General features: G+C 39.7%; 8 protein-coding genes across 17 annotated transcripts; 6 read left to right on the top strand and 2 right to left on the bottom strand.

The window, feature by feature from the left end:
* The first annotated feature begins 8,111 nt into the window (after positions 1-8,111).
* slmapb (sarcolemma associated protein b) lies at positions 8,112-19,539 on the top strand. Of its 3 annotated transcripts, none has more exons than XM_036139001.1 (10): positions 8,112-8,355; positions 8,596-8,658; positions 11,333-11,461; positions 11,589-11,663; positions 11,767-12,069; positions 13,324-13,594; positions 13,759-13,930; positions 16,482-16,616; positions 18,421-18,508; positions 18,914-19,539. In XM_036139001.1, the coding sequence occupies exons 2-9, from the start codon at positions 8,607-8,609 to the stop codon at positions 18,502-18,504; spliced, it is 1,221 nt and encodes a 406-aa protein (XP_035994894.1). In that variant the 5' UTR covers positions 8,112-8,355; positions 8,596-8,606; the 3' UTR covers positions 18,505-18,508; positions 18,914-19,539. The 3 variants fall into 3 exon arrangements, with proteins under 3 accessions (XP_035994894.1, XP_035994882.1, XP_035994900.1); XM_036138989.1 differs by having other exon boundaries at positions 8,113-8,355; positions 8,599-8,658; XM_036139007.1 differs by lacking the exon at positions 18,421-18,508 and having other exon boundaries at positions 8,117-8,355; positions 8,599-8,658.
* Positions 19,540-22,986: 3,447 nt separating this feature from the next.
* On the top strand, positions 22,987-30,819 carry abhd6b (abhydrolase domain containing 6, acylglycerol lipase b). Of its 2 annotated transcripts, XM_036139011.1 has the most exons (9): positions 22,987-23,804; positions 23,889-24,036; positions 26,331-26,487; positions 26,902-27,015; positions 27,116-27,248; positions 29,500-29,657; positions 29,786-29,840; positions 29,919-30,019; positions 30,206-30,819. In XM_036139011.1, exons 1-9 carry the CDS (start codon positions 23,765-23,767, stop codon positions 30,383-30,385), a joined length of 1,086 nt encoding a protein of 361 aa, XP_035994904.1. In that variant the 5' UTR covers positions 22,987-23,764; the 3' UTR covers positions 30,386-30,819. The 2 variants fall into 2 exon arrangements, with proteins under 2 accessions (XP_035994904.1, XP_021172783.2); XM_021317108.2 differs by lacking the exon at positions 22,987-23,804 and having other exon boundaries at positions 23,811-24,036.
* Positions 30,820-32,404: 1,585 nt separating this feature from the next.
* Positions 32,405-36,195, top strand: kctd6b (potassium channel tetramerization domain containing 6b). Its single transcript, XM_012863778.3, has 3 exons — positions 32,405-32,650; positions 34,410-34,501; positions 34,605-36,195. Exons 2-3 carry the CDS (start codon positions 34,475-34,477, stop codon positions 35,289-35,291), a joined length of 714 nt encoding a protein of 237 aa, XP_012719232.2. The 5' UTR covers positions 32,405-32,650; positions 34,410-34,474; the 3' UTR covers positions 35,292-36,195.
* A 1,720-nt stretch (positions 36,196-37,915) lies between these two features.
* Positions 37,916-42,048, top strand: LOC105927137 (small integral membrane protein 4). Its single transcript, XM_012863766.3, has 2 exons — positions 37,916-38,218; positions 41,606-42,048. Exons 1-2 carry the CDS (start codon positions 38,065-38,067, stop codon positions 41,689-41,691), a joined length of 240 nt encoding a protein of 79 aa, XP_012719220.2. The 5' UTR covers positions 37,916-38,064; the 3' UTR covers positions 41,692-42,048.
* Positions 42,049-47,431: 5,383 nt separating this feature from the next.
* LOC105927130 (14-3-3 protein beta/alpha-1) lies at positions 47,432-52,070 on the top strand. The gene is made up of 6 exons (XM_012863754.3): positions 47,432-47,576; positions 48,631-48,932; positions 49,023-49,146; positions 49,610-49,773; positions 49,997-50,092; positions 50,198-52,070. Exons 2-6 carry the CDS (start codon positions 48,639-48,641, stop codon positions 50,252-50,254), a joined length of 735 nt encoding a protein of 244 aa, XP_012719208.1. The 5' UTR covers positions 47,432-47,576; positions 48,631-48,638; the 3' UTR covers positions 50,255-52,070.
* A 123-nt stretch (positions 52,071-52,193) lies between these two features.
* Positions 52,194-68,702, top strand: LOC105927090 (embryonic polyadenylate-binding protein). Of its 2 annotated transcripts, XM_012863695.3 has the most exons (17): positions 52,194-52,374; positions 55,472-55,676; positions 56,342-56,535; positions 56,611-56,726; positions 58,558-58,644; positions 60,685-60,824; positions 60,898-60,992; positions 63,365-63,502; positions 63,723-63,818; positions 63,891-64,151; positions 65,127-65,214; positions 65,301-65,420; positions 65,504-65,619; positions 67,307-67,403; positions 67,902-68,032; positions 68,421-68,494; positions 68,632-68,702. In XM_012863695.3, the coding sequence occupies exons 2-16, from the start codon at positions 55,484-55,486 to the stop codon at positions 68,481-68,483; spliced, it is 1,935 nt and encodes a 644-aa protein (XP_012719149.1). In that variant the 5' UTR covers positions 52,194-52,374; positions 55,472-55,483; the 3' UTR covers positions 68,484-68,494; positions 68,632-68,702. The 2 variants fall into 2 exon arrangements, with proteins under 2 accessions (XP_012719149.1, XP_012719156.1); XM_012863702.3 differs by lacking the exon at positions 58,558-58,644.
* Positions 68,703-72,413: 3,711 nt separating this feature from the next.
* Positions 72,414-78,237, bottom strand: rbm39b (RNA binding motif protein 39b). 3 transcript variants are annotated; one of them, XM_012863721.3, is made up of 15 exons: positions 78,104-78,237; positions 77,336-77,393; positions 75,824-75,873; positions 75,425-75,622; positions 75,237-75,290; positions 74,985-75,102; positions 74,740-74,892; positions 74,459-74,596; positions 74,307-74,372; positions 74,026-74,230; positions 73,848-73,934; positions 73,678-73,771; positions 73,297-73,402; positions 73,089-73,167; positions 72,414-73,009 (listed from the first exon to the last, which is right to left on the bottom strand). In XM_012863721.3, the coding sequence occupies exons 2-15, from the start codon at positions 77,384-77,386 to the stop codon at positions 72,909-72,911; spliced, it is 1,500 nt and encodes a 499-aa protein (XP_012719175.1). In that variant the 5' UTR covers positions 77,387-77,393; positions 78,104-78,237; the 3' UTR covers positions 72,414-72,908. The 3 variants fall into 3 exon arrangements, with proteins under 3 accessions (XP_012719175.1, XP_012719167.1, XP_021172824.1); XM_012863713.3 differs by having other exon boundaries at positions 77,966-78,183; XM_021317149.2 differs by lacking the exon at positions 78,104-78,237 and adding an exon at positions 77,830-77,922.
* A 2,536-nt stretch (positions 78,238-80,773) lies between these two features.
* Positions 80,774-126,518, bottom strand: slc12a5b (solute carrier family 12 member 5b). 4 transcript variants are annotated; one of them, XM_036138915.1, is made up of 27 exons: positions 126,468-126,486; positions 126,133-126,274; positions 104,491-104,594; positions 104,256-104,396; positions 103,309-103,455; positions 102,773-102,827; positions 101,148-101,278; positions 100,146-100,393; positions 99,842-100,053; positions 99,600-99,767; positions 98,767-98,865; positions 98,587-98,644; positions 98,272-98,446; positions 98,033-98,151; positions 97,845-97,943; positions 95,977-96,096; positions 95,739-95,843; positions 95,436-95,604; positions 95,149-95,344; positions 93,154-93,323; positions 92,863-92,994; positions 92,623-92,730; positions 91,599-91,715; positions 91,186-91,373; positions 89,921-89,935; positions 89,693-89,826; positions 88,283-89,560 (listed from the first exon to the last, which is right to left on the bottom strand). In XM_036138915.1, exons 2-27 carry the CDS (start codon positions 126,185-126,187, stop codon positions 89,469-89,471), a joined length of 3,357 nt encoding a protein of 1,118 aa, XP_035994808.1. In that variant the 5' UTR covers positions 126,188-126,274; positions 126,468-126,486; the 3' UTR covers positions 88,283-89,468. The 4 variants fall into 4 exon arrangements, with proteins under 4 accessions (XP_035994818.1, XP_035994808.1, XP_035994812.1 ...); XM_036138925.1 differs by lacking the exon at positions 88,283-89,560 and adding an exon at positions 80,774-82,218 and having other exon boundaries at positions 89,709-89,826; positions 126,133-126,518; XM_036138919.1 differs by having other exon boundaries at positions 91,186-91,346; positions 126,133-126,512.
* Positions 126,519-129,075: the final 2,557 nt, after the last annotated feature.

The raw sequence follows: 129,075 nt of genomic DNA, 5'->3' as shown, positions 1-129,075 counted from the left end.
AGGCATCAAGGGACTGTTCTCCCAACAGGGAGCCACTGTATAAAAACCCCTGGCCACGGACAAAAGCTCTTTTTTCGCCCGCTGCTTTAAGCTGCATTGGGGACCCTCTCACCTTCCTCTGCTGAGGATCTGACTGGAGTTTGGAGATCCATCACACACGCAGACAGAATCGAAGCTAAGTGTATCCCTGCCCTTTAACAGCACTGAACGTAAACAGCCGACTGCCATGGAAACGGTTTGTGACCTCTCTTAGCTGTTGTAGGAAAGCTGAGTCAAGACGGCACGCAGCGGTCTCCTGCGGCTGGCTGAGCTATGGGAAAAAGCTGATCTGAAGTCGCCTGCCGCAACCTGTGCAAGCCCGCACAAGACACCTAAACGCAGACCACAGGAGAGCCATGTAAAGTGCATACCAGTCCGGGATTCACTAGGAGTTTCCCCCTGTGAGCTAGCCGCTTGTTTGCTGCCCCGAACCAGCTTCACCCTGGTCCTACTGCTTCCAACTCAACGTCCAAAGTCGACCGAACAAACACAAAGGCAGAGAAATAAACATGGAAAGTTATAATAGTTTACTTTAACTGTGTTTTCACTTTAGGGTTGACCAGGCTAGACCAACCTCACCGGCTGAGCTCCCTCTAGCACACTTTGCTGATGTGGTTTGAGTGTTTTTACGATTATAACAAACTTTATTTCCATAAGGGTTTTGTCCATAAGGACATTAATGTTTGTGTTTTCTGGTATTTACAACAAGATATGGCATAATCCTTTTTAAGATAGCGCTGAACACCGCTAGCATTAGCCGCTACCAGGTTCTCCAATAATTCATTAACACCCTAGGTAAACATAACTTCGGTTTGATTAAACCTAATGTTATCATTGTACAGCAATTATACGGAATATTAATGTTGTTTTAATGGTGTTTTTTGTAACATTAGGAATAATTCATCAGGGTAATATAAACATGGCCAAGATGTTCACCCATATGCCATTTCCAGTTGATCATCTGCTACAGCGCCACCTAGCTTCCTAAGTTAGCAATTTGAGTCTTAATTATTTCCTGGAGAAATAATCACATTAATAAAAGTCAAGTGACCTAAAGGTTACTGATTTTTATTTAGTAATTTTTTTAAACGCTTGTTCCTCAAGTAATGTTTTGTGTAATTCAGGATTTGCATTGTGTATGGGCTGAACACATCTCAGAGGTTCTAAATTAGTTAAGCTAATTTAACCTCATTCCACATTCTTTAAGATGAACTTTGGTTCTCTTTTTAGATGTGCAGGGAACCCAAGATTCACTGAATTATTCTTATGACGATAGTTGTCTATTTTATTTCCCCCTTTGTTATTTTGTGTGTATGTAGTTCCTTAGCTTCCCTTTTATCTTAATTTTGCCTAGTAGTTTAGTTAAGTTTCACTATTCTAGTAGAGAGGATTTGTTGATTAAAATATATGTGTAATTCAGGTAAACAACTTTCGATAATGATGTACATTTATTTCTGTTAATAAATTCTTATACTTGAAGAGAAGTTGTCACTTATTTATTCCATATGTGTGCAGAGTTTGCTGTGAAAAGATCGCCAGTGCTCGAATCATTCCTTTCAACTATTGTCCTGATGTCTGCTGTTTGGGCTGATACTCACCAGACAAATACCTAACAGACCAAGAGTTATTTATTAAACATTAAATAACTTAAAAACATGCGTAATGGCACAACAGGGATGTATGAAATGTATTAAATAAGTAATAGAATACAGAATATTACAGACAGGTATTGACTTTAAATATATAATAGTTGAAGTTTGGGCTGAAGATGGAAAGATAAAGTTTTTTTTTTCCTCCTCTTTGAGGTCTTGTGAATATTAAACTCGACTGAGTGGAACTGTGAGCATGTTGGCTTACCACGGTTTAAGCAGAGACTAATTTATTGAAGAGTGTAAAGTTATGTTTTCCTCTTTATTGTGCAGTAAATGTGACTTAATAGTCTAGGCCAACAAAATTTTGTATTTCGTTTTTCCCTCCTGCTAAAGGGAAACATTGGTACGGTTAAGAAATCATTTTGGCTGGTGTAGTACTTGAAGGGGGTGCTTGTTTTATTTTTGTGATGTTCTAAGTTGGCTGTTTAGGTTTTCCTAATTGGATCTGGTTCAATAACTTTTCAGTTCTCAAACCCGGGCACCCCTCCATTATGGTGCTACAATTGTTTGAGAAAGCAAATTCATTCTCATATCCTGTGGCCCCCCCAGAGATAGCCATGCCCCCCACTGGCCCCCTACAAAAAAAAATCTGGCTCCGCCACTGTAAATGCCTGCATGTTCTTTGGGTCGTACATCAACAGTGTGAATCAGTAAGACTATGTTTAAGTCTAAACATGCCTGCATGCCAACTAGAGCAGGAAAGGCATCAGCACAGATTATTATCAGTATCCAACGAAACAGACAGTTCTTTGTATCTGCGTGATAATCTGCAGGACCCCTTTTGTTGTAAGTGTCTGTCCACCATATGATGTGAGTTTAAGCTGCAGATTTCCAAGCATCTTTTGGAACATATCTACAGCTATATACTGGGCTGTGTACCTGTGTGTATATTTTAAAGTTAAACTGGTGTCTTTTCTTTCCCAACCCCACCACTGCCTACACCTGACCTGCTCCTTTTATGTATTTTCAATCCATTTAGTGATAGAGCCAATAAACAGCTCTTCTTGAACAGTTCTTGGTCAGGTTTGCTCAGGAAAGCATACACCTTTCTTGCGTTGAACTTTTGCTGATGTTGTGTGGTTTGTGTTCTGCACACTTTGGCACAGTGATTGAATTTTTTGCATTCATTGCACTGTCGTCCTTTTGCAGGACATTCATCCATACGGCTGTGCCTCTACCCCGTGCTCCACATGCTTTGTCCTCAGTCTTGCTGCACTCACCACATTGGCTTATTTTACTGCAGCTGTGTGCTGGTATGATCTAATTCGGCTAACCGCGTACACAGATTGAGCCGATGAGCCAGAGATGGGGTTTGTCATAGTCTTTAACTGCTGCTGTGACAAGTTTTCCTGCGTTAGGTCAGGACCTTAACATAGCAGCTTTTCATGGTCTCTTGGTGTGTTGTTAGCGGACACAATCCTGTCTCCTATCATCTCGCTGCTATTCAGATGGGGACAGTCTTTCACCAACAGTAATGTTGGTAATATTATATCACTTTCTCCTCATGAAATTTTTAACACGCAAAGAAAGGGTTTACTTTGGGCGTTACACAAGCCTCCAAGTAGTCATAGTACGTTTTTAATACCCTTCTCTGATCTATGATTAGGTTCCATGTGCTGAAGACGTCACTACCCTTCTCCTCTATCTACAGAAGCAGGAAGCTGCACTTCTCCTGTGGTTTGTTGCACAACGGCCCCCAAGAATATCAGCTCCACATGCTGGAGAAACTTTCTTCATGGGTCTGGCAAGTTTGATGCAGCCCAGTCCATGCGTGGCAACGGCATGCCCATGTTCTCCATCTTCTGTTGTCAGGTTTATGTGTGTGAACCCTTTAATTATGACACCATGTAATGTCTTGTGGATGCGTTAAGCTAAGAAGCTCAATAAGCCAATTTAGTACAAAGTCTTTTACATTTGTAGACTGTACTTTATGACATACCAAAATTATAAAATTTTACAGGTGTATGTATTTAGATGCTGCACTATAGTTTGGGAAAAATTACGACACAATTTAACAAATACGGCTAAAAGTAATTAGACAAGAGCGGAATAAAACTAAAAATGTTTACGAGGACAGTTTCTATGTTTATGTCTGTTACCTGGTCATCTGTCTCTCTTTGGTCCCCTACTTTCTGCGCTCTCTCTCAACTGCTGCACCTCCTCTATCACCCTCTTTTCTGTCATATCACCTTTTGTCATTTGTTCTAATACCATCCATCCATCCATCCATTTTCCAAACCGCTTTATCCCTCATGGGGTCGCGGGGGTTGCTGGTGCCTATCTCCAGCGTTCACTGGGCGAGAGGCGGGGTACACCCTGAACAGGTCGCCAGTCTGTCGCAGGTGTTCTAATACCACTCAATGTAATATTAAAAACAGCTCTGTTGATTTTCTGAATTAATTTTCCTGTCATTAACTTAATTTCAATTCAATTCAATTGTATTTATATAGCGCCAATTCATGAAACATGTCATCTCAAGGCACTTTCCAAAGTCAAATTCAATCAGATTATACAGATTGGTCAAAAAGTTTCCCTCTGGTATTGTTATAGTATTTGTGATTCTGAAATTTCCTATATAAGGGAACCCAGTTGATTGCATCAAAGTCTTGACAAGCAGCATTCTCTCCTCCTGAAGAAGCGTAGTGCCACAGGGAGAGTTGTCCGTATTGTCCATGGCTTTGATCAGAGCCCCACTTCTGGGCCCCCCTTTACTGGGCTCAAGACAAAAAACTTGGAAAGCATTGTGTAAAAAAAAAAAAAAAGGTTAACCTTAAAAGTAGCAGAACCAAGAGCGCCCCCTCGTCAGCATTGTGTGCCAACCAAAATAAACCCCCTCCACCTGAGAACAAGGCGTGCCTCCCACCCCCCATTGAAAAAATAGTCAGGAGATGTTTCCGTCTTTCATTTAAGATCTTTGGTCACTTAATGCTCAGCTGCATTGATTAGCATTAGCTGCTTTGCATCTTACCTGGCTCAGGATAAGGATCATTCGCTTGCAGTTCCGGTCCTGCTGCACTTGTTCCATCCTCCTGCTGAGCACCAGATGTCTGAAAACCGGGAATTCTGATATTTAACTTAAGAGCTAAATGAACTTCAAAAGTTGTAGCAAAAAGTCATTGGCCAGACCAGCAATGTGTTGGGGGGGGGGGGGGGGTTCTGGGCCCCAATAAAAAAATACATAAACATCGATATAAAGGGTTTATTAACTCAAATATTAAATGTTTTTCAGCTAAAAAAAATACCATTTTGGAAAATTATTCCAGCCTACAATTTAATGATCAGAGCTCCAGTTTTACTTTGCATTGGGTTGCTTGGTGAAATACTTGGCTCAGCTGGGGTTGCTCGGTGACGGGGAGTGCCCACAAATTGTGACGTAATGATGACCTTTTTGCTTACTGCTAAGAAACAGCTGAATGTTTTTTAGTGCTAGGACTCTTTCTAGAAGCAGTAGAGACCCCAATTGAAGTGCAAAAAGTGAAATTTTCATAATAGGTCCCCTTTTAATTTTTTTTCTCATGTGTATACATGTTTGAACAAAAGAGAAAGACATGGTTTTATTAATGGAAATACGCATGGGATTGATTTGGACACTCCTACTGTTAAGTGTTCATCAGGGAGACAGCCTGGGGGAATAAACTATGGCACAGGTTTCTGTAAATAGCGCTCTGTAGAATCGACCTTAAGGTAAAAGTCTGAACCGTTTATGTGCCTGATAGGTTGAGTCTACCGACATCTTAGCTGGCCTTTTTTGGAGGGCTTTCTCAGATTAACAGCATTCTTTTCATCTTACGCTGTTCTGCCCATTACAGATAATTTAACAGAAAGACCCACGTGAAAAGTTTTTTTTGCTGTGTAGTTAAATAAACTTACAAAGCAGGGAGGTCAACATTATTCCATCTTGTTTGTTTTTTTTTTCTTTCTTTTTTTCTTTCATCATGAGGCGTGTAGGGATCTGAAAATGAGACCCAAACAACATTTACTGCTACATCACTCATGTTTTTTTTGCATGATAAAATAAATATCTTCATAACAAAGCATATAGAACCTTACAGCATTTGAGGGCTCAGTTTATGTGTAAAATAAGATTAATCACTCATACTACATTCTTTGACAGGAAATTCACAATAGAAATAGAAAAGAATCTTAATTTTTTTCACATTACATCCACAACCTTCAATGTATTTAAACATTGTATGTGATAGAATAACAGAAATTAGTATTTAATTGAGTAGAAAAAATTTAATCTTTTTTACTGATACTGGCCAACGGGGGTGGGGAAGAATTTCATTATAAATCCAGCTGTTCCCTAAACACGTCAGGGTTTTGTTAGGGATAAAGGTATGGAGAAGTTTAAAACAGGGTAAGAATATCCCAAGCTTTAAACATCTCATGGAGCACTGTTTAGTCCAGTTTAATTAGAAGAAACGAGCATGGTAAGGCGGCAAACCTAGACATGATTGTCCAACTGAACCGCCAAGGGGACGAAGAATACTAATCAGAGAAGCAGGCACATGATCCACGTTAACACTGGAGGAGCTGCAAAGATCTATGCCTCAGGTGGGATAATCTTTTAACATCCATCAGTCATCCACTTCACAAATGTGGCCTTTATGGATTAGTGACAAAAAGAAAGCCAGAGGTTTACCACAAGCCATATAGGGGGACATGACAAAATATGGATGGATTGTTAAGTGTGGAGAGAAACTGTTCTCATTACCCAAAACACTACAACGCCACAATCAAAAATAATGATTGCCGTGTCAGGCTCTCTAGATGGATAGAGCTAAATATTTAGAAGTGCTGAAAGAAAAGCAATGACTTGCAACTGGAGCAAGGTTTCACTTTTCAATTCAATTCAATTTTATTTATATAGCGCCAAATCATGAAACATGTCATCTCAAGGCACTTTCCAAAGTCAAGTTCAATCAGATTATACAGATTGGGTCAGATTATACAGATTGGTCAAAAAATTTCAAGTCTAAGGGAACCCAGTTGATTGCATCAAAGTCTTGACAAGCAGCATTCACTCCTCCTGAAGAAGGGAGAGTCGTCTGCATTGTCCATGGCTTTGCAGCAATCCCTCATACCGAGCAAGCATGAAGCGACAGTGGAAAGAAAAACTCCCCATTAGCGGGAAGGAAAACCTCCAGCAGAACCAGGCTCAGCGTGAATGGTCATCTGCCTCGACCGACTGAGGGTTAGAGAAGACAGAGCAGAGACACAACAAGACATACAAAAAGCACAGAAGCACACATTGATCCAGTAATCTGTTCCACATTAGATGGTAGTAGCAGATGATCTGTCTTCCCTGGATGATGTCACAGCTAACAGAACGCCAGACCAGGTGTACCTACTATGAAGAAAAAAGAGAGAGAACAAAAAGTTAAAAGCTGAAATGACGACAGGCAATGCAAAACTGGAGAACAGTAGAACTCAGTAGAGTGAGAAAATTAGGCCCTGATGTCCTCCAGTAGCCTAAGCCTATAGCAGCATAACTTTAGAGATAGCTCAGGGTAACATAAGCCACTCTAACTATAAGCTTTGTCAAAAAGGAAAGTTTTAGGCTTAGTCTTAAAAGTAGACATGGTGTCTGCCTCACACTAGACTAAATTAGTCTAATGTTAAAGCTTTTCAACATTAACCCGAGACATACAACCAGAGCTAGCATGGATACAGCATTTTATGTGCACAAATGGCCCTGTCAAAGTCCAGACCCAAAATCCAATTAAGAATATGACACTTAAAGCTCTCAGTCCAACCTGACAGAGTTTGACCCACTTTGCAGAGGAAAATTGGCAAAACATTCTCTTGTTTAAAGGCTTGTGGCTGTATCAGCAGCAAAATGTGGTTCTACCAGGTAATTGCTCAGGGATGCAACAAATACAGATATTGAGAACTAAAGAATCCTTTTCTTTTCAGTTCACATTTAGATACTTCTTTGAATTGATCTGTCTGCTAAAATCCCAGTAAAATACACTGAGGTTTGTGGATGTAATGTGACAAAATGTAAAGTAGGTTTAAAGGCTATTAATACTCTTGCATGTACATGTTTGGCACGGTATGGTTCAGCTCTGTAAAGATCACATGTGGATCTAACACTGCTGCACTGTAGTTATAGCGCTGGTACACACAGGACAGAACAACAGAGGAGGATGCTGCACATTCATGACGCACGGTCTTCCAGTAGCAGTCACTTCTGTGTGTCATCCTGTAGGTTTATACATCAGTACCAACCAGCTTTAGAGCTGCTCCCGAGCCTGAACAAAACCCCTCTGTGTCAGTCTGCAGCTGCAGCTTCCGAGATGCCCTATACGGATCTGTGACCCAGTGTGAAGGGGCTTTGGACTTCAGACTCATGAAGGGGGGGGAAATCCTGTCTTTCAGGACTGTCTTTTTACCAAAACACAGCGCAGGAGGACGATCCCACTCGAAGTATTTATTTTAATCCTTCTAGTTCTAATTCGCCATCACCATTTGGAGTCCAGATCCAGCTGAGCGGTTGGGTTTGATGTTTTCCATCACATCAGCGTCGACCCCTTTCCCCCTGCTTTGGACTGCTCCGGCTCAACGTCTGAAAAAATCTGATAGTTGGGGAAGAGTTCTTCATGTCAGGGACTGCTGTTGCCTCAGCACACAGAGCACTGTAGCTCCAGGATCACCTAAGGTAATATTATATAAAGAGCTTTACTCTTCACTGTCTAATCTGTATGTATTTTGTCATCTGGTCCTTTAGGGACATTTTTATGCCGCTGTTTCTTTTAGAAAGAACCAGCCTCCTCATAGATGAGCGTGCACTTTTGCCTTAATCCTTAAAGAGATCTCAAATCTCCAAGAATTTTGTTTTGTTTGTCAGCACAACAGCTTGATTTAGATTTATATTCAGATTTTTATTACTGTTTTTTAGCAGATAAGCAAATGGATCAGAAGGAGCTGAGTGATCCACTCAACAACGTTTCTTTGATTAAAGGTAATCCGACTCTGTTTATTATTTATTCCTACAAGCTAAATGAGTTGGCAATATCTTTTCTCACGCCTTACGCAGCTTTCCTCGCTAAAGAAATACTAAGGTAGCATGAGTAAGATCAGTGTTTGGAGCTGTGAGTCGTATTTAAAGTGTGTGATGCTGTAGATGGCCTTATTTTAGAGGATGACCTCTTGTTCCAGCATGTTGGAGGAGGAAGCTAACCTGCGCACAAGATCCTGCAGATAATGCAACGATGGTCCGACACAAGACATCTTAAGACAAGCAGGGGGATTCATGAGAAAATGTGCAAGTGCATCGATTTAGAATGACGAATGAATTAGTAATGCTACACTGCACGTTATGTAGAGAAGGAGCACAAAGCAAGCAGTGTCCTCCGTGTGTGTCACTTCAGAGAGAGACACCTTCAGACAGAACATTTGGGAGCTGTAACTGAATATCACTGCTGGCAGCCCGATCAGCTCTTTCTGAGGGAATAATGTGGACATTCAGAGCACCTCTGATTCAGTTTGCTCTAACAGCCACTCAGAAGGCAAGAGACGTCAGGAAAACATGGACCACGATGGCTCTAGCCTTCAGCACATGGGCTAAAAAAAGACTTTCTCCTTCATTTTTTTTTTTCTGTCGTCACTCCAGGCAGTGTGATGCTCGCTACCCCCCCATCCAAAGTCTGAACCGGGTATTTTTACTCGCGGGCTATTCCATGATTGCTTTGTCAGGTGTCATTCTGTGACACTAAAAGACACAACTGCTAATGTTTCTAAAGATAACATGTTGCGCCCTCGTGTGAAATATCCCTCTAGTGTCTTTCACACACAGGGCACACAAACAGTGGACTTATTACAGGACAGGGAGCCCACTCACATTCTGGTTCTCGCTCATACATATGCAAACATGCCCTCTCCTCCTTTGTCTGGCACGCAGCTGGGTGGTCATGTGCTCTGGGCAAAGGATGTCACCAGCTCCTAGCCATTGTTTTCGCCCTCGTTCAGTTTAGGGGCATCGATTTTTTGAATGAACAACTCTAACTTGTCCGTGGCACTTCAAGACCTCCAATGGGTCCATTTATGGCGCACAAGCTTGACCTAACCCGTCTCTTTGTTTTGGGCCCCGACCAAACACTCGGCCTGGGATTAGGTCATCGCTTTTTTTATAGCTATGGTAGATTAGGGGGAATTTGCGAAGCTGAAACATTTGCGGAGTTTGTTTCCACCCCACCCAGGAAACACAACAGACCCATGACAACGTTGGCAGCTCTGTTTCCTTTAGTGTATTGTTCGTAGGTTGCTTCTATTAATAAACAAGGTCGATGTGCCAGAGAGCAGCGTGAGGCTGGGCTGACGGACAGTTTGGTCTAAAAGCTTGTACGGAAAATGCAGAACACTTAAGTTGTGACTATTTCTGGATGAGCAATTAGTTTATGTAATAGGCCCATTTCAATATCCTGGGAAATCATCTGGCAGCCCTGGTTAAGTATTTGGGCCTGCAGCTGAATTAACTTAGTCAGTTCTTCTGCTCTTGTTGTATTTTTAAATAAACTAATTTATCATCATGCAGTTCTACTATCAGACTTGGACATCATTTAATTTTGAGCTTTTAATGATGGATTTGAACAGTTCTTTTTCCAGTCTGGGTTGATACAACTGCAAAAAACAAAACAAAAAAAAGACTTGGATTTTCAAGTTTGAATTTAGGCACCCACACAGGCTCAAAAATATATATACAAGCTCAAATATATACATACAACCTAATAATTGCTTACATTACCATTAACAACTTCTGCCACAATTGTAGCTGGATATTTGACCTCCATAGGCTTCTAGGAAATAGTTGTAGCAAAATGTAAATTGGTTGGTTTCTGGCAAAGACTCATCTGTAAGGCAGGGTCCAACTATTGTCAGAAGAGTTGAGGTTGTAGGACTTTATGAAGAGCATTCCAGAACCTTAATCTTATCTATTCCAAAACCATTTGGGATCATTGTCCTTAAGGTCAGCCAGTTCTCCAAGTAACCACTGCCTGAGCCAAACTGTCACTCTCCGATGAAAGGTAATTGGATATAATGTTCAGCAATAACTCAACTACAAAAAGTTTCACTGTCCACAGGGAAGGCGGTTTTTATCCTCTTGGACTGAGAGGTTGGCGACCGAGAAAAAAGTCGATGCTCCAAAACTGACAACTTCAAATCCAGCTGATATTTGTAGCCATATCATCAAACTAAATGCCTTCTGGAGAAATGCTTCACAATCAGATGAGAAAAAAGATGGAAGCTGTTTGATTAGGATGCCAAGAAGAATGTTTTGGGTTGACCATCACTTGACAAGCTGTCAAGCATGGTGGCGGCAGCATCATGCTCTGGGCTTTATTTTTCTCACAGTGGTGTTGATGAAAACTGGGTTGTATATATTTGAGCCTGTGTATCATTTTTATATACAGGTGTGTCGATTTAAGAAAATCCACTAAAAAGCAATGCAAGTGTTTGCTGAACTATCAGGCCACCCCCAAAAAAGAACAGTTGAAATGCACAATCAATGCTCCAACATGAATATGGCATTCATACTGATAATAAGTGCCTGTAAACTTCTAATGTTGTCCATTGACCTGAGAGGTTCTCTCTTTTGACAGCAGTTCATATTTTCTAACTTTTTTTTTTATCATCAGATGATCTGACCAGGTCCAACATGGGTTCTGCTGGTGAATCTGAGAAAATGATTCAGCGCTTGAATGATGAACTTCGAGAGGCTCGGGAGCTAGCTAATACAGAGAAGCAGAAATGCATCGAGCTAAAAGGTAATATCGGGTATCCCAGATGCTGCGTACCTGCATACCTTGTCAGCCATTTAGGGTCACGGTGGTTTCCTGCCTACGCCTACAGCAAGCTCCAGAAATATCTGAAATGTGCATTTATATTTTAAAGGTGTTCTGGAAGAAGAAAGGAAAGGGCATAAACAACAAGCTGACCAATCTTCACAACAGATCAAACATCTCCAAGGTACATTTTTTATTTATAGACTGGGAATGATTTGCTTTGCTAAAGAAGGAGAGTCATAAAATGGCACCTCTTCTTCTCCAAACACTGACCTGGGTGTGGACAGGCCAGCTGCAGCAGCTCCAAGAGGAGGTGGGTGTTCTGAGGGAGCAGTTAAATGTCTCCTCCGGTTCCCGTGACGAGCTACAAAGAGCACAAGATGAGGTGAAGTCGCTGAAACGGACCCTGGAGGCAGCCTCTGCAGAGCGGGACCGTGACGTCGCCGGCATCCAGTCTAACCTAGCAACCGCCTCCAAGGACCTGGACAAGTGGCGTCAGACAGCCAACAAATACGAGCGGGAGATTGAAGACCTGCGTCGTGATCTGGAGCAGCAGAGCAAACAGTGGCAGAAAACAGCAGAAATACAAGGTAGAAAGCCGTGCAAATTCATGTTTTGTTGAGTTTTGTTTCTTTCAAGAATAAATACATTTCACACTCAGAGGTTTTTCAAAGAGCTCAAAGTTGGATTAAAGCCTTGTTCATTTTATTTCATTATAATGTCACCAAAAACGTTAATTTATTTCAGTAATTAAATTGAAGAAGGGAAACTTCTGTAATACATAGATTAACAACAGTTTGTGACATATTTTATTTGTTTATTCACATTGGCTTTGATGCGTATGGTTCATAGCTCATAGAAACCCCGAATTCTGTTTTTTCAGAAAATTTTAAAATGACATAAAACCAACAAAAACAATGTTTAACATAGAAATATGACGTTATAGTTTATACAATGATGGGGACGATTGCTGACTTGACATCTGTCCAGTAGACTGATAATAACACCCTCCACAGGGAGAGTAAACCATTCAGAAGCCTGTTGTTAACAGGGTGCTGATTCAAAGCCTACAAGCGTATCCAAAAAAAAAAAACTGAAAATTGCAAAGAAAAATTAAGTTCAATATTTTTAATCATTCATTTCATAAAAGAAAATGCCTAAGTTATATAGATTCATTGCATGTAGAGTGGAATATTTCAAACCTTTATTTCTAGTAATTTTGATAATCATGGATCATAAAAACCCAAAATTCACTTTGACAGGAAATTCGAATATTGTGAAAAAGTCTTTAAAAGTTGAGTGGAAGGAAAAAGTGCAGCGAGAAAAGATGCACCAGCAACAGGGATGGCTGCAGGGTTGATCGTCAAGCCAAAATCTTTTTAAGAATTTGGGAGAGCTTCACCACGAGTGGACTGAGGCTAGAGTCAGCAAACCAAGAGCCACTACGCACAGACAAATCCTACACACGGGCTACAAATGTTGCATTCCTTGCGTCCTTTTTTATTTGATCTTACATGATATTCAAATTTCCTGACAAGTTGAATTTTGTTTTTGTTTTTAATTATCTATAAGCCATAATCATTCCAATTACAAGAAGTTTAAGGCTTGAAATGCTTAGAAAAAAATCTAACTTTTTCACAATAATCACATTTTTCAGCTGTACTCATATTATATTGTTTCACTTTATGACTTCAGTTGCTGAAACAAATTAACTCTTCGATGGTGTTCCAGTTTATTGAAATCCTCTTCGATGTCCTGCAGTGCTTTTGAATATCTGCATGCAAATTAAAAGCAAACCATCGTCTAAGATCGCCTGATTACGTAAACCACTTTCCTTTTTGCAGCCAGTGAGCTGCAGTCTATGCAGGTGGAGTGTAATGGTCTCCAGAAAGAGTGCTCTGTCCTGCGATCTGACAAACAGGACATGGTGAATAAGCATCAGAAAGAAAAGAACAGCCTGCAGAGCGAATGTGCCTCTCTCAGGGCAGAGAAGGAGGAACTCCTCAAGGCTCACCAGAAAGAAAAGGCCAGTGTGCAGAGTCAATGTGCAGCACTGCGCAGTGAGAAAGAGGCGTTACTGCAGAAACAGCAGCAGATGGAGCAGGACCTTGTCGGGTCAGTGCCCTGATATACTGCATATTACCTAAGGTGTAGCTTTACCCCCACATTTGCATCCTATTTACTTGAGCTGCACCATCATTTTCAGCTAAACTCCAACCTAAACACTGTTCTTCCTGTTGTCCTCCAACATTTTCTCTTCCTTCTTATGTCTCCGGTAGTTTGCGTGGCCAGAACACTGACCTGAACAGCAAACTCAAAGTCCTGGAGGAATCCCAGCAGGAGCTGGTGAAGAGCCTGGATGCCCTAAAACTTCAGCAAAAGCAGGATAACAGCAAGCTGCAAACTCAGCTGGATGAGGCAGAAAGCCGCAGCAAGGCTCTGCAGAAAGAGGTATTTCCATGTTATGGTCTCAGCTTCCTGCTTCAGAGTTAACATTTGGATCCCGTCTAGCCTTGATGCGTTGTGCTGATATTTTCCAGAGCTCAGGAAATAGAAGATCTATTAAAATGTGAAACTGTTATAGTTTAGTGTTATTTCTAATGTCCAAAACTGCTGCAGCCACAAGGTTCAGAGGGTCTTTAACTATTAATGGAATTTCCTTCGTTCAACTCTCAGCAAGTAGGAGAGATTAACCTATTGAAGCAAGTGAATTTTTAGTTTAAAAACCAAAACAGATCAAATGACTCCCATGGTGAACAGGAACAATTATTCCACTGAGAATCAACATTTAAAATGCAAAACAACGTTGATTTGCATTAAAAGGGAAGACTCGTTTTAAACATGGTTAATTTGATGAATTCTTTTGTTTTTCTTTTCCATGAAAAGCAGTACAGAATAGTCAGCGACTATAGCTATGATCTTTAATCAGATGTACAAGTTATTTCACAGTTTAAGTAGCATTTATATGTAACATAATATGCTTTGGCAATGATGATAATAGACATAAATGTTTAACCCTGCTACTGGTAATGTTTCATTGACAGGCTTTAGACGATGACATATGTTGTGCAAAACAGTTGATAAGAAGAAAATCCCCAGCTTGGCTTCATTTTGTTTTAAAAACATAAAACTTAATGTCCCAGTGACAGCTGTGCTTAAAGCATGTCTGCAGATTTTAGCCCTTGTGGCAATAAATACCTTTTACTTCTTGCCAAAAGCTTAACATGCAGTGAACTGCAATAAAAAACTTTATAGTCCTTGGACCTTTTTACGTTTTGTCACATTACAGCTAAAATGTATTATGCAATAGCACAACAATACTTTGTTGAACCGACCTTTCATGCAATTACAGCTGCAAGTGTTCATAGTTCAAAAGGGACTGATATTAGACTTTCGGAACCTAGACTTTATGAGTCTTGGCAGACTCTAAAGACTATTTTCCACGCTTAAATTTCCAGGAAGTGTGTTTGGCCAGTGCAGTCAACTGACTGACTTAATTTATATTTAAAAAAAAGGGTGAAAATACTGTGACTGTGTATATATTATCTGTGTCCATCCTGATCCAGTGTCTGTCTCAAAGAGAATTTCACCGCGGTAAAACGTGGTGACGATAAAGATTCTTGATTCCTATAACTCGGATCTAGAGATGTTCAAAGTTTTGCCCCATCTCATTATAAAATAGCTCAAACTCAGTCAAATTAGAGCGAGAACACCAGACAAAAGCAACTTTCAAGTCTTAAATCGGCTACTAAATTGGATTTAGGTCCGGACCTTAACTGGGTTATCCTAACACATGAATGTGCTTTGATCGGCTCATCCCTGGCAGGGTCGCTGGTTGAAGTGAACGCCGCCACAGTCTCAAGTGTTAAGCAACCCAAACAGGTTCTCTTCCAGGACTGCCCAGTATTTAGCACCATTCATCTTTCCCTCAGCTCTGACCACCTTCCCAATGCCTGGTGAATTAAACCCCAGTGATGTTTCAAAGAGAGCACATAACCCCAGTTCTAAAGTCCTTACACTGGCTCCCTGGATATCAGAGAATAGACTTTAAAATCCTTCTGTTAGTCTATAAATCCCTAAATGTCTTAGCACCTAAATACATAATAGACTTGTTATCAGTGTATCAACCCTCCAGACCACTAAGGTCTTCTGGCTCCAGCCTACTCTGCAGAACCAGAACCAGAACCAGATATGGAGAAGCAGCATTTAGTTCCTATGCTCCACTTATCTGGAACAAACTTCCAGAAAACTGTAAATGTGCCAAAAACCTGACTTCTTTTAAATCAAGATTAGGATTGCCTTCGACCGTTCCAACTGCTTTTAATATTTGCTTTTAATTTCTACTTCCCCAGGTTTTATTTTGTTTCTACATTTTATTCCAACTTGCTTTTATTCTGCTTTTATTTTCCTACGTTTTAATCATGTAAAGCACTTTGCATTGTCTTTGTACTGAAATGTGCTATACAAATAAATTTGCCTTGCCTTGCCTTCTGAAGGCAGTTTGTTAAATTTGATTATATTAGAGGAATGTCATGTTAAAATGTGTTCAGGGGTCATGAGGATTTTTAAGATTTCAACAGTGTCATTCAAACCCCCAGGGTGTGTGTAAATACAAAATGTGGTTTAGAAATCCTGCAGATTGCCAGAGTGGGATCCCCTGTTGTATACTCCCTGATACCTTCATCGGCATCCTTTGCTTTTGTAGCACTAATACAGGATGGGCATTGCAGCACAGAAGAAAACAAAGATGAAGTCCTCCCTAAGCTTTCAGTCACCGAATGAAAAAGGAAACAAAGGCTTCCTTTTGCAATGGATGCTCTCAACTTGCACGGATTAGCTGAACATAAAGTAGATTTAGCAGAGCATCCCTCTGGAGGAATGAGTATTTAAGAACTGGAGAAGTTTAAATTTACTCCATTTACAGTGACCTAGAAGAAAGCAGAATCTTTTTTCTTCAGTTATTTTTCAAAAGGGTCCATTTTTTAAATTTCTCTTTGTGCAGTACGAGGAGGCTCAGGTGGAGCTGTCTGACTTAAAGGAAAAATATGAGAAGACCGAGCAGGAGAAACAGGTGCTTACAGATCAACTGGATGATTTCAAAGCCGGCATGAAGGATTTAGAGGAGAAAGGGTCAAAGGTGAGTACTACCCTGCCTGAAGCACCCTTTTCAATGTCTTTCTATGTCTACTATCTATATGTAACTGACAATACATCAACATAATACACGTGTTTAAATAACAATTTGTACTTGAGTTTAGAAAAGAATTAACACATCTTCCGTGAAGTTAGTTTTCTGTAGACGAGCTTTGCTTCAGATTTGCTGAAACATTATATTTACTGTTTTTGTAGTTCAATTCTTAAGCATAAAATATGAATCTGTTGTATCATTCCTCTAAAATGTTTTATTATTCCTGCTGTTCCCCTCCCGTCCACTCATCCACAGATTTTTTTTAAATTTAATTTAATTTAATTTTGTAATTTACACATTTAGGTCTAAAAACATGCAGGGTTCCTAAACAGTTTAGAAAAGACTGGAATTTGATTTGATTGTTTTCAAGGTGTGGATGAGCAAGGAATCAGGAATCAGAGTAAACGTTTAAACTTACAGACTTTCAAAACCTTCCAGACTTTATTTCCTTATGTCCTAAATTCAACATTGTCCATCTATCCATTAAACCACATCCACTTCATCCATTCATTTGTCCATCCAACCATCCATCCATGAATCAACATTCACTTCATCCATCTATCCATCCATCCATCCATCCATCCATCCATCCATCCATCCATCCATCCATCCATCATCCATCCATGAATCAATATTCTCTTCATCCATCTATCCATCTATCTATCCATATATCCACATCCATCCATCTGTCCGTCGGTCCGTCCATCCATCCATCCATGAACCAACATCCATTCATCCATCCAGGAATCCACATCCATCCATCCGTCCATCCATCCATCCATCCATCCATCCATCCATCCATCCATCCATCCATCCATCCATCCATCCATCCATCCATCAATTCACATCCGTCCATGAATCCATCCATGAATCCTTTAATTCCAGATCCACTCATCCATAAATCAGTATCAATCCATCCATCCATCAATCCATCATCCATCCATCCATCTGTCCGTCCATCCGTCCGTCCATGAATCCACATTCATAAATCCACATCAATCCATAAATCAATATCAATCCATCCATCCGTCCATCCATCTGTCTGTCCATCCATCCGTCCGTCCATCCATCCAAATTCATCCATAAATCAATATCTATTCATCCATTCATCCATTCATCCATCCATTCATAAATCCACATTCATCCATTCATTCGTCTCTTATCCATCCATCCATCCATCCATCCATCCATCCATCCATCCATCCATCCATCCATCCATCCATCCATCCATCCATCCATCCATCCCCTTACTGGTTGCTTCCATGTATAAAGCTAGATCAGAGTTCAGTATAAGCTGCATATTCAGAGTAAATTGACTGCCATTCTTACTGGAAATTTAAATGTTCAAAAAACCAACAACCAGTGGATTGAGAACACAAAAAAGAAGTATGTAATTTTGAGATGAATGATTAGGTATCCTGAACCTGGGCCGGACTCCAGCAGCAGTTTATTCTTCTGATATGTATTGCCAGTGTTAACAACAGCAAGCCAAAACAAATAAACAGCAATTGGGAAAAATGTATCCAATTACCAATCAGTGTTTTGAAGGCATGCTTTGGATTATTCTCTCAGCTGTTTTTATCTGTCTGTGTGAAGAATGCGGCACACGGACAGCTTCGTATGACGAAAACAGCTGTAAAACACACCAGTTAAAGACAGGGTGATTGAGTGACATATTTTCAAAGAAAGCTAAACACCCACAGACGTCTGTCCCATTGCAGTTGATTACTATAATATCCCTTCCCTTCTGTAGACACCCCTATTGCTGCCTGTTCAAGCCATAGTCATCGGCCTTATCCTGGCTTTGCTGTTTTGGTGCCTCGGCGCAATGTGGTAGTAAGGTACACATTACTCCTGCCGAGCCGGCCTACATCTATCATCTCCATCAGTATATTTTTTGATCATTGCATGTCATGATTGGGTTTTCCTCCTTTCCCGGAACGCCCTCCTCAGGGGAAAACGGTCGCCTAAGAAATCTAACCTCTCTAACCATGCAGCTTTCAACATCTGACATCTGTTTGTTCTGTCTGAATGGGTACCGCTTAACATCTGCTCCTCCCAGTTGGCTGTGATGATGCCTATTTTTAGCCCAAAAAGCTTTCCCTTATCCTGCTACTTCCATCCGCTGTGCTCCGTGCTTGATCTCAGTTGCAAACCCCCTCTGTGTGAATTCTGCGGATCCTCTTAGGGGAGGTGTCCGTCGGTCATTGCTCAGTTTCTTTTCTCTCTGTTCCCACCCGTTGCAGAAGCCGTGGATGACCTGGGGACCTGTGGTTGCTGTGGCTCTTACAGCTGTGACGGCCGCGGTGCTCTTCAGAACCTGAGGGCAAACTTATTAAAGCAAAACACACGCAGAAGTTTATCCTTATTTGATTTGAACAGAGCTAGCCCACCTTACATATCTGTTCTAGTAATCAGGTGGGCTCATATTTAACTGTTTATTTCATAAGATGCTCTATTTTAGAAGGTTGGAGATGTTTCTAAAAGAATGTGAGTGTGTATGTCTGTTATTTGATGGGTATTTAGTTGGGCTGTCTAAGGCTTGCTATCTTGACTCATAGGATTATGTGTTAATGAATGTAAAAACTTAAACCACATTTAACTAATTCTATTTAGGCATCTTTAATTGTATTTAAAGTGGATCACTTTGAGTTTCTCTACCCGTGGCACATTTTTTTGTAATTGTTAGAATAATAAAGTTGTCACATTAACGCTCCCTAATAGAGTGCACACTGAGTGAAACAGATTGAACGGTACGTCGGTTGATGGTGTTGGATGTTAACACTGGAGGCACAGTTTAGATGAGCCTTTTTTGGTTATGTTTTTTGTTTTTTTGAAGAGGGCATCATTAAACACAACTGCAGCAACTAGAGTTATCAGTCCTTTTTTGGCTCAGTTTCCTGTCTGCAAATGTTTTTTGTGTATTTTGTTTGGCTTTCGGCTATTCATTTAAGGTTTGAATAGTACGAATGTTTCTCTCATACTAACTACAACACATTACAACTACAAATTTTACTGTATTGTATTGGGATTTTATGCAACAGGACAGCACAAAGCAATGAGGGGCATAATCATGTGTAATGTAACTGAAAAGAATGCCATGTGCTCTGTCTTCCTTATTTCATGCTCTTTTGAACCGCCCTTTAATGCAATTACACTGCACGTGTTTGTGGTTGTAGCTCAACCAGCTTTGCAGATCTAGAGATGTGAAAGTTTTGCCCCATCTGGGTGTAAAATAGCTCAAACTCAGTCAAATCGGAGTGAGAACACCAGACAAAAACAACGTTCAAGTCTTAACTCAAATTCTAAATTGGATTTATGTCTGGACCTTAACTGGGTTATCCTAACACATGAATATGCTTTATCTGATCATCCCTGGCAGGGTTGTTGGTTGAAATGAACGCCGCCACAGTCTCAAGTGTTTAGCATTCCGATTTTCTTCCAGGACTGCCCAGTATTTAGCGCCATCCATCGTCCCCTCAGCTCTGACCACATTGCCGGTTCCTGCTGAATTAAAGCATCCCCACTGCATAACGCAGCCACCACCATGTTTCACTGCCCTTTATATGTGGTGTTAGTTTTCCATCACACAGAATTGCGTAAATTGCTGGTCTATCCCTTTAAGGGAATTAGGGTGCGGCACAAAGGGTATTTTGATCATCTGTCTTGGTGTGAAAGTTGTGTGGACAGATGTGAAATCACACCTCCCACTTTTTTATTTCTAATTGTCTGGTTAATCTGTCAGCAAATGTCACTGGTCACTTGCTGATGACATTCTCAGTCTAATAACTAATCCGAATTTATTGGTGCCGACCTTTCTGCTGACAGCATGAAAAAAGGTGTCCCGCCCCTCAGGCCGTTTAACCTACTGCCTGTTCCTCTTTGAGAGAGGATGTAGTATATTTCCCAACACGATACTGGTTCATTTTCCTGCACTAGCCCTCTCATTTCTGTTCTGCTGAATTTGCAGTGTCAGGAATCCCTCTCAGGATACAACACGACAAGCAGCAGAATGTGTTAGGAGATTAAAGACACTACTGTGGATGTGACTCATAAACAGGTTTAGGCCAGCACCCTTTGTCCCATATAAACCAAAATGTGAGAATCGTTCCGAGGCAGGGCGAGTCCCTCTGCACAGTTAACATGTCCATTTCTTCTGCTCTACTTTGTATGTAGGTCATGTGTATTGGAGGGGAGATCCAGCAGAATGACAGCTCTACATTGCATTCAGTCGGGGTTTTGCCATGCAGTCACATGCTGACCTGCATTTAAAATAACAACAAAAACGCAGTTTAAAGGGTCTTTTGTGCTGATATTGAGTTGTGGCATCTCCATTTGAAAGTAGTCAATACTTTGTATTTTATTAAACTCATCCCGTGGGTTTACTTTCAAAACCTTGTGAAAATTTACAAATTTGGGTAAACTCGTTCTTGAAATTCTAAAATATATGACAATGAAAAAATTGTATTTCGTACATTTTTACTGTTAGTATCACAACTATCCTTCCATAATTTTGCCAGTGCTGTATTCTCTTTAGATGCATATCTTTATACAAGCAAACAATTAGGAGAGAAAAAAAACAACTTCCAACCAATCAAATAGTTACACATGCTTTCATCTTTATGCACACACCAACACAGAGATAGAAGAATAAACACAGTATATGCATGGAGATTGTACATTTTCGCCAACATATTGTGGGCCTCATTTTTGTTAAAACACAATGCTTTAATAATATGTATTTCTTTCTGTATGTTTTATCATAGTATTTTTTTTTACTGACAATGAAATTTTTACTGATTATTTATTTTAGCATCACATAATGTACTTGCGACAAACAAGATGGATGGGGTTTTACATTTACTTCTTAAATAGATTTATTTGGTACAATAAGATAGATAAACTAAATACTGTTTAGTTGATATGACTAAAATTGAATCAATGAAATTATTGGCTGGTTTAAGGGATTTTCATATATTTAACATTTCCCAGAAACAATGCCCTAGGTAAATATAGTACCAAATGTAATTGGTGAATGAGGAGCAAAAGTGGTGAATCGTTTAAAATGACATTTAATAAAAATAATGGTCATTATTATCATATACTATTATAACTTTTATTACTATTACTTTTACATTAGCATTGTTATTAGTAGGCCTATTAGGATTTTAAAAAAGTCTAATCGTGATAAACAAGAATTAAAGGTTTTACGTCTATCTCTAAAGAATTTTAAATAAGTTAACTAAACTTTCTGCCACTCACAACATGGCGGATACGATGACGTCGTTTGTACTGGGCAACGATGGGAGTGCCGCCTCTGCCATCATGCTGAGTCATCATCAGCTCAGGGGGCGGTGTTTTAAGGCTTCGATGATCTGTTCTGCTTTTCCCTTCTAACAGAAAATCTGAAATACAGGTCTACAGATGCGTCACAAATCGGCGCCATTTCTTCGCAGATGCTCAATCACCTGAAACAGAAGAAATGCCGTATCACTGTCAGTGGCTCTCTGTTTAAAATGCCATCAAACCCATCTGCTGCGCAGTCTGCCTCCATCATGACACCCAGTGGTAAACTCTGAGCTTGTGAATACATTGCTAAACTGAATTATGTACAAGTTAGTGTTTTAATAAAAGCGCTGACAATAAGGTTAGATCACATTACCTATGTATTTACAAACAATAAAAGAGTAAAAAGAATTTAATCTTTAAAGATACAAAGTAGATTTTAATTTCTATTTTTTAAATAAAAAACATTGTACTTCTTTGGTTGTACATTATTGTTATATAACATCAAGTTAATAGCACATAACATCCTTCTTTTTAGGGTTAAATAATAAAATATATATATATTTCAGTAATATTCAGAATGGCGCTACATTTATTTCCTGTCAGTTGTTTGTTTTTTATTATACTGTATAACAATAGGTAAAAAAGTGATGCTGACATACATTTTGTTTTACAAGCTATAACATTCAATATAAGAAGTATAAAACCAGACATATTGCTAAATACGGAAATAAATGTGCATGTCAGCAAACTTCTCCCACATCTGACTTCATGTGTTGCATCAGAGGTGGCTTGGCTCTTGTAGGAACTGCCATAAATGTGGCTGCAAGCAACGTTTCTTAATCTGAACCAAAACAAAAAAAAAAAGACATAATTCTGCATTGAGAACAGGTTCCTATTCACACCCCCGTTTAGATTACTGCAATCTCTTTGCCTAAATCAGTCGTCACCAAAGCATCAAAGAAATGTTAAAAATGTCAAATCAAACAGAGGTCACATCTTTTCTGGCCTCCCAACACTGAAAAAAATGACTTTTTGGTGTAGTAAACTCTATTACAGTATTCGTCTTAATTTCTACTTTGTATTTTTAAGCTTCTGTGCTGACCTCCTGACATTTTCAAGATCTTGTTTAAGGTTTCATTGGTTGTTTTTTAAGCTCTCAGTAGTATGGCATCATATTATTAATTTGCACCATAATATTTAAATGCAATACCTTTTGTACCATCATACCTGATCCAGAGTCAAAACCAGATTTTTATTTTTTTGGTGGAGATCCAAGACTGTGAAAAACCTACTGTCCACAGGGGCATCTCACAATGTTAATCTCCCGTTTAAATTTTGTTTTTAATAGTTTTTAATTATAGTTCAGCAGGAAAACATTACTTTTATTTAGACCATTTCATTTAGGTTATATTTGTTTTTATTTTTATTGCTTTTCACCTTATTCATACTCTGCGTATGTGTTTTGCCTGATAGCTACAGTACTAAATTCTCCTGCAACAATCCTTAGAAAAGCCTTTGATGCATATTTTTTTCAAGTCTCAGTTGTAAATTATTCTTTGTACGGCCTGTGATGATTCAAAGGCAAAGTGAAGGCTGTGCGTTCGCTTTAAAAGATTGACTGAATCATGTTGTGGCCCTGTTTCCCCTAATGATGAGTGATAATCAATGAGTTTCACCAGAGCAAACATAATCTGACAAAGCTAACAGAACACTCCTCTGTGACAGTTTTTATCCAAAACTCCAGTCACAGACGAACTCTATTTCAGTATTTTACACCTAGACAACAGAAGGACTGAAACAGCATTTTCATGCGCCTTTGTGTAACAGAAGAAGGACAGTTCATGAAAAGTAAGTCTGTTGCCTCTCGGAAAATGCATGTTATGAAATAGACAGTTTCCTCTCTATTTATTAATGATGTTTACATTCCATCAGTTTTCTGGATTTTTAGGGCAGCCATGGCAGCTGAGCTGGATGTGGTGAACCTGTTCTTTATTGCTGGAGCAACACTGGCGATTCCCATCTTGGTTTTTCTGGCTTCCTTCTTTCTCTGGCCATCTGTACTCATTCAAGTATATTACTGGTAAAGTACCTTGCCATTCATGAAATTATAATATCAGTAACACCAATTAATGAGTGCCTGTGTTGTAAATGTCCCGTTCACCCCTCCTTTGCTAAGTTTTGTTAATTGAATTTACGTGTCATCCTGCAGTATTTTGAATCACATTTTTTACATATGGCTCTATTCCAATCAATCATTGAAGCTAAATCATGCTTACATAACTTATTTTCCTTTAATCATGTAATCCTTTATTAAACATTTCTATTTAAATAATTTAAAACCAAGAACGTTCCAAGCTTCAGTTCAGCAAGGAACCCTGACGTGCACATCATAGCTCCAGATGCAGTATGTAACAACGAGCATAGTGCGCACATTTTTGCCATGTTAAGGTACTAATGGTGTGAGTAGATACTTCAGTGATTGCTATCTCAATAAAAGCCTAGAAATCATTATGTGACAGGAGTTTTGCTTTTTAACACACTCCTGGGACGATTAAGAACATGAAGGGAAGACAATGGAAGGTGGAATTACAGGGTAGATTATAGCAGAATTGAGCAGTGTGGAGGAGATGAACCAGCAAAGAACAATGAAAATATACTGAGGTGAGAGTGGAGAATGGCACTGAAAACACCTTTCTAGCATTAACAAATACAAGGAAATGACCTGATTATGGCAAGACCTTTTAAACAATAATACAGAACTCAGAAGCGATCAAAATCCGAACCTAAATCCAAATAAAAACACACACGGATGGTAACAGTAGCTCCTGCAAAAAGTGGTTCTCAGAGGGTATGAAGTTGTTATTTGCATAAATAAAAATGATAATAATTTGTCTACCTTGGACTACACAATTATTATGTTACTTTCTTTGATACATCCCATAAAAAACAAATAAAACACATTTAATCTTGGGGTTGTAATGTGACAACATGATTACTTTTGAAGAGTTCTGTTTTATTTTGAAGACTTAAAATATAAGTAGATGCACTGATTTGACCTTGATCTAAAAAAAATAAGTAGTGACAGGACAAATTTGTAACTAAACACGTAACATTGGCATGAATTGATCCTTAGGTTAACAACCAGAGTTTAAGGATATCTGATGGGTTTGAAATGTAATTCTGAAGTTACCAGAAAACACTTTCATATCAAAGAACAGGTGGGTTTGTGTTAAAAAAAATATCTGTGTTTTTATTATATTGTTTCAAGAGGTGGAATCATAAGACATGAACCAATGAGGATCTTCCAAGAAAGATATCAACACAAAAGATGATGTATCAGTGGAAATTGTTTGCTTTTTACTTCAAAATGATGCTCATTGAGTGGCTGTATTTGCATGATGTTTGCAGGAAAATAAAACTTTTAAAGTACCATGGGATCTCCTGATTTGTACTTTTTTACCTAGATTTATTTTTTATTATTATTTGTTATTTATATCATACTAACTTTTTGAGGAATTTTGAGCTACTTTTCAGCTGTCCAGGAACTCTTTTAGAAACTCTTCAAGGTAGAACGGGTTGGTTCTGCTCTGGAAGCAGGATGCAAATCATACCATCATTGGGGGAGCCACAAAAACAAAAAACCCTATGACATGAACATGCTGCTCAGTGGCCCTTTTTACATATGGGGTGCTGGACCAGCCCTTCCTTCTGTTGTCTCTTAACCATTTAAAATTAAGGAAATCAGTGGGAAATAATTTAGATTCTAGGCCGGGATAAATCATTAGCAGCAAGTTGGGGCTTGCAAACCTCCCTGTACATTGTACATAAATAAAAGCAATAGAAAAGCTGCTTGAGTTGTGACTGATAGATAAGTGATTTTTTTTTTTTTTTTTTGTCGTTGTTTTAGTTTACAGATTGGATCTAAACATCCCAGGACAGAGCAGTATAGTGTTTAGATAATTAGGACAGTATAAAAGCAACTCAGCAGTTATACTGAGAGCCACCATCAATACATTTTTCTTCAATTGAATTCTGCCAATTGCTAGTTAACTAAATGTGTAAATGTTAATCTACTGAATAAATTCATTCTAGAAATTTATTTCCCAAAAAATGCCTACACACTCAAGCGTCTAAAAGTATTCAAAATACAAAATACTCATTTAGAAAATGTAACTGAAAAATGTTGTCAACTATAGTCATTGAGAAGACAAAATTTCCTTATTTCAGGTTCCCATCTTTAATAAAGACCTGTCTTTAAATCTTGCATTTATGATTGAATAAAAGATTGTGCTTTGATATTATCAAAGGGGGTTCAAAATCAACAATGTGTGCATTCAAGCAATATCCTGATCTAATGCATGTGTCTGTTTTTAGGTACTGGAGAAGGACTTTGGGCCTACAGGTTCGCTATGCAGACTGCGGAGGTTATCGCTTCTGTTATTCCTACAGAGGAAAGCCTGGGATGAGACCCTCCATCCTGATGCTTCATGGCTTCTCTGCTCACAAAGACATGTGGCTGACTGTTGTCAAGGTCAGACAAACTGCAAATTATTATTTCAGTAAATTTAAAGGCCTGAAAAGTTCATCTTGTTTAAGGGAAATCTTCTATAATAATCAAACACAGAGGAGAACATACATCAAATGAAAAGCTTATTGAATAATATGAAGACAAGTTATGATAAAAGACAATTTCACCTTTTTTAAATCACTTTAATTATCCAACTCTTAGGTCATGTTTTTAGTTCTATTTATTCATAAAAGTAACCGTAAAAGTCCTTTGCAACCCGTTACATTAAGAAACAAGGGGTAAAACTAAATGTATTTATTTTAAAATTTGCTTTTAGAAATGCAACACGAGAGAAAATGTTCATTAACTCGTTATTAGAGAATATCTCTTTGTGAATATCTCTTTGTGTACATTTATGTATGTTTTCCGTTTTTGCAGTATTTACCAAAACACTTGCACATCGTGTGTGTGGACATGCCTGGCCACGAGGGGACGACACGCACCAACACGGAGGATTACTCCATTCAGGGGCAGGTCAGAAGGATCCATCAGGTACTCAGAGCAAGGGCCTTTGGAAATAGAATGTACGGTTGTATTTCTTAGTAGTTTAAATCTTTTCATTTGAAATCTGTCCTTCTCTTACACTTGTTAGTTTGTGGGAAACATTCACTTGAACAGAAAAGCGTTCCATCTGGTGGGAACCGCCATGGGGGGAAACGTTGCTGGGGTTTATGCAGCCTGCTATCCCTCTGAAATCTGCAGCATTACTCTCATCTGTCCCGACGGTCAGTTGGTGTCTTTATGTCTTCATACAGTGATCTGCAAAATCATTCGTAACTCTTGAACCTGTCCACATTTGGTCATGTTACAACCACAAACCTCAGTCTATTTCATTGGGCTTTTATGTGACAACCCAGTACAAAAGGAGTGTGTATTTGTGAGGTGAAAAGAAAAGGATACATTATTTTCAAAAACTCTTCATGAATGTCACCAACTGCCTTTAACAAGTAACTTAGATATCATTTAATCCTTGGTATAAATGCAGGTGTTTTCGGAAGGCCACAGAGAGATATTAGAGAATATTAGTGAACAAAGAGCATCATGAAGACCAGGGAACACAGCAGACAGGTGAGTGGGAAAGTTGTGAAGTTTTAAGCAGAGTTAGATTATAGAGCAAAGTCCCAACCTTTGATCATCACACAGAGCGCTGTTCAACCCAAAATGGCACAAATGTAAACCTAGACATGGTCATCCTGTCATGGTAACTTCAGAGATACACAGCTGAGGTTGTAGAATATTTTGATTGTATAATTACTTTTCTCACCCTGCAAATCTATAAGGTAGAGCAGCAAGATAGCTGAATTGTTCTAAGAAAGCCATAAGATGTCTCCTCTGTCATTTGCCACAAGCCATGACAAAATAACAATGAGGAAGAGAGTGCTCTGGTCAGAGTAGACTAAAACTGGTGGCGGCAGCAGTATTATGCCTTTTTCACACGAGACTGGGAAGCTGGTTGGATTTTAGGCAAAATATAGGGTAATCCAAAAGAAAAACCCATATAAAGCTGCAAAAGCCTTGAGGAGAGGGTGGAGGTTAAAGCTATAGTTGGGAATCCTGTTCAGAAACACTTTTTTGTTATACTGGGTAAAATGGTCCTTCCTGTAAGCCTGTATGTTTCCTACCACAGCTATTTTTACCTAAGAACCCCACAATGTCCCTTACTGGCGCCAAGAAGCCTTAAGGTATCCCACAATCCTTTGCATGACACAATGTATCAGCACGGCCCCCTCACGGAAATCAACGAAAATGTCCGGAGAGAAGAGAGAGCTTACTTTGTCGTTCATTTTCGGAAGGTTGTAGGCCCGGATTTGACTAAAATCATCCATGTGAGTTTCCGTCACGTAATGACGTCTGAGATAAAGGCTGTCTGAATTCGGCACAGCAGTCCGAAGCTCCTTTTCTCCCCACAATAGAGTTCTTGCTGTTGACCCCGTGAAAGGTCAAGGAACAGAAGCTAGGAACAGCAGCTAGCAGCTATTACTAAGGTATTTGGATGTAGCCATAGTCCTGCCGTCACCCCCCTTTGTCCCTCAAGTTCTGGGGATATCACCTTATCTATTGTTTGTCCCATATGCCAATCATTCTGTCACGCTCACGTAACGACAGTTTGCATACACTTCCTTTCTTAGTTTCTGGTTGCTGGTGGCGCATAGTCCTCCTTGACTATGCGCCGACCCCGTGCGGACGTCCGTGCAAGTGGGGGCCTTTACTGCTGACCCCATGAAATGTCAAGGAGCAGTAGCAGGAGCTAGCCATGGAATGTAGCTCTGCTACTCTTACTGTATACTTTGAACATGGCTGAGAGTCGCAAGAAGCAAGTTTATGAGAAGATGAAGATCTAGAATGAAATCAGACCAGAATGGATTTGGGAGATTTGCTTCACACAATCCCTCTAAGGAGTGGAAGAGCAGGTAAGGCGGTCTTGGGCATGCACAGTTATTCAAAAAGGGACATTGGGAAAACTTCCAGAGAAATAGCCGACTCTATCTTTGACCTTAAAACTGAAAGACAACCCTAAACATCCAGCCAGAACAGAGGAAAAAAGCAAAGGAATATTTCAGTCAGAGCATGTTGGAGACTTGAAAATTAATGCTCAGGGACACTTTATCCAATCTGACAGAGCTTGGGCTATTTAGAAATGAAGAATGAGCAAAAATTTCAGACTAGTGGCAAAAGGATTATGGAGGCATACTCAAATTGTCTTGAAACTGTAATTGCAGTAAAACGTGGTTGAGACAAGGCTTTAGATCAGGGGACTGACCTCGAGCATTTCAGATTTTTATAATTAGTGATTAGTGATTTCATAAGAACTGGGGAATCATGCATCATTTCACATCCACTTCAAAAACATGCACTACTGTGCTGCTTTATCACATAAAATCCCAATGAAATATACGACAAAATAAGGGGGTTGTAACATGGCCAACTGTGAAAGAGTGCATTTCTAATCAGTAAGACGCTGGTTTCAACCTTTAGGAATAAGACACCAATGTGAGACCAAGTTTGACAATCACCTTCAAGACCTGGAACACAGCAACTTCACGCTGAACATCCCTTTGATCCCAACCACACCGGACGAGATGGAGGACATGTTCAGACTCTGTTCTCATGTTCGCTTCAAAATTCCCCAGCAGGTCAGGTCCACACATGAAAGTGAATTTAACTCTCTGTAAACCAAGACTGGGCGACAGTCATTAAAAAAAAACAAAAAACGATTGCCCCATTTTGTGGATGCTCATAGCTTTGTTGTTACAATGTTTAGATCCTTCAAGGACTGGTTGACGTCCGAGAACCTCACAACGCATTTTACGAAGAAGGTTAGTTCATTGATGTTGGAAACATTTTTAGCACGATGAATATATTGAACTAATAAAACGGCACTTATTTTTTGTTAGTATTCATGGAGATCATCGGTGATAAATCAAGATATGCCTTACATGAGCATTTGCATCTCATAACCTCGCCTTTACAAGTGATTTGGGGCAAGCAAGATCAGGTAACTACGATGTTCGATGGCAAAGTCTCTTTAGATACACTTGTGACTGCAGGCAGCGTCTGCTACCAAACCTTATCTAAGCTTTAAAAAGGTTTAGATAAGTTTTTCACAAGTTTCCCTACTGATTTCACTGTGAAAAAGGTTTGAGTAGCCGAAACTATATGTAATATTTGCATACTTGTTCAGGTGGTGGATGTCTCTGGAGCTACAGTCATTGCAGAGCTGGTGCCTGGATGCAGAGTGGACTTGCTGGACAGCTGCGGTCACTCTGTGGTGATGGAAAAGCCTTGTCGGACAGCCAAACTTATCCTGGAGTTCATTATCATGCAGCAGAATGCCAGGAGCGGCACCAAGAAGTCTTCTTGAACATTTAAGACTTCTAATGCATTGGATCGGTTGCTCGGAACTACATTGTAGAGATGTTTATATTTTAGGAATTGCATTTTATTGATAATTTAAAGTGAATGGCAGTAGGAGTAGGTTCTGGATTTCATTAAGGTTTTGCTGGTGTGTCCTTATGATTATGCGTGTTTTTAAACTCTCTTTCAAAAAAATACCTCCCCTGTTCACAAATGGGGGAAACAGTTATTTGTCTCTCCTTTTTCTTTATATCAAACCTCAAATTGAAACAAAACCACTACTTCTTCTTTAATGCATTCAATTTGTTTTTTGACTTTGTTTTTCAAATTGTTTTTGACAGATGTATTTTGCCATAATTGTAAAATTCATCTAAAGGTCAATTCATTTCAGTTTTTTGTTTCTTCCGATACACATTTCAGAATAAAATATGCATTCTTTTTACCATATATTTCTAAACTTGACCATTCTTACTTCTGAGTAAAAATGGAACACATGATTACATACAGGTACATCTTAAAAATGTAAATATTGTGAAAAAGTTCTATATTTTTGTCGCTCATTTATATTATTACAAATAGGGTGAAATATTTCAAGCATTTATCTGGAATGGAGGTGATGATCAACCTGTGTTGAGTGTGGACGTCAGAAAACACATTGTACCAACACCAGCAGGTGACAATGCACCCCAAATCCTCACTGTCTGTGGGAACTTCCCCCTGAACTTCAAGCAACTTCTGTGTCTCTCCATTCTTCCTCCAGAGTCTGAGACCTTGATTGCCAAATAAAACGCAAATTTTACTTTCATCTGACAAGAGAACTTTGAAATACTTAGCAACAGTCTAGTTCTCATTTCCTTATCCCAGGAGGAAAAGGAGCCTGTATGCTTCCTCTCACAGCTACTTTAGCATAGGAACCTTGTGATGTCCCTTACCAGCGGCAAGGATCTATAAAGGAATCCCACAATCCTTTGCATGACATGTTGTATAAGCACAGTCCACCTCACGAAAATTAACAAAAATATCCAGAGAGAAGAGAGTGCAAACTTTGTAGTTCATTTTTGGAAGGCTTTAGGCCAGGATTTGACTAGAATCATGTATATGTATTTTTGTTGTGCAATGGCGTCGGAGTTAAAGGCTGTCCTTTAACTCTGCGCAGTCCCCGCAGAGTCCTCCTTTGCTATGCACCAACCCCATGCGGACGTCTGTGGACTCATGTCCGCGGAAGTATGTGGGGGCCTTTACTGTTGATCCCATGAAAAGTCCAGGAGCAGGAGCTAAGAACATGAACTAGGAGCTATAATTACGTGTTTTCGGGTGGGGGTTCCATGTATAATTTATCTATATAATTTGAGTTTCACGTTCTGAAATGAGAGAAAAGAAAACACTGAAATCTTTCACTGTATTCTAATTTTCTGAGATGTACCTGTATGTCCCAGTTGCAAGAGTGAAAGCCAGCGGTTTTCTGTATGTTTTTGCACCGTGTAATTCTGGCTCCACCATGAGTCAATAATGGTGGATTACTCTTAATGTCGGGCCTTTTGGTTGGTTTACAAACAGAAATTGTACCTGTTGGGTGTGAAAATGATTCAGTGAGATATAAACCATCAAAACTGCCGACCAGATGTCAAATAGTCCTACTATTAATGCATATTGATACACAGCAGCCATGTTGGATTTGAAGGCACGGGTTGGTGAAGATTAGCTAGTGGTTAGAGCACAGAGCTTTGTTCCCAGAGGTTCTGAGTTCAACTCCCACAAGCTGCCATTCTGGCTCCCTGAGCAAGACCCTTAACCCCCAATTGCGCCACACAGTGGCAGCCCACTGCTCCCCAACGGGATGGGTTAAGATGCAGAAGTGAATTTCTCCATTGTGAGATCAGTAAAGTTCAATTATTATTATTATTAATTATTAGAACCTAAACGTAACTCCGTGCCTTAATAAATTGGCAGTACAGTGTCTCGTCTAGGCTGTTTTATCTTATTTTTCCGGTTGCATAAAAACACATGTATGTGAGCTGGTATGCTCTTGTGCCCCCTTGCTTGTAACCCGTGTAGTGCTGTTTTTATGCAGATGTGGCCGTAGTTCCAGCGGGACCTCCTCCCCTCTTCCCCCCGCCTTGTGTGCGCAGTGTTGCTGCATCCTGGAGTCGAACACAGCCACCCCCGCCCGGTGCAGCATCATAAATGACCGCCTGTCTGCACGGTTTAAAACATTTACTCCAACGTGCTTTTATCGGATGTAAAAATAAAAACACGACCTAAAGTTGATCTGGTAAGGCTTTGCTTTATTGCAGTCTGTTTCTTTTTTGGGGGTTTTACCCGCGATTATCCTGTTCAGATCCCGTTGTTCACCTCAGTTGTAACAGCGGCTAGTGTAATGGGTTGCTAGCTGTGCTAGCTAAAAACTAGCAGTTAGCTACTAGGCTAGCAAGGGTTGGGTTAAGTATGTTTAGTTTTATTTTCCCGTTTGATTTATGACTTAAACAACAGCTTATGAACGCTTAATCAGCACAGTTGTTTATTTAAACTTTAAAACGCACTTACAGAGATGCTTTTTACTACTTTTTTTTTTTTTTTTTGCAAGCTGCTTTCATTTTCGTTGCAGCAAATGCAGTAAAAATACTGTGGGAACACAGCGTAGCTTTATGGGTTAGGATGTATTAAACCTGCTGTGCGACATAATAAATGTACCGTAATTACAGTTTCATCTAAATAAGATTGATTTCAGGCGTTGTGCTGACTTGTTCTTTACACAAGCATACGGAGTGGAGTGTATGTTGAGCTTGGAGAGATCTATAGGCAAAGTTTGCATCATATTAAGGTGGCCTGTGAATTGTGGAAATTAGTGTTTTTTGCTCGATTTTCTTCACCAGTTTCATAATATACAGGGCAATTGGAATGAAACGACCGTCAGGTAGATTAGAAGACGTACCTTGTTGATTTAATGTGATGCATAACACAGCATGGTGATGCAAGATCAGTGCAGTGTCACACCTTCATTTGCTCTCTCCTGACCTTGTTTGGTCACATCAGCATTACGCCCAGTGCTGCAGAGAAACATTTGCATTCAGCCCCAACGCATCTGGGAGGGCAATCCATGTGAGGACCAAGGCCAGCAACTGCAGATCACTGTGCAATCAGAATTTGATTATGTTTTATCCTTTTATGTAGTATTAATGACAAATCCTGCAACCTGTTTCTTAAATAGATGAAAAAGAATTGGAAATTGTCCCCCATCCCCCCCCAAAAAAAAGGCATTTTGAAGACATGTCTCCATATTTTTATGTTTACGCTTTATTCTTAAGATTCATTTTTCCCTTAAATTTGTACCTGTTATTATATGACTCAAAGTGAAGAGTCCAGTGTATTTCTACAGGGTCAGTTTAATGTCCTCTCACTGCACTTTACAAGACAAATGTGTCCAACTGATATTCAAAAATGTAGAGTCAAATAAAGACGACGCGATCATGCAGGCGGATTCAAATCTGATCACATACATGGCAACTCCATCCTAGTTTTTACACAGTGCAGTCAAATTCAGTTTGTAATGCCAGCCGGTCAAATGTTTTTTTTTTTATCTAGAGAAGCCCAGCCGATTCCATCTAGTTATTGACTTTTCAGGATTCCTGCTGGAGTACAGCACAAAAAGCTTTAAACTGCAACAATCCCTTTCAGGGGGTCATCCCACTGGGTCTCCGTTTAGCCCTGTCCTTTTTAATCTACAACAGTGATAAAGCAATTTAAGGTACTTGCATTGTTTAAAACGTATACTCAGCAAACAACTGGGCTTTTGCTCTGTTTTTCTCTCGCTTACTTAAGTGGGAGCCATCAGAATCGACTCCCGGATAGGTGTCGAAACATTTTCAGAAAGAACTGAGCGAAAGTCCAGTTGCCTCCGATTTAAGCCTGTTTGTTGTTGCGATGACCCAGATAACTGAGACTTTGCACAGGGATGTTTAAAGGGCATCTCTAGCTTGACCTGCTAATCTATTTCTGTTACGTCTCACATTATTTTGCTTCTTCTTCCAAAGGTAAAGTCAAAGTGAGGCAACCTCTTCCCTGTTTTGGTTCGGACCTTGTGGGTATTACTCTACAAATGGATAATGGAGACTGGGGCCATAGGGTAAGCGATGGGTAAAGTATATTGCGTACAATGTTGAATGCAGTCCCTTTTTTAGCTTTTTTAAAAGTTCCCAACTGCAGTTAATATATGCTTTTATCCATAGATGACTACCCCTGTGACCCTAAACGTTGGCGGCCACCTGTACACCACCAGCCTGTCCACCCTCCAGCGTTATCCTGACTCCATGCTTGGCGCCATGTTCCGGGGAGACTTCCCCACAACTCGCGATTCCCAGGGGAACTATTTCATCGACCGCGACGGAACGCTGTTCCGCTACATCCTGAACTTCCTGCGGACGTCTGAGCTCACCCTGCCTGTGGATTTCACAGAGACAGACCTGCTGAGGAAGGAGGCAGACTTCTACCAGATCGAACCACTGATCCAGTGCCTTAGCGACCCCAAGCCGCTGTACCCCCCAGACATCTTTGAGCAGGTAGTGGAGCTCTCCAGCACTCGGAAACTGTCGAAATACTCCAACCCAGTGGCGGTTATCATCACACAGCTCACCATAACAACGAAGGTCCACGCCCTGCTGGAGGGCATTTCCAACAACTTTACCAAGTGGAACAAACACATGATGGACACCAGGGACTGCCAGGTGTCGTTCACCTTCGGACCATGTGACTATCACCAAGAGGTGTCTTTAAGAGTTCACCTCATGGACTACATAATGAAGCAAGGCTTCACCATCCGGAACACGCGGGTGCACCACATGAGCGAGCGTGCTAACGAGAACACCGTGGAGCATCACTGGACTTTCTGTAGACCGGCTCACAAAGTCGAAGACTGACTCAGACCAACGCAGGTGTTGCTACTGTGACATCACTGTTAGACGTGTCTTTGTATTACGTAAAACACAAACAGCTGTCCTCTGTTATAATAATGTACTGCTGTTTTTTTTTTTCCCCTCATGTTTTACCTGATATTGTGCAAAGCTATAAAAGGCTTGAGCCTAATAACCAGGTCCAGGCAGCAAAAAAAATATTAAAATTGTAGATTTTTGATTCGCCAAACACTATTTAAGGAAAATATTTCTTCATCTAATCCCGCGTATGTATTTTCCTGATGGAGTATTTTTGGTTTTGCGATCTACGAAACAAAGTGTTTTTCATTTGGGGGGGGGAAAAAATATGAATTTGATATTATTGTTATTATTATAAGTCAGTTGAGCACAGTGATAAAACAACTTTTGTAATTTTGGCCAGAATTGGTTAGGAGTAAGTAAAAAAAAAAAAAAAAAAAAAGGAGAGCAGTAGGTTGCAGTTGACATTTGAGAGTTCGTTTCCTGCATTTGGCCGTAAATATAAAAACATAACATTTCAGTTCATTTAAGCTCAATTTGTAGGAACCTTTCCAAAAAAGAAAACAAAATTGGAAAAAGTCCTTAATGAGAAAAAAAAAGTTTTAAAAAAAAATCCCTCCACTGTGTATGGAGTGTACTGTTTAATTACTAAAACTTATAACTGTCTTTTGTCCAGTAGATGTTTGGTGAGTAAAATTAGACGTAGTCTCTTAGATCCCTCGTAGACCCCATGTACGGTACTATTAGGCCCCTTCATAGTTGAGGCATGTGTCTTATGTATGTGTAATTTATGGATCTGATGTGTGCACTTTATGATGCTATGTCATAATGTCATTTCAGCAGTAATGTGTTTAGTCATTCCAGCCAAAAATAAACCAGTTTTTGTATTTCAGTCATATTTCTTTTATGGGTGATACTTACATGGGTTGCACTACAACCCATGTAACAGGTACAAACGGTTTTAAAATTTAACCAATTTTGGAGGAAAATGAAAAGTATTTTCTGTTGATTGGCTGAAAATATTGGATGTTTCAGTGTGACAGGTAATAGTTAAAATTTGTTTTTAGTTTGCTGGCCATTCAAGTTTGATGGTGCCATGGTCTTTAAACCAGGCATTAGTTAGTTTGGCAGTGTGGGCAGGTGCCAAGTACTTGAAAAGAAAATCATCTTCATAAAGTTTGTCAGCAGAGGGAAGCATGAAATGCTGTAATACCCGGTAGACAGCTGTTCTCTTTTTGGACTTGATAAAACTCCGTGGACCAACACCACCAGATGACATGACTCCCCAAATCCTCGCTGAATGTGAATGCTTCACTCTGGATTTCCAGAGTGGATTCTGTTCCTCTCCACCTTTACTCTAGACTAAATGCACTCAATGCAAAATTTGCTTTCGTCTTAAGAGGACTTTGGACCCACTGAGCAACAGCCCAGTGGTTTCTCTGCTTTACTGCCTTGACTCTCTGAAGTGAGTAAGTAAAATGAATGCAACAGTTTTAGTTTCAGTTTATTTTTATTTCATTCAAAAATGACTTTAAAACTTGTACACCCCATGCACACAATAACAATGTCAAATCGACGTATCTTAACTGAAAAGGAGCAGCAAAAAGAACAATTATATTTGCCCCTTAATTCATTTTATAACCACTTTGCATTAGTTGCATTACTCAACTTTTTTTAGTGTTTACATCCATCATTTCTCATATTAACAGTAACATTTTACTGTTTACAATATTTACAGGTATGCAAAGTGTAATAACATAAATGTTTCCACATCATTTTCATTAACTCTATCATACATCTTTAGCATTGTGGTTTTATGTGTTATTTTTAATCTCTTTAGAGTTCATTCTACAAATTAATTCCTTTCACTGTGACAGTCCTTTCCATAATTTTGGGTTTGAATCTGGGCTTTTTAAAGATGCCTGTTCCTTTCAGATTATAGTGACATTGTCTTTTTTTAAACCCTTCTTGGATGTTCACAGGCAATATTATTTTATTGCCTTTATATGTATGTATATATATATATATATATATATATATTATGAAGGACATTATTATCTTCTATATCATGGAATTTGAATAACTTACACTTAAAGAGTGGGTTTGATCCTTTTGTGTAAGCTCTGCCTCTCACATGATATGTAGACATGAGTGAATTTGCTCTGAATTTTGAAATTTGCTTCACACATCTGTTTCAGCTGACACAAACAATTTTGTGTTTTCATCTATTAAAAATTCTTATTAGCTAATAAAATGAGTAGAAATAAATGCTTTACAAACATCTATCTATCTGTACCTGTTAATTATTAGGTAAAATTAGATTTTTCTTAAGGATCATATTAGCTAATATGGAATTTTAGGTTTCACGCCTGTTAAATTTATTCACTGACATCTGTACAGAAATACTGTGTATGACCTTGAAGCCCTGCTTACATTTAGGGCACATTATAGTGAGACGGGAATCAGAGCAGAATTCAGTCACACACGCGCGCCACACACCCGGATGTTACGAACTCCTCTGCGGTGCGTTCGTTCTATACGCCATCGCTGTGTCATTGCGGATGTGCCAGGAGCTTCTGATACACTCCGCCTGTCTTGTCTGGCCCATTGCCGTGAAACGAGCGCACCCCCTTTACTGCTCTCGTAACGTCTGTAAAGGACGTAGTAAAGGTGGCTTCCTTTACTGCTTCACGTCGAAGCGGCTTTAATAAGAGGGCGACAATAGACTGTTTTGCGAGAGAAACATAGCTTGTCAGCCGAGATGTTTTACAGAAGCAAGAGCATAAAAGGTTTGCTGAGTATTGTCCCTGGGAAACACCGGCTGGGAGCCTACAGGTTCCTACCTATCTTCTTCTGCATAGGAGGAGTCATGGAGTGGATCATGATCAACGTGAGGATAGGACACGAAACTTTCTGTAAGTTTGAACGCTCAAAGTCACCGTCTCCCATTTAGCCACATGATTTAACCTGTGGTGGGAGGTTAGCTTGTTAGCATAATACAGGTTGGCCGCTACATGATTTACGGTACCCTTTTAACTTGTTCATACAACCACATATGGATTTAATGTGCTAAACCGATACAAACTGGTGCATAATCATGAAGCGATTTTCAACATATTTTTTATTATTACAAATAAAAATATGTAAAGTGTGTATTTGCAATCAGGCCTCGAGAATTAATACTATAAACCTACCTTTCTCTGCAATTACCACTGCAAGGGATCTCTCCCAGTTTTGCACATCTAAGATTATGTTGTTTTTTTTTGTCCATTATTCTTTGTAATTTGACCTAATCTCTGTCAGGATGAGGAATGTTACACAGATGATCTTCTTCAAGTCTTGTCACAAATTGTCATAAGGATTCAGGTATTTTTCTGACTGACTTCCACATGTAAATATGCCTTGTAGGTCTGGCTGTGTTTAGGGTTCTGCTGGAAGGACAGCCCCTGAGCCAGCCTCAAGCCTTTTGCAGCCTCTGGGAGGTTTTCTTAGTCAAGTCTTCATGTCAACTGTCTAGATTCCCATTTCCAGCTAATTTAAAGCACAGCCTGATTCTGCCACCTCCCCCACGTTTCACTGTGGGAAGGGTTTAGTCAGAGTGAAGTCCAGTGATACATTTTCTTCCACACACCATATATGTAGGCCAACAAGTTAAAACAATTTTTGGTTTCATCTGACGAGCGCAACTCCTTTCATGGCAGAAAGTTTAAACTGGAAAAATTGTTTCCTTCTTGAAGTGCAAGTCCACCTGTTTCTCCTGAGCTGTAGCTCTCTGCAACTCCTCCAGAGGTACCTTAGCCTCTTGGTCACCTAGCTGAATAATGTCCTCCCAGGAGGTCTGTATGTGCTAATTGTGTGTTTGATTGCACAAGACTTTATTGAAGGGAAATTAGATCATAGGGGGCTGAATATATGTACTCACAACTCAGGTCTGATTACTATTTGGAATCAAATCAAATAAAAAACAGTTGTCCTTGCTGTTATTACAGTGATGAGATACGTTTTGTTGTGCTGTCATTTAGAATACATTCAGGTGTTGCGACACAATTTGAAAATTGTTTTTGCAAGTTATTTTAAGTCTGTAAAATAGCTTCAAAGGCATTCATTATATATGAAGAAACTACAAGAATTCAGTAAATGAATGTACTAGACATTACCAGATTGTCCGGATGTCTGCACTGAAGTGTGCGTCCCTAACCTTTATCTGATCTTCAGCGAACTGAAAAGAAAAGGGTGTTAAAGAACATACTGCTGGTTGTTGTGGTTAAATACTGAAAAAGTAGGAGTTTTCGGTTTTTGTGTGTTTAGTCAAAAGGAAAAAAAATAAAATCTGAAATGTTAAAATCTGACTTCCTGATTGGCGTCCAGAGACGCTCCTGGGCCGGTTGATAGCTGCATCACCTAGAAGAGACAAACTGTTCACATGGCCAAAGACAAGAAATGTGGACGGGTAGCTTTTTTTCCTGCTTTTCAGCTGCCAGATATTTGTGCTAACAGCAGTGAGCTGCGTGGTGCAATGCTGACCAAATACTGCACATCGATGGCTTGAATTCCCCACAATTTGTTTCTATTTAACAGACCCAAAGATCACTGCGTCTATGTTGTTCAGACGCAACTTTACTGTTGCATCTGAACAGTGAAAATGTTGAACTAAAACTTTGTTAAATCTTGTGGCTCAGAGTGACTCTAGATTTGAACCTTTAGTTTTGTGGCGTCTGACTTAATATCACAACAGTGAATATTTTATGTTTATCTGAACCTTTATCTCTACAGGTTATGTAATTGAGACCCAAGATGTCATTTATAAGAGAGGCCCGCTTTGATGATACAAAAAACAAAAAGTTGCAAACCCAGGAGCAATATGATGGATTAAAACATTCGATTCAGATTAAATAAGGTAGTAAAATATGATCTAAAGACAAGAGCGGCTTTCATAGCTGGATTTCTCTATTTTTCTTAAAATAAATGTAAACTGTCCCAGAGGAATCAGCGAGGATAGTTTCAGATGCTGTGGAGTGGCTCAAGTTGACAGGGCAAAGCTGGAAAATGCTTGTTTTTCCAGGTTCTGGTCGTTTTAACAGAGAGCTGAAGGTCTAAGTGACATGTAAGAGGATAAATGAGTAGGAAACAGTCCAAGGATGGGTTCATAGATGAATATCTACCGATGCACGAGTCTACAGATTGATAATGATGGCCGGTGACCCGAGAATATAAAGTACGTGATGAGTGAAAGATTGATATCCTGTTATAAACCCGTGATAGACAGCATTCAACACATGCAGAGAGGTGGCAGGTGTATTAATATAAACCACATCACAGTAGCCTGACTAATGTTATTATCCTTAACGTCATAGAAAAACATGAAACTGATTATGGCAACTCATTTCTTTCTTTATTTTTATTTAATTCTCTCTCCACGTTCAGATTTTCTCTCCTAATGTTTGCTTCGACAATCTGATTTCTCGAGCTTCCCCTCTGCAGCCGGCTGCTCACACAGTGATCAACTTCGGAACATTTTATTTCGTCTTCCTGTTATTAAACCTATGCCTGGGAGAACTAAAGAACCGAAAAGATGAAAAGCAATAATAAACCATAGTTTGCCACTGCTCCTGCTGAACGGTTTTCTGTTTTAGTTTTTTTTTTTTTTTTTCCCCCGATGTCCTCAGTCGTCGCTTGCAAAGTTTGAGGAAAACTGATATGATTTAAAATCCTCTGCTGATTAAAAAAAAAAGGAAATAAAAAAACAGCATTTTATCCTTTTAATACTCTGAGCCTCTCCAGGATAGAGAGGAATGTTTTCTCAGCAGACTCCTTTTTCATTCCTCGGGTTCTGGTGGCTATAAAACTGCCTTTATGTGGTGCTGGTTAATAAGGCTGTGTCGGGAAAAGCACTTGTGAAGTAAAAGTCGTTCTTCGTTTTTTGAAGATTACGTTCTGTCAAACATCCCGGTTAATCGATATAAAGCGCACCAGGAGGCCAGGGGAATGAAGCAAATGGGAAATTACACATGCTTTTTTTACTCTGTAGTGACGAGCCAAACTGTGCCGCGCAGCCTCGTCCGCTTTCACACAATATATACGCTGGGTCACGCAAATGAAACGGCGCCGTTGCCAATGAATAGTGACACCTGTTCTTTTTCTGCTGTTCCACATTAAACTAACCTGGGAAGAAAGTCTGTTGTTCATTTAAGTGCCAAGTATCAGTTAGCTACGTCTTTTACTGCATTCCTAAGTATCCCACACTTCATTCCTTGTACCTTTTTTTATTGTTTTTCTGTTTTTTTGTTGTTTTTTTTAAACAGATGACGTTTACAGAAGGAAGAAATCGGAGCGGCAGTACCAGCAGAAGATAGCAGATGGTCTGTTTGCTCAACCTGGAGCCAAGTGAATGATGGTCAGACTTCAGAAGAGTCACCTGAGGACCCACTGTTGGACTCAAACCCCCTCGCTGGTTTTTAAAAGTTGAATCGAGATTATAGAGACGCCCAGGGACAAGAAGACAGTGGAGAGACCCCTTCTTGCTTGCAGGTTTTACAGGTTTATTCTGTAAATAGTGTCAAAGAAGCAGAGATACTCAGTGGAACCATACTGTACGTGAGAGGAAGATGAAAAATGTTTAACACAAGGGGGGAAAAAAACATTAGTGGCTATATTTTTCAGGATTTTGTGCTGATCTTTTCAGTACAGGAAGTGAGACACTGTATGGTTTGTTTACTGACTGTATAAACATGCATCTCAGATCGAATCTGCAAAATTGTGCTTATTCACTCATTCCATCTTTCACCCTCATTCATTCAGTGCTCTCAGTGTAATGCGCGTGTTTCAATGCTTCAGTTGTACCTGCCAGCAGGAAGAGACCGCAGACGGATGAAACGGACTCCCGACAGTTCGCTGGGGTTCCCATCCGACCTCACCTGGTCCAGGTTGGACCCGGCTGGCGTTGCCTTTGCAGAATCTCTCCTCTGTTGCTGTCGAGATCTTCTTGTTATGTAGGAAAAAAAAATTCAAAAGGTATAAGGACTGGGTCAAATTTCACTTCTCTTTGGTTCCAAAAAAATAATTTACAGAAGAACTTGCCTGCAGGGGCACAACGGGAAGCGACTCTGGAAGTCGGGGCACCGCTGTCAGTTCGTTACCTCTGAGGTAAAGGTGTGCAAGGCTATTAAGCTTCTGCAACAATAAAAGGACACTTTAGATGTTCAAAGCAAAACCTTTTCTTATTTAACAGGAAGATTACAGGAGGAAATTGTTAACTCACGTGAAAAGCCTTTCCTTTTACACCCTGTTTGAGCTTACAAGCATGGGGGGGCAGCATGGGAAGTCTGGTCTGGTGGTTTCTGCTAGATTAAAACCCTCAAGTGTTGAGAAAGCCCCGTCCTCTATCTGAGCAATGAGATTCCCAGTCAGGCCATTTGTTAGAGTTGGGAAAAAAAATGAAAGTAAAGTAAAGCCTGGAAATTTTGGATTATCATTTGACCATCCTACAGGATACATCTCACTGAGAAATAAATTCTCCTTTTCAAGAGAGGCCTGTTCCAATATCATTTAAAGTCATAAAAGTTAAATACAGAACAACAATGGAAGTGCATATTAAAATACAGTGTGGTTTCAGAACCGTCTCAGAGGTTTGTCGGTGAACGTCTCTGAGCAAAGCGGCATCATGAAACCAGGTCAAAGTTGTGAAGCTGGTTAAAGCAGGTTTAGCTGATGAAACGGTTTACGATGCTTTGAAGGTTTCATGTAGAGTTAGTTCAACTTTCCATCATCTGCACGTGTATGACACAACTGGCAGACATTCTCAGTCCACCTAAACTGACAGTTAAAACAGAAGAAACTGGTCAAAGGTGATAGGAAGGTGATAGGAAGTTGGATTGAGCTAAATACACGACAGCACATTATCCCAGTTTTAATCTCTTTACATTGGCTACCAGTGCATTTTAGAGTTAATTTTGAAATGTTAGTCTTTACATTTAGAACCGAGTGGGCAAGCTCCAGCTTATATTACCAACCTTTTACAACTATATTCTCTTTCTCGTAGTTTGAGATCCTCCAGCCAAAGGCCGTTAATGGTTCCCTGAACTAATTTCAGGTCCAGAGGGGATTGGTCTTTTAAAGCTGTGGCCCCCAGACTGTGGAACGCGTTGCCTTTATCTCTATGCTGTCTAGACTCTGCTGATTCTTTTAAGAAGCTGTTGAAGACTCATTTGTTTGACTGGCTTTTAACTCGTTTTCAACCAGTTTTATGCTATGAAGTTGCATTTTTGTTGTTTTATCTTTATTTTATTATCTTTTTATTTTGTGTTGTGTTATGGGTGTTTTTAGTGTGAAGCACTGTGGTTTTTATCCTGTGAAAGGTGCCATATAAATAAAGTTTACTTACTTACAAACCTGGGAAGAAACCTAGGCCTTTCCATGGACTCCACTCCACTTCGCTGTGCTCTACTCCACTCCACCTACTTTGCGAGCTTTTCGACTTTAGGTTCTTCCTTAACGGCCTGGTTTTTCTACCATACTCAGGATGTAGTAGTACTGCAGGAGTGGAGTCGAGTAGATCTGTGACTCTGAGATCTGCTGGTCAGCGGCCTTGGGTGTGGCCAGCCGAAAGTGGAGGGAGCCAAAAGAAAACAACCGCGATTTGCCAACTCGGTAATAAGGATAGGGAAGCAATGGATTCACTGGATACAATGAAAGCTGTTAAGTTTTGTCTATAAAGAGTGTGGTTCAAAAAGTTGGTGTAAAATGTGTGGAGGCTGCTGGAGCTTCCCTCCATGGCGCAGCAGCAGCCGAGAGGAAGCTGCCGCGGTCCGTAGTGTGGTGGCGACACTCCACCGAATCAGCACAGTGCAAATATCTAATTTCCAGCCTATAAAAATACAAAATCTTAAATTTTAATGTTGTAAGGCGGTTTGGAACGGATCAGTCTATTCTCCCCTCTCCGATTCTGTCTCTCTCACACACACAAAAATATTGAAATTCTGTCCAGGCAGAGAAAAACTGCATTATTAGTTCAGCCTGATCTGTGATCCAGATATTTATCCCAGTGGATTATTTTATCCATAAAAAAATATTCAAGACATTCTTGCATATGCAATGATGCAAACATTATTTTTATAATTTAATTTTTTTATTTAGGATTTTATAGAAGTTTTATTCTACAGTTTTTCCCATATTTCTTTAAAGTTAATGCCACACCATATGCTTAATAAAAGCATACTCCACCCCCAGGAGGGCCCTCTGGCCTTACCGGGTCTGTGGGAAACCCAACAGGAGTTCAGTGGAGCAGAGACGGGGCGAATAGAGTGATGCAAGGTAGAAAACGGCAATGGAAAAGGGGCATAGCAGATGCTACAAAAGACAGGAGACTAAGGCAGAGCTTTATCTCCAGCTGGAAAACAATCCAAACACACAACCAAAGCTTCAGAGGGGTTCCAATCAAAGCATTTTCATGTGTTAGAATGGCCCAGTCAAAGTCCATATCTTAATCCAACTAAGAACCTTAGTAAGGCTTGAAAATTGCTGTTTTGCAAAGATTCAACAACATGTCCATCTGCAGATGTGCAAATATGGTAGAAATGCACCCCTGAAGGTTTCAGCTGTAGCTGCAGCAAAAGGTGATTCTACAAAGGATTGACTCATGAAGTCTAAATACAAATGTGTGGCAGTTTTTTCCCCAGATTTTCTTTTTTTTAAAAATCACAATTACAGACTACTTTATGTTGATCGTTCATCTAAAATGTCTTTAAATATAAATAACTTGGTGGTTCCAGTCTGGTGAAAGGTTAAAAAGGTCCTCGGGTATGAGTACTTTTGTAATTATATTTTACCCATGGTGGCAAAGTCTCGTTTGCTTATTTTTTCTGATTTGGTGGAAACAGAGTTACGCGGTGTCTTTCGGTAGCGATGGCACAGCAGTCTGATCAGGGGACTGCTCCTCACAGAGATCGGATTCGCTCAGGCAGACGCTCACAAGACATGAAAAAGGTCACATCTGTTCTTTAGATTCTTTATACAGGCACAGACGGGCTAGTGAACAGTCCGGTTCGGTGGTCTCACCAAGGTGACTGCTGTTTAAAATGGGGCACATCTAGTTCTGAAGGCGTCACATAACCAACCCTTTTATTACATAATATGAACTGTGGTATAAAAAAATAAAAAAGTGGAAAACACCCCTGAAGGGGTTTCATAATCAGACATCAAACAGTTTTCAAAAAGTTCTAATTTTCTGAGAAAGCGTTACTGCTGGCTTCTTGAAAACCGGCTAGGTCACGTTCTGAGTCGGACTGGAGGCTGTCATCAGGAATGGATGTGCTTCTCAGCTCTTTTTCTTAGCAACGCAGACCATTATACCCGTCTGCTTATTACAGCGGTACATAAACATTGGAGGATTCTTACTGAATGTCACCCTGCTTCCATGGATGCATCTTTTTGTAGCTGATACACGGAGCATAATCGACGCAAATAGTAAAGTCCTTGGATGCATCGTTGTGAGAGAGAAGAGGGCTGCCTCAGCTGTGTGCATGTGAGCACGAAAAAAAAAAATGCTGTTTCTGTTACATTGGTTAACCTGCTTGGCTCTTTAGAACGAATATAATGTGAATATGAGATGGTGATGTTATTGGAGAAGAGGTCAAATGTGGAGTGACTTGGCATGAGCTGGAAAGAGATCCTCACTGTATGTTAACCTTGGGTAAAATTACTGTGGTTTTTACTCCATTCACACAAGTGTTTAAAATAAAATGTCTAATGTGATTGAATTGCATTCATTCAAAATGGCAAAGCAACAATTATTACTACTCTTACTCAAACATAAAATTGACTATTAACATTATAGTAATGTTAATAAATAAATATATTATTTTTTTATTTGATTAATGCAGACTTGCATGAAAATTTACAGTAAAAACTAGTCATTAAAAAGCTTGGATACATATTTTTTTCTCAGTCTGGAATTAAATTAAACTTAACCTTCTGGGAGTGTCGGGAGTGGCTAACAGAAAACGTGACAGTTGAAGAGTTCATTTCCTGGGTACATTTGTGTGTAATAACTCTTGAAGCACTGACTCCGAACACAGTTCACACCTTCTGCATCTTCCCCAAACTATTGAAAGTGTTTTGTTTAATAATTCTCTCAAGTAAGTGGGTATCCCTACTGTTTGTGCATCTTCTTCAACCACATATTTTCCTTCCACTCAGTTTTCCACTAATGTGCTTGTGTACAGCTGTCTGTAAAGAGTCAGCTTCTTCTGCAATGATATTTTGTGGCCAACTTCTTTTGGAGTCCGCCAGCTGGACAACACTCAAGTCAAAAGCCTTTCCCAAGAATATTGAAAATGTTTATATATATATATATATATATATATATATATATATATATATATATATATATATATATATATATATATATAGCCAAAAACATTTACAGACAGTATGTAGATACATCACAGAGCTAATTATTGGTCCTGAGAAATGACTGTTTTACTATATAACCTGGCCAGCCACATTGATAATGTGTAGCACTCTCCGTTCTGCACTTTATCATTCTCGTGTTTGTGAACGTACAAATACCGCGAGAATTCATCTCGCAGGAAATGCTACATCTAATTCGCACCTAGTAATCAATCAAAACACGTCAGATTGTGTACTTATTGGTCTCGATTGGTATTGCAATGTTCTGATAACTTGGGGTGTTTATCAACTGCGAGCGAAAGTCATCAAAATGGACTGAGATTAACACTTAAAATATATCACTGTCTAATGAATCTAGTTTCACTTTTGAGATGAAAACCGGAATGAATTAAATCAACATTTATATTCTAATTTAATTAAACGAAACAGAGTACGATGACATTGTTGATGTTTTTTCTAACATAAAATGAAATATTTAGACAAAACAAAAGTCCTGAACTACCCGGCAATGACACTTGAGGCTGGAAATCAGCAGTAATTTAGCACGTGGCCAGTAAGGCTTCCAACAGCTCGCCTAAAAAGTACCAAAACATGAAATATATATAAAACGTGGGCTAATATATGTTTTAGACACAGTAACAGGTTAACTTCGGCTTCGTAAATGATCATTGACCGTCAGCAGAAAAGCAGCGCCTGCATTACGTAAGGCAGATGTGCGGTGAGAAAGGAGGAAACAGAAGTGCCAGTGTAGCGGAAGTGGTACTGCCCTGAACGCTGAGCGAGACGGAGGACGGAGGCTGAATCGTCCAGAGAGCGAAAAAAAAAAAACCCCGACAAAAAAAAGCAGGATTAAAAGTCACCAATTTTGTAAGTGTAATAACCTCGCGTGTCTGAATATCTTACGATAACGCTAGCGTTTCATTGGCGATTCGGCGGGAGAAGAGCTGTTTTTTTTTTATCGTGTGCGGCTGAATCCTGTTGAGAAGCCATCATAACCGAGAGGCTAGGTTAGCTGCTAACCGACGGTCGGATTCCATGACACTTTGTTCTGACAGGCTCGGCAGCCTGGGCGGGCCTCGGTACAGCTGTGGGAAAATGCGCTAAAACGCACACGCGGCTCGCCCCCCGAATGCCACGGCTTGACCTCGCCTGGTTGAACGGTGCCCATCGACCAGAAGCACCGCTGCCCCGTTTCTTCTTTAAATAATTTAACGTGGCCGTTGGAATTTTTCTGTGCTGGCCTAGCGACACAGAGAGACAGCGGCGGCCAGACTGACGGTAGCTAGCCGACTTGTTAGCTTCTCCGTTCGCTTTGCGCTATCACGACACGTTAGCACCCTGCGCGTGCCGTGGTCAGCTCGGGACACACCCTTGGATGTAATTTAATAGAAAGTGTAAACCGATTGTGCCGTGTTTGTGGTTTCGGCGTTAAAAAAACGGGCAGTTTTAATACGACAGCCCGCTAGCGCTGCTAGCTACCTCAGGGGAGGGCATTAAAGGCTGACCCGGGAAAGCTTCGGTTGGTTTTGCGGATTGGGGGATTAAATCGGAACGTATTGAACCAATAAAACAGCCGTGAGCGTTACATTAAATAGTATTGTGCTTGTGCATGTTGATGGGTGAGCACAGAGCAGCTAAGGGATGTAAAGAGAAGATTGAGGTACGCTAACAGCTAAACCTTAGCTAGTGATGTGTATGCCTGACCCACTTGCCAATGGGCCCAGTTCAAACTTACACCCAGTTTCTATTAAACCATGTGGATTCTGTCAAAAATTTGTTCAAATCGTGTTCATTTAAAACATTGGTTATGGGTTTTTCAATAGAAAGGTGAACTCCACCTTTTTTTTGTTAAAATATGAATAAGTGTATGTACTGTTCACATATCTTTAATGCCTCTCCTTCTTTTTTTCCCCCCCTCCAGTCTAGAAAATGGATAAGAACGACCTGGTACAGAAGGCCAAGCTTGCTGAGCAGGCTGAGCGCTACGACGACATGGCCGCAGCCATGAAGTCGGTGACAGAGCAAGGCGCAGAGCTGTCGAATGAGGAGCGCAACCTTCTCTCCGTGGCCTACAAGAATGTGGTTGGGGCACGTCGCTCATCCTGGCGTGTGATTTCCAGCATCGAGCAGAAGACCGAGGGCAATGACAAAAAACAGCAGATGGCACGCGAATACCGGGAGAAGATCGAAGCTGAACTGCAAGAAATCTGCCATGATGTGCTCGTAAGTGGTACAGTGGTGCGAGCGCTGCCACTTTTGGTGTTTTTTAAAGGAGATCTGGCTAAACTGGCGATCTCACTCTGTTGATTTCAGGGGCTACTGGACAACTTTCTCATTGCCAACGCATCTGCTGCTGAGAGCAAGGTGTTCTACCTGAAGATGAAAGGCGACTATTATAGATACCTTTCTGAGGTTGCATCTGGGGAAACTAAGAAGGGTGAGTACATTAGCTTAACTTTGCTATGCATAACACTGTTTAATGTTGGGGATTACAAAGGTGATTGAAAGGTTTGACTTGAAAAGTCTGGTGGTCAAAAACCTGTTTAAACCAAACAATTGTTTTATGTGAAACTCTGAAAAACTCCTTAAAAAAAAAAAAAGAATATTGAAACCTTTTCATGCTTTTAAAATCCAGTCAGATGTTAATAACAGGGCTTGTAGCAACTTCACTTGTGTTTCCGAGGATGTGGTAGAAATCAAAGTAGAACTTAAGTAGCATGTTATCTGCTTTGCGTGTGAGACGTTTCTGTGGAGATGATTGGATAATGTGTTGTGCTTACAAAGTACATTCGGTTTCTTCGCTTATTCTGCTGCCCTCGTGTGGCCCAATTCAAAATCTTGCCTTTTTTTGAAATGTGTGAATTATGAACAATTCTGTCCCCTTTTTCTGCCCAATACAGATACAGTGGAGAATTCCCAGCAGGCGTACCAGCAAGCTTTTGACATTAGCAAGGGCGAGATGCAGCCAACGCACCCCATTAGGCTCGGCCTGGCCCTCAACTTCTCAGTCTTCTATTACGAAATCCTCAACAACCCGGACAAGGCCTGTAGCCTGGCTAAGACGGTACGGATGAAACCTTGAAGCCAACCAACAAGAAATGTCTGTTTTTTTCCCCCCCGTATGAAGGGTCTGCAGACGGACTATTTGTTTTCAGTTTAACTAGTCAAAGATGGTGTACAAATTAATTAAGAATATTAAGTCTATTACTATTGTCTTTGGAGGATGGTACCAGGTTGTGGGAGTTTTAAGTTCTTTTTTTTGTTTTTTTTTTGTTTCTCTCCTACAGGCATTTGATGAAGCAATTGCTGAACTCGACACTTTGAACGAGGACTCTTACAAAGACAGCACCCTGATCATGCAACTACTAAGGGACAACCTTACCGTGAGTTCCCCTGCTTAGTTTATCCTGTCCGTTCCTGATGTCTCTCCTCACAAAATGTAAGAAAAAAAAACAAATGTTCTTTCTTTTTTTCTTCTTTTTTTCCAGCTGTGGACATCAGAAAACCAGGCAGATGAGGGAGAGACCGGAGATGGGGAAAACTAATGGAATTGCACTGTTAATCCACCTACACTCTTATCTTAAACACAGACAGCTTATATACATCCCCCCCCTCCACTCCATCAGCCCCTCCCACTTCTGTATGACAAGCAGCCTGAATTGCTCCTGACCAACTAGTTTACCCCTCTCAGTTCACTGTGAGGTGACAGGGTAATTTTCAGTTGTTAGCAGATTCAGTCACTTTGTGGAAACATGTTGTATTGATTAGTGAGTCCATGTTGCTGTTGTTTTTTTTTTTTGGTTTTTTTTTTTTTTTTTTTTGTCAGCTTCGTGTGTAGGTCTGTATGTAGCGAGAGTGAAAGCGCGAGCGAGTGTGAAACGATTGTGCGTGTGTATCTGGGGGGGAGGGGGGTGTTGTGAATTCGAATCGTCCTTCCAACTTCCTTTGTCCCAGCTAGTTTGGTGTGAATTTTTCATCCCTTTTTTTTTTTTTTTTTTTTTTTTTGTTACTTTTCTTATTTGTGATTCATCATGATATTTACAGGTTTTATTGTATGGTAATTAAACTGGCAGTTGATTTCCACCAAACACTGTGATGGTTGGCTTTCCATTTGCTCACGACCCCCCCCAAAAAACAGGTTTTCTTTTTTTTTATTTTATTATTTCCAGACACCTACGATCCTGTATTCAGTTAACTGCAATTCTGCTGTGGGCTCATACAGAATGGAGGCAGGCTGTATTGTGACACTGACAACTTGGTGTAATATTCCTTGATCATGTTCACAAATTCAGTTTTAAAGATCCAAGGGACCCCTTAAATTGCCACGATTTGTTCAGACATAAGACATTCCACATCATTAGGCTTTCTGAAAACAGCAGTGCTCCTTATTGTTTTTTTTTTTTTTTTTTTTTTTTAAACTAAGTATAGATTGTCATTGTAGTTTTCTCACTGTTCTGGTGCTGCTTGATCTCAGTACAATGGAAATTGTATGCGTAAATGTGGTTCCATGTATTTTGCAAGATTGACTATCATCTGTATGTAAAACCTAAAGTAACCTTTTATTGATGTTAATTGAAAATGTCTTGCCACACTGTATCAATCCTGCTTGCAAAATATTCCTCTTAAAGCGGTTGTTTTCTCCAAAAAAAAAAGCTTTTGTGCCTGGCTTTCTCTTGCAGCCTCCTGCATTTTTTTTTTCTTTTTTCTTTTAGGTAGTAGCATCTGCTTGTTTGAAATCTTACAGCACGAGTTAGACCACAAAAAAAATAAAAATAAACCTTGATCTCAGTTTTTTTAACCCAGGTAAATCTCTCAGCTATTAACAGAAGCTGGTGGGAATACTTGCCTCTAAAAATCAGGTGTTAGAAGGTGAAAAGAAGCTCAGTGTCACAATACCATGTATCACCACTACATTCCACATTACTGTAGTTGAAAACACCATTCCACGTTATAGCTGGCGGTCTGTTTACTTTGACAATGCTCCAATAAATTGAAAATCTTTTGTTGGGGGAAAAAAAAATAATAAAGTATGTCGGTTCATTATTTTGCTTGATGAAAATGCAGTTAGTGAATGTGGAACGAAGCCTGTCTGTATATCAGGTATTTACTTGCTTTGTTTTTACTGACAAGTCTTATGGCTAAAAATTTGCTTCTGTAACAGTCTATTACCCAGTGCACACACGTGGTTGTGAAAATTTAGAATAGCTATTAAAAAGCAGTGATGAAATGGAGATAAACAATGGTTGGTGTAATTCTAGCTTTGTGTTTATGTATCTTAAAACCATTCTAGTTTCACTATACATGTAAGAAATAGGAAAGTGTCAAAGACCATTCAGTGAAATAAAGTTTCGTTTAAGATAAGAGGTAAATTACGTCTTCATTTCTGTTCACAAAATCTTGTAAAACGTTTTTAAACGTATAAAACGTGGCTTTAAATATACGGGCCCGTCGAAATGCTTGTGTTCGGGTCCAGCTAAGAACTAGTTTTTATCGCGGAGTGACACCACCTGATCTCTGCCTTCTCACCTCTTAATTGAAGTACCGTTGAGCGGAGCAAGCGTGCAGGTGTTCGGCCGTGTTAATTAAATCAAAAACTAGCTGGAGGTTCTCGTGGAAAGTGTTCACAAGCTGCTGCGCTGAAATAATACAGAGCCTCGCTTTAAATGTAAGTTTCTCTAGCTGGATTAAAAGTGTTTAGATGTTTGAAGTTAGTTTTGTTCTTCTGTGGCGCTTGGTTAGTTTCTTTAAACGCGTGATGCGCAGGCTAAGTAGGAACATTTAGCTAACCACTGTTTTAGCCTCGTGTTTTTCTTCTGTGATGGACTTGCTTAAAGTTATACATTTGGTTACAAAATGAAACATTTTAAGTGTCTTTCTTCTCTTTTTTTGACCTTTTTGTTCCCCCTTAGAGGTTCTGTCCCATGTCCAGCTAAATGGACCCTGAAATGTTACCAAAACGTTTCCAGTTGGTTAGAAGAGGGAAATAAGAAGTCTCCATGCAACAAATCTTATTCGCGAAAGTTTTTATTTTTTAGTTTATACTGGGGACTCTTCTTAAATTAGATGCAAATAGAGAAATTAAGATTATAAAGGTGAAAAAAGTTCGCCATCTTGACACACTTGCTCTAAGCATTTAATTGACGTTTAAATGTAGCTTATTATGGTTTATAGTGTAAACCCAGTTGATCAAAAAAATTATAAGCAGAGTTAAGTAAAGGATTTTAATACCGTATATGCACTAAATACTTATATGTGGCTTGTTTCTGCATGAATTACTGCATCAATGAAGCAGGGTTGATTTAGGACGTGGGCCCCTGGGCTAAAGAGAGTTTTGGTGCTTCCTCACCCAGGCTAGTTTCTTTCAGTAATGCAAAATACAATATACTGGTTGGTGGGTTGCCCTACAAAGTAGCCATTTCTGAAGCAATCTTTATATTGGTCATTTCTGAAATGATTCCTATAAACCTGTGTAATTTCGAGAGGGCTCTGCCTCACTTTGCCACTTCACCAGTTTTACCTGCATGCGGTACCTACATGTTGCCATTTTTCCTCTTTCTAATTTACATCCGTGACCAAACAATTTAAGTGGTGTATTTAACTGGTGAATATCAGTTTTTTTTTTTCTTGGTACTATGAGTTAGGGAGGCAAAAAAAAAAAAAAAGTTTCTACTGTGATGCATAATTCTTATTCCACAAGATTTTCTTCATCTCTAATAAAACCCATTTCCATTTATTTTAGTTCCAATCCTCCTTTGGGCTAGTTGACTCTTAGGAAATGGGACAGATTATGAACCCAGATCAATCTAGAAACGATCCAAACAATTTCTTGCTGGTAAATATTATTGGCTGGTGGCACATTAGCACATTTCCTTACAGTGGACTGCTGATAGAATAAAGAAAATGTCTTCTACTAAGAAAAAGTAACTGGTTATCAAAGTGGGTATGGCAGGACCTATGGTCTGTATGAAACATTCAGTGTAAATGGCTTGCACCAGGAAAAACTTGGTTATGATCTGATCAAAACTACAAGGGTAGCCAATTTTGAATGGAAAAAAATTGTCTAGCACTCTTTACAGAAATGTCTTCATGCATAGAAATGTGATGGGCAACTATGTCAGGCCTGTATGTTGTGATGGAAGATGGTCAATGAAATGCATTAGAAGAAACGAATATGCGAGGCATTGTGCTCAAAGCTTGCTTGTAAACCTGGCGTGTTCGGGGCTCAGACATTGTTTTTGAATATTTGTGTATTGATTCTTTATAATAACAAATTTAGCAAATGAAAGCAACTCACCCCGTCTGGTTGTATAAGTTTTAAAAATTGTCGAACACCTATGGAAAATTGGGGTTTCCCAAAAACGTCTCTGTCCTTGTAAACCCTTTAAGTAGCCTAGGCCAGGTTGCTTAAATTGTGGCCTTCAGCTAATCTGCACTAAGTCTGGTATTTCTGATCTTTGTGCTGACAATAACCGATAGAGAAACTATGAGGTTAGGCCAGTTTCCTAGCCTATCAACCACAGTGACACTATGTTCAATAAAGCAGATTAGTTGTGTGGGCAGGTGGAGAATGAAATACTGTGAAATTTATACATAGCTTTCCTGAGTTTGGACTTAAAAAAGAAAACAATGGACAAACATCAGCAGATGACGTGGCTCCATAATCCTTCACTGACACTTGGAACATCACACTGTGACTAGACCATAAGCAACTTGGATTCAGAGCCTTTTCACTCTTCCTCCAGACTTTGGGACCTTGACTTCCAAGTGAAATGCAAATTTTAGACCGCCGAGCACCACTCCAGTCCTTTTTTTCTGTTCAGCCTGGTTAAGATGGCTGACATTCTCAGGTTTAGGTGTGGCCTAATACTAGAAAAGCAACAGTTATCGCCTATGGCCAGGATACACCTGCGAGTGGTTCCTCTTGAAGCACTGACTCCAGGTTTAGTCTGGTCCATTTGAATCTCCTCCAAATGTTTAAATAGGCTTTGCTTAACAGTCCTGTAGTCCTGGAGCACTATCTTATCTGTGCACCTTTTTAGACAGACCTTTTCTTTCCACTTAACTTTCCACTGATGTGTTTTAGATGTAGCTTTAGCATTGAGAGTTTTACCCTTCTAGCGGAGGGTATCAGTCACTGTTTGACAAGTATGCCATAACACAAGATCCTTTTTTCTGACAATTAAAAATGTTTTAATAGTGTGAGATCTATGTTGAATTTGTGTTAGCTCTAAATATACAATCATCAAAATCAACAGAAATAAATGCTTGAAACTCATCATGCTGTCCATACTGTTTTTTTTTTGTTTTTTTTACTATGAGTGTCACTTGTTTGAGATTCACCTGTATCTGTTAGAATTCAAATATTTTCCTATGTTTGAGTTTATGGTTTCAGTTTCTCTATTGGTTATATTTGGTTCTCGTAAAATGCAATGCAAAAACTCCTTTAGGATGAAGTTTAGTACTTGGCATGATAAGTTATTGTAGCTATTCTGCATTTTAGTTATTTTCTTAAGCAGAGCAAAAGCTCCACTTCTGGTAATTCTTCTTATAAGATAAAACTGCTGTTTTCTGTTGGCTGTGAAAAGTGGCGTTTGAAGATTTGGACTCGCCTAATTTAAAAAGATACTCGTCTATGTTCAGTGTAAGGCTGCTAAATACAGAAGTTGCAGTAAAACAGTTGATGATATTCTCCTAATGAAAACTAGTAATACATTTTGCTATCCATAACCCCTCTTTTGTTTTTTGTGTGTTTTTCAATCCAGTTGTTACGCACCATGAACAGCAGTGGTCCATCGTATCCTCTGGCCTCTTTGTATGTTGGGGACCTGCACCCTGATGTTACAGAGGCCATGCTTTATCAGAAGTTTTCCCCCGCTGGACCAATCATGTCGATCCGCGTGTGCCGGGACATCATTACCCGCAGGTCCCTGGGATATGCCTACATAAACTTCCAGCAGCCAGCTGATGGTACAGTCGTTTTTACTGCTTCCACATACACTTGCTGCAAAACGGTAGTGCAAATGAATAAATCGGTGAAGAACTCATTTGGAGACACAAATGGCGAGCTATAAGAATCTAAAAGAAGGCAAATGGATTCTTGCGAAATTAAAAAAAATAATAATTCAATGGGAATTCCAGATACAGTTTTATTTATATACAGTTGAGCACAAATTAGTCATGATCTAAATCTGACAGAGAATCTGGATAAAGTTAAAGATGAGGGTAATGGCAAGGAGGTGTTCAAACCTCTAAGTGAGTAAAATGTTATCCAAGGAAACCCATTGTGTTGCATTGAGTGCTTAATTTTGCCCTGGAGGGAATGCTACAAGCATACAGAGACAGTGGAAAGGAAACACTCCCTTTTTAACAGGAAGGAACCTCCAGCAAATCAGGATGTATATTAAAAACATCCCATGCATGTATAGCAACTAAAATAGAAAAAAGTCATGTATTCACCATAAATGAATTAGAAATCAATCTTAATTCTATCTCCTGTTCCTATTACCGTTTGTTAAGCTCACAGCAGACAGACTGTAAATCAGAAAACCTTTACTAAATGCAGTTTACAATTGAATGCAAGGTTTTTTCTTTGTCTGATTTTCCACTTTGTTTTTATTTATTTATTTTTTTAGCTGAATGTGCCCTAGATACAATGAACTATGATGTCATCAAGGGTCGACCCATTCGAATAATGTGGTCTCAGCGTGACCCGGGTCTCAGGAAGTCTGGTGTGGGTAACATCTTTATCAAGAACATGGATGAGTCCATCGACAACAAGGCGCTGTATGATACCTTCTCAGCCTTTGGCAATATTTTATCCTGCAAGGTAAGTTGATTTCCAGAAGATTGTTGCGTAGATCTGTCTTGTTACCATGACTCCAAAATGTCTGGATTTTTCTAGGTTGTCTGTGATGAGAAAGGATCCAAAGGTTATGGCTTTGTTCACTTTGAGACTCAGGAGGCTGCAAATCGGGCCATTGAAACAATGAACGGGATGCTTCTGAATGACAGGAAAGTGTAAGTGAACTGTGATTGAAACAGCTTTTTGCAATTGCGTCTATCTGAGGGCTCCAGACTCACTTTTTGCACTGGTCGCACTGGTGCCTACTAACCTTTTCAGTTAATTGTACCACGCCTATACTTGCATGCACCTAAACCACGGGTTAAAGTTCTCCGTCGCTGCAACAGATTTCCGTCAATTGGAAAATTGGAGCAAAAAATATATCCACTTGGTTCCGTTTAGACTTTTTATTAAAGGTATTTATTTGAAGCTGCTCTCAGCCAATGAAAACTGGCAGAGCCGGGACATTAGCCAATCAGAAAGAGACTTTGCAAAGTGGACATCTGCCAGTCTGAGTTGTCGTTGTTCCATCATGTATGCAACACTATGTATGCAACCATAGTGAGCTGCTGACTTATAAGTTCAGTAAACAAAGTTAATAGTTAATGTAATCAGAGCCCATTACTTTCACCCAAAGGTGAAAATACAGGTTTGATGGTATTTTCCCCTTTAAGGTGTAAAAGTTGATGTTCCATCGTGTTTTAAACTCATACTTGCTCTGCAACAGACCACTTGTTTGTGTAAAAATGAAGAGCGGAAGTTGCCAACACAATTTACAGAACGTATCACGTGATCTAGGAATAAGGGTGAAATTACTGCTGTATTCTTTTAAAATTACATGTTATTCAAGTAATCTTTATTTTCTTTGCTGCTGTCTGAAGCTGAAATTATGTAGTGAGAGATCTAAATTAGAGGACAAGTATCCCAAGCAGGATGTCTTCAGGATGCTGGTGTGTGTGTGTTTGTTTTTATTTTTTTAAGGCCTTTCAAATTGTGAATTTAGCTGCTTGAACAGCAAAAGCGCTGTTACCAGCCATGCTTTGGCCACATTTCTTGCCGTAAGTGCAGATCATTATTTTGTGTCTGTTGTATGCAATTTAGGTTTTCAAAAAGGTTTATGTTGTGGCCTCTTAAGGCACAACTCATACCAGCTCTGTGGCAGAGGCTAACCGTCTTCTAGGGTTGGGTATTTCTGGCTTGTGGCCAAAACAATATGTATTTCAATATGGCCCATGGTGCATTAAAGCTATATAAACTGCAAAAACAGAGTATGGGCTAATTAACTTTTCATCTATGATTCAATGAAAAAAGTGGCACATCTGTGAAACGGCTATAAAAAATGAGGCTGCTTTGGAGATTGCATCCTGTTTCTTTAGGATTATCCAACGTTAGATGTCACATGATCGGGGGAATTGACCTGTACCGCACAAAAACTCATCTCCTATTAGCAGCAACTAATTCTACTGTGATGCAGACAACCTGACTGATCAACTTTAAATGAACCAGATGAAATGGCACTAACAACACACTGCAAATGCCATTTTATATAAATGTAACATTTCCAGTATTTTAATCTGATGGTCTGAGCTTGGGGCTGTAGTAGTGGTCGGTTTGTATCGGCTAATCCTTATATCCAGTTCTCTCTGAATTTTGTTGAGAAGTGAACATCTCACCTGTGGCTGAGGAGACGGATGATTGTTTCTTCTGCTGATGGTGTAAGTTTGAGTAGGGATGGTAGTAGTCAAGGAAATCTTTGGTTGATGTTCTTCCATGAATCGGAGCATTAAAATTTTTTTAAAAGACCCGCAAAAGGTTAGGCACACCAATGCAATCAAGGAGAAAAAAACTGGTCTGACTCAAATGAGTTTAAGTCACATTTGACCAATTTGGCCGGACTCTGGAGCCCTTTGTCTTTAACCTGAAGATAGGCAAAGAAGAGAGCTGAATTTATCTGTTATCTACTTTTTGCAGATAACTTCTTCATATGTTTTTGTTGTTTTTACTCAGTCGAAAGATGGTTAAAAAGGAATCTGGCATTGTCAACCCAAAGGACCATTTTCTGTGGGAAAAATGTCAGCTTAGGTCAGCAAATAGGTAGGAGCTTTGTCTAGGTTTGTTCTCCATGTTTGTATTTTAATTTTAGAGACATGCAAGTAAAGCCGCCACACCGAGCAGAACCTTTTGAAACTTTCAAGCTTTAATTTAAGCTTAAGTTTTGTGATTTTTATAGTTTGTTGGAAAGGTATTGCTACTCCTTGAGCTTTTTAATATTTTGTCCCATTAAAACCAAATATTTCATTGTACTTTTGGGGGATTTTTATGTGATAGGCCAACATAAAGTTATGAATATCTGTGAAAAATGCTTGATTTCCAAATAAAAATCTACACCCTTCGGTAAATGCAGTGTATAACATCCCTGCGCTGCAATCACTACGAGTGATGGGTCAGAAAATATCGAACTTGCCCTGGTCGGCTTTTCTCACCAAATATGTTCGAATGCTTCAACTCTAAAATGTCTCACCTTTTTCTTGTCTGAAATAAATGCTGGATCATGTTTGTGCTTTTAAGTTCTGCACAAACTACATCACCACCACGTAACTCAACCTGCAAATCCTGCTTGTCGCTGTAGAAGTCAGTTGTTGCAGACCGGTGGCTGCCGAGCTTGACGAGTCGGGGTGTGACGTTAAGCGTTGACCTTTACCCCAGTTTCTGCATCAGTCTTTTCACACGATGCATAAAGATAGCTAACCTGACGCTTGCCAGACGTATGTTGCTCCGCCTAGCTCCACTCACATACATCTGGGACATCGCCCATAGAGAGTGATTTCTCCAACCAATTTTATGGTCTGGCCAATCAGGACGCGTGGCTGGAGTTTCATAGATGTGACGTAGCGGAGACGCGACCATGACGTAAGACTGTTTTGATAGCAATGGCGGCTCGTCGAGGAAGCAAGCGTTAACATTGATGCTGCTATTTCTTCCGTGTTGTCCAATCTACCTAATATTGTTTCATTAAAAGAACATCAGAGAACATCTCTGAAGGCTTTTGTTGGTGGAAACCATGTTTTCGCCCTTCTCCCGACCGCATTTGGCAAGTTTTGTTTTCAGGAGCGGTTAGCGGTTAGCGCTAACCATATTAGGAGGCCTTTAGTCCTCAACGCGGTCGGCCCGGGATCGACTCCGACCCACGGCGCTTTACCGCCTGTCTTTCCCCCTCTCCCTGTCAGCTCACTGTCAATAAAACGCGTGCAACTAGAGCCGCAAACACATAAAAAAAAGTTGTTTTTTTCCTGCGTCGCTCTCATCAGCGTCACGGGTTAGCTTCGGTGTGAGTGGTTGAAATAGCACGTCGATAAAGATGACAGACAAGTGGCTTATCCAATCATATGCAAGAATTTTTGATAAGGCCCAGCCTTCAATAAAGGCAATTCCTATGGCGGTGTCCCAGATGTATGTGAGTGGAGCTAGGCGGAGCGAAATACATCTGGCAAGCGTCAGGTTAAAAGATAGCATGAAGAGGGCAGAAAAGCACTTTATTGCCACCTGGAACTGTTTTGTGAAAGCCGTTAATTTATGTTTTAGTTTGTTGCTCCTGCTGGATGATGAGCTTCACTTCAGTCTCAAGTATTTCCAGCTTCAAACTCAGATCTCCCAACTCCAACCCCGCAGAGCATCTGGCCTGAAAATAAAATATCGCTTATTAACACCTTTTTATTATACTGCATAACGTGGTGGCGTGCTGAGGTAAAAACTCAGTCCTTGTTTAGGAGTAAAGTTAGTAGTTGTTTTGCTGCCTCTAACAGGTTTTCCTGCTAGAGGACTGCCTGCTAGTTAACTCCATCAAGCCTCTCATTAATTTCTCTAACTTCTCTGCCCCTCCTGAATAAAATGATGATGCCACCATGTCTCTGTGTTCAGCTCCCAGTCATGATCAGTGTCTTCTGAAGGCGGCTGATGAGATGTTATTTAAAGTGTAAAGGTGGCTGAACAAAAATAACGGCTGTATTTTTTTAAAAATAAAAGATTGTAGGGATCTTTTACATTTTTGCTTGAATTAAGTAAAAAAAAATTTATATTTATGTTTGACAGCTTTTGTCTCTTTAATTTGTCCGGGTTCCTTGGTCCTGTCACCAGGTTTGTTGGCCACTTCAAGTCTCGCAAGGAAAGGGAGGTAGAGTTTGGATCCAAAGCCATGAAGTTTACCAATGTCTACATCAAAAACTTTGGAGAGGACCTCACCGATGAGAAACTCAAGGAAGTTTTCTCTGCCTTTGGTAAGAAAATGTTGATGACTGGATCTGCTCCTTTGACTGATACGAGGCGCATCGCTGACCCGTTTGCTCTCAGGGAGGACCCTTAGTGTGCGGGTGATGAAGGATGAGAAGGGCCGGTCCCGAGGATTTGGGTTCGTCAACTATTCTCACCACGAAGATGCCCAGAAGGTAACATGCCTGCTTTCTCAGACCTAAAACAAACCAGTTGGTCAATTTAATTGGCCTTTTAAACAAGCTCATGTGACCATTGCTATAAGTTTTCTTTATTATTTTTTTATGTTTAAATAAGCTAATGGCTTTGAATTTAACTTTCGTGTAACCTCATCTTATACATCACAGTAGTTTTTGGGGGAACTGGGAGATAAATGATTACCAGGTTAGAAAGCTACCTCAGAAAACAGCTGCTGGTAGAGAGGTAGCCCGTCTTCAATGGACACTGAGCTATATGTGAAATTTATGATGGGAGGATGAGGAACCATCTCCCACTGGATGAATTGTCCCAGATATTTTTTCAGTCTTTGTTTAAACTTGCCTGCAGCATCTGAACCCAGTCACTCATCTTGAATAGCACTGTTTAGTTTTGAAAACTAATAAAACCAGCTAACCGTAAGCCCCTTTCACACTTACAACCTTACACATTAATTTACAGGGTCAGGGTTATGTGTGAGTTATTGAATAATGAAATTTCCTGCTAAAATTATTTTTGTTTTTGGCTTGCTCAGTTAAGATTATATCCCTTGTATTACTGCCACCTGCAGGTGAAATTCGGTACATCCATTCCACTGAGCTGACCCGGCCGGTAACTCTTGTTCGACCCGGGAATGTGGTCTCTGTAAATTACTGGTACTTATGTGTTACATGAAAATGTGTCAAATAAAATGTGGATTGCAGTTGGTGAATGCTGGTTCACACAGTATAATATTTTCCCACGATCTTCCCCTCCGACAGGCTCCAACTATCGGTGTGGCTCTTAAGATAATCTTAAGACATTCCTGCTGTGTTAAGATCAATCTGGTCCACCTGGTAGACTGTCGGGACCGCTCTGACCTAAAGTGGGGGACATTGAACATGTTGGATTGTCTTGCCCTGATGTCCTAGTGTGTGGGGTGCTCCCTGAGGACAGATGAGCACACAGTCTGTTGACTGTGACGTGTAGCCAATCGCAAAGGGAGGTGAGGGAAACCCTGAGAGAAAAGACAGCTCACCACCATATCATAGTGCAGCAAGCGTAGAGCCCATGGAGAGATGATCCTTTTTTTTTTTTTTTGTCAGGGATTCAGAAGATTCCCATCGTACAACTGGTTGCTGCAGTGTAGGTGTGGCAGAAATGTCTAAAGCATATCAGTGAAAGAATAGACAGCAGATGTTGAGTGTCAACATGCTGCTTATTAGGGCTGCTCGATATATTAAAAGTTTATGGTCATTGCGATATCTGGGATTGCTAACACTATGCATGTTGCAACATGAATAGTGTTAGCGCCCTGAGTTCAGGCTCTCGGTGCCTCTAATATGTTTGGGGACATTTGTTCTTTAATGCAACATAAAAAGTTGAGAAAATAAAGATAAAGTTGATAAACTACAGCAAAGTTGCTTCATTGCCAAAACATCACAAATTGGACGGGGGGGGAACAGTTTATAAGATGGAATGATGACTGTTTTTGTTTTTAGTAGCTGGATATACTAATTATCTGGGGTCTGTTTGCTATGATCCTAAAGGAGAATTTTTTGCTATATATCATTATCACAACATTTACCAATATCATCGCGCACTGCAACTTTTTCTGGTATCTCGCAGCCCTACTGCTTATTGTTGTCTGATCCTGAGACGAAGAGGTCCAGTAAGAGGGGAAAGGAGACTATTGGTGAACTCATCCAGTCCGATTAATGTCCTGTTTTACGCAGCCATGAGCACCTCCACAAAGGTCCGACCCTGCTTGATGTTTGTCGTTGGTCGTCTGCGGTGGAGATGGAGCCCATTTGGTGATCAGAACAACCACCGACCCTCGATTAAAGTTCACAACCGAAGATAGTTTTTATGCGTTTTTGGGTTAGGGTTTTTACCTATAAACTTTGTCGAAAACTTAAAAAAATCTAGAAGGTATTTAATTAAATAAAAATTTTACAGTAACCCCAAAGTAAGATTTCAGTCTTTCCGTATCTGCAGTTGCACTGACCGAGAATCCCTGTACGTACGAATAAAGGCAAGTTTAACTAGACATTTGATTAGAAAGTCTGATCTAAAATAAGTCTTGAGATTGTAAGTAATGAGCTGTGGAAATATTGATTCAATCTGGAGTGTGCTTAGGCCTGTAGACAAATGCTGAAAGTCGGGTTGCATATTAATAGGAAAACACACAAATATTAGTGACATTATGACTAGCAGTAAATGAACAAACTGCACTAACAGCTTTCTCCTTCGGGTTCATCAGAACACTGGACCCCAGATAAGGAGTTGTCCATCAGGCACGATAAATTAAATTAAGTACACATGCCGTCCCTTTAAAGATGACGTAGTGCTGCTCCTGCTGCCTGTTTCCCAGGCTGTGGACGAAATGAACGGAAAGGAGATGAGCGGGAAGATCATCTATGTGGGCCGGGCTCAGAAGCGTTTGGAGCGCCAGGGGGAGCTGAAGCGCAAGTTTGACCAGATCAAACAGGACCGCATTCAGCGCTATCAGGTGAGTCTGGTTTCACTCCGAAGGACATGAAGTGTAGATTTCATTTTAAACAAATTTTAGCACAATCTTTTATTGCTATTTTTTTTTTTTTTTTTTTTTTACAAGCAAATTAAGGTTTTGGTGTTGTTCACGACATGCAATTCCCCAGACATGTTTAAAGTGTCTCTAACTGAATGAAAGACAGAACAGTGATTTGGCTCTATTCTTTTTGATGGTTTAGGGGGTGAACCTGTATGTGAAGAACTTGGATGATAGCATAAACGATGACCGGCTCAGGAAGGAATTTTCTCCTTACGGCACAATCACTAGTGCCAAGGTAACATCTGTGCAAAACGCACCCAAAGACCGCTGTGTCATCTCTGACCCTGCGCTGTTTCGTTGGCTGCAGGTGATGACCGAAGGCGGCCAAAGCAAGGGCTTCGGCTTCGTCTGCTTCTCGTCTCCAGAGGAAGCAACGAAAGCCGTGACTGAGATGAACGGGAGGATTGTCGCGACCAAGCCGCTGTATGTGGCTCTGGCGCAGAGGAGGGAGGAGCGTAAAGCCATTCTAACTAATAAGTACATGCAGAGACTCGCTACCCTGAGAACCATGAGCAGTCCCATTATTGACTCGTACCAGCAGTCTGGATACTACATGACCATACCGCAGGTATGAATATTTAAACTGCAGCACTAGATTGTTAGTATTATGAAAAAAAAAAGTTGATTTTGTTTCTTAATCAGAGTTTAAAATCATATCTTACAGTAGGGGTGTCAAACATACGGCCCGCGGGCCGGATCCGGCCCGCCGAACAATTTAGTCCGGCCCGCTGGCTAAATGCATTATCAGTATTAAAAAAAAAAAAAATTTAATTTTTTTTTTTTTTTTTTCCCAGTGTCGTGTCTGGCAATGTGGCAATAAGAATTGTTTTCTTAATGCCAAAAAGAGCTCATCAGATTTGACTTTCACAAGTGGAGCAGTACTGCTTTTGCCATAGTGCTCCGCTTGATTTATGAATGTGAATAGTTTTATTATGATTCATGCGGGGAATATCTCAAATGATATGGACACTACAATGGGAAAGTAGGAGAGCAAAGAAAGAACAAGAAGAAAAAAAAGGTGAAAGAGGAGATAAAAGGAAGAGAATGACAAAACAATTATTGAAAAAAACATGTACTTCGTTTAATTGAAAATATGCAGTTCCTATATCGTCCACGAGGGGCGCTGTGTTTTAATTAGCAGATTTAGCTTCAGGTGTGGACAAATTTAAATCATTTCTTAATTTTTATCTGTTTGATGTATTTTGTCATGCAGGACAGTGTTTTTAAGTTCCAAAAAATGTGAATAAATGTTTTTCAACTTTGTATAATCACTGTGATCAGTTCTTGAGCATACTGCACAAGTAAATGTTTAACTGAGTAAAAGTATTGTTGAAATTGCACATACTTTTCTTAAAAACGCTGAGGTTATTCATATTTTTATTGTGTAAAAGTGAAATTAATTTAACATAAGAATCAACAACAAGTCCACTTTTATTAGTTCTATTTAATCTTGCAATGAGTTTACTCATGTGGCCCTCTTGAGATCAGATTAAGCTGCATGCGGCCCCTAAACCAAAATGAGTTTGACACCCCTGTCTTACAGCCTCCTGCTCGTTCATTCTACAATCCCAGTGCTGTCAGCAACCAGAGACCACTCCCTCGTTGGACGGGACAGCCGCCCAGGCCCCAGGGTGGGTCTCATCATTTGATGGAAACACATTTTTTTTATTTTTTTTTTAATCTGGTAGGAAAATAGTAAATGGGTTAATGCTTCCAGGACCTTACTCGACCCAGTATGTTGGGAGTCCTCTTCCTCGTCGTGGGTCGCCAACCATCACTACAGTTCGGCAGGCTTCCACCCAGGCTCCACGCGTCATAACCTCCACACAAAAGACAAGTACCTGAACTAGAACAGGCTTTTTCTACATGGTCCGATATAAAAGGATGTTACTGTTTGACGTGTTTGAACTCTCCTGTCAGATAACATAGGGACGCAGACTGGAGGAGGGCTGCCCAGAGGAAGTCAGTACAAATACTCGTCTGGAGTGAGGAACCCTCTGCATGTCGTTACTGTTCCTGCACCCATGAGACCACAGGTACAGCTGTTGGGCCTCCATCAGGGGAGATTTAACGTGTACATGTCAACTGAGAAACCAACTTTTATTCTTTTTATAAGTGTGCAAAGTTGTTATTGTTTGAAGTGCCTCTGATTAACCCATAACAGAGATCAGTTAATCTAGCTTTTACTGACTCTTAGTTTCATCTCACAGTTAAATCCACTGTCTGCAAAGATCATCAGGGGGATCTCATTGGCTAAAGGTATCAGTCAGGAGAAGCATACAAGGGATATCTATGGGGATTATAGGATGGTCCTGTAGCAGAATAATAGGGTTGTGTACTTTTTTAAATTTTAAATTGATTCAGCAATGTTGGCAATGCAAAATAATGATCCCAAATGGCCATAAAGTTAAGTTGACAGCAAATGTAACCATTAGTACCGTATTTCTCGGACCATACGGCGCACTGGATTTAGGGCTGGGCGATAAATCGATTTAATCGATTAATTCAAATTTACAATTCTTTAAAATTTCATTTCTGGAAAATATGGATTTTATTTTGCCAATACACTCATTGGGTTTCCATGAAGAGAACAGCATGTGATGCTGAATAGATGTTTAGACAAATGTATTGTCAAAATATTGTTAAGTAGAAACTTTTTTTTACTATATTACGAGGTACTTGATTTACTTATTTCCTTTTTTTTTTAACTTGGTTTGATGTTCACAAGAGAAGTGAAGCCTGTTCTTAGCTCAATGTGTAATACCACTAGCAGCAAATGTTTTGTTTTATTTTCATTGTTCGTAGTATTGGCACGGCTGCCATCTTGTTTTACAAGCATGTTTCACAGCTTGTTTTCAGTTGCACTTTGAATTCAGGTCAACTCCCTGACGAAATGCTTGACATAAAAGCAAGGTTTTAAAATAATTTCTTTAATTTCTTTTTATGAAACATAAAGGAAGAAAAAAATGGATTAATCGGATCTGGTATGATAAAATCTGAGATTTATTTTTTAATCCATATCGCCCAGCCCTAACTGGATTATAACGCGCATTCAATTTTCTTCCCAAGTGTGTAATATCACTCTGAGAGCTATCCGTCTCTGTTGGGAGGACAGAGTAGTTGGACAACACTGCCCTGTTTCTAACATAAGGCAAAAATAAATGTAACTTTTATAATGAATTAACTTCCTAGGTTTATTGTTGCTAGCATCTACTCCGGCCGCAGGCTGCCTTACATTAATGCTCTTTTAGCTTCGACATAACAGTCCGGCAGTCTTTTAGACACTGTCACTATCTGATCGGGTCCGATCAGGTAGTGACAGTGTAAGGATTTTAAGTGCGCCTTAGTCTGAAAAGTATGGTATTGTGACTTCATTGAGATTTCTGACTCGTTGCTAAAATGTGCTATACAAATAAACTTGCCTTGCCTTACGAGTCATTATAGTACTGCTTGTAACCCCCCCCCCCCCCCCCCCCAAAATAAACAATATTAATGTAAAAACATGAGGTTATGTCACATAAAATGTGAAAAGCAGTTCTGAAATAATTTTATTCTCTTGAAATAATTTTTGTCTCATATTTTTTACATCCCCAATAGGCTTTAGTGTGTGTGCACCTTTCATATCTATTACATGTGGGACACTTGGCTGGAAAAAGGAATACTTATTTAAAATGAATGACTGTGAGGTAAAATTGATAGTTGACTGGAGGTTTACCTTCTCAGGTTGTGCCTGTGCCTGTAGCAGAGCCTGCAGGCCTGGAGCCGCTCACCGCCTCAATGCTGGCTGCAGCGCCACTCATGGATCAGAAACAACTCCTTGGTATATTGTCTCTGAATCAGTCACCTCTATTGTCGCTCAGCGGGGAAGTTTGTTTGGCAGTGTAGGGCGACAGACAACATGCATATGCAACAACCCTAACCATCCGTAAAATATACATTTCTTCGATCACCAGTCTAGAACCTAGTGCAGATTGATCATATTAATTACTGCTGGTATAGAGGTAAATTTTTCCTATTGCCTTCGGCTCTCTGAAGCACAAACTCCCTGAGATTGGGGGATCAGGGCTGGCTCTGGACTCGACCATCGTGGGCATCAGACGGAGCCTCTGTGTGCCAGTTAATTTTTACATGACAGATTAAAGATGTTAAAGTGTCACGACTAGGAATCCTGCTAATGATTATACACAGGAATTCATAGCTCTCTACGGTTTCTACCTATGACCCCTTGATGTTAACTGGGGGTCATAAAATAATTGGCTAAACTGAGGAACCCTGCCCCTCGGTTTTCACACCTTCTCCTCTCTGCTGTGACGCACAGGGGAGCGACTGTACCCACTGATTCACGCCCTTCACCCAAACCTGGCTGGAAAAATCACAGGGATGCTGCTAGAGATCGACAATTCAGAGCTGCTGCACATGCTGGAGTCGCCGGAGTCCCTCAATTCTAAGGCACATTTTATTTTTCAGTCCTCACAATAATAGTATTGACTGTCTTCACAGAGGCATTAGATCACGCAGTGCATCTTTCTTCAGAGCTATTGTCAAACGCTGCTGGTTAATTGATGTACAGTCATCAGCTTAGTCACATACTGCAGATGCCAGAATGATTAAAATAACACCAGCAATAGTTTCTGTAGATTTTAAATGGTTTAATTCAGATAAAATGTGGTGTTTTTTGTGCCCCTTTTTTCTGTATTTGGGATTTAGTTAATTTAGTGTTTAACGTAGAAGAGAATTAGATGCAGTTATTCTACCTTTCTCCTTTTACTGATGCTGCTCTTGTAGTAATCCTGAGGTGCCGTTGAGTTCTGCCTGATTTTGGTTCTCTGTCTTTCAGGTAGATGAGGCGATCGCTGTCTTGCAGGCTCACCAGGCAAAAGAGTGTTCTCCCAAAAAGTGAAACAATTTAAGGTCGGTTTTATAGTTTAAGAGCAATTGTTGCAAATGCATTTAATGTTTGAAGGGAAGACATCTAGGATTTTTCTTGGGGCCATGAATGTGAGCTTTATTGGAGCACTGATTGTTTTTATTTTATTTTTTTCCCCCAGGTTTGAACGTTGTTCTGGAGGAGATGAAGAGTTGAAAGAGTGAATTTTGAAGGAAAAAGAGCAAAAATTAAAAAAAAAAAAGAGACATGATTAGAATAAGTATCGGAAGTTGAAGCTATTTTGTTGTTGCAGAACCTTTTGTTAGAATATAAAGTTTCCAAAATATGCATTAAATTTGTGTTTTGTCATTTGTTAAAGGCAAAAGTGAATGTTTGTTTGACTTCAACCCCAAACATTGCTATACCAGAACTGAGACCTGGTTGTGGTTCAAGATATGAGGAATATTGAGCTGCAGTGACTGCTGGGCCTAATATTTATCATGTAGATGCATCTCAGTGATTTGGAATATCACTAAAAAGTTAATTTCTCTAACCCAATTCAAACTTTAACAGCTTTATTACATGTTTGTCTAATCAAACCACAAAATTCAGTTTCTTAAATGATTATGAACAGTTATTTTTTTTTTTTTTTGATGCACCAATGTTTACCTACTGAAAAGTATATTCCATTTCTGGTACAGAATGGCAGTCCTATAAGGTTCTCCCTCATTCAGGGGTCACCACAGGAGGTCAATACTCCTTACACTCAGACCTGACAGAATTTTTATGCTGGATGCCCTTCCTGACGCAACTGAGATTCAAACCTGGGTGGCTTTGATGGCAGCCTTCAGGTCATCTGTAGTGTGTGCCCTAGCTTTCATAGATTGTCTGCGTGTTGAGATCAAGTGAGTTTGCTGACCAGTTAAGGCCATTAAGCTGATGCTGGTATCTTTGGCAGCCAAGTTCTGCTGGAAAATAAAATCGGCATCTCCCTAAAGCTGATCACCAGAGGGAAGCATGAATTTGCAGCTTTTCCTACTGCGCTTTTTCCTTCCACTCAACTTTCCATCGCTTGGCTATAGTGTTCTGAACAGATGTGGTTTTTCTATATCTTTTTTTTTTTGTTTTTTTTTTTAAGAAAAGACCTGTTAACCTTGTACAAGGTGTCAAGCCAGCAGTCTTACTTGTAATTGAGTTAAATAATACACTGAACAATAACGAGCACATTGAAAAGTTGATTAGTTTTGAGAGACTGTTCCTACTTTTTATAAAGTTGGAAACATTGACCACATATCTGGTTAAAATTTGGTTTGCTTAAGATCTGGTTTGCTTTGTGGTGTCTGCGCTTGTTGCTGGCGTTTGATTCAAGGCTTTTTGGTATTGAATAAAATAGCTTTATAAAAAGATTAACTTATTTTGAACTATGGGAACAGTAAGTTGTATTTGTTAAGCATAGCTTGTATATTAGAAAAGCACTTAAAAGTATTATTGAATTAAAGATTCAAGAATAGAAACGAGCTTGAAAAATTAAAAAACGTCTGCAAGGGCAGCCTGCCCGGGAGTTTGAGATTTGATGCACTTGTTTTTTAGGAATGTCATCCAGGACCAGAAAGGCCAGTTTTACACAACGGTGGTCCAGATTCCTGCTAATACCTTTTTTAATATATACTGCTCAAAAAAATAAAATACAGGGAACACTAAAATAACATGTCCTAGATCTGAATGAACGAAATATTCTCATTAAATACTTTGTTCTTTACATAGTTGAATCAGTACTGACAACAAATTCCCTAAAATTATCAATGGAAATCAAATTTATTAACCCATGGAGGTCTGGAGTTGGAGCCACACTCATAATCAATGTGGAAAAATACTACAGGCAGATCCAACCTTGACGTAATGTCCTTAAAACAGTTCAAAATGAGGCTCTAGTGTGTGTGTGTGTGTGTGTGTGTGTGTGTGTGTGTGTGTGTGTGTGTGTGTGTGTGTGTGTGTGTGTGTGTGTGTGGCCTCCATGTGCCTCTATGACCTCCCTACGACTGGGCATGCTCCTGATGAGGTGGCGGATGGTCTCCTGAGGGATCTCCTCCCAGACCTGGACTAACACATCCATCAACTCCTGGACTGTCTGTGGTGCAATGTGGCGTTGGTGGATGGAACAAGACATGATGTCCCAGATGTGATCAATTGGATTCAGGTCGGGGGAACAGGCGGGCCGGTCCATAGAATCAGTGCCGACACACTCCAGCCACATGAGGTCTAGCACTGTCTTTCATTAGGAGGACCGGTCATGGTGGAGGATGTTGAAGGCAGCAGAATGTTCTTCACAGCGTCTCCAGACTATGTCACATGTGCTCAGTGTGAACCTGCTTTCATCTGAAGATCACAGGGCGCCAATGCAGAATTTACCAATCTTGGTGTTCTATAGCAAATGCCAAACATCCTGCACGGTGTTGGGCTGTAAGTGTAACCCACACCTGTGGAGGTCAGGCCTTCATGGAGTCTCGTTTCTGATCATTTGAGCAGACACATGCACATTTGTGGCCTGCTGGAGGTCATTTTGCATCGCTCCTCATGTTCCTCCTTGCACAAAGGTGGAGGTAGCGGCCCTGCTGCAGGGTTGTTGCACCCCTACAACCTCCTCCATGTCTCCTGAGCCGTGCTCTGGACACTAAGCTGACTGTCGCATTGATGTGCCATCCTGGATCAGCTGCACAACCTGAGCCACTTGTGTGGGTTGTACGATTTTTTTGGTCCCAGTTTGGAAACGTGTAGCTGTTCCAGAGCCCAAAACACTCCTGCCTCAAGGTTTTTGATATCAGACCAGTCGTCCTGATTTCTTTAGTTCTGAAATGTTTTGAGAAACTGTTGGAAAGGGTTCCTACAGATAACAGAATCTTCTGGATCCTAAACATCCGGCTTACAGAGCTAAACGAGGTGTAGAAGATGCCTCTGTTTATTGTACCGTCTAAACATCTGGAGCTCAGCAAGACACATGCAACGATGTTGATTTCTCATCTGCCTTTAATACGGTTTAACCACACTTTGATAAAACTATTGGATAATTTTAATTTAGATTGTAGCCTACCTGGCTGGATTCTGAGTTGTTTTTAAACAGGACTTGAAAAAACTGACCGTTTTAACCTGCGTAACTGAGATGACTACTTGCAGGTGACCCAGCTACTATCAGGCATAAGATCCTTGTTTAAAAGATTTCATATCATGGTCCCATCAGTCTTTTAGAGCTTTATGCCCAAATATAAGGGCATGATAGATTTTAGATGAAAGTTGTGATTGCTGATACGTCTTTTGTCTGTAAAAAGGCAAATATTCAACCAGAACTGTGACATGCATATATCATAAATACATTCAATCTATTCTGACTTCCTTGATGTGCTGATATGGAAATGTTAGTGTAAGAGAAAAATTAAGCGTAAGCAGTAAAATGATGAACCAACTGAAAAACAGCCTGACTGACCTGTATAACCACTACACTGAGAAAAAAAAAAAAATCCAATTCCTTCCTTTCAGTCCATCACTGACTTTTTAGTCTCCAGATCCTGGTTCCCTTGTTTGGAGCAACAGATATAAACATTTTCATTCATTATCCAGTTCCCTCAATTTAGCCAAGAGGAGCTACTGAAACGTTCACCACTCATTTCTTTTAATGCATTTTAGCCACTTGGAGGCTTTTATCTTGTGTGGTGTCTAAAGGAAATATTTGAGTACTTTATATGCTTTTAATGGACATCTGGATTTTCACCCATTGGTTGCAGCTGTTGAATTCAGTGCTACTGAATTTGATGCATTGTTGTGTGTATATATACACACACTTCATCGTGACTTGCTTAAAATAAAAATAAACCAATTACCTATTGAGACAAAAGATCTGAATCTGACATCTTAAATTTAATGACAAACTGTTCAATCAATCCACATTAAAATGACAGACATGGGCCCCAACACTGTTGTTAAGACTTTAATCACAAATTGAACCTGGCATGACAAACTCAAATAGGGACAAAACAAGAATGAACTCTGAGGTTTGCCAGATTTATTGGAAGCCTTCATACAAAAGAAATTATGGCTGTATAAAGTTACAAAGGATTACCATTGACATCAATAAACTTTCAGCATTTTAGGCCTTTGAACCCAACAGTTCTCTGTAACTTCAAGGTAATGGATCTAAAACGGCTGATTTTAACGAGCAGATAAGACGATATTTAAAAATGTACAGACCCAGGATATAGGCGGATTACTTCTCAGTGGTAGTTTACAACTAAATCTGAAAAGTAACTTCAAAAAAGAAAGAAAGAAAAAAAAAAAAAAAACCTTGATAATGTGGGGGGCACTTATCAGTACACAGCCAACTAAATTTCAATGCATCTCCGCTTCAGTGAGATTTTCATGAAACACAAACAAATGTATTTACAGCGACCCTCTGAAAGACGTCTCAGACTATCGACGTGAAGGCATTAGAAGCTGCTTCGCCGTTACTGAATCTGGGAAAAGGTTGTGGTAGGTCGGTAAAGGAACGTAAGCAGCCGTTATCATTTTACCTGCAAGAGAAAGAAAAATGCATCAATCACAGTCGTCACGTTTCCACTCGTAGACACAGTCAGCAGCTAGCCAACGTACCTGCAAACCAGCGTCCATGAAGTGCGTTTACAGTCGCCATTGCTGCGGGTATTGAGGGACACTTCACATACACATTACCCTGTGCGCAAAAAGAGAAGATTGCTTAATATATGCACCAAAGTGTAACGGTCTTTAAACTTTCATAGTCTAGTCATGTGCTCTAGGCCGATACATTTCTGAACTTTGCCAGATGATTACAAAAACGTACCTGGGAGGAGTTCCTGTCGACATAGATGTGAACGACTCCCCCGTGCTTGTTGCATTCATCAATCACATCGTCTTGGATTTCAGAGGCCCAGTTGGGATCATTTTCTCTGTGGAGGACGAGAAATAACTCAATGAACAAGAAACATTCAGGAGCTGAACACGAACCGGAGCAGTTGAGACCATTTTCAACAATATGAGCGAATAATGCCAGCTGGTAATGTTGGTAACCGTAATCTATGGTCTGGCCTGGCTTGTATCGGCAACTATATGCTCCTTGTTGCGCTTAGCATCGTCCCTCTGTTGCTTAAAGTGGCTTCTTACGTACAAGTAACACAGATTGAAACTTGAGAAGGTGTGTGAACCAATGAAAAAGTCGTCTTACGCTTGTGGGTTAAACAGGTTGGAGAGTTGAAGGCAGTGAGTGGCCAGCGGCTGTGAGGGGAGGTTCAAGGCTTGGCTCGGTGCAGGAGTAGGAACTGTGAAAACAATAGAGATCTGTCACTGGGGTTTCAATGGAGTTGGGCGGGGGTTATCCATCACCCTGCCGCTCACCTGCTGGGGCAGGTATGCCCCCAAAAGGTATGGATCCAGTCATCTGCAGAGCCTGCTGTGCAGCAGGGGGGATTTTCAGGCCAGTTCCTGTGGAGGAAGGGGAAATCCACATCAATCAGATTGTGATTGGCTACAAACGAAACAAAAAGTAGTGAGCAGATCTACACTTGAAACGAACCTTCTGCCAGTCGAGCCATGAGCTGCAGACGGCCCGTTGTCCCGAGGTCGATGCCGGTCCTCTCCAGTTCGTCGTTGTCCAGGAAGGAGCTAGCCGTGGAGGAATCTGAGCGCTCTGTCACGTGTCCCACCTTCATGGGACGTCCCGCCAGCTCAAACCCGTTCAGCTGCTCCAACGCCTTCTTCGCACACTCTGCATCTGCAAACTTCAGAGAACGGGGAGATTAAAGACTGAACGCAGCAGAGCGCATCGGTTCCAACACAAAGAAAAGTTTCAGGTACCGATATGAAGCCATATCCTTTGGATCTCCCGGTCTCGCTGTCCATCATGAGTTGGATTCCTTCAATCTATGAAATCAAACCAACCGCCACTAATGAATATCAAAGCTAATGACGTGAACAAACAAGCTTAAAACGTGAATCATATTTCTAACCTTTCCAAAGGGCTCAAAAATCCCCCGCAGCATTTCTTCAGTGATGTTAAAATGCAGCGAACCCACATACAGTCTCATCGGACCTGCGCTGCCCTTCTGCAGGTTATTGGCTGCAGCAGCAGCTCTGTTTTTCTCAGCCTGGAAATAAACGGACAACATTCATTAAACCAGAGAAGAAATTCTACAGACATATTTTCTTAAAAAACGATTAGCCTGAGCCAAAACAACTAAAGGAACATGTTCAACTCTTAAAGCTTTTCCAAACGTTTCGTATATCTGACCTGAGAGGCCTGGACGATGATGGGGACGCCTAGGAGCCTCTGACCAGTTAGTCCGATGGCCAGCGGTACAGAAGACGTCTCCACAAACTCGATGTATGCGATACCCTTTGACCTCCGAGAGTTTCTATCAGAGATGATTCTGACATCTCTGACCTGCAGATAAGCGAGAGAAAAAAAAAGAAGAGATGTAAGCTCATTTTCAAATAAATACTGTCTGGTCAGCATCTACACCTAACAGAGCCGACCTTTCCCACAGCAGAGAAGAAATCCTCCAGGTCACGAGCTCTGATTCTGGCAGCGAGCTGCATGCAGAAAACTGTGCGGGCATCCCTCTCCTCTGGTGTTAGATTGTCAATCGGTTGCCTTTAAAAACAGGAAGAAAATGGTCCGATTTAGTTTGGAAAATTTTAATTTGTGAAAACAGCCACAGCCTGCTCATAAAATATCCGTTTGGAACCAAAAGTCATGAAACAAACTGAAGTGTCGTTTTATCTCACCTAACGGGACTCTTCTCTTTTTTGAAGGGACTCCGACTTCTGGATCGTTTCCGGCTAAAATAAAGAACCAAAAAGTTATTCCTTTTGTTTCGAATGTCATACAGTTACCAGAGAGCAACAAAATGACTAAAGCCAAAACTAAGCACAGAATGGGAATGTGCAACATCAGCAGCTGAGAAGCTACATACATGGGGCTCTTGCGTGCTTTGTAACGGCCGGCCCGATCCCTGCTTCTGGAGGCGCTGCGATGACGCTCCTTGCTGCGGCTGCGTTTTTTATCTCTGCTCCTGCTCCTTTTCTTGCTCTTCTTCCTGTCTCTACTCCTGCTACGGCTTTTCTTCTTCCTTGAGCCCGGACTACGGCTCCTACTCCGACTTCTTCTCTTCCTGAGGTGCGTTACAACCAGGGAAGGAAATTACCACAAGCAGCATTTTGGTAAAATAAACTGTATTAAGATTTAGGTTAGGGTGTGAAATTCAGACATTTTTTGGAGGGGAAAATAAGATATTCTGAAAATGATTCTGTAAATAACACATTAACAGTAGAAAACAGCTCAGAGTACTATTAAGAAAGTCACCAAAACTTACTTCTTGCCGTGTTCATCGTGTCCATTTGCATGATAGGACTTGTTCTCATCCTAAGCAAGGTTTATAGAAGAACATCATGAGGACGTAGATGAAACATTTCAAGTCGTCAAGGTAAAGGGGGTTGGGGGGGTGAGACAAGAGAAAATGCAAAAATATATTCAATTAATAATAATTCATACTTTCTAAAGTCAACTCTGGACAGTTCTTCCACCACCCCAATACCTTCCTTCCCCCCCCCCTCATTACAAGGCTGGTCAGTACTTAATGCTACAATAGAAAGTTAAGGGATGTCCAACACATTAGCAGAGTTCAGGAAGCTTTGATAACTGTCAGGTCCTCTCCACCATCCCCCCCACCCTCTATCAGGTCGTACCAATGCCACTATTTGTGCCTAAACACGTGACCACGCATGGCCCATGGCCACTAAAAGAGATCCTGTGTGGTTGGTGTCAGTCCAGTGATCTTCACCCATTTTCGTTCTTGGACTGTAAGAGCTCGATGCCACCTCTGTCACACATCTTGCCCTGAAGCAAACAGGGATTCACACTTCTTAGTAATACTGACGCCCAAAAAGTAAATAAATAAAAATGATCAAAAGAAGCCACCTTTAACACTAAAATGATCTGTAGATTGCATTAATATTTACAATTGTTTGGACTAATAAAACTACTGAAAATACAAGATTTTCTTAAACAGTAATGCTAGATACGTTGTATTTTACAGCCATTTGACTAAAATGTCAATGTAAGATGTTTTGTGTAGCATGCAATTAAATCAAGATGCTGAAAGAGGCAGTATTCATATTTGCATGAAAAAAAAAAAGACAATCTATCCCGACCAGCAAAACTGGCATAATAATAATAACTTTGTAATAAAAAGGTAACGGGTGCATCAAAAGGCTTTGATATTAAAATGCCCTAGGAAATTCTCCAGCAACAGATACGTGATACAAACAAAAATGTATACATGTTCTTCACAGAGTAAATCGTCTTAGAGCAAAACAGTTACAAATATAAACAATTAAATCCACAATTTTGCAGCTGAAATCCTTCTGGTAAGGACCACACAGTAATAAAAAAAGAGGGGTCAAGAAGCCAATTGTAAATCTGAATACTGCCTCCTTTGCTGGACAGGTAAAGATGGGCTCATCAACCACTGGCATTCACCTTGTTGCAACCGAATTGGGGCTGGATGGTTCTAGGTTGAATCTCTTTTAGTCCTAAAGTGAACCACAGTACATCAGTATATGCGCAATAACTACCTTCCTTTTTTTTCACAGTTCACAGTGGAATCAAAGATGAATTCATGGGAGTAGAGGTGAGATATCATTAGGGAAGTCTATAAAGAGAGATAGATGTGGATTTATTTATATTTCTGTATTGCGTTTGTAAATAACTCAATCACCAGACACAACATTCAAGTGAACTTCTTCATGATAACACAATTTAAGAGCTAAACAATACAGAGGACAACAACAGTTCACAGGCCCCATTTCTTCAACTCTCGACTCACCTTCCTGTATGGAGCTTCCAGCATCGCCTCAACGTCAAATTCATCCGCCATTTCGGACCTGCGGGTTAAACAGAAACAAGAAATAAATTCACTACGGTGAAGGGGAGGGAAATAAAAAACATTAACATCGAGGGGAGGGGGGGGGTACACTGTTTCGACATGATACGCGCTCACTATCAGGTCGAAATCACATTTAGCTTTTCTATTTAAAAAATATTTTCCGATTATTAACCATGTAAGGATGACATCATAAATTTAGGAATGTTAAAAAAAATCGTCCACAAAACACGATTTCAACCCTTACGAATCCCACACGCGACACGAGTTAACGTCGCTGCAGAGCTAATGCTAACTAGCAACGTTCGATGCTAGTTTGCCGTCGCTTCCATTTTAGCAAAGCCACTTCCAAATGGAATTTCGACAAAGAGACCAAAACGACTACGTCAAACCAACACGGAAAACAACCGAGAGTAATAAATAGAATACTCAATTACTTAGACACGGTTACAGGGCCGCAAAAATGCGTCTGGGTGGCTAAAACAGGCGTTTAGTTGAGGGTGCCAAAATGGCCACTCCGAACTCGGAGCGTTTCCGCGGCAGCGAGCTGAATATGGCAAACAATGACGTTACCGTCTGAAATGGAGGATATGCCGTGCCAAAGTCTGAGTATCACGGTTAATATGCTGCTGACGAGAATGGCGTCGACGGTTTTCTCCTTCCTAAACACAGACAGCTACGGCAAAGTTAGACCTTTTGAAGTTATGTAACCTTTTCGTTTTCCGCTACAGCTATTAGGAGCTATTCCAGGCAGGTCGTGGCTTTACGGTCTCCTTCCGTCTCCTTCGTCGTCTTCTTCGAATGTTGCTCCAGCGGGAAAAAAAAGTAACGGTGTTACCGCTGCCTGCTGGTCAAATTCAGCATTTACATTCACATTGGAGAATTAATGTGGCCAAATATTATTTTGGCCAACAGATTTAATAGAAAAAGTTCCAGTATTTCTACAATTTAGGAAATTGATTTAATAAAAAATAATAAAATATTTCCTGCGTTTTCATGTAGTTGGATGGGTATTTTAAAACCTGTTTTTTACATCTAAATATAAATCTAAATGTATATGTAAACAATTGGTACTGTTTATTTACAGTACAAATTAATATTACATATACATTTGCAATACCATATTTTAACTGTAATATGCAATTACCTTCCACTGCACTTTAATTCGAATAGCTTCTGTCCAAACTTTATTTATTCATTTTATAGTAATAGCCATCTGTATATTATGCTCACATTCTGCCTATAGTAATAGCCATCTGTATATATATATATATTCATAGTACATATTCACCTGTAAACTCTGCTATATTAACAACCATCTGTATATTATGCTATTGCACATATCTGTAAAAACTCTATTTATAGTAATATCCACCTGTATATTATATTCAGTACATATCCAGCTATAAATTTAGTTCACAATACTAGTTATCTATATATTATATTTATAGAACAAATCTATCAGTAAAATGTTGTTTATAATAGTAATTATCTCTATATTTATTCAGTACATATCCCTGTCCTGTACTTATGGAACCATTGTATATCTTGCACTTGCTGCTATTGCACTTCTGGTTTGACCTAAACTGCATTTTGTTGTCTTGTAGCTGTACCTGTGTAATAACAATAATGTTGAATCTAATCTAATCTAAATAATGGCCGGGCAATGCTTTGTTCTTTTTTATTGTGAGTTATACATTGCCTTGGAATCATATTTATAACCCACATTTCACATTGTGTACAATTAACACACAAACCTCAGTATGTTCTTAGGGATATTATGTGGTTGACCAACAGTGCAAATAGTGCATGAAGGTGAAGGTATGAGGTATTTTGGCCTACGTTCACAATGCTGTATGTGCAGGAAAATGAACACTGCACGTCACCCATAGCATACGATCTGATAATTAAACTTGGTGGCAGCAGCATTGTGGCGAAGGGATGCTTCTGTTCAGCAGGAAGATGATCTGGGAGGATAGATGGAGCTAGAGCTATACTGGAAGAATTCCTGTTCATGACTTGAGACTGGGGTGAGGGTTTTAACCTACCAGCATGATATCAACTCCAAAATTAAAGCCAGAACCAAAAGCAAAAAAGGGGATTAAATATAAAGCATATTCATGTGTTAAAATGGCCCAGTCACTTTCCAGATCTATATCCAACGGAGAATCTGAGGCAACTGGGAAGGCCAAAAAAAAAAATACATTCACAGATGCTCTCTGTTAAATCTGACCAAACTACAGCTACTTTGCAAATGAGATTTGGTAAACATTTTGGTCTCTTTATGTGCAAAGCTAGGGGAAAACATGTTACAAAGGACATGCAGTAGCAATTGCAGCAAAAGGGCTTTTTACAAAGTGTTGACTCATTGAGCCCAGATTCAAATTCATGTAACACATTTCTGATTCTTATTTATGATGAATAATTAATAAAAACATGTACCATTTTACTTACACCTCCCAATCATGCACTACTTTGAGATGGTTTGTCTCCTAAAATCCTAACAAAATGTGGAAGTTTGCAGTTGTTTAATAAGAAAAAAAGAAACATTTAAGAGTTTAATAATAATAATAATAATAATAATAATAATAATAATAATAATAATAATAATAATAATAATAATAATAATAATAATAATAATAATACTAATAGAATTGACTTGAACTTCTTGGTAGCCATGATATGGTTGCTTTCCACTAATATACATTACTTCTGTATACAATAGTGTCTGCACATTTCTATGCATGTCCTGTCGTCCTGTCGAGTTTTATTTGTCCGATTGCAAACTAAGCATTAAAAAAACCTCTCCAGCGGTCCTGGACTCAATGTGGTGTGGGTTGACAAGGTGTGTATTGGTTCCGACAATACACCAATACACATTGTGTTTTATTTTGAACTTCCACTTTTAGTAATATTAAAATTCAGATGATTTTGCTTATTTAATTTCATTCTTTTTTTAATTGAAATAGTTGCTTTTCATATATGAAACCAAGCCCATATAACTCAATGATTCTCACAAACTTTAAATAAAATAAGAATTGAGTATTGTGTTTCTTGTGTAGTGTTATTGCTCTTCTGTAACTTTGGGCTTTGCAATGAGATGACTTGCCCTTTTCTTCCACCCTTTTTCAAAATAGTTCTCAATTTTGGACATGGAAATGAAAACGACTATTGTGACCTACAAGCCTGAACACAGCCGTAAAGAAAAGAATGATGAAACATCCCCTTAAAATACTTAATTACATTTTTAATTAATAATAATAAAAATGACAACAATAGTAATCAGAGTTTTTGACTGTAAGCAGCAGCTCACCCCTCTGTTTTTGCAGAGCTTAAAATTATGGACAAAATTGCAAAAATCTACAAAAAAAGAGAGAGATTTCATCAAGATTTTTACAGTGCAATGGATATAAACACGTATTTAACAGTTGGTGAATCACACAGCACCAACACAACTTCAATCAGTTCAAAAGACCAAGTTAGGCCACATTATTGTCCCCTAATTGGATGAAAACTCTTTGATGCTGAGCATCTGGAGAATCCTCTGCAGTCATTTTATAGTTGTGTTTAAGCGGTGCATCGTAATCTGGGGGAACTTCAAAAAACAGCACATCATCAAAACAGAACCCATCGGAAGGAGATGCAAAGTAAGGTAGCTTCAACACATAACCTGTCAGGATCCCCCCCAGTGCGGACAGTCCTATTGTGGAAAACACTGCAGCAACTTGGAAGAGAGCCTGCTCCCGCGCGGTCCTTCCCAAACCCTGTTGTAAACCTGGAATCAGCGTCTTTAGCTCCTGCAGCTTTGGGTCCCCCTCCGCTGGAGCTCTGTGAGCAAAGATCTCATACAAACTGGGGCCGTAAACCTCCTCGTCCGCGATCAGAATGGCGCATATCCCCGCTGCGCATGAAATAAGTCCCGTTAGTCCGTGCAGGTTGTGTATGCCGCACTGATCTTGGATCCTGCAGCGTTGTGCTAAAAATGGACTCAGGTACTTGTAGCCCAGCATGCAGGCCGTGCCGCCCATCATGCCCAGCACGTACGCAGCCGCAGGTGATATCATCATATCCACAGATGCCCCGACGGTTACTCCTCCAGCAAGAGTCACGTTCTGGATATCCGCCATGGTGAACTTTCCCTTTTTGTTCAGCATCGCAGACAGAGCGAACGCGGTGAGCGTGGAGGCGCTGAGGCCGATGAAGGTGTGAAGGATGGCCCTGTGCTGGTCGTCTCCTTTGTGGGTCAGTGCTGAGTTGAACGAGGGCCAGAACACCCAGAGGAACAAGGTGCCCATCACAGACAGGATGTCAGAGTGGTAACTGGTGTTCTCCTTAACGTGGCCCTCGTTTAAACCCGGCCTGTACAGCACAAACGTCACGCCCAGTCCAAAATAACAGGCAAAGAGATGGATGAGAATGGACCCTCCTGCATCGTTGATCCGCAGATACTTCAGAACGACCCACTCTGTGACCGCGAACGCCGGCACCTCAAACAGAGCCATGACCAGCAGCTGCAGCGGGCTGGTCTTCCCCAGCACCGCTCCGAAAGAGATGAGGACCACCGCACAGGCAAACTCTGCATTTATCAGATTGATGACTCCGATGTGGATCTTCCCGTTGTGGTAGAACTGGAAGTAGCCCTGCACCAGGATGGCCCACTGGATGGCAAAGGTAGCGGTCAGGAAGTTAAAAACCATCCCACCAAAGCCGTAGAGTCGGAAAAAAGCCAGCAAGCATCCGAAGCCAAGGAATATCATGACCTGTATGTCAGCGAAGAAGGGGTAGTCCTTGTACACGGCGTTGTGCATGGGATTTGTTTGATTGGTCTGAAAACGGGCATCGGCGTGCTCGTCATAGGTCACGAAGGCATAGTAAATGACAACAAAAATCACCTGGAAGACGAACAGGAAGCCAGGTAGCTTCACTTGAAGGTTGGTCGACCGCTTCTTCATCCTGGCAGCTCTCTGGAGCTAATGACAGGAGCCTCTTTCTGCAGCTCGGACTATCTCTGTTTAGATAAGATACGTAGGTCAAAGACATTAGTCAACCCTGCTCCACTTAGACAATAACGGCACTGTTTTTTTTTTTTTCTCTCCACCTGAAGAATGGAGCGCTGCGGACTTTGTCTGTTGTAATAAACTGTTCTGAAATGTCAGCAGTTTTTTTTTTGAAGGCTTTTATTTACCAGTACGTTTATCTCTGAATTCCTGTTTCAAGCAAAATATGGTCAAGTGGGCATAAAACAAGTATGTATCTGAATGATAGAACCTATAATCTGATCATCAAAAATGTGTCACGTAAAAAAAAAAGAAAAGAAAAAGTAATACTCTTAAACCTTAAAACATCTGTTTTACAGCAGGAGTCAGATGTTTGTAGTCTTTGTTCCCAGTAACAGAGTCTATGATCATCTTCTCTTTCTGCGTAACTCTGTGGGAGATGTTCAAGGAAGCTTATCACTACAAATGGGCCGTTACTTTGCAGTTGACGTGCTCCTGCTTTTTAGATTTGTTCCTACAAAGAAACTGGCATACTGGGAATCCTTTTGTTACAAGAAAGGTTGACCAAGTGTGTAGCAGCACTTAAAAGTCAAGGTGAAATATGAACAGATTTTTCTGTTTCGGATATACAGTGCCTGGAAATGGTTTTCACATCCCTTGAACTGTTTCCATTTATTTCATGGTATAACAGCAAACTGCAAAGTAGGTTATCGGGGATTTTTGTGTCAGACCTACTCCCGGTGGTGCATAATTGTTAGGTATAAAGAACTTATTCATGCTTTTACAAATAAAATAAAAAACGTTTGTTGTGCACTTGATTTCAGTCGACCCAAGTCAATATGTTGAAGAACCCTCCATGTTGCGCTTCATGTCAGTTTGAGTACTGTGTCTCTACCGGCTTTGCATGTTTGAAGACTGAAAATTGTATCCATTGTTGAATAGCCCATAAGTTTCCGTCTAAAACATTACAGTGTAGCTCTGGCTGGTCGTTCATATTGTCCTGCAGGAAGATAAACCTTCAAACAGGTTTTTCTCATGGTCTGGTCCATTTTTAGCCTCATTCATCTTCCCACCAACTCTGACAATCTTTACTGTCTCTACTGAGGAAAAGCATCTCCACAGCATAATGCTGCCACTGCCGTGATCCACCATGAGGACTGTGTGTTCAGAGAGATATGCAGTGTTTGCGTTCTGCTCACATTGCAAGTTGCAGGTAGGGCAAAAGGTAACCCCGGTCTTAAAGGGGACAAATATTGCTTTTCAGTTGTTGTTTTTTTTCCACATTTGAATCAATCAGTTGTGGTTTATATAAAGTGGAACTGAAATGCTTACGTCTCAATTCTTCACTAATTTACCCCCATGCTCCTCATTTTTCTCCAATGTGTCTGGCAGCAACTTGTTTTGGTGCTGTCTCTTTAAGAGAGAAATAGGGCGCGCTGGGGGAGCAGTGGGTAGCGCGACCCATGTAAGGAGGCCTTAGTCCTCGACGAGGTCGATCCGGGTTCGACTCCGACCCGTGGTCCTTTGTCGCATGTCTCTCCCCCTCTTCCACCCCCTTCCTGTCAGCCTACTGTGCTAAAAAGTGAGCTACTAGAGCCGCGAAAAATCCCCCCCCCCCCAAAAAAAGGAGTAATAAGCGAAATCTCATTATTTTAGATAGAAAGAACTAAAGAAATGGTGACGTGCAGAACTAAAGGTATCTCTTTAGGTGAAACATGATATGACGTCACACATCTCTCTGTGTTGTTCTCCAGTCTCTTGTCTACATAAAATGCTATCGTCACGTTCAATTGCGGACGACCAGGACCCGTTATTATTACCACAAAAAACAAAGAAGTTGTCAAAACGAGGGTTAACATTGGCCTCGCGTTTCCAAGGTTGAGAGCATTTCGAGAGCAGAAGCAGCTCCAGTTTGACTCGGAGCTAGCTTTTCTTCTCCAGACAGGTGAGTAGCAGCATGAAGTCAAACGTTTGTTTTTGTTGCTGTTACGGTCTTGTTAGACCTGTGTTGCTCTGTTGATTCGATTCAATGTATTGCTAAAATTGTGACGTGTGGGCTGAGTGTTGGAGTTTGACCAGCACTGGGCCAGGCGTTACTGGTAGTTGATGTGCAGAGGGACAGAGAAACGAATAAACAATGACTTATCCAATTGTAGTTTCAGCATTCCTTCAGCTTGGACTACAAAATCACTCAGAGAAATAAATCGGTGGAATGCTGAGACTGGTAAGCCAGAAGTCCATGATTTTGTTTAGCACCTCTGCAGCAAATACTGTGACGTAATTGGTCAAAAACATAATAGAAAACAGAAAAAAAACGAACGGCTGGAAAAATACGACCAAAAAGTAATATAACAAAATCTTTGCAGGGACAGACTGCATTGAAATGTTCTGCACTCCTAGAGAAACCCAGCACTCAACTAAACATATTTGAGGGCTAAAAAAGTGGATCTTGCCTGATATCTTATCAGACCATAGCACCTTTATCCACATGTTCGCAGTGTCCCCCCACAAGCCTTGTGATAAACTGCAAACAAGACCTATTATGACTTTCTAACAAAAAGCTTTTCTTATTGCCACTTCTTCACAAGGGCCAGATTTGTGGAGTGCACAACTAATAGTTGTTCTGAGAACAAATTCTCCCACTTTCACCATGGATTTCTGTAGCTCTCCAGTTACCGTGGGCCTTTTGAAAGGCTTCTGCGATTAATGTTCTCTTTGCTTGGCCTGTTGGGTGGGCAGCCGTGTCTTGGTAGGTTTGTAGTTGTTTCATTCTCTTTCCATTTTCAGGTGATGGATTGAACGCAGCCATGCAGGATTTTGAAAGCTTGGGTTATTGTTTTATGACCTAGCCGTGCTTTAAACCTTTCCACAACTTCACCCCTGACCTGTCTGCTGTTTTCCTTGATCTTCATGTTTGTCCAATAACGTTCGCTAACCACTGAGGCCATCACAGAACAGCTGTACTTGGATTAAATTAAACACAGGTGCTCTCTGTGCTTAGATGACTGCTGAAGGCAGTCGGATGCACTGGACTTTATTTAGGGGTATAAGAGGGGCTGAATATAAATACACACCATACTTTCAGATTCCGCTCTCCTGGAGCTAAGGTCTGCATGTGAACAAAAAACAGTGCAAATCAAAGCAGCTCTGTCCTGTACCATGGCTATCTTTTTTACTCTATACAGGGTCAAAGGTAGCTGGGACTGCAAGTTCAGGGAAAGAGTAATTCATTTCTTTCATATTAAATCTGCAAAACTGTAAAAAATATACTTAAGTAACTAAAGTTATCCTGCTCCCTATTTGCCAAGTTTTTTGCAAAGAAAACTAAATGAAAAGCTTGAAAAAAAGTCAATTGCATAGTTAATTTAAGACACAGCGTCAGTAGAAACAGCTTCCTGTTGACTGAAAAATGTTAAACAAACAGCCAAAAGAAAAGACAACACGCTATTATAATCTTTTGTTGATTTTATTTAGATTTGTTGCATTTTCTGCAGACACGAAATGGTTCGTTTAAACCATCGTCTGTTTCTAAAATCAAAATATGTATCGGGTCATAAGATAAAATGTGTAATAGTTTTAAACACATTCCTAGCTTAAATCTGTTAACAACAATAATACATGTTATGTCTACACCTACAGCCACAGACCTTCTCATAAATGTCGCTCCTATTCTGTCTTAAGATACTGTTGTCAGTGAAACTAGTGACGGCTTTAAACAAACTCAGCAAGCACACTCTGCAAGGAGGAGTTTAAAAACAGCGACCACTTCTGCAAACAAGGAACCAGTAACTTTCATCCGGAAAAGCAGCACCCAGGATGTGCCACTGCTCCCAGCTCCTATCAGTACAATAAAGCAAACACTTCTCAGCATAGAGATTTATCAGTAAAACAACATATTAGTGTATAAAGGATGAGGTAAGGTTTTGCAAACTGTTCGCTACAGCATCAAAAACATGCGTGTATATAAATGAATGGGATTGAAAATACTTGATAAATGTAAAAAAAAAAAAAAAAAAAAAAAGGAGAGAGAGAGAGGGGGGGGGGGGGTAATAATAGACCAAGGGGGGAGAAAGTGGACTGTCTTGTGCTTTCTACACAAACCATAATTACAAGGATCCTTCTCCATAAAGATAACTTGCACATGTTCTGAGGTGTGGAAACACACTGATAAAGTCAGGCGACACTTAGGAGTAAAAATGCTGATCACAAACATACAGTAATGTAAACAAATCAGGGCACCCTGTTAAAATATAGTTTACCTATCATTAAATGTTCAGATGTTGATCTGTAATGACCATTTTTCATTTCTGGAATAGAAAGTAATTAACTGCAATTAATAACATTGTTTTAACTCAAGAAACAAAAGATATAAAAATAATCATGTTTTCTAACTAAGGAAAAATATAGGACACTCTTCTGATATAACAACGGATGGTACCTCCTTCAATGAGGTGCTTCTTTTAGTCATCTACCATTCTCTGAGGAAGGCTTGCTCCACTACTCAGTTTTAGTTTTGAGATGTTTGAGCAGTTAGTTGGACGTACAGCCTCTCTCAAGCCCCCCCCCCCCCCCCCCCCCCACAACAGTTCAATCTATTTCAGTGGCTTTACTGCTCTGTTTGGTTCACTGTCATGTTGAAGGATCCAGTTCTGCTTCAGCTATTCCCTTCTACAGATTGTCTCATACTGCCTTCAAGCACCCTGGGATACACAATGGGACTGACGGTGGATTTTATGATGGAGTGGGCCATCATTATGTAATGAAAAAAAGAAGACAATTTGGGAGGATTTCATCTGCAGTAACGGATTGAACTGCAAAGGATTGTTTTCCAAAAGGAACATTTCTGTCTGCTCACAGTTTGAAATAACATGGAGATTATTAGAACCACAATTTTTTTTCCGACAAATGAAACATTAAAATATTTGATCTTAGTTGCAAGTGAAACCCCCTCCCTACCATTTAACAGGAGAGTAAAGCATTTTGGAAAGCGTGGTGGTGGTAGTTTCATGATTTGGGCCTCTTTTGGTGTATCAGCACCAATGTTAATAAAACTAGGATCATAGCAGTCTACTAGCTAAACAATAGCTCTATAAATACAGAAGCTATTGAACCAAAAGGCGAACCAAAGAACAAAGTTTAAGTTTTAGAGAAGCCAGGAGAAAGTCCTCGCCTCAGTCAAAGCAAACGCCTAAAAAAAACTTAAGTCGTTTTATACAGAATTAGCTACAACTTGGGAACATTAACTTGAAGTTGTTGCTACATAGTGGGGGTCATAATAATTATTATGACTTAGGATTCCCCATTAAGAACAAAAACATGTAATTCCTCTTTTTCTTAAATAAGTACATTATTGTATTGTATTACTATATGTGGATATTTTAGGCCTATCTCCTCCACAATAATCTAATCATGTTTTAAACCATGTTTTATTTAAATATTGACAATTTATTGCTGTTTTACTAAATTTTAAACTCTACTGTAAAAGTCCATATAATCTGAATTAAAAAAAACATAAAATAAGATGAAATTTCCAACAATTATAAAAACACTTAGACCCTCGTGAATTTAATAGCTGATTAAGAGAATCAGCGTAAATTTGTAACCACCCTCTTTATCTCACTTTTAACACAAATCAATATGTTTGTGTCTGTATTTTGCAAGTTTTGTGCAATTGTGTGTTAGTGAGTGACCTTTAGACAAATGAGTTACCTTTGGACAGTTTGTTTCTGGCCAACGTGTCAGAGGCATCGATCCTCAAAAATACACCTTATGAAATAAGCAAACACAAAAGTGCCTGAATATTTCTCTATGATTATGTCATTCGGGACTAAAATGCTTTGGTAAATATATTTCCAAACCACATACTTCACTGTCCCTAAAGTTAAAGTTTAAAAAAAAAGAAAATGGATTTTGATTCTGGATCCAATACAAAGTTTGTCTCTGAATTATTAAAGGTTGCAGAGCGTGACTGCAAAGTGAGGGAGGAGTGTTACAGGACCACAGAGCTGGCCAATAAAACGGACTGAGCTTATGGGCAAGGAGCAAGGAAGCCTTTTTTTTTTTTTTTTTTTTAAACCAGTCCTGCATAGCTTGGCAGATTCTTTACAAAGTTAAGCTGCAACATATTCAGCTGACATGTACAGCATAACCTTAGAAAAAAAAAAAATAAAAAATAAAAAACAAAACAAAAACAATGACGGAACACAATTATTAATCTTTAGAATTAGGAAAAAACGAACTGGATAAAAAATGGCTGTGATATTGCAGAAAAACAGTGTGATGGAGTCACATGATTACTTTGTTGTCCTGTACAGTATTTTATTAGATGAGCTTATCTAACACTGCATTTGAAAAAAGAGATACCGTCACTAAATTCTATTTTTACTACAGATTATTTTCTATTCTTAAAAAAAGACAAATCAATGCATACTTGAATGTATATAATTCTACATGATCACCAATTCAAACTTCTTACGTAATAAAGTGAAACGAACAGGTTTAGGGCCATTATTACTATAATATATTTATAGTAATAATTCTGAGGAAATAGTATATTTCTTCAGAGTTAAAGCTTTATTAGCTCATTTGAAGATGATGTTTAACAACCCTAAATTGATTGCAAGGTATTTCTTCGTGTTAATATGTTAAAAAAACAAACAAACAAAAAAAACAAAACAAATCAGCTGCTCTTGTATACCAGTTTTATCTAGCTGGACACAGAATACTCCCCTTCAGCCACTCGGTCATTTTCATTGCCTGGGTATTTTCATTCTTACAATGACAGAAGACAAAAACAAAGACGGGCTGAGGTGAAAGCACAGATGCCTAATGGTTGAATGGGAAAAATTCAGAAGAAATCAAAAACGTTTCTGAGCTAAGAAGACAGAGTCCTCAGGTGATGTGAGCTCAGGTGGTTTGGAGGTAACAGATGGATTTAGGTCAGAGATCAATGTCTCCTGGTAGCGCTGCAGTCTGGTTGCAGTGTGAGGCGGTGAGTGACAGGATGAGGGAGGATTTTCCTGCGATCACAGAGAAGCAGAAGAACCCACGAGTTCCTCACAGATGCTGATAAAAGCCCCTCAGGAGTAGATGGTGATGACCTCTCGGCCTCCTCCACGCACTAGCAGAACCCTGTTGAGACCTTCAGTGAGAACCTCAAGAAACTCCATATCTGGGAGACACTCCAAGTGAAGGATTGTCACATTAAATAAAATTAAGTTTCGTTAATTGTGTCCCTTTTTTGCGAAACAGTTTTTTTTTTAATTAAGCACAGAATGCCATCACCGAGTAAGATGAAGGATACAGTTTTCGTCGCCCACTCGGTTCTTTGGCGGTCCCGGCATGTTGAGCAAGACAAGTTTGGCCTCCTTGGATTTCTTTGTGATGACCTCATTCAGACGCAACGCCGTGTGCATGCGCCTCACATCCGTCTGGTTCCTGAAACAAGAGAAATTCAGATCGCGGCAGGAAAAATGGCTTTTGGGCCGCACCGATCCGGCATCATGCATGATCAGAAAATGTTAATACTCACAAGTTCTCCCATTCCCTGCAGCATGAGTTAAAAAAAAAGAAAAAAAAAGAAAGAAGTAATACTTGAGGGAGGCGCTAACACAAAGCTAGGTGCATCTTTTGGAAGTTCATTTGATTTTCTTTTAGTTATGAGTAAAATTACATTTAAAAATACACGAGCCAAAGGTACTTTATTTAAAAAGATTAAGAAACTTACAGGCTGGCATTATGTAAAAGTACTGACAATGACAACCAATCTGGATCAAGGTTTCACAGAGAACTAATTTTGGGAAAATGTTAGCCCTCCATAACCTGACTCGCGTCAAATGGACGTCGTTCCACAGATCTCCACATGGTTCCACACATCCGTCTGGAATCGCTGCCATTGGGAGGGATTTCAACACCACATAAAATGGACGAGCCAATCAGGACCGCCAGGCGGGATATTCGTAGATGTGATGTATCAGACAACAATGGCGGCTCCCAGCGAGGAAGCAAGCGGTAACGTTGATGCTGCTATTCCATCAGTGTTGTCCAATCTACCGAATATTAATTCTTTAAAAGAACACCAAAGAACTAACAGCTTTGAAGGTTTTTATTAGTGTAAACGATGTTTTCGCCCTGCTCCCCACTGGCTTTGGCAAGAGCTTGATCTTCCAAATGAAGAAGTGGTTTATCCAATCATATGCAAGGATTTTTTTAAAAGGCCCCTCCTTCTGAAATAAATCTACAATGGAGCGATCCCAGATGGATGTGTGGAGCACTGCGGAACAAAAACCTTCTGGCGAGAGTTAAGCCCTCCAAGAGGTGTGAGACAAAAACAAACATGACTCAAAAAGCCATGGATCTAATGCAACACAATGTAATATATTATATGTTAACACAATAATATTGAAGTTTAGTTTTAAGTCACATCATTAAGTTACGTCATAAGTCACAGGAACGGTAAACTACCGCACTGGTTGGTGTTGTGATCGTGCCTGTTTTTATCCCCTAAATGACTCGGATCAGGACTAAAAGTGTATATCAAGACTTCATCCTCACATTTATGTTTAACAGTTGGAAAAACAGAAAATGGAAATAATATAGGAAACCAGTGTTAAGTGTGTAACAAATGTAGGATATATTTGTCTGGAACAAGAGTTCTTATGGTTTCCTGAACGTTTTTCCTCTGAAACGTAACATTATGGAACCCATTTATCTACCTGGGCCGTTTATTATGTTGTGTCTTTAAAACAAGCATCCTGTGCTTCCCGCTGAGCTGAATTTAGGTGCCAGGTGACTTACGGCTTCATGCTGAGGGGGTCTTTGCATGTCTCTGTTGAGCCCTTATTTGGACCCTTGCTGTCCCTCCAGGTGGTAGCGCCTCCTGCAAGCGTGGCATCAGGCGAGGTGGGGCTGGTGGGGCTGGTGGGTGTGGCTGCGTTCTTACTTTGGATCAGGCGGACCTGTTTTGGGTTGGAGACAGCCTCAGACTGAGAGACAAACACGTGTGATGACAGGGTGAAAGAGTGAAAAGAGACACCTGTCAGTAAAGGTGGACGTCTGAAGCCAGTGACTAATCACTGAGCCGCTTTAGGAAAGGGTTACACGCTGCAGCGATAACCGCGTCTGGCATGAAGCAGCTGTTTCATGACAGAACAGGGGACACAAAAACTAAATAACATATAGAACGGAGCAAGGATGTTTGAAATCTTTACCTTATCATCTGGTTTTTCTGTCAGGCTGATCCCCTCCTCTGTGCTGTGCTGGGGGTGCAAAGTTGAGGGTTTTTTGCGACGGATTGATCCCCGGGATGAATCAGTAATACTTTGGATCTGCAAAAACAAAACAGGAAGCATTGTCCTTGTCGTTGGCCTGAAGACTTGTTCCAAATTTAGAGGGAAAGGATCAGACAGCATTAGGGTTGCTAAAGTACCATTGTGAGAGTGTAACTTTGCACATTTCCACGAAATTTGTCCTCTGCATCTAACCCATAACTTAAAGAGAGAGACACTGTGTGGCACCCAGGGAACATTTCTGGGGTTAAGGGTCTTGCTCAGGGACCCAGAGTGGCATTCAGTTGGATTTGAACTGGGGAACATGCAGCCTTGGCTGGATGCAAGCACCCTGCTCTAACCACAAGGCCACCATTCACCCTACTTCATAGCCCTTGACCTTTTTCATGTTGTCATACAACCTCCACACAGTGTGGGGTAGAAGAAAACTAAGTGGTGCAAAACTGTGAAGAGGAAAAAGAGACAATGCTTTGTTTTCAAAATGAAATTAAAGAAAAGTCTGACTGAACATTGGAAAGACCTATATGGATATTAAAAGATATTATCAAGGCGTTGGTTTTAATACTTTATTGGTTGGTTTTGCTGTTCTTTTTATGTCTCTCTGCAGGTGTAGAAGCAGACTCTGAGGATGCTGTCTTGGACTCTTCTTTTCTTTTACTCTATTTTATCACCTTTTCCTTTCTTTCTTTTTTACCTTTCTGTGTCCATTGAGTGTGAAATAGTCTCAAAATAATATTTAATAATGCATTTGTATATATATTAATCAAGCGGAGTACTGTGGTGAAAGCAGTAATGCTCCCCTTGTGAAAGTAAGTCTCTTTGGCATTAAGACTGCAATGCTACACAGCCAGACAGGACACGTTAAAAATAAATACATTTTCAAAAAGCGCTGAAATGTTTGATAAGTTAATTTCTTCCAGCGTTGCAACAGTGTTTTCTAATTTACCTCTCTCTCCATCTCGTTCTTTGTCAGATGCATCTGTTTGAGGATCTGAGATCTTTGCTCCATTACCAGTGTCTTCTCATAGGTGTAAACTGAGATGTCACTGTCAAGCTTTGAGAAGAATACAGATGTTCGTGTTAAATAGCATTATAAGGGGACGAGAAACTGATTGTATTTAGAGACAGTGTGCAAGATTTCCTAAAAAAAACCAAAAAACACAACAACTTCTTTTCAAACTCTCACCATCTCCACCACTTCTACAGCTGCATCAATGCGCAGGTGATAGAGGAAGGTGATGAGGTCTTTCTTCATCTGTATGCTGTTGTCATCCATTTGTGCCACAGTGAAAATACGCATCTTGCACTTCCTCCACACCTGAGGCAGCAAACATTAACTTGAACATGCACTCAAGTCTTTGATGTTCCATAAATATGCTGTTTTAAGTTCACCTCACTGTTATATGATGGATTGTTTCTCCCCACATGACAATCTTAGGCCATCTAAAGTACATATAAAGAGCGCAGTGTTTCTCACCTTATGTTGGCGGAGTAGGAAGGGCAGAAGCATCAGCATGCCTCCGTCGTGGACAATCCACCACATGTCTATGTGGCCTTCAGTGAAGCGCTCTCCATTGGATGGATAACTGGAGATATTCTTAGGAACCAACAAGGCCAAACTCGCTATGGTCGTCTCTCTAACTACCTCTGCAAACATAGAAAACAAACATAATGAAGCATTTATCTTTTTTTTTTATTTTTTTTTATTAAAGTCACTGGGGGGAAAAGCATCCTATAAGGAAGCTAAATAGACAACTTAATGCTCCAATAGTGCTCAGTGATGCTGATAATACATTGCAAATCTGCCAAAATATCATCAGCTCACACTAAATTCAAACAACTATCTCCATAAAATGATCAAGTTAGTTCTGGTATAAATAATCATGAGAATATATTTAGTTTACTTTTGCAGTAAAACCTTTTAATAAATCTATTTAATACCTCTTAGCAGCAATAATACTGGAACTAATTGTCATTTCACATATAAAACAGTATTTAAAGTTTGTGTGCCAAGATTACATGAGGTACAGAAAGCTCAAAATAATGTTTTTTGAGAGTATTACATTTTAAATTGTGTAGCAACAACACCTCTGCTAATCTGTCTAAATGTGTAAATAAAACAAATATTACAAAGTTCCTAAAGTCTTGGCTTTAGCACTTTTCACACTGCATAATAAATTAGACTAAACATGAATTAGACAATAAATTATTGTGAATCACCACTGTGAAAACCATGTGATCTCAGAATTTTCCTTTGTTTTACTGTGATAAATAAGTAATTAAAAAGGTGAGTACATTGTGTTTAGCTGTGTAAACATCTGTACTGCAAAGCTGCTCCTGTAGTTAACGTGTTAGGTAGGCTAAAACATTAGCTACTGTACAGGCCAATGTCTTTTAGTCACTTTTCCATATTTATCCTGACCACACATCATGAGGAAGGTTAAAACATTTAAAACTATCATGTTAGATAACCACTCAAGCAGTGTCATCCTGGGGTGACCAAGTCCCCGTCACAACTATTAAACACCATCTGAATGCCAACTAGCTGGTGCCATGAAAATTTTCTTGTAAAGTTTCCGTAATGCTAATGCAACTTTAGGTGGAAATAAGCTAAAGATTGAGCTTTTTTCCAATCAAACCTCCAGGTGGGTAAGGGGTTGATCAAATGAATGTGTGGAAAAGCATCTTATTCTCTCACAGTAGACAACATGTGACGCTGTGAGGCAATTTTTTTTCCAATGGCCCTTGCAACCTTGTTGCGCTGAAAGATATGAAACTCTAAAATACCACAACATTGTCTGTCCAAAGTCCTAGAAGTCTTGGTCTTTGTCTACATCATCCCTGTCAAACTTTAGTCAGGCTTTCATGTTTTTGTTAAAATGCAAAACTTTCCTGCTTGCAATGGCACAATCTCTTTCTGATTGTACAGGCATGCACTTTCACATTATTAGTATATTGTCGGTCACAAGATGTTTGTGTTTTGAGTTGAGACCTCTCTTAGCATCTTCCAGTCTAGTTTCTTGGACAGCCAAATCTTTGCATTTTGCAGTTGTTTTGAATGTCTTCCTCTTGTAGACTAGTTTCTTCACTGTAGAATGGCTGAGTTGAAATTTCTGCGGACATCTTTAAATCCGCCACCAGACTGATAGATTTATACTGCTTTACTTAACATTTTAAGTAGTGTTAGAATTTGCAATAAATATCCATACTTCCAAACAACACGTGAAAAGACACAAAAAACACAAACTCTCATAGGGCATCTCATTTTTTTCTACGTGACTTCTTTCTGCCTTTCCCCCTCAATATAGGATGCATTATTAAAGAAAAATTAAATCAGAGAACATGCTGCAGTAATAAAAGATGCATTCATTCTGAGGCTCGTTTAAAGGTGGTGATAATAAAGGGGGATTGGAGAGAATATTTATGAACAAACCGTTTTAACAACCTAAGCAACAAACAAAAGTTTTCTTACCGATAAAGTTCTTGAACTGCTGGTAGCACTGGGGCTGCTTCCAGTTCTGAGGCCAGCTGACCATCACAGTATTATGTTTTAAACCCCCGAGTCCTCCAACCTGGATCAGGTGTGACGTCCCATCTCTTATGTTGGAGGAGACGACCACCTGAGAGAAACCCTTCACCTTCTCTGTCTCCATCAGCTTACGCAAAGACTGCAGACCAAGGTACACATCTGGAAATTACACTTTATGACTGAAAATGTGAGCGGAAAAGCTGCAAATCTGTCAAACGGGAGTACGATACCTGATCTGCACGCTGGGCTTCAGTATAACTATCGAGGAAGGTTCCTTGAACAGAAGTACCTACAATGGTCAGACCTTTGCCTGCTTTAAGCTGACTGGTCAGAGAGAGCAGGCGGGGCTGCTCCACATTTTGCTCAGCATCCATGCTCACCAGCACCAGGATCTGAGGCCTTAAAACAACCAGAGCACCATAGCACAAGCACAAAATAGTAAAAACAAAATCCACAGGCAACAGCTAATTAATTTCAAGTTGTGTAATTTGTTTTAATACTTGCTCAAACACAAATCTCACGACTAAACGGACCTCCAGTTTTTGGTGTGTGGCGGCCCCTCCTCCAGCCTCATCAGAGCAAATCGTGCAGCGCTGAGTGAAATCCCTCGTATGCCATCACCCCACTCCTTCTCAGCTCTGTATTACAGCACAACAACAGCTAGCAATAGATTTATTTAAAGTGTTGAGTTGAATGAAATACTTGACCCTTGTAATCTTATGAACCTTGACCATCAGTGACAGAATCCATGTTGTTGTAATGATTACTCACCCACAGAACTCAATGTATTTGTAGATGCAGGTGGCGATGCCCATGGCGATTATGGCGTAAAACCAGGAGCAGATGAACATGAGCGACAGACACAGGCTCATACCCAGGAAAGACAGAGCCCTATGGGTGATAGGATGTCAAAGACATTTAGAAAAAAAAACATTTGGTCCTGTCCATCGCTTTTAAAGGCCAATAGTTGTATTTTAGAGCCAGAAAACCTAAAATGTTTAAAGCTTGAAACATAAAAAAAACTATAGTCTGCCTTATTTTTGTGTTTTTTGTTTTAAACAGATGAGGTTACAACACAATATTTGGACCCAAAAATTGTCTTGTGAGTCATGCCCTTTAAAACTGGAAGGCGCTACCACACATGGATGATGTCATGGCATCTGTGGCCCCACCATCTTGAAATCTTTTGTTTTTTGCCCTACAATTATTTATCAAAATGAAATCTTGGAATTAAGGGAGGGAATAAGCCAAATCTGAGGAAAGAGGATAAACACAATTTATGGCATAGCTAAAACAGATTCCAGCAGAGAGTTACTAGGCAAATCATGGATTGCCCACTAATGTTGTTTGTGGCCTATTCAGTTTATCTCTGTGCAAAGTCCTTCTTTACAAAGTAGTTTTTACATTCTCTGTCAATGCAACATCTCTGCTCATGTCCACAGGTCAGTTCAAATCAATTTATTTACATAGCGCTTTGCAATCAATTTAATCGAATCATCCAGATTGGTCAAAAGTTTCATATCTAAGGAAACCCAGCAGATTGCATCGAGTTATTGACTCGCAGAATTCACTCCGCCTGAAAAGCTTGAAGCCACAGTGGCTAATTCGTCTGAATTGCGTCATTGATTTTGCAGCAGTCTTTATACCGAGCAAGCATGTAGTAGCGACGGTGGAGGTCATTTTTTAGATCAGTATCCCTCTCTCCAAATGTAACTCATGCACGTTTACCCACAATATTTAGCGGTCACAACATTGCTTCTACGTATCAGAGCAAAATGAAGGAGAAAACATTTTGCTGCTGATGCCAGATTAGCATTTTATATTCCCCTTCACACCCTAAATCTGTAGCTTTAGCTCAAAGTGACTTTTTTTGTTGTGAGAAAAACAAACTGCAGACAAACTTATAGACTTTTAGTGGTATGACACACATGTCCTGAGATTAATGTTTTGGGCAGTTAAACCTTCATCAGAAAACACTGGTCTGATTATGTGGAGACGGGTTACACTGGCATAATCCATGCAAGCCTCCCTTAATGTAATGTTCTGGTGGCAAAGTTGCTTGAGGAGACAGCGAAGCTGACACAGACCTGTGCACATCATAGTGACGATGCAAGTTCGAACGGGCGCAGAAATGCCTGCTGTAATCTGAATTCAGCCACATTTTTGGTTTGAAATTAGTTTTTGTAACTATCAGTAATTCTCCAATGTGGTGAAACATAGTCTGACCAGGCCCGCCACAGAGCCCTATTTAAATCATTGTGTGTAGTGCTGGTTTGTTAGGTCTCTGAAGTGCTTCTCCAAGACCACATTTTTTACAGACTCTCTTCTCTTTGTTCAATAAATTGCCATGTATGGTTTTTAATATGGCCTCAAATTCAAGTTGCAGACTTTGCTAGCAATAGTTTTGGTTTTTGGTGGAGGTTGTGTTTTGTGCTGATTCTCAAGGTCCGAGTTTCAAACGTATTGTCATCCTTCTTTGGCTGGTTCAGCTGCAAGCTTGACTGTTTTATCCTCTTTTTTTTGTTCACATTTTTTCCACACATTGTTAAAATTCGGTCATGGAAATGAATACAACTATTTTGAGCTACAAAAAACCCCCAAAAATAAGTCAAATGAATTACATGACCTTCAACACATACCAGTGGTAGAATTTAAAGCGTGGCCTCCAGTTTGGTGTCCTCAGCAGAGTCTGCAGGGCACAGGCAAGATTGACAAACATGTAGCACATCAAGAAAAACCTAAGGACAAAAAAAAAAACAAAAACGAAGAAGGCAATGAGCAGCAGAAATTATTTTGTTTGATGGAGAATTCTCGCTGGCCTTCATACATTGAGAGGATGGGAGCTACTGAATCCAGGGAGGCAATGATGATACCGATCTCACAGATGCTAGCGGTTAATAACAGCGCCCAGGTTGGCTCTCCGTTGGCTTTACCATGTCCAAAAACCTAAAAGACATACCCGTCAAGAGAAATACATCTGTTATGATTTTAAATTCTTATGAACTTGCATCTGCATGACATGGGAAGGTAAACAAAGAGAGCTCTAGGAAGAATTATTGTACAAACTCTGAGAAATGGGATGATGCCGTCTCTGGAGATGGCTTGAAGAAGACGTGGAGCTCCGGTGAGACTTTGAAGTCCTGCGCCACAGGTGGAGAAGAAAGAGCCAAACACAATGACCCAAGGAGAAGGCCAAGCCAGCGTTCCGATCACCAGGTTGCCATTGACCCCTTCACCAAACCTGAAGAGAGAAGGAAAAATCTCCGCTATACTATGTTGATCCACTTACGCAAGGGAACTTTCAAAACATCTGATGCAGATGATTAGAATAGAAGTGAAAAAAGAAACGGCAGCTCTGTAAACTAAAACAATAAAACTTACTTGTCTCTTAGTACTACTCCTTCTATACACGCACCAAACAGAACCACACACGACATATCTTTGGAGGAAAAGTTAAGAAAAAGCAGATGGTTGAGAAGATTTGTTTCAAAATGTATGTTAATATTGCATGTTTGGAATCTTTTTATACTTCCTGCCAGCATTGAACCAGTTACAGGATACACACAATGGAGGTGGTGGTGATGGCTGCGATGGTGCCAATTGGGATGGACTTCTGAGCGTCGCGTAGATCTCCAGAGCGGTTTGAGCCAGCCATGATCCCTGTGAGTCCAGAAAAAAAAGGTTTTAAGAGAGTCACGCTTCAAATTCTCAACAGGAAATATCTTTGTCTTTCCTTATTGTTTCATCGCCATTTGCGGCACCAGAATCACCAAAATGTTCTCTCACATGTTTGTTAGATTTCGGCTTAATCTATTAAAGATTTTATTGCCAAGAAAACCCAGACAAAGCTAACTTGGTTTGTTTATAATATAGAGTCAATGGGACATTTTTCACTCCACTTGGAGGCAGCAGAAAAAAGCTGTAGATGCATCAGTGCTTAGAGATTAACTAGAGATCTAATATAAGGCAAGGCAAGATTATTCATATAGCACTTTTTGCTAACAAGATGATTCAAATAGCTCCACAATTTTTACAGTGGTTCATAAACTTTTCAGTAATAACTGCATCCTTCAGGGCCCTCCCCCCCAGATCCAATTCACCACTAGGTGGTGATCAGTTGACAGCTCTGCCCCTGTTTTCACGCTAGTGTCCAAAAAATAGCGCCATAGAGATGGTAATAAGCACTTACAAAATAAATCACCGACTTTTGGCCAAAAGTGGCCAGATACCAGGAAAGTTGTGTGCTCAGATACGGTGTTTGTTATGAATGGATGGGTATTACGCTTTAGTTTCTACACATTTATTGCAACTTTGAGATCATTGAGTACAATATTGGCATGTTTTCCACAATTCTAAATATTAGAAGTAGAGGTGTTGTAGTCAAATCTCCAGACCTGTGACAGATGGGAAATAAATCCCCACCAGCAGGGTGAAGAAGCTGGTGATGTCGGCCAGGACGTAGCGGTTGGCGTTGGTAGTAGGAACGTCAGGATCCACGTTGGATGCAATTCCACGCTTCTCCAAGATCATGCCCTTTTCCAGATAGTTTCCAAACAGGTTCTCTGAGAAATGGATGAGCGTAAATAAATCTGGAGTCTGGAGAGTAATCATCGAACCGATGTGTCACAGAACCAACCTGCAAGGATCCCACTGGTGACCCCAGGAATGCCCTGTATCTCTGTGACGTTGTTGTTGATGAAATATTCATCGCATGTGGCGTTGAGGGAATCAGAATCACAGAATGACCGCCACATTTTGGTGGTGATCGTCTCATTGTCTATTTCAATGACCTTTGCACAAACGTCATATGATTTGGAGAGAAGCGTTCGATTTCCAAGGAGACAAACACTGCAACGTCATAAAAAAAACAAAAAAAAGACAATATAATGCATTATTTCAAGCTGAGGTGAGCAGAGTAACCAAACAAAAGAGTCACTTACGGAAAGACGGGAGGCTCAAGGGCTGTCTTGACGATTCCAACGTAAACGGCCAAAATAGATAAGATGACGCAGGCCAAGAAGACGAGGGCCAACTTATTGACATATTTGACCCCTACAAACACCACTATGGCCATGAAGCTCAGCACGATGGTCCCGTACACCCGCATGTTATTGAGGAGAGCAATCTCTGCCTCGGCACCCTCCAGGCCCTCAATCTTAAAGATGGCTGCCTGTGGAACAATGTAAATCTGAAGGAGAGCGCAGATGTAAAGAAAAAGGGAAAAAGAAGGTAGAGAAAAAAGAAGTGATGATAAATAAAATATATTTATATGTTCTCTTAGTGCACAATGAGAAACAGCTTTTATTTTGTGGGTTCACTTTAAATTGCTTATTGCCACAATGTGCTTTAATTATTCTGCCAAGAACATTCAAAGTTTTAAATGAAAAAGCCTGGACAACAATGAGCGAATGTTAGGCATAAACCTTTTGTTACTTTCAAATGTGATTACAAACCTAATTTGTCAAATGTTTACAAAGCTAATGGACTATTCATAAAGTCTTAAAGTCATTAACAAATGTTGCTTGTTTTCCTTTTTCTGTTTAGAGCCTGTAAGTAATTTTAATCAGTTACCAAGCCCTGAGACATACTGCGTTTTATGCTTTCTCTTTTATTTTCTGTCTTTCTTCCCCACTTCTGTGATGTTTATCCACATTGAAATCATGTGTATGTGTTTTCCTCCGTTTGCCTTCAGCACAGAATCATTGGCTGCCACCCAGTTAAACAGCCTTTGGCACCAAGAAGAAACATATTTCAACTTTTTAAAGATGTAAATACAGCATTGTATCAATTAACTGTTTTTACTTTCTTTCAAGTTCAGTTTTAAATGCATTTTCTTATATGTTTTAACTGGAATACCATGCAACACAGAATGTAATAGATCAAGTGTAAATTATTGCCAAATGTTAAAAATACATTACAAAGCTGTATTTGGATCCACTCACCAGCAGAATTTCAATACAACCCAGTATATACATGGCTCCAGCAAAGGTGGTTCCCAGGTAGAAGCAAATCCCCACAGCTCCACCAAACTCCGGCCCCAGGGAGCGAGAGATCATATAATACGAACCTCCAGCTGTGGGTCACAAACACATGCTGGATTCATTGCTCTGAACTTGTTAGGACATTCTTTCTCTAAAGTAGTCATGCCCTCTGAAGTTTTTCACATGTGTCCCACTAAAGCCACAAACCTGAATACATGTTTTTGGCATTTACTCATTAATTATTTAAATACCCACACTAAGTAGTAACTGTGAGGAACGTCCACTGCCTGATCTCTTGGTTAAGGGGAAGTTTTTAAGTTCCTTATGTTTTTTTTTCCCATTATTAAACCTCTTTGCCTATGCAAGGCTCTGCACCGGGGTCCTCTTTAACTGGGTCTTCTTTAATTGCTACCGTGACTAGGGCTGTGCATAAAAATCAATACAAAGATTAATATTGATGTTTTTAAAAACAATTTAAAAACAATCGATATTCTGGCTTTCAATGTCGATATACCTCTCAACCCTTAGGGGGCGATATTACAGCGCACCATTACTGTTCACAGTAGTGCAAGTGAGACGAATTTGTGGAATGGATTTTAGAAGGGCATTCGTCCCTAAAAATCAGACGTATGGGCACATTTTTGGTTTCTGTGATAAGTTAAATGCACTGAACCAAATGCACTTTATTTTCCTGTTAATATATCAGTGTTCAATAAATTGAACATAAATATAATATTTGGCTGGTTTTGTTTATTGAATGACTTTGAGCATTAATTTGAAAGTAATAAATATCGATATTGGAGTCAAATCAAATCAAGCTGGGCTATATCGACAATCGTATCGTACCTTGAGCTACGTATCGAGAATCGTATCAAATCGGGTCATCCTAGATGATACCCAGCCCTAACCGTGACAGACATGTGCAGAGCACAACTATTAGCTGTCCTGTCAAATGATTACCACACTTGAACAGATCTCAGTAGCTCCTCCAGAATAATCACAGGCCTCTTGGCTTCTTCTCTTCTTAAAATAGCTTCCTTCCTATACCTACAATTTATATGCCACATGCTTTCAATTTCAGAATGATTGACTTAATAGTCCTTATAGAGATGTTTAAAGCTTGAGAAATTGTTTTATTACCTAACCTCACTTTTAAACTTCTCTAGAACTTTGTCACTGATCTTTGAGCTGTGTTCCTAGGTCTTTGTGATGTTGTTTTTTTCACTAATGTGAACAATCTTTGAGGCCTTCGCTAAACAACTGGATTGATTCTCAGATCAAATTGTGCACAAGGGGATTTTCTGTTATCTATTCATCAGATAACTTCTGAAGAGAAAGGGTTTTACTTTGAGGTCTCAAAATAAACATCTCTCACATTTTTCAGATTTTCAGTAGTATAAAATGTGAAAACTATTAATCTTTTAACTTCCACTACAATCAGGCTGTACTTTGCGTTGATATAGCAGATAAAAGCCATATGAAATACTATGGAGTTTGTGGCTTTAATGTGGTAAAATGTGGGAACGTTTAAAGGGGGCGTGAATACTGTTTGAAGGGACTGAACACGTGTGGAGGTAGACCCTTACCTGGTACGACCCCATTTGTGGCAATGGCACTCATAGAAATGGCTGTGAGCATGGTCTGAAAACAGCAACAGACAACAAAGAAGGACTTCAAGTCCAACAGTGCACCATCTTATTTGGTCATACTGAAAGGTTCAGTGGACAAACAACAGCCTCCCTGGCTAGTCTTATTGGATCACAATCCACAACCTCAAATTTGTTTTTATCTTCATGTTGTAGGTTCGGATTGGTGAGTCCTACTTTACATTAAGCTTTCTTAGCATTATATATGAATTATTTCCTTTATATGTCTTTTATTTGTAAATCTGACAAATTTTGTTACCTAAAGGACATCAGCCCTTATGCCAATGAATAAATATGGATTTTCTGGATAAGGACACCTGCAGGGTTAGTGTATTGCGTTAGAAAAAAGCAGCTGTATTTTTATGGATATAAAAGAAAAAGAAAAGGTTTCCCAAGTGGAATTTGGTTTTGAAAGAAAGAACGTCTCCATCATACAACAGATGTACCACAGCATGAACATCTGCAGTTTAACACACCGTAGAGCAGCACATAAAGACAATTATGAACGAGCCGAAGACTCCTCCAATCCCGACCATCCATGTCATCCGCAGGAAGAGGATCACTCCGAAAATATTCTGGATGCACGGCAAGTAGACTCCCATCAGAGTGCCCAGCTGGGGGGCCTGGAAAGCACAAAGCACAGCAACAAATGGGAAAAATAAAGAGTCAAGTGCTTTCAGGTGTTACGTTATATATATGTCTGATATTTCACAAAGGAATGAAACGATAAAAGGGCACGCTTCTCTGATTCTGTCTCCAGCTGAGCTGCGAGGATCATTTCAGTCCAAGCTGAGTACAAATGTGGGCAAATATTCTTTTGGATTCTCATAACTTGATTCTTCTTTTCACGTGACGTGATAATAGCAAACGTAGACCAACTAAATCTGCCATTCTGTTTGTATGAAAGTATTGAGTGTTTGAACTAGTCTTTTTCAAATACACATGTTCATTATAAACTGTATTCAGCGACTAGTTTTTCATTTAAAGCCTTTTGAAAATATCATGAAAAACAATTTATTGATAGCTTTAAAGATTATCGTCCTTTAAAACAGGAGCGATGCTTCTTAATGTGATGCTTAGATTTTACTGTGATTCTTGTAATGTAATTTTACTTACTTTAAAAAAATTTTTTAATCGTTGTTCATTTATTCTCTGAAAGCACATTGAATTACCCTGTGCTCAATGGAGCTATACAAATAAACTTGACTTGTCTAATGGCGAATACACGCACATGCTACATTATTATTTCCAATATTATTATGAAGGTGTTCAATAATTCAAACTACATAACAATTTGGTGCAAATAAAGAAAAGTATTAACAATATACGTACATGAATCGTTTTAAAAGATGCTATTATGCGAAAGAAAAATAAAATTAGGTGAAATTTTAGCTTTCAAACAAATGCTGCTGCAGTGCTCTACCTTTACGGGTTTTTTAGACGGCCGAGCCCCCTCCTCATTATTCTCAGCCTCTTCATGCTCTTTGCTGCCGGTCGGCAGGTTGGAGTAGTTGGCCAGAGAGCTGAGCAGAGAGGACACCATTGGACTGGTATCAATCTCCTCCTAGAGCATAAACAAAGTAACACATGGGTAAAAAAAAACAACAACACTAATTTCACCCAAACAGTCGCTGCTGGTTATTGAGGGCGGTCCCCACCTCAAACAGAGCCATGCTCTTGCATTCGTATTGCTGGCTCTTTTCCATATCCGAGGCTGCACAGCTGTTGATGAAAGGACTGCTCTCTTTGGGATGTCCATCGCCTGAAACGCAGAAACACCAGCGATCAGGATGCAGGTTGATTTTTTCCATTTAATGTAGAAATACCAAGAAGGGATGTATTTATGGTTAAATGAAATCATCTTCCAAATCTGGAGTCCCACTAAAAGATTTTTTTTTTTATATTTTCTTTACCTGTAAAGAATATTAGATCAGACAGGTTATTTATGAGCATTAACAAAGATCCAAGGAGGTCCGTCATAAAGTTTTTAAAGTTTAAGGTTCATTGTTAAAAATCTGTAGGAGTGCACAGCTACAGTATATTTGTTAAGGGCAGCAAGGTGAAACCTTCCACATTTGAAAAGAAGCTGTTTTCATGTGGACAAAACCCCAAACTTGTGGGAAAATATTCCTTTGAGATCCCTACATATGGAGAACATCAAACGCGTCGTTTTCAGCGACAATGCTTTATACCAACTGTGGGATGCTGGTCATTTTTGATGAGACAAGAACTTATGCAAATGTTTCAGAAAATGGCTCTTCAGTTTATCTTCCCCTCAGAGTGATGCAGGGTTTAACTAACCCATGGCATCACATAATGCTTTGACTCGGCTTGGACTGACACATCCATTCAAAGAAGGTTAAAGTTGACTTTAAAAAAATCAGCAAAAGCAAATTATTGGCATTAATACAATTGGTTTCTGCATCAGGTTGCCATTTCAGGCCCGTCAGTTAATGAACAGATCTGATTTAAGCACAAAGAGTAGAATAGTCAGTGATGCTGTTGTTATATTTGTGTGGAATAAAAAGAGTTCAACCTCTCTGAGCTCTGAGGTTTTAACATATAAATAATCTGGTCTGTGTCAGATTCTACAATTTGTTAAATCTAACGTCAAATACACAATGCTGACACAAAGAGAAGATTTTCTCACTTCGGTGTTTCCAAGTTCTGTTTTTCCTTATAGAGTTTATTGTTCTGCTATTCTCTCAGTTCAGTTTCTCTCAGTTGCCCTACCGTCTGCATTCAGGACGCACACTTACTCTCCATCTGGTAATCACTCTCTCGGGTTTCATTTGCTCCTTGCCTGATCCTCCTGTTAATTTACCTGCTATTTTCCAATGTAGTGCCAAATGTGTATGGTTCATAAACCAGAAATCCATTCTGGATTTTCTCTGAAACTGGTACATTTCACCATAGATTGGGAAACTCAGGGTTTCATCTGAATATATTACCGCAGTAACACATTCTGTGAACATAGCCTGTTCACTTGCAGGTTATCTGTAAGTATCCAACTCTGACCATAACCCAACTGACTTGTGTTGGTAATTCCTAAACAAAGTTTTTTTTTTTTTTTTTTTTTTTTACATAGATCTGCCGTGCACTCATTAAAACAAATCATGAATTTAAACATTGTTTGACCACCTATCCATTATCTCAAGGCACAAACATGCACTGTCTTTAGAGGAAAATGACTGAGTAGCATGCTGCATCTCTGTGCTAATGGAACCATCCTTTCAAACCATTGGAGAAGTTAAAAACATTCGACAGTTATCGTGATTAAGGAGTCCTGACACTTTCTAATGCATCAGTGTTTAGGTGTAACTGTCTCAGAAATGGGGCCCTAAAGCGACCAGTGTCATTTTCTGCACTGTTTACTGCAAAATAAAGTCAGATGCACTCATATATCAAAAGGGGAAGCCCAGTGGCCTTACTTGGTCCATTTTCTCTCAGTTTACAGAATGAAGCCTTCAAAGCCCAGATACAGACATTAATATTTGTCCAAATTTCATTTTAACACAGTCAAATGTTTATCTTATATTTATATAACAGCTGCATTCTCTGTGATTTTCGGATCCTGACGTGGTGCCTTAATGTTTTACAAGGTCTCTCTGCCAGACCAGCGTGTGAGGTCAATACGACATGCGATGATCTCTATCTTCTCCTACAAGAGGAAAATGACCCCCTGTCATACAGATCGATGACCATACTATTTGCACCACCATTTTCCAGGATGGAAGAGGAGCCAGAGATAGTTTTCAGAAATGTATTTGCATATAAAATTATTTATAACCATAGAGAAGTAAAAAAAACAAAAAACAGACATGTTTCTCACAATGATTTCCAACAAGTACAAATACAATAGTTTGATTTTTAACGTTGTTTCAGCTAAAAAAAAACTTGTTTTACTCGTCCTAAGTGGCGCTTCGGTGAAAGAACTTCTTTGTTCTGTAAACCTTTCTCTTAGAAAAAGCCCTGAAACAACTGAAACAATGGGGAAGGTTTGAAACTGTTGCTGCATGCTAAGCCAGGAGGAGTTAAGTGCTGCAAGTCAATGACTTGATGCAATCTGCTGGGTTTCCTTAGACAGAAAACCTTTCAACCAATCTGTCTGTTTGAGTCGATTGGATTGACTTTGTAAATTGCTTTGAGAAGACATTTGTTGTGAAATGGCACTTCATAAATAAGCTAAATTGAATAAAAAAAACAAAACAAAGTTTGCAACCTTCATAAAATGGCCAGCTAAGAAGACTTACATGGGACCATGTGTATATGGGCAGTTTTTTCATTGAAGCAAACTCCTTAAGTCAGCATTAAACCCAAAGATGAAACCAAAGCAGCACAGCAGTTTAGAATAAAGAATGAGATTAGTTCTTCTGAGATGATATGCAGTATTTCTTAATTATCTTCAGGTTTGTCTCTGACCAGCTGAAACATAATGTGAAGTTCTATTAAAAGAGGCTTAAACACTTGGGTTTTATATCAAAGATGCAAGCCAACCAACACTCAAGCACGTCCATACACTCACCAGAAACTTTATAGGGTACAACAGTTTAATGGGGTACCGCGCACGTGACGTCACCGTCTCAAGAGCAACGCCCCTTTTGCCGCTTAGTTAGGGCACACAGGAGAGAACGCACGGATAACCGAGCTATTACAAGCGCAACAGAACCAGCGATATGACCGACTTTACAGCCGTTAAACTTTCCCAAGACGATGTCCCAGGCACACGGATTACTGGTCGCACTGTCGAAGAACACACCAACCTTCAGCTCAAACGATGGCTTGAGGTTCGAGGGCTTAAAAAGACTGGAAAACTGGCCGAGTTGATGAACGGTAAGCTTTGTTTTTTTTTCCTGCGCGGCGATCATGGCAGCGTCGGCCGTTTTTTTTTGTTGTTGTTTGCAATCACCGTCCAGGAATGGGTATATGTTTAATGTTTGTCTCATTTGAAATGTTTTTGAGTAAGCCTGGTAGCAGGCTATCATGTTAGCGCCTGCTACCATGATAGCCTGTATGCTGTCATGGTAGCAGGCGCTACTTTATTAACATGTCGGCCACCAAAATACTCTTACCTTGACTTGATGTCGCTGGAATTGGGTCAGGATGTTCTTCGGTTGTGCCCTTTCCTCCGACAAAATGCTTGCTACATATGTACTTGAATTTGGTAACTTTTTCCGGGTTGAACTGTTGTGTAGGCCGACCGCCCCGGTGTACCCAGCACACATTTCTCCTTGGCAGTCTTGAAGAAAACATCCTTCATATGCGGCCGATCAGCGTAACTCGAGTCGCTGTTGCACGTTCCATAGCAACAATGTTTAAAAACCATGGTTTTAGATTTGGAAAAAGCAGTCGTTTACCGAGTAAAACCTAGGCTAACGCACGTCTCTTTTACAGCAAAACAGCGGCGGGTTTACGGAGTTTGCCCCACTGCGTACCACGTGATGTGACGTCATCGTGACGTTGTGTTTCTAAAAATAGCTCGCGCGCGGTACCCCATTGCTTTTTAACACACCTTACGAGTGAGCCTAATTTTTTGGCAGTACTCTGTGCCTTCTGGCACATAGATGTGTTGAAGAAAACTTGCTGAAGTTCAAAGGCAGGTCTGAGTATCTCAGAAACATGTAATCTGCTGGGAGTTCAATGCACAATCATCCGTCATCGTTAAAGAGAATTGTCAAAAAAAGAGAACACACCCAAGGAGCAGGAGATGTGAGGATGAAAATGACTTGTTGATGTCAGAGATGAGAAGGTCGACTGGCTTAAGAAGAAATGCAACATTAGGTAAAAATATCACTTGCTACAACCAAGGGGACTGAACATCAACTGCTGATCAAAACACGTTCAACCTTGATGTCTGCAGCCTCAAAAAAATCAATAAATAAAAAAATCACACCAGGTGCCACTGCTGTCAACAGAAAATAGGAAACCAAGGCCACAGTTCACACTGGCTCGTCCAAATATGAAAGTCAGAGATTAGAAAAAAGTTCCCAGGTTTGATGAATCTTTATTTTAGCTGCAGCACTGAGATGGTAGGGTTTTGTGGAAACTGATACCACCATTTAGTGATCGGCCCGTCGAAAGGTTCGGTATTTTCACACTATTTAGCTGCAGCACTGAGATGGTAGGGTCAGAATTTGGAGTATACATGAAAGCCTCCTGCCTTATATAAATGGGGCGCTGCTGGTTGTATAATTGTGTGGGGGTTATTTTCTACTCACATTGGGCCCCTTTACCCACTGAGGAACATTTAAATAGCACTGCCTTTCTGAGCATTGTTGCCCATGTCCATCACTTTAAGACCACAAGGTGCACATCATCTGACGGCTTCTTCTTCCAGCAGGATAATGCACCATGTCACGAAGCTCAAATCATCGCAAACCGGTTTGTTGAACAAGACGCCGATATCCCGGTACACCAAAGACCTCTCTGTTCACAAGACCAGAGACCAATAGAGCAGGTTTAGGTTGTGCAGCCAACAAATCTGCAGTAACTGCATGATGCTGTCATATAAAAATCAACCAAATTCTATGCGAGATGTTTATAGTTTGCTGGTTGTTTAATAGTTAGGGGGAATTTATAGCATTAAGAAACAAGGTAGTTCAGAAGGCCAAAGAGGTTCTAACATGGTGCTAGCAAGGTGGACCTAATGAAGTGGCCAGTGACTGTATGTATATTTGTTTACAAGCTTGGCTTCTTCCTCCATTTCTCTTCACTCATCACAGTGCATACATAAATATGAGGAATTCCAAACGTTAGGTAAAAATAACAAAAGGTCTAACCTCTGTTTTCAGTGCAATGGGTGCTTTATTTATGAGAGCCATTAGACATTTTGTAGTTGAGTAACATCTGGCGGCTCACAGCGGCACAGCCAAGTCACCTCATGAATTCCCAAAGCTGTAGCAGTATTACACGCTAATCTCTAAAGTAAAAGGGAAAGTCAAATGCCAGCCAAACTGCTCCGACACAGCTGGTAATCCTTTGAAACATGGACGGCTCTGCGAAACACACGTAGCCTATCAAACCTTTTTATTTTATTTTAGAAAACATCTTAAACTGTGACACAATTGTTTTGCATAGGTCTGGGAAAAAAACGTTCCTGAACGTAAGAAAGAATTATGACTATTTACTTGTTGCGAAAAATTCACAGTCGGTTTTATTTCGAACGAGGGGGTTGTAATCCAGCAGAGCACCGCTTGGCTTTTTAAATCTGCCTTCTAACCTCATTCCTCTTCTTAGCTTTGAATAAAATCTGCTTTTGAAAGGTTGCAACTTAACAATGCTTTATTAAAGGCCTGTGTCCTTGCGTGACAAGTCTTTTTTTTTTTCTTTGCATATCATTTTTTTTTGAATGCTTGACATGTATTGTATTTGTGGAGCTTACTACTTTTCCGATAAAAGCAGGGAGTTTTTTTTTTTTTAATTGTGTATTCCAACAATCACGAGGAACAATGTTTCTCGGCAAGTAAGTTCTGAATTTTTATCCAACATTTGGTCTGTGTCAAATTAGAATTTGTTTCTCCTTTCAAGTACTCTGGCTTCTTCCCAGAGTCCAAAACCATGTGTTAGGTTAACTGACTCATGTGAGTGTTGGCATGCGTGGCTATCCTGTGTGCTGCCCTGCGATTGCTTTGGGTTCTGTCAAGATTTTACAATGTCTTGCAAAGCTTTTTCATACTGACTGACCTTTTTAACCTTTTGTCAAATTTAAAATACAAACCCGAAGGTAATTAATGAGATTACATGTGATGCATTACCAAAGGAACACTTTTCTATCCAACATCCAAAAACAGAAAGAGCTACTGTGCATCTAAACGTACATGACGGACAAGGGATGCTTTAGTCAGATAAGCAACCAGAAGGCCCATGATATCTATGGAGGAGCTGCAAAGATTTGTAGCTCAGGTGGCAGAATCTGTTGACTGTAGAGCTATTAGATTTGCACCTCACAGATCTGGTATTTATGGGAGAATGCCCAGAAGAAGGTCACTGTTGAAAGAAAGCCATAAGACGTTCTGTTTGCAGTTTGCCATGTGCAAAATAGGGAAAACACCAAACACATGGAAGAAAGTGCATTGGTTAAATTAGACAATATTTTTGGCGTACATTCAAATGATGTGTGCGTGCTTTGGAAAACTAAAACCTAAAAGCAACACGGCATCCTTAGAGTGGAACAGGGTGGTGGCAGCGTCATGCTATGGGAATGGTGTCATTTAGCAAAAAGAAGGTAAACGGTCAGAGCTGACTGACACAAAGTAAAGTGATTTTCACAGATGCTATTGATGCAATATAGTAATTTTATATATATATAAAAAAAAACAACAGGTAAAAATTTCTGAAATGTAAAAACCTTGTAGAGATATGACCCAAATGCAAGTATGAAGGGCGCCAGAACATATGCATGCATGTCACATATTTCACCTTTTAGATACACCTTTTCAAATTTTTCTTTCATGCTACTGATAATTTACAACTTGGTTGGCCAATTAATCCCAAACCACCTTCAAGAAGGCAAAACAGATGGATGGATGGATCTAAAAGCTCTGCACTAAAGAAAAACTTGTTTTGTGTCCTACATAGACACACATAAATATGTATAGTGAAGTCACGAAGACATCTGAGAAGTAACAAGCTTTCCCTGTGGGCTAACTAATAAAAACACAATTCAAAACACAAAAAAGAGATCCCAAAGTCTTCAAAGTAAAAGAAAACATTTCAAGCCATAAGATGAAGTCATGGCAAAATCAATCAGCTTTAAAATGAAAGCTTTGTTTTTCGGTCCTCAATCATTTTAATGCAGGAGGATGTAGGATTTTATTGTACCAATCTCAAGGACCTCCCTTCAAAGATTTAGTTGTTTTTTCCTGATATAATGTGTTTTTGGGAGCTCTTTGACCCTTTCAGACCTAATATGAGATGATTGCGCTGATGTCCTCCTGTTTTTCCAAAGCTGAATGTCACTGTGCAGTCAACAATAACTTATTTAAACTTGTTGAATGTTTAAATATGTTATTAGCCAATGTAGAATAGGTTTTAGGTTGACCGCCAGGTTCCCATCTCATCGCCCCCTGAGCTTGTCGTCCACCTGTCAGGACGTGAGGAGAAGGTCTTCACAGCTGAGGGCGGTGATGCGGTGGTGGAGGGCCTGAATGAAGATCAGGTATGAAACAACATCACAGGTCAAGTTGAAAGGCCCATTAACCTCACTGCCTCATTAATCATTATGAAATAATCTCTTCTTCTTTAGACATTTGTCTCGCATCACTCAACTATAACACTGTGCTATAGTTATGAAGTAAAAAGCTTGCCTTAATGTCACTAATTGTTTTGCAATTGCATTTTTCTAAGAGCATAAGTGCTTTAGACTGCAGACCAATACATGTTTTTGCATAAAGTCCTTTTGACTGCATGATGAAAAATAATATTTCCACAAAGATACTAAAATGATGAAACAGACCTATCCCCTATCAGCATCCTAATCCGACATAAAAAAAAGTTGGAGGGCTGTGTGCGTGAGAGAGTAAATCTGATGGGGATTTATAGATTCCCGTTTGATTCCATAACTGTTTTCCAAGCATAATTCTTCAAAGTTGTTATTTCTGTTCAGTACTTTAGGTGATTTGTACCACAGACATGAGCCGTAAACCCGTAAATCATAAATGATCATACATGCATCAAAGGTTCAAAGGTTTAAGGCTCACCAGAGAAACTCTGATAAATGGATCTGACCTAAGGTGATGTAAAAAAAAAAAATGCCTGAAGGGTAAAGTGGGACTTTGGAGAGAGTTGATTTTAGCGCAGTTGAATTACTATTTAATAATAAGTTAAACAGCTAAATGAATATCGGTGACAAACTATATCTTAAGTGTGTTTGTTCATATTTTATGGTAAAGTAAGACTTTTTAGTTATAAACTGTTACAAACAGGCTGAATGTGTCATGATCCTCAGCAGGTTGTTTGTTTTGGACTCTTTTATTTCCTGGGATCATGTTCTTCAGTTTTTCATCCTTCAGTGTTCGTTTAATCAGTCAGTTAGTTCCCTTTGTATCTTGTTTCTGTCAGATTTCTGCGCTTTCTCCTTGTCTGTCCTGTCTATCATTCGCCTTCAGGTCTTTACCTTCATTGCTCTCCCCTTTGTTCCATTATCATCCGATTATCTCCACCTGCTCCTCGTGCTTTCTCTCTCCTCTCTAGTAGGCTATTTGAGCAGTCTGTAGTGTACTATGCACAGTGCTGTTAAAATACCAATTTATTGTAAAAAAGTGGATAGGATGTTTGACAAATCACTCTTTTTCAAAATACGATGTGACATATATCTTGCGAAGTCAAGTGAAAAACAATAAAATTCAAAAGGAAAACACAAAATTAAAACAAAACAAAAAATAAGAAGCTTCAGTGGAGTTTTTGCATAAATGTGCACACACACCTGAATAGTTCAGTGAAAAAAACTTTTTATGCAATTTCAACATTCATTCTTATTGAGTTCACACGTGCGATCGATTTTAAAGAATCTGAATACCTGTAGATAAGGTTTAGTTGTTGAAGTTAGTGGTTTATTTGCATCCTTTGTTTAAAGCCATACTGTGCAGCGAAGATGAAAATGATCAAATGTGTCCAAAGGTATTACTCAGAAAAAGATCACAAAAACAACAATATTCCGCATAGACCATGAAACTGTGAATCGCCGATAGTTAGAGAAGACATGGTACAATAGTTGTATTTCTTTGTTTGACAAAAAATAGTCTCTCCTCTGAAGTGTATCTAACTTTTTTTTTACATGTAAGTTCAGCATAGGAATTTATGTTTGATATAAAACTGTAAAGAAATAAAAACTTCCTCTTATAAATGAAAGTTGGCAAACATATCTACGTGATGATAATGGAGATATGTAGAAGAAAACATGTCAACCTCAAAGTTGGACAATATTTGTGGAGCAATGTATCTGTAAGCTGGCTTATTAAATCTGACAACCCCTGTTTTGTTGAAAAAGTGTGTGTGTGTGTGTGTGTGTGTGTGTGTGTGTGTGTTTACTTGTACATGCAGCCGAGTGAGAACATTTTTGCTCATTTTACAGGTGAAGTGAGAACTTTGATGTAAAGTGAGGACCTTTTCTTGATCCTCACTAACCTAAGGGTTAGGTCTATCACTAAGATGTCCCGTAGGTTTAGGTAAGGGCTAGGTACTGTATATACTGGTAAATGTAATGTTTAGGGTTAGGGTCAATGCATCTGTTTTTAAAACAAGGATGTGTCTGTGTGTGTGGAGGTGGACATTTTTGGGGGGAGTGCTGAAGGAGGTGTTTGCCTCGGGCGGCATTTATGCTGAGAGCCCCTCTTATTTGAGAGGACTCCCGATCCCTGCATCATGTCTGGTCAAATCTAATTTGTGTAGTTGTGCTCTTTCAATGCGACACAGAACTACATAATACTTCTGGATGGTGAGTTCCCTATCCCAGAGGACAAACATTCTTTACAACAAGGTATTTATAACCTATACCCTGACATTGGAATAGGATGAAGGATTTGTGAATGCCAATTGCTGTCCGTGAGTGGGCGAAATTGCTTTTTAACTGTTCCCTTTGAAGTCTTGAAATCCATCAACACAGAATAGATCAGCTTTCCTTGCAGTTAAATCTACAAGGTCATCACCTTGTGTGTGTGTGTGTGTGTGTGTGTGTGTGTGTGTGTGTGTGTGTGTGTGTGTGTGTCTGTAACAACACTACAGAACTGATGAAAAAAAGGCCCAGAAGAATCTGTATTTAAGCCTTTGGATGCTTTTGGACAGCAGACACAGGGAAGCTGGTCACAGTTGGTGTGACGATGGATACAGACGAACACTACGGAGTGAGAAGAGTCTCAATGTTCACAAATACACATATGTGATTCATACATGCACAGCATAAGATTATAGTTTGAAAAATACGGTACTCAAACCCTACAGCCAGAGCAACGACAGAAAGGGTTAAGATCAAAGCATATCCGTGTGTTAAATGGCCCAGCCAAAGTTCAAAGTTAAGTCATCTTCAAAATCTGAGCAGGGCGGTTTTGTTTTCTGTTAATTTTGCAAAGAGGAATGGCTAAAAATCTTAGCTACAGATATACAAATAAGGTACAGACATGTGCCCAAAATGGTTGCAGCTCTAAATGCAGAAAAAAGTAGGTCTACAAAGCACTGACTCAAACAGGCTAAACACACCACACCTTTCAGATATTAATATCTGGGGGGGAGGGGGGGGGAACAACACACAACCTTCTTCTGGTTTTCAATTATGCTCTGGTTTATGTTGGTGTATCCCTTGAAATCCCTTCAAAATACATTGGAGTTTTGGTTATCATGTTATCAAATGTGGAAAGGTTCAATTGTATATGAACGCCGGAGCAGCGCAGAGGTCTTTTCACTGTTCACGTTTAAACTACATTTGCATGTTGTGTAAAAGGAGGACAATGCCATTCTTTCTTTGTCCTGGGGTTGTGCAAGACAGAAAAATGACTTTGACTAAAATCAGTCAAACTGAACAATAGAACGTGTCATAGCTTTGGATGTCTGCCTGTCTGCAAAAAGCTTCTTTTCATGAAAAGTCCTAACATTTACAAAGGATATTGAGTGTACACAGCTGTAAGCACACAAAAGTCTTTTTGTGATGTTGAAGGTGAGACAATGGTAAATCACTTCAAATTCTTTGTCATCGACATCATCATTTAAGGTGATTTTGTACCCTGTAAAACTCAGCTGACATAAAACAAATATTTCTGTTAGTGTAAAGAATTACTTCCTCTGTTCTGCTTAAACAATATGAAACTATTGTTTAAGCATTTTTGCACATACAAATGGTTTTAAAAAAATACTCACCTGCACACTGTGACCGCACACTGTCTCTTTCTACTGCATTGTTTACATTTCAATTGTTTTACTGTTAAATCACTGCTGCACTTTATCCTGTAAATTCTATCCTGTAATTTACTTTATCCGGTAATCTACTGCAATTTACTGTAATTTTCAAGCTGTATGCAAACGAAATTCCGTTCTGTACGTACTCTGTGCATTCAAAATAACAAATAAAGTTGTCTAATGTCTAATTTCTACCTTCCTCTTGCAATTGTAGAAGACATTGCATCAGGAGTGTTCAAACCCTGAAACAGAGACTAAACATGCATCTCCTCAGCAATGGACAATATTTCCATAAGACTGAGTAAACTCCAACATTTAAAATAATTGAAGTATAATTTCCCTGGGCAGCTGTAGAGGCTTTTCTGAACAGACATGCTTATGCTGTATCTGCAAACAAATATCTACTTATGTTTGGATTAAGGAGTAGGGTTAAAGACAAAAACCTTCTCTTCCAAAGAAGAAAGCATGCTAAAACCTCCCATGTCTTAGGGTATGATGAATTCAAAGTTGCAAGAGTTTATGCCAGAGCAAAGTGGTGCAAACATACAGCTGATTGGCAAAGAACACCAGCAAGACACAAGGTGCCAACTTCATGTCCTGGGGTAACCTGTCTGGGACTTTGGGATGCATTTTCAGAGTAAGAGTGGCCAAATAGGCTAATAAATATGTTGCAAGCTGAAAAAACAGTTCTACGCAAAGGAGAATAAATGTTGTAACTAAATCAAAAGGTTTTCCAACATGTCTAAGTTCGACTGCCAGGTGAGTGAACCTCTTTAATGTTTTAAAAAATTCTAGCGAACAGTTTTTTTTGCATTTCAAGTTAGTTATGCAGGACACAGGCGCTGTTTTTAAAAGTTGGGCAACCAACTTATGTTTGTCTTGATCTTTAGGTGTCTTGATCACGTCTTCTTTAATGATTTGTTCTGTGTTTCTGATTCTTATTCCTTGTGTTTTCTCCCTGTCTGCCATCTCGATACCCCAGAAATTAGGCTTGTGTTCAGTTATTATTTATGTACCCTGGATTGTGTGCTCCTCTGTCTTGCCTCATGTTGTTGCTTAGTTAAATCTCCGTTTCTCCCCGACTCTGCTTGGTTATTCTGTATTTCTGTTAGTTCCTTCAGTATCCCATTTTCAGATGGATTTCTGTTTCTCCCTGTTGGCTTGTTCGTGTTTGCCTTTCACCTGTCGCTTAATTACTTTCACTTGCTCTCCTGCTTCCCTCTCTGCTTTCTGCCCCTCTACTTAAACCCCCTGTTCCTCTCCCTTGTTTTTGGATCCCCCGTTGTGTCACTGCTTGTTGATCCCTGCTTAAGCTTGGGAGTTTTGTTTCTGTCATTTATTAAATTCACAATTCATCTCATCACGCGGCTGCGGTTAATGCCTCATAAACCATGAAAATGTTTCTGTTTCCCACAGAAACCTGATTGGTTCACAAAAGTGCTTATTACTAACCTGAAAGTAAAAATAAATAAAATAATTGTCACCCCGCTCCCCCGCTACCACGCTATCTCCTCAGTACCCATTTACCCATCACTAAATGTGGTACAAAGGTAAAAAGTGTTTGTTATAATACACTTTTAATATGATAAACAGCTCATAGTTTTTCCAATGAAAAGTACTGCATTCATTATTAAGTGGTAGCATATGTTAACGAATGGAAGAAATGCCACATGGGGCTCACATCTGAGCACAAACATGAATCTTTAGAATGAAATGTAACTATTTTATACTTTTGTGCTCTAATATTCAGCTAGTAGTTCTGTTCCTGTATAAAAATGGCAAGAAGAGATCAGCTGATAAACAGGATTTTTGTTTTTTGCTGCAGAAGATGAAGCATTTGTACTGATGCCATGGCTGCTGTTTGACCGCAGCATGCAGATGAAAGGCAGCCCAGGGTGGAGATTTGTACCCTTGATGTGACATGGTTATTAAAAAATGGACAGTTCATACCAGCTTTTTAAAGCTTAATAGGACACAGGCTCAGGAGGGATTATCCAACAGCTGCTGGAGTCCGTAGGGGTGCGTAGAAATGAACTTCTTCACGTGAGAGAAGTGCACCAATCAGCGTCGCAAAAACGACACCATCATTCATTTTCACCTCGCCTGCTGTAACCAGGAATTAACGCTAATTCCATAAAGTGATTTGCTTAATTTAATTTCATCGTCTCACTCGTTCTTTTGCTGCCTGTTTGTGCCTGCCGGCCTCTCGGGAGCAACGCGGGAATGAAGCGCTCTGGCAAAAATGGATCGAGTTTGTTAGATTCTATAAAACCAGGACCCAGAAAAAGAAATGAAGGAATATAAATAAAAAAAAAAAACTCTTTCTGAATTAGGATTTTATTTCCATCACTGGGCTGGGAATCCAAACCATTGTTCACCAACAAAATATTATGATTTGTACTTCCAGTAAGTCATAATTTAGAGCTATCTGTTAGCGTGATTGCATGGTTACATTTAATGTCATGATTTTACTCCTGTAGAATGCCATGAAAAAAAGTGTTTGTTTTTTATACATACAAAAAACCTTTACCTTATTTTTACTGCCATTGATGTGTGATAGACTTACATATGACATTGAACATATAAATTAGGTTGAACTTTAAAATGACCTGGTTTTCTAAACTTGGACGCCCCAAAATAAAATCAAGTGCAACCAATGGCCTTCTAAAGTCACTAGTTTAGTAAATTGAGTCTACCTGTTGGTAATTTCACATCTGTGTAAATCATATATATATTCTTTGAAGGCTTCAGAGGCTTGTTAGAGAACACTTAGACACCAACAGCATCATGGAGACAAAGGATGATTCTGAATACATCAATCAGGTCAGGGGAAAGTGAAAAAGAAATATTTAAATCCATCATCCAAAAGTAAAAAGGGTATAACAGCAAATCTATTAAGACATGGCTGTCCACCTGAACTGACAGGCTATTCAAGATAATAGACATCAATACAAATGCAAACCATACATTATAGAAGTCATTTAAAAACAATTAAAACACTGTATCGTCCTCTTTTCATTTCAAATTTTGCACTACTTTGAGTTGATTTATCACATTGGCAGCAGTCTTCAAGAGTTGGAATCCTGCATGTATTGCTGGTCCAATACACTCGCACAACTTGCATGGCTCATCAGCAGGTTCATGCACGAGCTGACGACATGCTGATGAGGTAACGCAGGCTTATTGGAGCAGGGACTCAAGTAAAACATGGAGGACAGAGGTGGGCACCTCTGGTCTATCACATAAAACCCTGGTAAGACACATTGGAATTTGTGGATTTACCCAGTTTATCCTTACAAAACGTGGAAAAGCTCAAGCGGTGTAAATACTTTTGCCCTGCCCTTTTATTCTTCCAGAGATTGAAATCAGTTTAAATGAAATGAGAGAATATTTTACTGAAAACAGAAAAAAAAGCAACATGTCTAGAAAACCAACACAAGTGCTTTGGTGTGCACAGTATTATGAAGTTGAGCCCAAATTGATCCATAGATTAAAAGTATAATCATCCAGAATCAATGAAAAGAATGAATGAAATATTTGCTTTGTGAAAAGCCTTTATAACCCAAATCAATAATAATAATAATAAAAACCTTTAATCACATTACAGCGATGAAAACCTTCCTACGATTGTTGACCGGCCTTTTGTATGTTTCCACCGATATGTTGACGTTTTCTCTTCAGTGTTTAGCTCCAGTTCTTTGATGCTGGATGTTATCGCCCTAATCTTCAGCTCTCTCCACAGATTCTCTTTCAGCTTCTAATCGAGACTCTGGCTTGATCACTTTGAAACATTATTATTGCTTCCAGTCAGAAGAAATGGGATGTTAAAATCAAAAGATTGCTTAAAATCTGTCGGGCTGTGAATAACTTTGGGTTCCCTTGTAACTAGAGTCTTACACATAAACCTTACTGTTGTTATAAAATCACTAACTGGTAGAACAGAGGATCCATCTGGTTAAACTCCCAAGTGAGAAACCAGCAGCATTTCACAGACAAACAGTAAGTGTAACATCGATCAGGCACGACAGCAGGCTAATCAGAATAGATGACAAATTGCGTATTTCTTTTTTTCCCGATGTTCTTTTTTGTGGAGTTAAAATTTGTTGATAAATCCGTTGCAGCTTAATATTGTCATAAAATAACAATTTTATCAATTGCTTTTAAAATTGCTTAGGTCTGCCAACCAGCAGCACCTTATTGTCCCTAAATCCAAGCAGAAACTGAGAGGGGATCATGCCTTTGTTGTAGTAGTGATCTGCCTTTGCATGTCAGGCAGATCCCCTCTCCTTCAGAGTTTAAGACTCTTCTTAAAACTCGCCCATTTACGGAAGCCTTTTGCACATCCTGAGAGGTTGACTCTACTTTTACTTGTTTTGAAATATTTTAACAGTTTTTAATCTTGTCTATTTTATCTTGTCTGTGTTTTGTCTATTTATTTTGATGTTATTGTTATTTACATTTGTATATGTACAGCACTTTGTTGACCTTCGTCATTATAAAGTGCTTTATGAATAAAGGTGGTATGGTAAAATGTACATCTGCGAATTGATTTACAGCTGTATTTTATGATGATGTTTTGAAATTTTCATTTGAGCAAAATTTATTTTCATGCCATCTACCTCTAATACGTCTCTTAATAACATCTACTAATTAGATTTCTTATTCATAGATAAAATCTATGAAACAGGAGAAGAGTGAAGTGGTGGCTACATGCAGATAATGTCAGGTTTCAGTACCATTCATTGCTTTAGGATCGATATAAGGCTAAAATAAAATAAACAGCAAAAAACACATCCTTTTAAATATGGCTTTTTGCAGATTTGTGCTAATTAAGATTATTTATTACTAACTTAACTTTGCATTAATTATATCAGTACATTGTATTTGCCCGTTTAATTTGACTTTTCACAGATTTTCAATAATTTACTAATTTTTGTATATTTATAAATTTCAGTTTCTATTAAAATAAAGTATCAGTGTTGTACTCATTTGAATTATGCATTTATTTTGTTAGATTAGCAAGATTAATGAACTCCTCCAACTGTCACATATGGATGCTAATTTAATTTACTATTACTAATCTATTTTCTATTTTTTTTAATTTCTTGTCCTTGTTTGGTAATTTTTTTATTGCATGATTTTTTCCTCTTTTCATTACAATGGTGTGTGTATGAAAAGTTATCTGCAAATAATGACTTTTGGACACCTGTTAGAAGGAGATAACAGAGAAACAGCTACTGTGGGGACATCTGAATATGCCAGAACCATTTATAAGTCCGTATATGTAATTTGATAATCTCAAATGAGCTTCCCCAGATGTTATATTTGCTCATGGTCTTAAATTTCTTTGGATTTATTCAGTTTAATTTGAAATACCCAACCCCTTCCAAACAGTTAGCATCGAAGTTTTGCATGAGCCTCCATAAACACATCAACAGGTCCTAAAAGGGTGGGGAAACAGTTTCCAGATGTGAAGCATGAAGTACAAAAATATCACTGCTAATAAAAGCAATTCACACTTCAGCTACGCCAATGATCCTGTTTGCCAAGGAGAACGGCACTTGGCTATTTGTGAAAATTGGCATTGCTCGTGTAGCTCAGCTGCTAATGAGCCCACCCTGTTGTTGTTTTTGTTAGAATCTGTAAACCAGCAGGCATGTAGATAAGATGCACTAACAAGAAATGTTTGTCCTCAATATGACTAAATAAAAAAAGCGCTGCACCAGTGAGTCACGATGCACACTGTCTATTTGCCACTAGACAAGTTTTGATTGCGATTCACCCGATGCATCTGAGAAAATGAAATACAGGGCTTATTTTCAGTTAAAGTTTGTCTCCAATAAAAAAGCATTTTACTGTCTTCTGAATCCTCATGAAACCAGAAGTGTGGTTGTGGCTGTTGAAAGAAACCTACATGAATTATTGGCTTAGTGAATAAGCAACAACTTCAAACCAGTTAAAAAATAAAAGATAAAAAACAAACAATAAAAAATAAAAACCAAGAAGCTATAATTTAAGAGTTTTGTGCTATACTGTACATAAACTTTTACACTTGGACGTACATTTTTCCGCGTTAAATATAAAGTGCATCTTTTGAGCTCTGATTGAAACAGATGCAGATTTTTCGCTTATATTTAATATTATTGCATAACATTTATACAAATCTTTTAGTCACGCCGAGAAAAAAAAGAGCATCTTCTTTTTGTAGGTAGAATTTAAATAATTTTAGAACTTGAAAAACTATAAACGCATTTCAAGGCATTTTCAAGGCATTTTATAATAAAATTTACAATTCAAGTCCCATTTCACTTCAGTCAGATCCTAATCTTGTACAGTTATGTTTACTATTAAACTCATAATTATTGTAAATATCATGCAATTCAACAACATTTTAATTAATTAATGATTTTAAAAGTAGACAATTCATAGTACAGCCACTACATCAGCTTTTTCCATGACATAACCCATCTTTTAGGAAATCATTTTCTACTTTTATGGTTCTAAATGAATTAAATACATGCCCAGCTGACTTAAAAAGGAAAACTATCTCTAAATGATTTAACTCAATGTCCAATCAGAAGCTGGATAGTTGAAACATGGAAACAATATGGTGTTAAAATGGGATAATAGTCCCAAACATTTATTAAAATTGGTTTTGGAGTAGATAAAGTATGTTAACATAAAGCTCTGGGTCAGGAAACCAATGCTGTCAAACCAAAATAAAGGTGACCCAATCAACCAAATGGTCCAGCCACCCAGAATTAAAGCAGAAGCTTGTGGTGGCTACAAAAAAAATCTGTGGTTTCTCTACACATGTTTAAAGATTTATTAGTTAAGATCATAATTATTCATACCCATGCCAGATTTTGGTTTGATGTGATCTTTTAATTCTACCAACGTGTTTGTGATTGAAATGATCATACTTTGATGTATAAATATACATTTTTGTTAAACATCAGTGAACACTATGAATGTTAAAGTGATAGTTCTGTTTTAGGCAGTATGAGGTACCGTATTCAGTACGGCGAGGCAGAAACATTTGTAGATTTCCATAGTTTAGCTCAGTAGTTCCTGACAGTAACACAAAATCAAATAATGACGCAACCGAGGTCAATTGGACAATCTTCATTAATGTATGGGCAATCAGACAGATTGATATAGATTCAAACACCAGTGGATGAGCTGACAACATCTGGCAAAGTGATTAAACCCATCTCAGATGTATCAGACTAGGTTCAGCAAAACAGGCCAATATTTGCTTCTTTACCCTGACACATTTCACAAAATATGGCCAACAGTGTCATTTAATCTAACCAATTAACAGATTATATTTTACTCTATAGAAACTGAGGTTTAATCCCTCTCATAAATTCTCTTAAGGTTTAACTTTGACCTTTCAGACGGATTAAACAAATGAGATGTAGCAAGTTTAATAGATTAAACTGGAGTACGAGGAACATTTATTAATCTGTGACAGATTTTCCGTGTTTCTGTTTTTTGCATTAGGCAAAATTCATCCTCAGCCTATATATACAGAGGGAGCATGAGATGTGAAATATACTTTACATTATACCTTATATTAAATAAATCATATCGTACCCATAGTTTGGGGACGTTCCAGCCTCGATTGGAGGAGTTTAAGTATCTTGGGGTCTTGTTGAGAGCTGAGCTGAAAGGCAAAGCTCTTGAATTACTGATCGGTCTATGCTCCAACCCTCACCTATGGTCATGAAGTTTGGGTCATGACGGAAAGAACAAGATCCGAGGTACAAGTGGCTGAAATGAGCTTCCTCTGTAGGGTGGCCGGGCACTCCCTGAGAGAAAGAACGAGGAGCTCGACCACCCTGGAGGAGCTCAGAGTGGAGCCGCTACTCCTCCACATAGAGAGGAGTCAGCTAAGGTGGCTCAGTTATTTGCTCTGAATGCCCTCTGGACGCCTCCCTTGGGAGGTGTTCCAAGCATGTCCCAGCAGGAGGAGGCCCAGGACATGTTAAGGAGACTATGTGTCACAGCTGGCCTGGGAACTTCTCAGGCTTTCCCCAGATGAGGTGGAGGTGCTGTCTGGGAAGAAGGAAGCCTGGGCATCCCTCCTGTTTCCCAAAACCCCACCCTTTGTCTCTAGTCTCGTGCATCAGGTCTTACATTTTCTATAATGAATCTCCTCTTTATTTTTTATTTTGCAATTTCTGTCACACATAATTTCGCCCTATCCCTGTTTCTGCCCAGCACCCCCACTGCTAGGCAGTCTATGCCAAAGGTTTCGGAAAAGCACCAGGTAGTTCCATAAAGTAACACCAGGGAAAGCAACCTACAAGTCCTGGGAATGTATATGGGCTGTTTTATGCAGTGATGCACAGATCGCTACTTGGACTCAAAGTAATCAACTAAGCCCCCTGTCCAAATTTACCTGAAGCTTTAACTAATGAAAACAAATGTATTAATCAGCACCCGTTTTATTTAGAAGTTAGCACAGAAAGAATAATCTCCTAGGAAGTGCTAAAGCCAGGAGTTGCCTAAGAATAAGAGGGTTTCTATGAGATATTCACATCAGTGTGAAGCTCACAGCATGTTATACGCTTGTGAGGGACACACACACACAAATTTGAAGCCTAAGATTTGATAGATAAAAGGAGGATCTGTGATCAGATGAGATCAAGGTTAGCCTCAGATGGAGTCCTGCTATTCAGGCATCTGATCAGGACCACCACAGTAGTTAATTCTCACAGTAAATTATGGCAGTGCTGAGTCTGTGCAAAAGACTAACAAAATAAAAGATTTTAAAAATCATATATATAAGTTTATATAAGTTTCCTTACAGAGAAGACATTTTGGATGGGTTTGTTAGTCAAGGTTTCCTTTTATCAAGAGAATGAACCAGAAACATCCATCCGTCCATCGTCTGTACCCGCCTGTTCTTTCAGGGTTGCGTGGGGCCGGTGCCTATCTCCAACGGTCATTGGGTGAGAGGCGGGGTACACCGTGCACAGGTCGCCAGTCCACCAGGGCAGCATAGAGACCCTGCAGACACCCCTAAAGGTATTTTAGAGAGACCAATTAACCTAACAGTCATGTTTTTGGACCGTGGGAGGACGTTGGAGTATCTGGAGAAAACCCACACATGCACAGGGAGAACATGCAAACTTATGCTCATGCTTTTAATTCCCTTTGATTGGACAGTTTTAAAAAATTTGTCTTTTTTAATTTGGCAAAGGCTGCTAATGGGAGAGCTACTATTCTACCATTTGTTTGACCCTGAGTCCAGGCTTTTATTGTTGCTCTTTGCGTCATCTCTTTTTAATTAGATTTTGAGATTTTTTTCACATGTCAAGGGATTTGTGGATATACAGAACTGTCATTATTTGGATATTATGAACCAGAACCCGAAAAATTTAATTGAAAAATAAAATCATATTTGAAACTTCAAATCGGAGAAATATTTGTAAGAGAATTTTGTCACGGTCCACGTGTGTGACTAGTCTCACCTGGTTTAAACGTTACTAATCAGACCTGCACCGTATTTAAGCTCCCTGGTTTTCATTGTTCACTTCTGGATTCTTCCCTTACGCTGTCGCTGGTTTCATGTTCTGGTTTCCTTGTGCCATTTTCTGTGAGTTTCCTTTCTTCTAATTCTCAGAATCTCCTCAACACTGGGTTTCTTCTGATATGCTGTTTGCATTTGGGTCCAACTCAACCACGACATAGGACTCACCCAGATAGAGCCTGAAAAACCTTGTCATAAGATCAGATTAAAAACATTCACAATAAAACATGGTTTCGTAGAACCACAGCATAAATAAACTGTCCGAATATGAATGAAGGCAATAGTGAGAGGATTTTGCACCAAACAGTATTTTGAAAAGTACTTTCTGAGATACATTTGCATACAGACATAGTTACACTCAGACTGTGCATATGCAGGAAAAAATCTTTCTGCAACTTTTCATGGCCGTCATACCAGACTTCCAAAACTTTTTCTGTAACTTTCTGGACGTTCATAGTTGACCGTGTTTTATTACCATCTGTGACAAAAAGTATCAATATGGAGTTGAATAAAATGACAGCACAGGGTGATCAGATGGAGGTTGGCAGCGGGAGGAGGAGCAATGCCTTTAAAGCCACATAGGTGTACAATGTGTCTTCACTGAAGCAGCATCCGAATCAATGTTTGTCCCCACTGATCTACACTTTATACCAAAAAATGTTTGCTACTGTTCTTTCTATTTCTTTATGCATCTAACAGTAGTGGTGAAGTCCAGCGTTTTCTCTGCTTCGTAGAATTTAATCTTTTACAAAATATCCACAACTGACACACACCAGCAACTCTTTAAGCATAAAATGACATTCCCGGCTCACACAATGCTGCGCAGAGACACATGCTCCTCTTACATCAGTCTGAGACAGGTTTCGTCACTCACCCTGGCTGGTGGGTCCCCCTTCTCCCTCTTCACAGTCAGTCATGTTGTTCTCCATCCCCGCTCCTCAGCACGCTGAGAGAACCACTCGGCAGGTTGGAGCCAAATATGAGACTTCTGTGTCCCTCCAGGTATTTCTTCCTCGCTTTAATAATAACAAAAAAAAAAAAAAGCAGTGCAGCATAGAGCGTTATATTTCTGTGCTTCTTAACTTGCTTGATTTCCTCTGTCTCTCATCAATAGGAGTCCAGAGACACTGAGAGCCGCTGCAGGGGAGAGCGGATGCTGGCGCACGGCGTCACTCACATGCATGCGCTCAGCTTCTGCACGCCACTCACCTCCCAGTCAGTTTAAGCCTGGTGTCTACATTTGTGTATTCAGAAGGTTTTATCCCCCTCTCCTCCCCCCCCGTCGCTCTTTCTCTCCGTCTCATCATGAGAGATGGACGGAGAGGGATTGAGAGACAGAGGGGACACACGTCAGATGTCAGCGCACTGCCTCCTGAGATTAAGCATCTTCTTTGATTTGCTTTTCAAACAAGACCATATTATATTTTGTCACTGTGTGCTCGTCCCTCTCTCCTTTTCTTTTCTTGTTGTGGCATTTCTCTATTATACTCTTCTTCGTGGCCACGGCCCATTATCTGTAAACTACCTGGAGGCTACACTTTATAGCTCAGTGAACTTAACTCTCACTGTTACCCCCTGCACTGACTGAATTGTCTGGGAGTACAGGCTGACTTGGACTCCCGGAGTGCGTGGGAGCCACTTTTCCAATGTTTCTTATTTATTTAAATATACTTTAAGGCATTAGAAGAAAATCCAGAGAGCAGTAATGCAAAGTCGAATCATCTAATGATGCAGATGCATTCTATCCATTCTCATTCATCTCACTTACCTTGGTTTACAGAGCTCAACTAATCTACACCACCTGCCTCACAATAAAGATAAAAGGGCCAAATCACAACTGACATTCAATAGATAAATAGGGAAAATGTGTTTTTTTTTTCTTTCATAATCTGTGATTATTTGTTCGCTTGATGTTACGTCACCATAAACTGTGTGGGCATCACTGGTTAGATGATCTCAATTTGGCAGATGCTCAAACAGACTTTAATTTCACTGACCAAAACCAGCAATGGATTCATCCCCTCTCTGGCATTTTTCTGAATTAAACTTCAAGAAACATTTTTTTTCAGAGTGGCATGACATTGTAGAGGCAGTAAAAAATACAGCAGAGACTGTATTTTTTTTTTACGTAGACTCCGGGTCTTCAGGGTTGACCAGAAGCTTATGTTTTTATTCTATCAGGCTGTATTGGGAAGCATAGTCAAGTACGACGTCTCAGGGTGGTATGGTAACCTCTCTGTGCAACTAAATTCTAAACTTAATTGTCTGGTCCAGACTGCAGTGAGAGTAACTTCTTCAAACAGTCCATTTATGAGGAGTTGGTCCTCAGACCTTTTCAGAGAGGATGGTCTTATCCCACTTATATCCTCAATTAAAAATTCAAATTGCTACCATGTGGCTAACGGTATAGAGTCTCCATTTGCAAACGTACTACATTTAAATATTCATTTGACCCTATGTCCATCAGATTAACAAATAAGGTAGGCTTACAGTATGAAGCTGCACTACTGCCATGTTGTAGCAGTAAAAACTTGCTTATAATTGTTGACCATTTTATTCTACGCTTCCTCTGGTAAATTCATCTTTGGTGATGAACGTGAGGTCTCTGAGGTAGGAAGACCTAGTTGCCATCACCCTAATCTTTGGCACCATCTACAGATTCTCTTGTCTGAATAATTTTGGTCTTAATTGTGAACCATTTATTTAGGAAAATAAATCTGTGCTTTAATATGAGATACCAACAGAATCACTTTCTTTAGGTCTGTCTCTAATGATTGAGCTTTTTATTTTGAAGAACCAAGGTCAGCTTTATTGAAAAGGCTGCTGGTAAATTTTTCTTTACTAGCTTAATTCAGTTAGTGTTGTAGCAACTACTTTTCCACTACTTTAACCAACAAAACACTAATCTTTTAAAGAGTTTTGGTAAGCTTTTATTTGAACGTAAAAATTATTGGACGTTTCAAATAGGCTCATTTGGGATTCTTATTTTGGTTTAAGTCAAGTGCACAGAGGACTAAATCTTAATAATTATTAGGTTTATTGTGTCGATGAGCTTTACTGTCTATTTTTAACCTCCTCCTGTCAGGGGAATGCTCGGTCCATCCAGAGTCTCCTCCCTTTCTGTGCAGCAGGTGTGAAAGTGGGGATACAATACAGAAGTCCCTTTTCTTTGAGAGATACAAGCAAAATCACAACAAGATACAGTAGACCAGACAAGCAGGTGCTGTTCCCAAACCTCCAGTCATGTAGGGGAAAACCTGTGGACTGTGAATGGCATCAAGGTCTGAGTTTGTTCTTTCATTGTTCTATCCAAAACAAGTTAAAAGACAAAACAACTCGGCTTTTTTTCCGAAGTTTGAAGACGTTTCGCTTTCCCATCCAGAAAGATTTCTCAAATGTGATGATGCAAGAAAAAAAACCCTGTTCATTCCAGACTTAAGATCATTCCAAGTCAATTACATTTAGATACTATTACCTATTTGCACTTGGGGGAAAACTGACTTGAAAACAGTTTTTTTCTAGCAAAACTGGGTCCTTTTCCCTCATTCTTGTAATTGTCAACTCTACTGCAGCCCTTCTCGTCATTGGAAAAATGTGTCTGACACAAACAAGGAAGCAGGGAAAATTACAAGCGACTTTAAAAAGCTTTCATCCCCGTTGAAAAAATTATCCAAAAAAAGCTGAACTGTGACTTTTCTTGTTCTCCATAGGATTCCTGGGTGTGTGTTTTATGTTGCCACTGTAACTCCGAACCCCAGACTCATTTTGAAAGAGGAATGAAAAAAATCAATTTACAGAGATTAATGTGCATCTATGC

Source organism: Fundulus heteroclitus, chromosome 1 (genome assembly GCF_011125445.2).
Source record: "Fundulus heteroclitus isolate FHET01 chromosome 1, MU-UCD_Fhet_4.1, whole genome shotgun sequence".
Lineage (NCBI taxonomy): Eukaryota > Metazoa > Chordata > Actinopteri > Cyprinodontiformes > Fundulidae > Fundulus > Fundulus heteroclitus.
The sequence above is the reverse complement of the archived record's forward strand: the minus strand, read 5'-3'. Positions and strand labels throughout refer to the sequence as shown.

Excerpts from the sequence above, each read along its gene's own strand:
- LOC105927137 (XM_012863766.3), top strand. The coding sequence starts at position 38,065 with ATGTTTTACAGAAGCAAGAGCATAAAAGGTTTGCTGAGTATTGTCCCT. Across the intron at positions 38,219-41,605 it reads GATAGGACACGAAACTTTCT|ATGACGTTTACAGAAGGAAG; the intron begins GTAAGTTTGAAC and ends TTTTTTAAACAG.
- kctd6b (XM_012863778.3), top strand. The coding sequence starts at position 34,475 with ATGGATAATGGAGACTGGGGCCATAGG. Across the intron at positions 34,502-34,604 it reads ATGGAGACTGGGGCCATAGG|ATGACTACCCCTGTGACCCT; the intron begins GTAAGCGATGGG and ends TTTTATCCATAG.
- rbm39b (XM_012863721.3), bottom strand. The coding sequence starts at position 77,386 with ATGGCGGATGAATTTGACGTTGAGGCGATGCTGGAAGCTCCATACAGG. Across the intron at positions 75,623-75,823 it reads CACGATGAACACGGCAAGAA|GAAGAGAAGAAGTCGGAGTA; the intron begins GTAAGTTTTGGT and ends AACGCACCTCAG. Across the intron at positions 74,231-74,306 it reads AAGGATATGGCTTCATATCG|TTTGCAGATGCAGAGTGTGC; the intron begins GTACCTGAAACT and ends CGTTCTCTGAAG.
- slmapb (XM_036139001.1), top strand. The coding sequence starts at position 8,607 with ATGGATCAGAAGGAGCTGAGTGATCCACTCAACAACGTTTCTTTGATT. Across the intron at positions 11,664-11,766 it reads ACAGATCAAACATCTCCAAG|GCCAGCTGCAGCAGCTCCAA; the intron begins GTACATTTTTTA and ends GGGTGTGGACAG. Across the intron at positions 16,617-18,420 it reads TAGAGGAGAAAGGGTCAAAG|ACACCCCTATTGCTGCCTGT; the intron begins GTGAGTACTACC and ends TCCCTTCTGTAG.
- LOC105927090 (XM_012863695.3), top strand. The coding sequence starts at position 55,484 with ATGAACAGCAGTGGTCCATCGTATCCTCTGGCCTCTTTGTATGTTGGG. Across the intron at positions 58,645-60,684 it reads CAGCTTAGGTCAGCAAATAG|GTTTGTTGGCCACTTCAAGT; the intron begins GTAGGAGCTTTG and ends TCCTGTCACCAG. Across the intron at positions 60,825-60,897 it reads GGAAGTTTTCTCTGCCTTTG|GGAGGACCCTTAGTGTGCGG; the intron begins GTAAGAAAATGT and ends GTTTGCTCTCAG.
- slc12a5b (XM_036138925.1), bottom strand. The coding sequence starts at position 126,187 with ATGGAGAACAACATGACTGACTGTGAAGAGGGAGAAGGGGGACCCACC. Across the intron at positions 98,447-98,586 it reads GGAGTAGTACTAAGAGACAA|GTTTGGTGAAGGGGTCAATG; the intron begins GTAAGTTTTATT and ends TTCTCTCTTCAG. Across the intron at positions 97,944-98,032 it reads GTAGCTCCCATCCTCTCAAT|GTTTTTCTTGATGTGCTACA; the intron begins GTATGAAGGCCA and ends TTTTGTCCTTAG.
- abhd6b (XM_036139011.1), top strand. The coding sequence starts at position 23,765 with ATGCGCCTTTGTGTAACAGAAGAAGGACAGTTCATGAAAA. Across the intron at positions 26,488-26,901 it reads TGTGGCTGACTGTTGTCAAG|TATTTACCAAAACACTTGCA; the intron begins GTCAGACAAACT and ends CCGTTTTTGCAG. Across the intron at positions 29,841-29,918 it reads CAACGCATTTTACGAAGAAG|TATTCATGGAGATCATCGGT; the intron begins GTTAGTTCATTG and ends ATTTTTTGTTAG.
- LOC105927130 (XM_012863754.3), top strand. The coding sequence starts at position 48,639 with ATGGATAAGAACGACCTGGTACAGAAGGCCAAGCTTGCTGAGCAGGCT. Across the intron at positions 48,933-49,022 it reads AAATCTGCCATGATGTGCTC|GGGCTACTGGACAACTTTCT; the intron begins GTAAGTGGTACA and ends TGTTGATTTCAG. Across the intron at positions 49,147-49,609 it reads ATCTGGGGAAACTAAGAAGG|ATACAGTGGAGAATTCCCAG; the intron begins GTGAGTACATTA and ends TGCCCAATACAG.